This window comes from Apodemus sylvaticus, chromosome 3, assembly GCF_947179515.1.
Source record: "Apodemus sylvaticus chromosome 3, mApoSyl1.1, whole genome shotgun sequence".
Taxonomy (NCBI): Eukaryota; Metazoa; Chordata; class Mammalia; order Rodentia; family Muridae; genus Apodemus; species Apodemus sylvaticus.
Genome location: NC_067474.1, coordinates 73,543,519 through 73,687,697, shown reverse-complemented (window position 1 = coordinate 73,687,697; position 144,179 = coordinate 73,543,519). Strand labels below are relative to the sequence as shown.

The window sequence follows — 144,179 nt, the reverse complement described above, 5'->3', positions numbered from 1 at the left end:
AGAGACAGGGACAGGTAGATCTCAGTGATGGAAAACAAGGACAGGTGGACCCCAGGGACCAACTAGACAGCCATTTTAATCTGAACTGGTAAGCCCCAAACTCAGTGAGAGACCCTGCTTCAGAGACTAAAGTGCACAGTAGCAGAGTCCTCTACCATTGGCCTCTGTCTTCTGAACACACATGGACACATGCACACACACATACCCCACAGCACAAAACTCATCATTTGGAGCTTTCTGTGAATTCAGTTGGCCTCATTGTTTGTGCCCGTAATGTGTATCCACTGGGGTGGAAGTGTGCAGCTGAACAACACCACTCACTTCATACACAAGGGAAACATGCAAAGGAAGAGAAAAGACCGGGGCTCCCCAGGTCCTCTTCTGAGGTGGAAACCTGGTACTCTGAAGGCCTCTACTAAGGTCTACCTCCCAAGGATTAGTAACACACAGGCCATTGTAGGAACATTCCAGATCCAAACTGTAACATCAATTTATTTTCTGCTTTGTAGGTGGATCTTTGGGGGTGGGGGCAGTTTTTGAATTTTGTTTCTAAAAACACGGAGACTTGTGAGCTGAGAGCCCTTTTGAGGGCTCTAACCCTCCCTGAACTTCTTGAGGCTGCGGGCATTTGTAGGCTCACAGCCCCTTTCTCCATTTTCAGAGGCAGGTGAGTCTGGCCAGCACCTTATAGAACGCCATGTCCACTCTTCTGCTCAGAAGCACCCAGTACTTACAAGGAACCTCGGATTATATGGGCCAATCTCCTCCCCTCGGCATCAGCTGGGCGACAACCCCGATTAACCTGACTCTCACTGAAAGTGCTCTCTAGTCCTAGAAACAGGTGTGGGCGCTTCTTCAGGGAAAACCACTGTGTGTGCCACGGGGCTCTTAGGAGCCTTCTACACATCGCCATGGAGACCTCCAGCCTCCGTGCAGACTCTGTGGTCTGACAGGATGAGTTGCTCATTATGTCTTTCTTAGAAGGAGGAGGAGAGGGAAGAAGAGGAGGAGGAAAGAAGGAAAGAAAGAAGGAAGGGAGGGAGGGAGAGGAAAGAAAGGAAGGAAGGAAGGAAGGAAGGAAGGAAGGAAGGAAGGAAGGAAGGAAGGAAGGAAGGATGAAAGAGGAAGAAAGAAAGAATAATTTGATTATTTTTAGTTTATATGTTTGAGTGCTTGCCTGTGTGTGTGTGTGTATGTGTGTGTGCCACATATGTGCATGTTGCCTGCAGAAGCCAGAAGAGGGAACAGGATTCCCTGGAACTAACGTTATGAATGGTTGTGAACTGTCCTGCAGGTGCTGAGAAGCAAACCCGGGTCTTCTGAAAGAGAAGTAAGTGTTCTTAACCACTGAGCCACCTCTCCATTTTCTTGGCTCTCTTTTAAGTCATTTTCCCCCTATTTTCTAGACAGTAATCTTCTTTATTTCCTTTTTTATAATGAAAAGGAGCAGTTAAGCCACCCTGGTAACATTGCACACCTGCTCACATCTAGATAATATACATTGATGAAAGCAAATTAAGTCCTGTGGGATTCTCAGTAAGGGGGAATGTTAAACACCCCATGCCAGATGACTTTCTTATCCCATCTAATAAATATTAAAATCAAGATCCAATAAAATCAATTCTCAGAAATTATCAAGTTCAAGAACACTGATAGACATGTAAGTGAGCCAACCATGCTGTTTGGCATTTAACTTAAAAAATTACCACAGAGAAACAGAAAAATATGGTTTCCAAAGGGAGGAAGGCGAAGCAGTAGAAAGCAGTGCTTTTGTTTGCATCAAGACATTAAAATAGCAAGCAACTTCTCTATGAAAATTACCTTGTGCAAGCCAGGATCCTGAAGGGAGCCTCTAGGCAGAGGGAAAACCATGCCAGATGAAAACTGGAATCTGTACAAAGCAAGAAAGCCGAGGCTGCCACAGGCGTGTCTCACCATCTCACCGATAGACTTAGAGGGCAGTCAGCTCTTCGACCCACACAGCAATGACAACCATGCTGTTTTATGTAGAGGAAAATGTGATAAAAAGAGATCAAAGGAGAAGAATGAAGACTAGAAACACCGTTTAAAGTTCTCCTCCTAAGGATGAATGGTATAGCATCCCTTAAAGACAGGTGACAGAAAGGTATGAATGTACTCAAACCGTAGAGTAACCATTCCAATGGCAAAATAAAGACTTCTAACAAATAAGCAAACAAGGAAGATGGCTTCATAAATCAAAATAAAAATTTCATCCATGGTGATACATGCCTATAGTCCCAGAACTTGGGAAACTGAGGCAGAAGGACCAAAAGTTTGAGGCCAATCTGGAATACATTGAGTTTGAAAAAACCTGATCTATGAGTTGTAATCAATGGGAGGCTGTCTAAGGAGACCATCCTCTCCCTCTCAAAAACAAAGAGACTGGGAGGAGCGGGAGAAACCGGGTAGAGGGCGAAAAGAGGAAGAAAGGGGAGACAGATGGAAAAGAATCAAGATATACATGCAAGGTGTCTAGCCACTGTCCAGGAGTCCTACCAGAACATCAACCGTATGCCCTGCCCTGTGCCCTCTAGTATCTTGCCAGCCCCCCTCCCCCAATCGGTATTGAGTGAAATTCACATTTCTTCTTGAGGATCTTCAGAATGCCTTTGGCTGTTGCCAAATGGAAAGTCTCTATCACTGAAAATGAGCAAATACACTTTGTTAAAGTAAATTTCCTCCAGAAACTCTGCCCCTTTCATGTGTCCACCAAAGTCTCCTGAGTGTCCCTGTGGTTCCACACCTCTTCCAACCTGGGTAGAATCTCCTTCCATTCTTACTAGTCTAGATTGGAATCTTGATGCAGCTGTGATTAGCATGTTCTTAGATACCAGGAAACTTAGAGCTCATTCCTCAATTGTGACATTTCACCTTAATAAATTGTTTTGTAGTTTGTTTGTTTAGACACGCTCTTTCTGTGTGGCCCTGGATGGCTAGGAACTTGCTATATAGACCAGGCTGGCCTTGAACTCTCAAAAGATCTGCTTGCCTCTGCCTCTCGAGTTCAGGAATTAAACAGTGTGCCACCATGCCCAGCCTCTTGCCTGTTTTCTTATGAAAATTTGATTTTCTTGTGGGCAGGTATACTGGAGTTCTTAGAATAGTCTTAGGTAGCCAGTTGACTTCTCTTCACATATGGTTCATTCTCTCTTCCTCGGTCACTGTTACCTTTACCCAGAGCATCCATCAGCGACACTGAATGCATCTGATATGATCAGATCTACCAGTTTGGAACCAGGATTTGTTTCTAGCTTTTGAGTTTTTGTTGCGGAAGGTTTTACGTTGCTTCTTGTACATAAGTGTTCTGTGTTTTCTCTTATCAACCTCATAGTTTCATCTAACACATCAAATGTTTATTAACTGGCCTCACGTTACTGTAAGAAAATGTCTGAGAGAATTAATATGTAAAGAAACAAGATCATAGTAACACACACCTTTAATGCCAGCACTCAGGAGGTAAAGGCAGGTGGATCTCTGTGAGTCCAAGGCTGATTTAGCCTACATAGTAAGTTTCAGGCCATCCAGAAAATACACACACACACACACACACACACACACACACACAGAGAGAGAGAGAGAGAGAGAGAGAGAGAGAGAGAGTTGGGGGTAGGATTATTTGGATCCAATCTATCTCAGATGACCCATTGCATTCATCCTCCTTCAAGGGCAGCACACAACAGAGAGAACCATCCACCTCATGAGAGACCAGGAAGCCAAGACTCCACAATGGCCTTCAATGGCACCTCTCCCCCACCATGACCTAAGGTTGCCCATGAGCCCCGTATCTCCTATGGCTGATTGGTGTGTTTTTGTGCCAATATGGCAGTCCTGGGAGATTCCAGGTATTTATTCAGATGGTATACACTTACCCTTGTTTTGCATCATGACCCATGAAGTCTAAACTCTCTACTGCCAGTCCTTTGGTCTTCTTTTCCACATGTTACTGTTGGATTCCATAGCTGCCTGCAGCTATTACGAAGTGGGTTTCTGGAACAGAAGCTGAGGGATGGATAGGGAAGGGGCGAAAAGAAAAATGGCCAAGACAATATTCACTGATCAAAGCCGGAAACTTTAATGGCGTCAGACCTTTTAACAGTTTGGGCAAACCCTTCCCCCAAGACTCCGGGCTGAGTTCCGGTGGAAGTTGTCTAGCTTCTCTTGGAGGTCCTCGTCTTGTCTGCTCCGGCAGCTGGGTGGGTCACCTGCTTAATTCAGGAATTCCTAGACCCGGAGGAACAATGAACTTAACCTTTACTTCGAGCACTCCACCCTAGGTGGAACAGGATCCTGGTTATCTGGGAGAAGTTAACCTTGACCATAGTCAAGCACACTCTTTGCACTCTACCCAAGGATTAAAAATTCTGCTTTAACCTACTTCCCTATTATGTCCTAACGGCAGATTCCTGCCCAAAGCCAGGGATTGTCCTTGACCAACGTCAAACTCAAACCATGTGCATGACTGCCCCAATATGGCTCTGTACTTGTTACCTCTAACAGCTGTGCACTGAGGCCGCTTGTTTCACACTCCCTTCTCTGTGGAGTACAAAGCGGTCAAACTAGAGCCAGCCCTGAAGGAAGCTTGAGTGAACCGGTAATGAACAATTTGATTTGAGGTAGTTTGCATGTTTGTTTTTAAGTAGTCTTGATACTGTTCCCTTTAAGCACCTTGAACCCCCTTAGCCCAAGTAGGGAAAGTCAGATCAATGTCAAATAGATCTTTAGAGTAAACATCAAACCAGGGACTGGACTCTCAGGTTATTTTTTCAATGAAGTTCAATGACGAGGGTAAGACTCCTAATCCTTATTCTTGGCTTAGAAGAGTTTGTCCCTTTGATGTTGTTCTACCAAGATGGAATTTAATTAAAACTGTCCCTGGACAGGATCCCTCTACAGTACTAAGTACTGATCGCCGAAATTACCATTTCAAAACCATTTTACATGGCTTCCAGACGTTTTTGATGGAACTGGTTTTGGTTGAGAGAATAATGGACAATTCCTGGCTAGCCACTCGTTAACGAGAGAACAGGATGTATCAGGCTGATCCACAGAGCCTAGCTCTGTTCCTCTGGCCATGGCCAAAGTTCAGTGCTTATCACTCGGTAGCCAGGACCCCAGATCCTAACACAAAGTCTTATGCATGGGGTTGCGCCCCAAGCCTGCCAGTGAATGTCAGAAGCCATGAAGAGAACCAAACTCAGTGCTCTTTCTCTATGCACATATCCACAATAAAGTTTAATATAGAATTTGGGTATATTAATGTCATCACGGGTTTGATATCAATCAAGGCCAGCCCTTTTCTAAAGAGAAACAGAGGAGTGGGTGGGGGTAGGGAGAAGAAGGATGGGAGGGAGAGACTGGAAAAAGAGGAGAAAGTGGAAACTACAGTCAGGATATAAAATAAAGTTAAAATTAAAAAATAATTTGGGTATATTAAAAGATTAACAACAGTAGCTAATATTATAATTAGGGTAGTATACTATAACTATACTATAGTTATTCAGAACTTGCAGATTACTTCTGGAATTCTCTAATTAGTATTGCAGCTAGGCAAGGGTAACTGAAACTAAGAAAATAAAAACAAGCTACAAGGGCCATTTAAACCTGTATCTAAGAAATTATCACAGGGCCTGAAAAGGTGGCTCAATAGTTAAGAACACTTACTCTTGCTCTTGCTCTGGGAGAGACAGATTAAATTAAATCTCTTAAAAGAAATCTTTTAAAAAGAATCTTTTAAAAAGATTTTAAAAAGAAAACACCACAGGCCTCCAGTTGAACATGGTAAATTGGATGTGTGGCTGTCTTTCCTTCTTCCCGAAGCCTTACTGAGGCTCTGAAAGCTAAAATTTTCGCAGCGAAGAGAAGAGAGGGGTTGCAGCAGACAAAGATGAAAAAACGGAGGATGTGATACCAGACAAGGAGGCAGTAATCTCAAAAGCTGGCAGTTGGGGTACAAGGGCTGAGTTAGCCAAGCAGAGAAAGCCCAAAGCCCAAAGTCCACAGGGAGGAACAAAGGTCTCAAGACAAAAGCTCCAGGTCATCTGAGAGTCAGGCAAAGGGACATCTGGACATAGGGTCCAATATGTCCATCAGTACTTCCAGTTAAGCACACAGAACACAGTCCAGACCGGCCCCAGTGTGGGAGGACAGACAGTAAGAAGTGGTGTGATTTGGGGTACTCTGAAAGGAAAGAATTTCATAATGGAGAGGGTGTGTGGCCAAGAATGAAGACAAAGAATGATATCTCAGATCTCTGGCCTCCACAACCTGAAAGGAAAAGATAGGTGTGACATCGACATAAGCTGAAAAGAGAACTTGAGAAACTAGGGGGAAGGAGAGTTCGGGTCAGGCATCAAGTTTTTTTGTTTGTTTGTTTTCGTTTTTGTTTTTTTCAACACAGGGTTTCTCTGTGTAGCCATGTCTGTCCTGGAACTCACTCTGTAGACCAGTCTGGCCTCAAACTCAGAAATCCGCCTGCTTCTGCCTCCTGAGTGCTGGGATTAAAGGCATGCGCCACCACCGCCTGGCAGACATCAAGTTTGAAGTGACTTCTGAACTGCCAGGGGACACTGCTAAGCCATTATCTTTATTGTCTTGGTCAGGAAACATACCTGCTCTCTACCCCAGAGGAATGTCTTCTCTTTCTTTCCAGGTGGTTTGTCATATAAGCATCCTTGAAAATATGGCCTGGGACACAAGCCACCAGAAGATGCATAGACATGCTGATGGCTGATGAGGGTTGTTCCCCAACAATATTCATACCCATTTCAAACTGCCTGACTCCTGACAGTTTTTTACCTGGGAAGACTGTATTCATTAGATTTCTGGAGCTGTGCTAAAACTCCACAACTGAGGCAATGTATAGACAGAAGATTTCATCTGGCTTATGTTTCCAGAAGGTTAGAGTCCGTGGTGGTGGAGAAGGCGTGGCAGCGGGAAAAGCAGCAGGAGCAAGAAGAAGACGATTACATTCCCATCAGCACACAGGAAGCAAAGCCTAGGAATGTGAAGCAGGGGGCGGGGCTACGAACCCTCAAAGCCCACCCCCACTTGCTGCACCTCCTAAAGGCTCCGTAACCTCCCCAAAGTCCCAAAGTGCACCACCCCGGGGGGGGGGGGGGCAGGGGAACCAAGTGTTCCAATACACGGGGGGGGGGGGGGGGGGGAGGGAGGGAAGCGAGGGGGGAGGCGGGGGGGAGGGGGAGGAGGGGGGAGGTGGGGGGGCGGGGGGGAGCTTGGGAGGACATTTATCATCTGAACCGCTGTTGAGTGACGAAAATCAGTCCATAATTTTTTAATCAAATTTGAAGCAAGCTTTAAGTAAATGCTGGCCAGGATGATGGACTCTGGTCAGGTCCAGTCCAGGGTTCCCAGAATATGGCCATGAGTCACATTTTACAGAGGCTTGTAAAGGAAAACCCATAAAGCCACCATATTTCCGATCAGGTCCAATCAGAGGCAAGCATATATCCTCTGTACTTCCTGCTCACGTACCTCCTACCTGCACGTGATCAAGCACATCCGGTTCAGCTGGGTCAACCACACTTGTTTAGGAAAGTGAAAACGTGTGTTTGTTATCTGCTATAAACAATAGTCTCCAGCACTGCAGGAAGTGTCCGTCTTTGGATAAGGGGCTGACAGGTTAAAGGTGCTTTTGTTTTATGGATCTCTTGGGCACTGTAGTTAAAACTTAAAACATGTCCTTGGCTTTTACTCCACCACAGCTGCTGATCAATCAACTTCTACAATGAACACGTGAGTCAAGACCAACTCCAGTTAACTAATCAGTGTTTTCGGCAGAATTAAGCCAGCCGGTCCTGGTGACATCAGCTATGTCCCCAGGTTTCAACCGAACAGATCTCACAAGTCATCAGTGTCTACTGCACAAATCTAAGAGTGCACACTGTCAGTTCTCGAACTAGTTCACACCCTCATCTAGGTGTAACAGAGACTATAGCACTCCTGGAAACAGAGTAGTTGCCATTTTGTTCCTCCCTACAGAGAGATCAACACTGTCAGAGAATGCAGGTTACCAGCGACCCTGCCCCAGCTTTCCAGTTAGTTAGCTAGGAAGCCTTGACATTCCCAGCTGCATCTGTCCACAGCGCCAGCTGCTTCACATGTCGCCACTTCACAGAATGGGTCAGAGCTGTCTTGCTGAGGATGGTAAACTTCCTGTGGCTACCTGGGGGTCCTGTCACACGATTGATTTCCCTCGGTATCAAGACTTCAGGGCAGTTCTGAAAGGTACAGCCTCTGTGTCCTCCCACCATCTCACCTCCCGGCTCTACAGCACTCCATCTGCAGATGCGGGTGTAGGTGCGGGTGCAGATGCCTGCCTTCCCCTTCACCTCCACTGAGTCTTGGTGTCCTGTTACAATGGCTGTGACATCGTTTGTTCCCGAGAAGTCCCCATACACCAAACGTTCTGTCTAGATGCGTGAGAAGAAAAAGACAAAGGCATTCTTTGTGTGTGTGTGTGGGGGGGGGGGGTGTCCATATATGGTGGCCAGAAGTTGACTTCAAATATCTTGTCTTGCTGTCGACATTACTTAAGACACAGGCTTTTACACTGAACCCATAGCTTATAATTTTGACAAGACTGATTGTCCAGAGAGTCCCAGGATCCAATCTCCTTACCACAGCAATGGGTTACAGGTGAATGCCACCACCATGCCTGGTACCTGGCTCCTATGTGTGTGCCGAGCATCCAAACTCGGCCCCTCATGCTTGCACCACAAGGGCTTTGCCCACCAAGCCATTTCCCTAGCCCCAAAGAGATCACAACATTTCTTCATCAAACTTAAATTTGAATTCCACCGAGCCTCCCTTTAATGTGCTGCTAATGACAGACAAGGCAGTCTGTCACAGCAGAATAACCCTGCTCAAGACGCCAAGGTCAAGAAGCTTGGCAGAGACAGTCTAACACGATCTTCAGATGAGCTTGGCAGATGTGGACTTGAAAGCACTTTGTTGATACTGAAATGAAGTCCTTCGAGTAGACTATCTCCACACAAATGCACCGAGTTTGAATGATATCGAATTAATACATTTTTAAAAAGAAACCATTTTTCTATGGTTATCTCTGAAGCTCCAATATCTGCCTCTAACTGGAAATAATCTTCCTCATTTCAGACAAACCTTGACACATTCATGGTTGAGCTGTGCACTGTGTGGCCCATAGCAGCACCAAGCTTTGCCACTTCCAGTCTGGGATGTCACACAGTGGAACCTGAAGACTTGGTGGCTCTCAGGAAATTCTGAGGACCAGTGGCCGCAGGTCCGCCTCTCCAGCTCTTGTCAGCATTTTGCCAGATCTCTGCTTTCTTGAAATCTCTGCTTCCTCCTTTCTTCTTGTCCTGACTGTTTGCAGACTGCTCCGCTGCTCCTGCACCTGTCAGTGGAGAGCCAGTGAAGGACTGGGCAGAGCCAGGCCTCTCAGAGCGTCTCCTTGTGGGGCCATCAGGGAGTCTCAAACCACCTGTGGTCAGGAGCCAGGGTGCCGCCAGGTAGATTCAGATCTGTGGGCCAGTGCCAGTGAGTAGCTTTAAATCTTGCACGGTAGCCACCTGTTTAGGGTCAAGTGGCCTAACCAAGGTCTCTGGCTGGCTTCAGCAATCCAGGGGCAGTTGCTGGGGGGCTTTGTGTCATGAGCCTGAGCCTTAGGAACTGGGTTGGCCACACGGCTGTTCCAAAGTCCAGCATGAAGGAAGGATGGAAAGCAGACACCGGCAGTTGAGGCCTCCTCCTTGGGTGCCAGGCCTCCTCCTTGGGTGCTGGGCCTCCTCCTTGGGTGCCGGGCCTCCTTCTTGGGTGCCAGGCCTCCTCCTTGGGTGCTGGGCCTCCTCCTTGGGTGCCGGGCCTCCTTCTTGGGTGCCAGGCCTCCTCCTTGGGTGCTGGGCCTCCTCCTTGGGTGCCGGGCCTCCTTCTTGGGTGCCAGGCCTCCTCCTTGGGTGCTGGGCCTCCTCCTTGGGTGCCGGGCCTCCTCCTTGGGTGCTGGGCCTCCTTGACCATCAAGCAGCTGGTGATGTTTTTGTGTTCAGATCCCTAGGACCCAGGAACACAGGCTGTTCAAGGTCCCAGGGACAGGGATAGGATGTAACACCAAGTACCAGCACCCAGAGGTACCCGGGTTGTATAGCACCCCAGGCTGCTCCAGGCAGTGTGAGTCCAGGACTATGAAGAAATCTACAGCTCTCAAGACCCCTGACTGTGTAGGTGTCGCTGGAATCGAGCCACCCCACCCACCCACCACTACCCAAGAGGGTGCTTGATCACTTGTCAAGCCACCAAGCAGGGTGAATGCACCCACACAATCCGGTTTCCACAATATTTTTTTCAAGCAACCTCATAGGTCTCTTGATAATAATCTGATGAATCGTGTATACTTTACAACAGTGACATCTGGTGGTCAACGTGAAAATCTCCAGTTTCCTGTGAGAAACTATCCTAGAGAAGGTGGAAGGTGCCTGAAAAAGAACACAGAAAGTTGTTATCTGAACTCCACATGTATGTGCACAAATGTGCACACGCCTACACACACAATAAGTGTGACTTAATGAACAAATGGATGATATATAGACACACATACCCATTTGGGACTTGCCACCTTGGTCCTTAGAGGGACCTTCTAGGGTAGTAGTACCCTGCTTCTCTGTCTCAGGGCCTCAGAACTTTGGTATCACTGGTCTCATAAACCACTTTGTGTGCATGGTCCTGCAGGGAGGCTGTAGTGGTTGGTCTGCATGAAGTTGCTGCTTTTCCAGGACATCATGGAGACAAATGTCCTCCTTGGGTTTCAGCAAGCAGTGATAGCTATCAATCTCAGCCTTCAGTCTGATCTTGATGTTCACAAGGCAGGACTCCTGGGTCTGGTGCTGACCCTCTGTCTATGTCTTTGCTGGCTTCAACTCCAGGTGCAGCAGGGCCAGGTTGGGCCATGTATGTGGCATAACAGGCCCCCACTTCCCTCAGACTGTTCTCAGATCGGCTTCCCAATTTCTCACGGAATCCAAGACCTGGAAGACGCACCTGAACTCCAAATTGTCATTTTGGCATCTCTGATCCTGGAAGCCTGAGTGATGACCCCTCTGGTGTTCCCTCTGGTGCTCCCTCTGATGTTCCCTCTGGTGCTCCCTGTGGTGTTCCCTCTGGTGCTCCCTCTGGTGCTCCCTCTGGTGTTCCCTCTGGTGCTCCCTCTGATGTTCCCTCTGGTGCTCCCTCTGATGTTCCCCCTGGTGCTCCCTCTAGTGCTCCCTCTGGTGCTCTCCCCAGTCTACCAAGACCAGTATGTGTCCATTTCCTTTCAGTTCTTCTAAGCCAGCTGTCACGTTGCGTCCTGGTGTCACCATAGTCTTGTCGAGGTTATGAGATCTGAGATCATACATTTCCATGTTCAATCCAGAACTGGATGTCTAGACTCTATTGGCCACTTTTCTATTGCTGTGATAAAACACTGTGACCACGGCAAACTATGGAAGAGCTTATTTGGGTTTTTCAATTCCAGAGGAATAAGAGCTCATCATAGGGCGGAGCACGGCAGCAAGTGGCAGATGTGGTGGCAGGAGTGGGGAGTGGAGTGCTCCCTTCTTCAAATGCAAGTATGAAGCAGAGGGGGGGGGGGAGTCTGGATGTAAGATGGGTATTTAAGCTCTCAGAGCCCACCCTCGGCAGCACACTTTCCCCAGCAAGACCACACCCCCTAACTCTCTCCAAACGGCTCCATCAACTGGGAGGGGGGCAAGAATTCAAACACCCTAGCTATGGCCGACATTTCTCATTCGAACCACCACATGGTCTTCAGACCATCAACTCCACCCCGTGTTAGTCAGGGTTCTTTGCAAACGTCAGCTCCTCCTTGAGAGCTTAAGTTTCCATCTCTAAACTGCAGCAGCCTCCTGATGTTGGTATCACCAGTGACCTTCCAAGACCATGGATGCCACTCAGGAGTGGTGCATAGACAATTTTGTCTCATACTCGAGTCTAAAATCATCAGTAGCAAGGTGAGCATTGTCAATCTGTATATGATGGGGGCATAGTTCACAGAATTCACCAAGGCCTGGACCCGCAGTGCTCAAGGTCTTGAAGGCGTGCCCCAGTTCTTGACCCCCAACACTCTCTCTTCTCCAAATGCTCCTAGAGTTGGTTCTCCAGCCTCTTGTTCTCAGTGTCCCATCTTTGCACCCTGTCCAGGCAGAAGGGGAGGTGGCTGTGCAGACCTTGTGTGGTGCCCTTGGCCTGATGCCATCCCTGCCCGACAGACCCCAGACTCTGAGCCATTCCAGATATGGTTGGATCAAGACATGGAGATCTAAGTCCATGATATTTAAGTATCTACTTGGCTTCATATCCCCCTTAGGAAAGCCTGGAGGTGAATTTATTATATGGTTCTACAATTTAACAAGTTTTTGTGGTTCTGGGGATTGAACTCAGGGCCCTGCACATGCAAGGCAAGCACCCTTTTACCCAGATGTGTCCCTACTTGATATAGTTTTTTTTTCTTCAATCGAAGCTTATATGAGACTATACATTATATAGCATATATAATATGATATTACAAATGTATTATCACTGCAGCACAGAACCTCCTAAGGCATAAAATATAGCATTAAACTTAATATTTCTCAGCCTAGCCTGTTGATCAAATTAGACCCTCATACACAGTTTTTCATGATGGACTAGTATTAGCATCTTTCTATCTATAAAACAGGAATCGATCACTGATCATTGTTGATTTGGAATGCCTCTATGGTCTGAGATTACTCCAAATTGCCACTATCTGTGGAAAATTCATTTAATCATCCTGAATTTTCTATTTACCAAGTAGATGTTCACTATCAAAAAAATCTGAAGGAGTGTGGATTAATACAATAATTCCCACAAGAGGGATTTTTTTTTTCCTCTGCACCATAGGATTGTGCATTGATTCAGCAGCTAGACTAATACGTTTCTGCCCTTAACTAATTGTAAGAATTTTCAAAAGTTCTGATTAAGCATGGGCAAGCGAGAAAATGACAGAACACTTGCACAGAAATGCTGAACTTGAATACCTGCCAAATTAATATTCAAATCATGTTTGTTTTATTATATCTAACAAAACTCATGATGTACAATAGACTTGAGAAGATACATTGTCTACCATTTGAACTATATAGAAAGTCTTGACCAATCAAATGCAGAGATGTTTTATCCAGCCTTGCGTGCACAGAGTGAGAATGAATATTAATCAAATGTAGCTTCCACTTCAAGTATACATGCTCCCCAGAGAACATGGGTCATCGTGGGACATTTCCAAGCTAGACACAGATGACTTTTGTGGGGGATGGTCCTTAGATGGTCATACTGAGCTTTACTGGTCCACGACTTCAAAAGCAAGACTTCAGTGGTATGGGCAGCTATGGGCAGCTATGGGCCAGGGAAGATCAGATCAAGATATGTTGCAAGGAGGAAAAGTAGGACCACTGAATCTCTCCTCATCCTGCCTGTATACAGTGTCCTCAGTAAACATGGCTCCACTGGCAAAACACTTCTTTATTTGCCGGGAGTCACATGCACATGCACAGTCTTGATGCTTAAGTTAGAATGTCCACTGTGTAGTCAATATGCCGCATCCGTTGTGAAGATGAGAGCCGGTCACTGAGGGCTTGAAGGGTGTTGTCTTCCCTGGTCCGTACCGCTACTCTTCTCATGAGCAAAGACAGGAGAAACAATTCAGGCAAAAAGATTTTGTTTGGTTGATGCCAAGGCGAGATGACTGGTTACTGGATGCGGAAGGTTTGGGGTGGGGTTGCTGACCTCTTAGCGGGTACCGGTACTTGCATGCACGTTATCAGGGCAGAAGTCAGAGGACAGCTGTGGGTGCCGTTCCTCAGGTGCCTCACGTCTTTTCTTGAGTCTCCACTCATCTATTACTATGCCAAAAGCAAATGTTTACCTGCTCCCACTCACTATTGTTGGGTGACAGGTGTGTCCCAGCATGCCAAGTTTGGAGCAATCCAAACTCAGGTCGTCACACTTGTTAAGCCATGTCCCCAGCCTGTGGAAGATTTTTAAATACCCCAGACCCACATCGAGTATCTTCCTTTAAAATTTGTACTTATTATGATTGTATGTATGTGCAAGATGTGTATCTGAGAGCACACGTGCCAAGGAGTGAATGCGGAGGTTACGTGACAATCGTTTGGAGTCTATTGCCCTCTATCTGTATGTGGATTCCAGGGCATTGAACTCAGATCACCAAATGTGTACAGCAAGCACCTTTACCCGCTGAGCCTTGTTGTCGCTCCAGGAATCTCTGATTTTAGAGGTGAAGACGTTGCTTAGCAGTCAGTTCCCCAGCAAGACAAGACAAAAAAGTAGGTAAATAAATAAATCATCTGATTTCTACTAGCAATTAAAGATCTTCATTTTGTGGTGAAAAGGAAACATTTGGAGGTCTGGAAAGATGGCTTAGTGGTTTAAGGATATTTGCTACTCTTCCAGAGGACTCAGTTTCTGTTTCTGGCACCCATATGGAGGCTTGCAACCATCTGTAACTCCAGTTCCAGGGATGTAATGCCCTCTTCTGGCCTCCACCGGCACTGAATGCACACAGTGCAAAAACACACACATAAGCAAAAACATTCTTATGCAATACACACACACACACACACTTTTTAGAGAGGTAATTCTTCTCTAAAACTGGCTTGCACAAAAATTCTTTCCCCAAGACCCGTTAAACAGAAAAGTGATTATTTTTGAGTAGTTTAAAAGTTCAAAACATTCAAAAAGCAAAACAAAAAACATTCAAAAAGCAAAACACTGCTCTCCTAGGAAGTCCTTTTTTCTCTGAGGCTTAAATCCTTCCCCCCAATCATACTACGCCATGCTCTTCCAGAAAACACAGCTCCAGTATATCTTACCACACATGCCTGGGAGCTTTTGTTCAACCACATTTACCAAAAAAATTGTGACCTTCCTAAAGACCAGAGCTCCAGTATATCTTACCACACATGCCTGGGAGCTTTTGTTCAACCACATTTACCAAAAAAATTGTGACCTTCCTAAAGACCAGATTTGCCGCGTTCCGCGCGGGCGCTGGGTGAGCAAGCATCCTAGAGACGCAGACAAGAGAAGAAAAGACGCGTATCCCCCTCCCACTCGCTAGGTGGCGCTCTAGCAGTTTTTTACTACACCATGTGGCACTGCTACAAGAGCTGCTTGCAGAGATTCAGTAAGGCCTCTACCATCCTCTGAGCCAAGTAACTCGTCGTTAGAAAGGTCTTGCGATTATAGAACCAGATTCTCAAAGAAGCCTTGGGTGGACGTAGTCTCAGCTTAAAACATGCATTGGCAGAAGTACAATTCCCAGTTAACGGAGGCTGCCCAGTCACCCTTCATGCCTCTCTTCCAGGACTCGCCGTGCAACAGGTTCTGCGTTCTATGACGAAGTTCAAGTGGAGATAATAAGAAAAAGACATGTTCTCAGGAGTCATGGACCTGAAAGCATCGCTTTGTAGTGGGCAGTGGTTGGTGCTGAGGCATAACTGGAGAAAGTGCTAAGAACAAGCGTCTGTTGTACTTAACTCTAAGGAAGACAACTATAGCTCGTGGACCCGCCTCTCACCCAAGGCTCAGGGGAAGAGGAAGCAGAAAGAATGCAGGAGCCAGAGGATGAGGGGGAGCGCTGAGAAAGCCTGTCTTCTGGACATGACATGGCCGCCAGACTCACGAATCCACAGCGGCTGTGGTTAAGTTTGCATAAGACCTGCTCAACACTGAGCCTCTCGACCTTCCAGCATGGATAAGGGAGGGGCCCCTGCGACCCCACCCCTAGCTGAGGAGCTAATGCTGGTTAATGGATACTTGGGGTGGGGGAGTGCCATTCTCCTATAGGGTTGTGACTTAATGGTTGTGAGCTCACAGCCATTGCTAATGGTTGTGAGCTAATTGTTGTAAGCTAATGGTAGTTAATGGCTACTTGGGGTGGGAGTGGAAAGGGATATCATCTTCTTTAGGGTTGTGACCATTGTTTTAGGGTTGTACATTTTCCAGAATCCAGTAAATAACCCCCCACCCACACCCAGCAACCAACCCTAATTAACTTCAGTGAATTTGCCATACATTAAAAAAAAAATTAAAGTAGAAGAGACATGTTGGGAAGACAAGTTACTTACAGAAGGAGTAGAGGAGGTAAATATGGTTAAAATGCATTATATTCACTCAGAGCATTTTCAAGGAATAAATTAAAATATATTATAGAAAGAACAAGAAAGAAGCCATACAAATATCATTGATTTATAACAGTGGAAATGAGAAAGACCCCTGGGGCAGCATCTCACTGACTGGGAAGTTCAAGGACATGGCCCTGGAGAATGGGAAGGCCTGAGGGAAAGGGTATGCTCACAGCGACAACAGAAATGGAGTGTCATAATGTCAAAGGGGCATACCCAGGGAAATGGCAGGATCTTGCCTATGCTTTGACAAAATGACTTGGGCTTCAGTGTGGCTTAACGTATTGGAGAGGGACACTCGCTATGAGTCAGGGACTGTGTGTTCCATGTAAACAGTAAGAAAGTCTGAGGGGCCAGGGAGATGGGTCGAAGGGTAAGGCAGTGCTTGCTTTGCAAGCGTGGGGATCTGAGTCCAAATCCCCAGAATGCATGTGAAAAGCTCTCATGGCTGTATGTGCCCACAACCCCATCACTGGGGTGGGGAGGGAGAGATGGATCACAAGAGCTAACTGGCCTAGACTAGCCAAGAGGGCGAGCTTCCAGTCCAGTGAGAGGCCTTGTCTCAGGGCAGTAGGGAATGGTGACAGAGAGGGACTCCTGCCTTGTTATTCTGCTCTCCTCCTGTGTGCACATCACACACACACACACACACACACACACACACACACATGCGCCACGCAATGCAGGAAACAAGTTGGGAGATTACTTTGCACTGCTCAGGAGAGAGAGGCTGGTGGCAGTACAGAAATCATTGTTAGAAATTCTTTCCTTAGACCAAACCAAAGTGCACATCCTGTGGCCCTAGGTTTCTCCCGGGACCCCAAAGAAGAAGTTTAATCAGTTCTGATAGGAGTCTTCCGAGTGTTCGACTGCAGAACCCATCCATGCCATTCACATAATCCCTCCTTCCTGTTTAAAAGCCATTAGTCTTTAGGTCCTCAAATGGCATGGAGAATAATCTCTTCCTCGGGGCTTCGCAGAGCAATCTCGGTTGGCAATGTAGATTAAGCTCCGGAACCAGCCAAAGCTTCTGAAGAGTAACATGAGCGTGAAATATCAGGTTGGTATTCCAACGCCACGACCTACTATGAAAACAGACCGACAGCCCGACGGCTAGAAAGTGCATCGGCCTACTAATAACAGAAACCAGCATTTACTGGTCTGTTTGAAACATATGCCGTGCACTAATCATTGTATCCTGTCAGCTCTCAATATGAATTTTAATATTAGCCCTATTTTACGGATAAGAAAAACACGATAGGTTTTTCTTAAGGTTGCCCAGGTACTAAGCACTAAGCTTCCCAGCACCTGAGTCCTTCAGAGCCTGCACTCAGCTGTATGTCCTGTGGATGAGAAGGAAAAGACGCGTGATGGCAGAGGGGAGAACTCCTCGCCGATTGATTGAAAAGTGGTTTAGGATGCTAAAAGAAGTCGGGCGTGAACCCCAAATCGCTGCAGCATCTTAAAGAAACAAAGGGCCCAAAGAGATGGCTCGACGGGTCAAGGGTCTCACCGCAAAACCCAGTGAGCTGAGTTTGTTCCCTGGGACCCACGTGGTGGAAGGGGAGACCTCCATACCTGCATTATTGCACATACGAGTGTATACAGACACACACACACACACACACAAATAGGTTTTTCTTAAGGGATTAAGTTAAAAACAAAAACCAAATGCCTAACAAGTTAAAGGGGCATTCACTTAAGGCAGAGAATGAATTTCATAATGCTGAGAATATCAAGTGAGCTCTGTATACATTTCAATTCTCTCCCTCCCTCTCCTCCTCCTGATTCTCCCTTCTCCTCTTAGGATAAGAACACGCAACAGGAACACGTGGTCTGACCAGTTACAAACCTCTACAGTGAAATGCATGCGTTTCTGGCTTGGGTACATGGAAACACGGACCCCCACCCCACCCCACCCCACCCCAGCCCCGATTCACACATCTTGAGCTGAAGGGAGACTGCTAACTGGTCGGCCACACTCGGCCGCCTCCTCCCCCCAGCAGCAGTCACTGTTTGGTTCTTTGACTCTGTGCCCTGGACTAGTTTGTGTCTTGCTAAATCAGGAAGAGTCACAAGCAAATGAATGCAACCCTTAGCTTGAAATCACCCATCCACCACTTTACAGGTATTTATTGATGTCCTGCTACAGCCCTAGGTGCTGAGAATGGACAGCCCGATGGGTGTGGCTCCTGTGCATGGAATGTCTCTGAAGAATAGTTATTTTTGATAAAGCAAACACGCAGATGTAGGCACAGTTGGGAACTGAATCAAGCTGCTTCCAATACAAAAAAAAAAAGTGTGTGTGTCTGTGTGCCTCTGTGTGTGTGCATGTGTGCTTGTGTCTGTGGCGTGTGTGTGTGTGCGCGTGTGCGCGCGTGCATATGTGCACACTCTCCTGCATGCGTGAAGAGGCCAGGAGAAAACACTGGGAGCCTTCTTCTATCTCCCTGACTTCTTCCCAGCACTGCCCCTGCCTCCATGCCCCACAGTGCTGGGGCTCCAGGCACGTGCACAGTTGAATCTGGCTTTCCTCTGGCAGCTGAGGGCTGAACTTGCCTGTACAGCAAACACTCTCACCCTCCAAGCCACTTCTCCAGCCCTATGAGCAAACAGAACTTTAGATTATTCTTCTATATCATTTTAAACAAAAGGTACAATTCCACCACCACCATCATCATCATCATCAAATCTTTTCTGCTTCTAAGAGGTGTCCTAAAAAAAAACAACCCAAAAACAATGTTTGAGATTTGTTTATTATTTTCAGACACAAAGGGTCTGTCTTGTGTTGTTGTCTTTACTGAAGGAACCACATGAGTGTCAATTCTCTTTGTAAAACAAACAAATAAATAATGTTAATATTAAACTATAGAAAATCCTGGTATCAAAATAAAGTTTTTCCCTCAAAGAATGACTGAAACAAAGAAAGAATTGTGGCAATAAGAATTTTTAAATTTCAAATGATGCCACTGACAAAGAAGTAAATCACATTAACTGTTCGTTTGAGAATAGTATGCAAACTATGAAATGTAATTGAAAACTGCAGATGAACAGGAAAAGGCTGTTTGGGGAGGACGAAGACCATATTAGATCCTTTATTTACATCTTATTAAGGAGAATTTTGTGTGTGGTTTCTGTCGATTGTTTATTTGTTGAAAATAAGTCTCATTGTGAAGCTCTGAACAAACACAAATTTCTCTTGAGGTGGGGTCACAGCTCGAGACCCAGACAGAAGCATTGATAAGACAGTTAAACTGTCTGATAAGACACTTTTAAAGGTTTGTTTTTAATCTCTTCCTCTCCCTCTCCCTTCTTTCCCTCTCCCTCTCTTACCCTCCTCTGCAGAGTCTAGATCAGACTGTCAAATCCCCTGGAGCTTGGAGTGCTCAGCAGTTCAGTGAGCCAGCCAGTATGGATGCTGAGAACAGAATTCCAGTCCTCCCACTGGGCAGAAAGCCCTCTTACAGCAATCTCTCCTGCCCCCAGATAAATATTTTTTTTTAAGTAGGGCATTTTGTTTTACTTTGTTTTTGACACAGAGTCTCTTGTGGCAATTCTCCTGCCTCAGTCTTCCAAGTGCTGGAATTACAGTTATGGAACACCATGCCTCGATTATAGGAGGAAAAACAAACAAACAAACAAAGTGTGGGGGCCATGGAGACACACACCCTATGTGGTGAGACCCTGTTTCATTAAAAATGAAGCAGGTTTCGATCCCCAGTGTTTTCTACCCTGGTCCTGACTGAAGTTATTTCCTTGCACATGGAGGAATCCACTACAGTAAGATAAGCTTTTAAATAAACAGATCCAAAACTTAACATCTTCTTTCTCTAAAGAGCACTGTCAATCTTACTGGCTTATCAGAACTATGCTGTAATGGCCATGCTAATAAACTGCAAACAAGAGGTTAAAAGTTTTATATACAAGTTACCTGAGACTGAAAAGTTACTCCTCAGTTTCCTCCAGAAGTTGGGGAGGGGGAAGGGGGAGGGAGGAGAAAGAGGAAGGCTCTCAGAGTTAAGGTCCTGGGTCTGGAGAGATTGCTCAGTGGTTATGAGCTCTTCCAGATGCCCAGGTTGGATTCCCAGCGCTCACATAGTGGCTTACATCTATATGACTCCAGTTTCAAAAGATCAAACTCCCTGTTTCTGTCTTCCATGGGCACCAGGCATATAAGTGTTGCACAGACATATGTGCAGGCATGTATATCTGTTCATACATATAAAATTTAAAATAAATAAAAATAGAGATGGCTCAGTGGCCTGCTACACAGTGTGAGGACCAGAGCCCAGTGTCATCAGAGCCCAGTGTCACCAGAGCCCAGTGTCACCTGTCTGTAATTCCAGTACCCAGGATGCAGAAACAGGAGAATCCCTGGGGCAAGTGACTAGCTGGTCTAGTTGATTGGTTCTGGAATCAACTGAGACCCTGCCTCAGTAAATAAAATGGAGAGGGACTGAGTGTTGCAGGGTATCCATCAGAGAAGACTGATCAGACGTGGGTTTACACCAATGGGAAGTCTTCATTAGCCCCGTGGTAACTATACTGAGTAGTCAAGATCAGTGTAGCCACAAGTCTTTCTCAGGATGACCCTCTAAGTACGAAAACCATATCCTGAGTAGAACTTCAGTAAACAAGGACAGTTAGCCAGAAGTGAAACTACAGAAGGAAAAAAAAATCGAGACTTTCCCAGAACTGTGAACTTTAATGCTTTATTTTCATGGCGTCTGGTGGTGCTGTCTACATGCTGAGTTTTATGACCTTAATCATACATCAATCATGGAGTCGGTTTTGCTAAGGTCTGGGGCCTCCTTAGGTCTGAGAGCCTGTTACACTGAGGAAGATATCTAATTTAAGTTTTTGGATGCTGTACATGCACATACGCATGCACTCACACAGGTGAAAACACATGCATGCACACCACGTATACATCCAGAAAAGTAAGTTTCAAGAGGGGAAACAGCAAGGCAATAGTAGAATTTGGGAGTTCAAAGGGAATGATGAAGTACAGGACTAGTAATTTTGTATCTTGGAAGTGGAAGGTGGCTGGGGGGATGTAGGAGTTGCTGGGTAGTTTTGAAGGATTATTTAACATTGGAGTTTGTAGGTTCATAGTGATATCAATCCGCTCCATTGTGAGACTCCTCCTAACAGTCCTCCGCTACTTAGATGAGTTCTTTCAGGGTTGGCATACATCAGAAAGTCAGAAAACAGAGACTAGGATTTATGAAAAGGCTAATGAGATGCACCATGAAGTTAGACCACAAAGGAAGAGGGAAAGAGAGAAAACCAGTGATTTAGAAAATACTGTTTGTGTAGGTGCTGGTGGGTCCCGATAAGATCAAAGAACTAGTGAAGTGGAAACAGTTGAAGAAGCAACAAGGAAGAGGCTGTAGTTTGTGGGAAGTTTGAAATAATGACTTTGGAGGTGGCATGACTGCGGTTGGGAAGTAGCCGGAAGGCCCTAGGAAGTCTGTGACTAAACAGGATCAGGGTCAATGGAGACAAAGTGACTCAGGACCTCACACCATCAAGTCTCTCGTGTTTACAACGGACAGAAAATCCAAATCAAATGGCATCATTAAAAAAATGACTGTAGTAGCTTTGTTACTAACAGACAAAAGGATAATTTAGCTTCTGGTCCAGCTACACCCATGAGTTCATAGGTGGCTATTGGGATTTGGACCCTCCAGTTGTCAGCTCTGTTCTGTTCTGCTCTGCATTGGTTCCAATCTCAGACAAGCTTTTCTCCAAAGGTAGGGAAACTCAGCTTTTATCCCTTTTACTCCAAGACTAACATGAAAATAAAAAGGAGACTCTGTTTTCCTCTTTCCTATTTTTCCTCTTTTCCCAACTGCTCAAGCCCAACTCTTGGGCCTCTCCTTACTGGTCCAGACTTGGGTCGTATTTCCATGGCTGTAATCATGGGCACACAGTGCTATGATAAGACAGTGTCTCAGATCACATGTGGTCTAACAAACTGTCTGGAGAGCATAGGCAGAGAGGGTTAGTGGATGACTTAGGTAAGAGGAAATGTGAGATGCAGTGACCACTGAGCTGATGTGTGCTGGGCAGCGGAGACAAAGCCTGTCTTCCTTTACAGTGTTGAGTAGGATGTTTATGAGCTCATTCAGTCTGGTAGCAGAGCCCAGGGCAGAGAGAAATCTCATAAAGCCAGTCTTGAAAGAGGAGGCATGGCATGATGTCAATAATTTCATGTGTGAAACAGAACTTGTAGTGTTAGTACTATGGGTGTCTTTATTTATTTTGAATTTATTTATTTTTATTTCATGTGTGTGTTTGCTAAAGAAGCTGTGTGTGTGTGTGTGTGTGTGTGTGTGTGTGTGTGCATGCTCGTGCACATGCGCAACACACAAATGGGACTTGGGGGACTTGATTCTATGTAGCTACCATCCTTTGAATAATGGAATTAAACTAGGTTGTCAGGCTTGGTGGCAGGTGCTTCTTACCTGCTGAACTATCTTGCTAATTCTATGAGTATCTTATGACGAATCTTTAGGCTGAAAAAACTCTTAAAGTCAAGAGTTTGCATTCTTGGTGCCTTCTATTAGGCATGATACTCAATAATGTTTGTAAAGGATGGAGAGATGGATGGAGGGATGGATGGATGGATGGATGGATGGATGGATGGATGGATGACTCATGAATGAACAAGTGGACCACTTGAGTTTGAAAATACCATAAATAGAAGTAAGTTCACACTATTTGATGAAAAGTTTAACAATCAAATGACTTTTTAAAAATGTATCTCTTTGATTATTTCAAGTACATGGCATAGACTCTAGAACCACACAAACCTGGGTCCTAGCTCCATAAGACTCTGTGTAAACTCAGTTTCCTCATCTATAAAATTGGGTAATATTATTAATAGGATGCCATCTCAGGGTGGAAAAGCCAATGAATTGATTTCCCAAGAGGTTGTATGGGTGTATTTATCGGCTTAAAATAGAAAAAAAAAAAAGAAAGAAAGAAAGAAAAAAAGAAAAAGAAAAGGTCAGGTAGACCACAGTAGTGGCTTATTAAGTTCTCAGGTAAAATTACTTGAAGAGCCCGAGTCACCAGCATATTCTCTTCCTGTCCTCAACAATACGGGGGCAGTAAAATCATAACTGGAGGATTGTTTGTGATCAAAGGGACTTGAGATATGTCCTTAATGTAGTGACAGCGCAACCACTGGGAAACACTTGAAGGAGAAGTGTTGAAATCCTAGAGTCACAAGACAGAAGCCTGATTCTGTCTGTCCCAGTGGGCCAGGCTCAGCCACCTGTCCAAAATGTCCAAAGAGGATACAATAGTAATAGGAGCAGAAAATCGATTTGCTCAGCATATTGGAAGCAAGTATAGGAACCTGTAAATGTATTTTTTTTTAATTCTCCCGAGTAACTGATGTCTTGGAGACTTACAGTCTCTGACTGCTAACCTAGGCCTAGTCCTGGAAGCTCCTAGCCTCTTCTCTAGGCCTAGATATTTTCAGCCTCTGAGACTTACTGCTCAATAATCTCCTCACCCTTTCTAGCTTTTTTCTGACCTCTGGCTGGCTGATTCTACTCAGCTATTCTGACTCCAACGCCTCTCCTAGCTGACTGATTCATTCTGGCTTCTCTCGATCAGCCTCTCCTAAATTGCTCTGCTTGGCCTCCTACTGTCATGCCTGGAAGCATCCTTGAACCTCAAAAGACCACCAAGGAGCTGATTCTGATCCAATTGCATTAAGGTTTTCAATTTACTAGCTCGAGCTTGTAAATCTCTGACACACATCTCTGCCGGCAGAAGGGGGAGGTGCAGTCCTGAGCTCTTAGGGGGGATAGGCTTTATATATAGGAAATGGGGAGCAAGCAAGGGGAGTTTAGCCCCGGCAAGCATCTAACTGAATAACCATTGTAAGCCGACAGGTGGGTGCTCTGACGCAAGGCTGTATACAATCGCAATGGTCTGAAAGTACGTCTGAAACAATCAGACTAATCTTTGATGACACCTTGTTAGGGAATAGCTAGGGAGTAGCTCTGGCCAAGGACAAGCTGTGGGGTCCTTCCTGGTCCCTGGGTACAGCTTGGGTTCAGCTGCAGGCCAAGTTCTCAGGCTTTTTTTCTTTTAAGATGGAGGCCGTTCCCAAGATGGAGTAGGTTGGGCTCTCAATACTGACTTTGGCAGGTCTAATCTTCTGGCTCATTCTGTCTTCACCTGTGTGTTTGAACAGCTTGTTCTCTCTTCAACCCATCTCTGTAAAACTCTCCTGAAAAACTCTCTCTCTCTCTCTCCTGCTACTGCTGCTGCTGCTCTCTCTTAAGTGGCTTCTTTTTCCTCTGTTCTGAGAGTTGGGCAGATCCTATTCTGTCAGATCTTTCTCTGATTCGTCACTTTGTCTGCCACTCAATCAGGCATCTCTTTCAAACAGGGCTGCTTCCTTCCACAAACTACTTTTACCTTCATTGTTGGGGTTAAAGGTATATGCTAAGAGTGTGTCTGTATTCCAGCCAGAGGAATTAAAGGTGTGTGTTAAGGGCTGAGCCACACCACAACTAAAAACAGGGTTTTTGTTGTTGTTGTTGTTGTTGTTGTTTTCAGTAAATAACACAATCTTGGGTTTCACAGTATGATCAAATATTCTGTCACAGTGACCAGCATCCTAGGCTTGCCCCTTGAGGCATCAAGGACTCCAGGCTATATGAGAAAGGACCAAAACTGGTCTGGGTGATTGTGATCTCAAGAGTTCCATGAGGAGCCTGGTTGGTAACAAGAGAGCTAAGACTACAGAGTAGCTTCGACTCTTACTGCAACATGTTTCTCAGTCAAACCTGTTATCTTGGAACCCACAGTAACTGCAACAAGGAATGACTCAGAAAAAGAACAAGTCAGAGGCATGATGGTTAGCTAGGCTGACCATGGCACCTTCTTCCATGGTTGAGACAATGACTGGAAACTTTTAGATGTTGCCCTGGTGGTCTGGAGTAGCATCGTAAAGCTAGAAGTTACAACCTGTTGCATGTAGTTTTAAACGCAGCAGCTTTGGCCGGGCTCAGCCACACTGCACAGCCCCTCCCGGCATCCCCTTTGGTTACCCGCCTTTGCTCTGGGAGGTGGCCTTGATACCAGCTCCCACCCGAGACCCTTGAATCTTCAAATAAAAGATGTGCACATGGTTTGTTCCTCTACATTTGCCTTCTTGGCACAATGGCTGGGCATAGAAAAGCATGCCCTTATCAATTTATTATCTCCGTCACTCCACCTGCCCTAAACTTAGCGGCTAGTCTCACCTAGCCTCTGCCAAACATCCTTGGCCACCTGCCTGTAGCAGAGGCCACGGGCCATAGCTCCCTGCCCCACCAAGACCTTACATGGTTGTTCTCCTCCTCCTCCTCCTCGTCCTCCTCCTCTTCCTCCCCCTCCTCTTCTTCCTCCTCCTCGTCCTCCTCCTCTTCCTCCCCCTCCTCTTCTTCCTCCTCTTCCTCCTCCTCCTTTTCTCCTCCTCCTCCTTCTCTTCCTCCTTTTCCCTCTTCCTCCTCCTCCTTTTCCTCCTCCTTCTCCTCTTCCTCCTCCTCCTCTTCTCCTCCTCCTCTTCCTCCTCCTCCTCTTCTTCCTCCTCCTTCTTTTTCTTGCAAAGTATGATAGAAAAGTCTTCTCTCCTTCCCTGCATCTGCCTTTTCCTCCTGGGACCTGGAAATCCTGCCTGCCTGTACCTTCCATCCAGCAATTGCCAACCCCTACCCCCCACCCCCCACCCCCGGCTTTCTTTAGTGACAAATTAAGAGCTAACTGGGGAACAGGACTTTAACAACAGCACTGCCCCCTTCAACAACCTTTCTGCCACCTCTTCCATGATGAGTCCTGGGGACTAGGGCAGCCTATGAGCCAGATGTCTCACCTGTGACTGGGCTCCACAGACACTTCTCTGCTGCCACGTTTCTGCATTAATCACAGCCCACTGCACAGAGAGGCTCCTCTAATGAGGCCTGAGCTGAACTCCTCTATGAGCATAGAGATATTAATTTAAAAGGGAGTTTCATATCATGCTCACTTAGCAGAATAATAGCAGTAGGATTGGGACTGCAGTGAACCAGTGTCTTCCGGACAAGAGGGGGGCCACGACACTGATGAAGTCAAAGCAACTGTGGTGTTCGTACAAGAGCTCATCAGTTAACATTCCAGGGGGCCAGGGAAGAAGGTTCCCAAGCTGCAGATATTGGCAGTTGGAGGGAGAGTCGGCTTCCTTTAAGAATGTGGCCCTTGGTGGGTTAAGCGTGTTCCCGCAGATGACTCCGCACATATGAGTGTGTAAATGAGCAGCACAAACCAGGCCTGGTAGGCTCTAAAAATGGTGGGAGTAGGCTGGAGAGATGGCTCAGAGGCTTGGAGCAGAGGACCCACTTTGGGTTCCCAGCACCAATAGTCAGGTGGCTCACAACCACCTGAGGATTCAATACCGCTGTGCCCCTTGGGCACCTGTACTCAAGTGCACACACACAGGCATGCACACATACATACTTACAAATAAAAATAGATATTTAAAAAACAAAAGACACAGAGGGGGTGAGATGAGGGTTAAGATGTAACTAGGAGGAGTTAGGAGAGGAGGGGTCAGGGTGAATACGATCAAATATATTGCATGTACGTGTGAAGTTCTCAAGGAATTGATAAAAATTATAAATTACATACACAAAAGTCTGGCAGTTGACAATTTGTTGATTATTTGTTGATTAATAAACCATACCTTAGTTACTCTTCAGCCTTTCAGAATGTGTGTGTGTGTGTGTGTCGGGGGGGGGGGGGGTACCAGTTTTAGGTGAATACTTCCTAAATACAGACTTAAGCAGGAATCTGACCCAAAGGTTAAAGTAGTCAATGGGGCAGAGGCAGTGTGAATGCATGAATGCCAAGTTGCTACTCTTGTTCTCAGTCATTCGTCAGGCCCCTGAGGCCCAAGGGACGAGGCAGCACCGTGGCCAACAGCAGCTAAATCTGTTACACGTGGATGCTCTCGAGATCTGCCTGGCTTCTTGGCTGAGTGTGCCTATATTTCTTTGTTGGATCCTATAGATTTAAATTTTACTACATCTATGGAGTGTCTGTGTGCCTTGGTGTGGGTGTCGAGGTCAGGGGACACATTATGAGAGCCTGTTCTCTCCTTCCAGAGGGCCCAAGGACAGAGCTCAGGATCTCACCTGTGGCCAGCAGCTTTGCCAGATAATGTGTCTCACAGGCTCTGGTCTATGGAATAGTTATGTTCCATAGGGCATCTTACTTTCCATTTCATGAGGCACAAAGGTTTACCTCAGCCCCGAACACACTAGCGATAAAAAGAACACCTAGGCCTTGCATGTCCGCCGAGGGGTTCTCTGTTACTCCGGTTCCTCAGTCCTGTGGCCTGTGAAAGCCAGAGCCTGCACCCTACGTCAGCCCACCTACGGAGCTGTGTGTGCTCTGGGACTTCTCCATGGTCCCTGCTCAGCTTTGTGCCAGTTCATAAGGAAGGCCTCAGAAATGAAACAGTGGGCTGATGGAAATCTCTCCCAGCTATCTTTATTTTATTGTTTTGTTTTGACTCGTTGAGTTTAATTGTGACCACTGGCATGAATAAGAATGGGCCCCATTTCCTGAAACATGAACAAACTGAAAACAGTAAAATGCAGCATATACACGGATGGAATGATCAAGGAATAAGAAAATGAGAGACAGAAACTGAGGGACACTTTTAGAAAGAGAACATGTTAGTCCTTATATGCATGTATAGTTGCTTATACGTGTATAGTTGCTTACACATGCATACATGCTAATACATGTATATACGTGTGTATATGTGTATATATACACAAATATGTATACATATGTATATATGTGTGTTTATGCAATGTATATACATGCATATATGTATATACATAGTATACATACATGTGTATGCATATATATGTGTATACATATGTTACTCATAAAATAAAAAGAAATTATTTTATTTTTTAAAGATATTTATTTATGTATATGAGAGCTCAATTTGCATTTATGTCTACATGACAGAAGAGAGCAATAGATCCCATTTATAGGTGGTTGTGAGCCACCATATATTTTCTGGAAATTGAACTCAGGACCCCTGGAAGAGCTCTTAAACACTGAGCCATCTCTCCAGCCAAACATTTTATTTTATATTTTTCCTATGTACTATATTCCTTTTAATGATTTACCTTTTTTCTTTCTTTTTTCTTGAATATTTTCTTTTTTCTTTTTTTATATTAGCTATATTTTTTATTTACATTTCAAATGATTTCCCCCTTCCTGGTTCCCCCCTCCCTGAAAGTCCCATAAGTCCTCTTTCCTCCCCCTGTTCCCCAATCAACCCCTCCCACTTCCCTGTCCTGGTATTCCCCCACACTGCTGCATGGATATTTTCTTTATTTACAAAAGATTTACTGTGTGTGTGTGTGTGTGTGTGTGTGTGTGTGTGCACTCATGCACAGTGAGCATGTGGAAGTCAGGAGACAATTTGAAGAAGAAGCTTCTTTCCTCTCTGCTCCTTTGTAAAATACATTTGGGGACATTAATTAAGGTAACAAAAGTATTTCCTATTTGACTGTAAGTACCTGGGAGGTAATCTCAGTAAGGAAACTTTCAACCACACCTCTTGTTCACTTCTGCAATCCACTGTTGAGCAACAAGTCCCCGCCCACGTCTGCAGTCATGTTTTTGCATCTCCCCATCCTGGTTGCGAAGGCTTCTTCAGATGGATTGCAGCATTCCCTCCACCGCTGTGGGCTTTCAAAGACTCCCTGATGCTAAATACTGGCTTTCTGTGTGCAAATTACTTCAACATCTCTGATTCCAGCTCATAGGCGTCCCTGGACAATTCATTGACTTCATTAATATAATGTGCTTGGTACATGGTAAGGCGGTGTGGTTCATGTTAGATGCCTCCTTTCTAGGGTAGGGCTGAGGATGTAACTCAGTTGATAGAGAGCCCACCTCGAATGCCCAGTGCCCTGGGTTCCATCCCCAGCGCCACAAAGGTCCAGCATACTCCTCATAGTCCGGTCAAGAGGTAGAAGCAAGAGGATTAGAACTTCAAGGTCACCATTGGTGCCATGGTGAGTCTGAGGCTAGCCGAGGCCGCATGAGAGAGAGGACTACTGTGCCTCTATTCATATAGAGACAAGACATTTATCCTCTTCTCTTTCATGAAGCCAGTTATGAGCTACAGATTCGTTTCTAGAACAATCCGCACAGCTGATATACAAGGCAGTGGTATTTACTTTATTGCTAGTGCTTTGGGAGTGGAAGAAACCTTTTCCAGAAAATCCAGGACCGTGAAAATTAAGATATCTCTATAAAAGATAATAAATCTTGATGTGGCAGAGTCAAGGCTCAACCCGCTTGTAGCCTGGGTCACAGAAGATGGCCAGGGTGACTCTGCGTGTTGGGGCCAGCATTCCGAGACAGAGGGGACAGAACAAACATAATGAGAGTGTAATCCGACCCACAGAAGTCTTAGCTGGGACAGACATCATCAGATCTGAGACCAGCTCATGTCTAGAGCAGGAGATTCAGTTCTCAAGCCTGGAGAACCCCAAGGCTGACTAGCACCTGGCTTCTCGCAGGTCTGAGGTGAGCCCCTCAGAGGCTTCTTATACCTCACAAAAAGATGGCGAGGAGCTGAAAATCCAGGAAGCCTGCTAGAGATTGGGCAAGGTTGCAGCCTGCTGTCTACAGCACCAAGACTCCACTGATCAAATGGCCGGAGTGGGCCTTCTGGTTGCACTGTCATTGATTGCGGAACTCTCTCGTAACTCAACCTTCCCTGGAGTTTCTGCCACGCACAGGAGCAGGTTGCTGGGTTGCCTCCTGCAGTCTTAGAAAAATATGTCAGGAATGGAGTAGGAGAACCAGGCATGGGTTGGTGAAAACAGGCCAAGGTGAGGGGGAAAGAGAGACACAGCTGGGAGCCAGATCCACAAGTCATGGCTCTCGGGGGAGACGGGGTGCGTCTTTCTCTTCGCAGAAGTCAGAGTCTGGATCTGGACTCAAATAAAGGAGGCTAGGTGGTGACAAGGAGTAGAGAGAACACGCCAGTTTAATGCTATCCAAGGGGCACAGCATTTCACAGGACTGCCTGGAATCTAGTCGCTACCCACTGTAAAGCATCTGGCTTTTTAGAGTCTCAAGGGCAGGCTCATTTTTGTAACTTTGAATGAATGCCAGTCCTGTGACCATTACTGTGTCTGGGTTGAAGATAGAGAGACAAGAGCAGGGACTGGGTGATTTTTAACTATCCATGTGGAAGAGAAAGATCTTCTTGCTCCTTGGTGTGTTTAGATTCCTGCATCACCCAGGACCATGTCATCCAGAAGCATGCACTTGAAGGAGAAAGCAAGGGGTCTGGGGGAACAGAAACCTTAGCCCAGGCTAAACGGGATTGAGACCATGAGACAGGAAGAGCAACTGCTAGGAAGCAAAAGGATCTCTACTCCCATCTTTATTCAGACAAACCTGCTGGCTTCAGTGAGCTCCACCAGGCCCTGCCTGAGTCCAGTTTTGTGCTGTGGAGGGGCATCTGGGACTGAAGCTGGGGCTGGAGTCCAAGAGAAAAGCCCATTAATACAGGTGCCGGAGGGAGGCACTGCTCCGAGAGGCCTTTGGCCTGAAGGAGCTGCTATTGAGATGGCTTCTTCAGAGTCTGTGTTGCTTCTGACAAATGGGTCCTTGCTGTTTTTATTTTATTTTATTTTATTCAAGACAAGGTTTCTCTGTGTAGTCCTGGCTGTCCTGGAACTCACTCTGTAGACCAGGCTGGCCTCAAATTCAGAAATCTGCCTGCCTCTGCCTTCCGAGTGCTGAGATTAAAGGTGTGCGCCGTCATTGCCCAGCGTGTTTAATTTTTTTAGTTATTCGATTGTGTGTGTGTGTGTGTGTGTGCGCGTGTGTGCGTGTGTGTCTGTACCACAATATGTGTGTGAAGTCAGAGGACAGCTTTCTGAGACATTCATTCCTTCCATGGTATGGCAGCCCCGTTGATTCATCTTTTATGTTTGTTTTTGTCTGTCTGTCCATCTGTCTGTCTAACTGTCTCTCTGTCTGTTTGAGACAGAGTCTCTTGTAGCAAACTTTCTGTGTATGGGAGGATGACCTTGAACTTCTGGCCCTTCTGCCTCCCTGTCTCAAGTGCTAAAATCATAGACATGTTCCCTCATTCCTGGTTTACATGGAGCTGAGATTAGAACCCTGAGCTTTGTGCACACCAAGGTTCCTGTTACTTCCAACAAAGAAAACTTGAGACCTCAGAGTTGCATCAAGCAGAAGCCAAGGCCTCAGACCCCTGCCCAAACCTGCCTCCAAAGGAGGAGGAATTTGGAACTGGTCTCTGGGCAGGTGGGCGGGTCCCAGAGCTTGCTTGCTTGACTGAGCTTCAGAGCCTTTGGCCCTCAGCTGTCAGGGAAGGCGTCTGGGCTGCTCTAGGTGCGTGGGGAGGGAGCCAAGCCTCGCGAGTGCTCTGACCGGGTAGCTTCTCTGGGCTGTTGCCAGTCTGCTCAGCTGGTGGAGGTGGAGGTGGGGCGCTGCTTTTTCTGACCTGAGGAGGAGGGGCCGCAGCCAGGCAAGTTCCTTGGCATCTAAAGTAGCTACTGTCACACAAGTCGCCCCAGCTCTGCTCTCGAGGCACGCACCTGAAACACACTCTGGGACTGAGCCCTTGACCCTCCGAATTTGGGAGCATCTCCCAGACTCTGCAGACAGCAAGCCCTGTTCCCTGTCACGCAGGTCACATGGGTCCCGGGGTCACCTGTCCGTGGAGCGGCCGACTCTCTGGCTACCGGGTGAGGACTTGGATCGAGCCCGTGGTGGCCTCAACCCAGGTGGCCGGCTCCCTCTACGACGCAGGACTACTCCTGGTAGTGAAGGAGTCCTATGCTTCTAAGGCTGGCGGCTCCTCTAATTACAGTGCTAACCAGTCGCTGGGGGAGCAACAGGAAGACCAACAGCAGAAGGCTATCTCCAATTTCTTCATCATTTACAACCTCGTGGCGGGCCTGACGCCCCTGCTCTCCGCCTATGGGCTGGGCTGGCTCAGTGACCGCTACCACCGTAAGATCTCTATCTGCGCGGCGATGCTGGGCTTCCTACTGTCCCGCGTTGGACTCTTACTCAAAGTGACGCTGGACTGGCCCGTGGAGGTGATGTACGGAGCAATGGCGCTCAATGGGCTGTGCGGGGGCTTCTCCTCTTATTGGTCCGGGGTCATGGCTCTGGGATCCCTGGGCTGCTCCGAAAGCCGCCGCTCCGTGCGCCTCATCCTCATCGATTTAGTCATGGGTTTGGCCGGGTTCTGTGGGAGCATGACTTCGGGGCATCTCTTCAAGCAAATCGTTGGGCACTCTGCGCAAGGCCTCCTATTAACTGCCTGCAGCGTCGGCTGTGCAGCGTTTGCCCTTTTCTACAGCCTCTTCGTGCTGAAGGTCCCTGAGTCCAAGCCCAACAAGGTGCACCCCACTGTAGATACTGTGTCTGGCATGATGGGCACCTATCGAAGCCTGGATCCAGATCAACAAGACAAGCAGAGCGTATCGGGGAACCCTCCAGCTGCTGGGAAAGGAAAGCCTTCCCAAACCGCCATCGTTGCTCTGCTGTTTGTGGGTGCCATCATCTACGACCTGGCTATTGTAGGCGCAGTAGATGTCATGGTCCTTTTCGTGCTAAAGGAGCCTCTCCATTGGAACCAAGTGCAGCTGGGCTATGGGATGGCTTCTGGGTACATCATCTTCATAACCAGCTTCTTGGGTGTCTTGGTCTTCTCCCGCTACTTCCGGGACACCACGATGATCATTATTGGGATGTTCTCCTTTGGGTCTGGAGCCCTTCTCTTGGCCTTTGTGAAGGAGACATACATGTTCTACATTGGTAAGTCTGTGGCTTAAGGAAGCAGGGCACTGTGGGTCCGCTGTGTCATGATCCTCTGCTAAGGGGTACTGTGGTCCAGGAGTCCCAGTTCAGTACCAGGGACTGAACTTGCTATCGAGGAGGTACAAGGGAGACAGACATGTCTGTATTACCCGCATTGCTGTCTGAATTTTGCCATAGTAGTACCCATGGCTCTGGGCCAAGTCATGGTCATTGGATCTTGGGGTCAGTCTGGAAGGCTCAACACAACCTTAAGTGGAGATGGAGTGGGGTTCATTTAGCTTTAGCACATTCTACAATCATATTTATTTAATCAGAGTAGGGAGGTGTGGGTGGTCAGAAGACATAATGCCAGAGGTTTTTTTCTCCTTCCACCATGTGGGTTCCAGAACTCAGGATCTCCGGCTCGGCCGCACCCAGCTTTCCCTGCCAAGCTCTCTCTCCAATCTCTTCTCTCTAGCTTTAAAGAAATAAGACACACACAAAAAGTTCCCCAAGTCAAGACCAAATAAGGGCTTTTTAGCAATGATCAAAATTTCTCAATAACTGGCTCCTACGATACATTCCCACAAGACAGTGGACTGAGGTTTCCACTGGAGGACAGAGACCGGTCAACCCCAAGCAGGAAGCTCTAGACTTGTGCTACGACAGAACTTTCTACAGGTGCAGAGTGGTCTCCATCTGTCAACATAATGTCCACTAGCCATGTGTGGCTATTGAGCATATTTGATATGTGGTTAATATAATGAAAGAACAGAGTTTACGGCTTATTTCATGTTCGCTTACAGAGGCCACATGTGCCTAACAACTAACAACTTGGAAAGGAAAATTCTAGATAGTTATCAGAGAACTGCCCCAGGTCATAAACCTCAGAGAGGCAGCTAGCAACAGGGCAAGGTAACCTGGCGCCCATTTCCAGTTAAGAAAGCCTTGTACAAAGGACAGAGTGGCCCCCTCTCCAGCCCTTCCTACTGTCTCTCTCTATCCTCCCCTCCCTCTTCTCTCCTTCCCCCTCCCTGTATTTGATTAGTTAATAATGCCTTAGGGAGGAGGGGCAGCTGAACTAGAGAAACCCTTTCTGGAAGGGCTAATTGAGTCAGAGTCTGGGCCATTCAGGGGGCTACTAGCACAGAAGTTTAAGGCTTCCAGACCAAGGCCACAGGGACCGTGGGGAGACGGGCTGGAAGGGGAGCATTTGCTCTCTTCCAATCCCCTGGGTGGGAGATGGATGGTTCTTACAATCTGTTTCAGCCCGAGCCGTCATGCTGTTCGCACTTATTCCAATCACCACCATCCGGTCAGCCATGTCCAAGCTCATAAAGGACTCTTCCTATGGTGAGTGAGGGGACTCTCTCGAGGATGTCCTGCCCAGGCTGTCTCCGCTTGCTGCCCAGACTTCCTGAAGACTCAGGAGTGGGTTAGTGAGAGGGCTTATCTGGTAAAAGGCTTGCATGAAGTCCTGGGACTAGATCTCCAGCACTCGTAAAACGCTAGTGTGGAAATACATGTCTGTAAACCCATTGCTGAGGAGGCTGAGGGGAGGACTCCTGGAGCTGTGTGTCTACCTCTGCCTTCGTACAAACACACACACACACACACACACACACACTCATAAGGAACATATTGGTCTCTTAGAATGGAGAAAGGAGGGTGGAAAAAACTCACAAAGCTATTCACTAAAAACCAAGAGTCAATGAAAAGATATTTTGGGAAGCTCCATCTCGATGGAGACAGGATGCTCATCGAATCGAGCCAGGGAGACCGGGAAAGAGTCCTCAGGAGAGTGGGGGTGGGGGAAGTCTCCTCGAGCTCCCCAGAGACTAGGTAGGCGGAACAAGAAAGGGACAACAGCAGATCTGCTGATAACCTTTGTCTCTTCCACAGGAAAGATTTTCGTCATACTGCAGCTGTGCCTAGCTCTGACTGGGGTGGTGACATCCACAATATATAACAAGATCTATCAGCTGACGCTGGACAAGTTCATTGGCACCTGCTTTGTTCTGTCGTCTTTTCTCTCCTTCTTGGCCATTGTCCCAATTGGGTAAGACAGAAACTGCCTGCCTGCTGTGTGGGTTGGGGCCCTGGTGCGTGTGTAGATCGATTGGAGACTATATATATATATATATATATATATATATATATATATATATATATGCTCTCTCACAAAGAGGTTCCTTCAAATTGAAAATCCAGCAATCCCCAAGTCACAGTAATGGACAGCCGGCTCCAAACTCTGGCTCCTTTCCGGCACTTTTATGGGGTGATTTCCTTATAGGTGCCTCATACGCTTTCTTACAGGCTTTCTTACAGTCGGAGGCCAGGTAACGAAACTGCTGGAGCCGTTCTGACCTCTTTGGTTTGGATCCCTTTAGGCAAAAGCCAGCCAGCTTGTCCCTTCCAAGGACTGTTTCTTCTCTGTGCCTGGAAGGTGCTCAGTGACCCCTGTACAGTGTGAGCTCCCAACAAGGCCGCAGGCAACAGTCCCTCGCCTCTTCCTCGGGGAGACTTTCTTAGCTGTGAGACGAGAGCACTCAGCTCTAGGCGGAGGCTCACAGGCAGGAGGACCCAGCAGAAAAGAGGCAACTGCTTCACGGCCAGCCTGGGCTCAACAGAATGCAGAAAGGAAGGGCTAGCTCTGGCCTTGCCAGAAATGAGTGTAAATCACAAGCGAGTGTGTGTGTGTGTGTGTGTGTGTGTGCGCGCGCGCGCATCTGATACACACACATGTGTGTGTTTATGTGTTTTAAATTTGATAAGGAGACACTTTATTTTTAACTGACTCTAGTTGTTTTTACTTTGTGTATAGGAGCGTTTTGTCTGCATGCCCATCTGTATGCCCATCTGTATGCCATGTGTATGCAGTGCCCATAGAAGTGGGAAGAGGAAGAAGGAATCCTTCAGAATTAATGTTTCAGACAGTTGTGAGCTGCCACGTGGGTGCTGGGAACACAACTCAGAGGCCTTCTGAGAGAGCAGCAAACACTCTTTTTTTTTTCTTTTTCTTTTATTGGCCTCATAGAATACATCCTAACCACACTTTCCCCTCCCTCCACTCCTCCCATCCCCCTCACCACCTCTCTCCCCCAACATCCAGTGTTTTCTGTTTCCTTTCAGAAAAGAGCAGGCCTCTCAGTGATAGTAACTGAACATGGGCAGTAAGTGTCCCTAACCACTGAGCAATCCGCCCCCACCCCCAGACTCAAGGAGCCGCCTTTTTGTTTGTTGTTTGAGAGATGGTCTTGCTATGAAGCTCAGGCTGGCTTCAAACTTGCATCTTCCCGCCTCAGCTTCCTGTGTGCTCGGATTGCAAGTGTGCACCCCTATTCCCAGCAGGAGAGCGTTCTAAAGCAGGAAAGGTGGGCTGGGTTGTGGCTTAATTGGTACAGTGTAGGCTTGGCATCCCGAGCCCCAGCTTTCATTCCTCCCATCATATAAGCCAGTGTGTGCCTGCCACACATCTGCCATCCCAGGAGGTGGAGCTCCGCAGGAGGGTCAGAAGGTCACTGTCACTGGCAGGGGTGACACATGCCTTTAATCCCAGCACTTGGGAGGCAGAGGCAGGCGGATTTCTGAGTTCAAGACCAACCTGGTCTACACAGTGAGTTCCAGGACAGCCAGCGCGACACAGAGAAATCCTGTCTCAAAAAAAAAAAAAAAAAGTTGAACATCATCCTGAGCTACACAGTGAGTTTGAGTTTTGCCTAGACCCTGTCTCCAAAAAGAAAAAAAAAAGAGATGAAATTAATTACAATAATAAAGCTTAATATATGGTACACAAATACCTCAGCATGTAACCAGCACACACAATCAGGACATAGGAGTGCTTTACTTTTTAAAAATGACCAACTCTTTGAGATCCAGTTATGTATTGTTATGTATGTCAATTCCATTTTGTAGGCACATTTTAAGTGTTTGGTAGGCACAGGTAACTACCACTGCCCCTTCGCTGCCCCTGAACTGAAGCTCTCTCATGTGCCAGTGGGGGCTAGCAATAAGAGAAATGATCTTACAGGATAGCCACAGGATATGTCATAAGGCACAACGGATTTGGCACAGTCTCACTCTTTGAGGTTCCAGTAGTAGTATTAGATATTAGTATTAGTATTTATTAGTATTAGGAACAGTGGCTGGAGAGATGACTCAGTGGTTAAGAGCACTGACTGCTCTTCCAGAAGCACTGAGTTCAAATCCCAGCAACTACATAGTGGCTCACAACCATCTGTAATGAGATCTGACGCCCTCTTCTGGTATGTCTGAAGACAGCAACAGTGTACTTATATATAATAAATAAATCTTTAGAAAAAAGGGAACAGCTGAATTGTTGACAGCAGAGTAGATAGTAACTGAAGACAGAATGTGATGAAACCATTTTTTAAGACTATCTTATTTATATGGGTACACTGTCTATTTTATTTATATGGGTACGCTGTAGCTGTCTTCACACACACTAGAAGAGGCATCAGATCCCATTACAGATGGTTGTGAGCCACCATGTGGCTGCTGGGAATTGAACTCAGGACCTCTGGAAGAGCAGCCAGTGCTCCTAACCGCAGAGCCGTGTCTCCAGCCCAAAGCTGTTTTTGGAATCCTCATGCTGTATCATAAAATCTAGGCCTCCCTGCCAGGCCTCCTGTGATAGGAGCCATCGTCAGTACGGCTGCTTACTTGTTAGCAAGCAGGTGGGGATATTAGCGAAGCAGAGGACCACGGCCAAGTCTCAAGTCCTAGGGTGGGGACGGAGCCAGGACTGTCCAGGACTGTCCGGGACTGTCCAGCCTTTAGACCTTTCCACTGGCTCGTGGCTGCACAGGTTGGACTAACTCGAGGAGAGCTAGCACGCAGTACAGATTTCTAAGGAGTTCCTGGTCAGCTTTGCAATGGATTAATAATTTCATCCAAGTAACCAATCCCATTTCACTGAAGGTTGACGCAGCCTCTCTAACCCAAATAAACACCCAGAAACAATGGTAGGGAACAAGTCTAACTAGCCAGTGTAGGTCATCAAATTATAAACAGACCAACAAAGGCAATGACTGGTTTCTTCCCAGTTTCACATGAGTTGTGCTAAGCAGGTTGGCTTGCTTTCTTCAGTAAGAGGGCTGAGGGAGCAGGGAACAGGTGAGATGCCCTGACCCTGACCCTTCACCCAGTGCACTTGGATCCAGCCATTGGCTTCTGAACCACTCCTCCCTCTCTCTCTCTCTCTCTCTCTCTCTCTCTCTCTCTCTCTCTCTCTCTCTCGTGTGTGTGTGTGTGTGTGTGTGTGTGTGTGCGTGCAGGAGTTTACCTTTCCTCCTTATACCTCAGGCTTGGTGAGTTTGTTTGTGTATATGTGCATGTTTCTGAGTGTGTGTGTGTGTGTGTGTGTGTGTGAGAGAGAGAGAGAGAGAGAGCGAGCGCACACATGCTGGCCCTGCCTAGTCCCTATAACAAAAGAGAGGCATTGTCACAGCCATTGTGAGAGTCTGTCTTCCCTTCCCTCTCTTCTTTAGATGAACAGGGAGATGCTAAGAAAGTGTTTGTGAGGCTCTGCTGCTGCCACAGCCCTCTTCCCTACTGTGACACACACACACACACACACACACACACACACACACACGAGCACACAGGTACTCATGGGTACTCTGTGTTGCACAGAGAAAATATAATCCACCAAAAGAGAATGATTTCATCTTCTCCAGCCTGCACACTTAGGTGAATTCCTATCCCAGCTCTATCCTAGGCTTTTAAAAAATGGTACTAACAAATGTGGCGAGTATTTTATATATGATAATTCATAAGGATTCCATCGAGGTGACTATAATTTATCCCTATTTTGCAGAAATAGGAGAAAACAGAACTCCTCCCTTTACCTTGCTCTAATCTGAGTTCTGCTCAAGCTCCTGTGTTTCTCCTTCAGAGCACACTTGCTGGTGACTACCCAGGTTGATCTGTTTGCTGTGCTTACCGCTAGATTGCAGGCTTGCCAGGGACAGAGACCACAGCTGTGTGGCTCCCCGTGTGTCTACTCTGTTCAACAGAGAGCTCAGCACCTGGGAAGGATTCTAGAAAGATTTATTTAATGAATAAATGCATTGTAAAACAGGTGGGGCACCTGAGGCTGGGGCATAGCTCAGTTGGTAGAGTGCTTGCTACTCAGTTGGACTTTATGCTTGCTAGGTAACTAGCAATCCCCAGCACTCTAAACCAGGCATGCTGGGCCATCCCTGGCACCCCAGCTCTCAGAGGATGACAGCAGGAGGATCAGGCTAGCCTCACTCAGCCTAGGCTCCCTGAGACCTGTCTAAACAATAAGGAGAATGATTTGGGACCATGAAGATGACTTAGTAAATGCTGCTGTGTAAGTATGATGATGAGTCAGGTCTCCAGTACCTAAGGAAAAGCAAGCACAAGCCGGTGCTGGGGAAGGGGTGTAGGCAAGAAGGTCCTTAGAGGAAACTGGCAACTGAACTGAAGTCGAGACAGCTGCTTGGGATCAGGAAAGGTTAACTTGCTGTTGAGATATTGGCGGGAACTCATCACTAGGCAGGAGTGCTAGGCAGAGATGCTGTCGAGTGACCGTGTCACTGGAGACAGGGAGAAAGAAGTTCATTATCATGGAAGGCGTCTGGAGGGTTCTCTAGAGCCACCTTCTCACTCAGTAGCGCCCTGATGCACACTACCAGAGTCAACCCATCTCGCCAGCGGTGAGAAAGAGGCAGGGGATGACTCAGGCATGGGTGAGGAGGAGGAGCCTGCCTCGCTTCATTCCGGCCAGCTCCTTACTACTCTCTTCTGCAATTTCTTACAGTGTTGTGGCCTACAAACAAGTCCCGAAGAGGTCGCAACAAGGAGAGGGAGCAGAGAAACAGAGGAGCTGAAAACACGGCTCCGCCCATGAAACCCAAGTTCCAGTCTTCAGATAACCTGCTTCAGTCTGCGGGTCCCTGGTGGGAGGGAAAATCTTTCGGGGTGTTGGAGGAGATTTCCTGGTTGTCAGATGCCTCTGCCAGGAAGAGGGTGAGGTCCATGTGTAGCTGCTGCTGGCACAGGTACTTTAGGTCCTGGAGGCTTCGGGCTCCCGCCAGCCAGCCCCTTCCATCCACGTCTGAAAGGCGCCAACGGAGGCACATGCATATTGTACTAGAAGTTCTATGGAAGATTGACTCAAGCCTAAATGTAACCAACCCAAGGGGAATGATCATGAAATGGACATTTTTTTTGTAAAAACTGACAACAGTTTTGTATGCATGACAACAGTTTTTAAATTAATGTAAAATCTTGAAAAAAAAATGAGTTTTCTTGGCCGAACTTTTCTCAGCTGGAGACAAACGATGAGGTGCAAGGTGACACTCCTCCGCCTTTTAAAAGCAAAGATCAGAATTGGGCCCACAGCTCAGTTGGTGGAGGGCTCGCCCGGCAGCCTGCATGGAGTCCTGGGATCAATCCTCCGCACCACATAAGCCAGGCATGTTGGCACACACCCGGAATCCCTCTACTTGGTAGTAGAGGCAGAAAGATTGCAATCCTTAGCTGTATTGACAGTCTGAGACCAGCCAGGAATACACAAAAATCCTGCCTCAAAAACAAAAACAAAAACAAACCCCAGAACAACACCCACCAGCAACAGGAAACAAACGCACTAAGTTCCAGCAGACTTCTGAGTGGACTAGGCAACTGAGCGCTTTCCGTCAGAGCCTTCCTGAGCCTGTCGGGTAGACGGGAGGATGTGTAGCTTGTTCTGAGTTACTTCTTCTGAGTCTTTTGCTTACAAACCAGAATCATCTCTTAATAAAATCGATACTCACAGTGTGTGAAAACAAATCTTTCTCTGATGGGCTCCCCCTGTAGCTACAGACGTGCTATTCTCAAACTCAAAGTGATTTGCACAGTGCATGTATTTAATGGCAGGGCCGTTGGGCAGTTTGTGTCTGATTCCCTTCCAGGGAACCATCAGAGCCTTACCGCCCTCTTCCTCTCTCAACACCTCCCTGCATCCTTCCTCCATCCACCTTGCACCCTTAACTCTCGAGGCCTCAAAGACCTCTTAGTTATTCTTAGTTATTTAATAATGTTTTTCCCCCACAGACCCCAGAATTTTTCCAACATGAGTCAATGCCTCCAGCTCCCCAAAGATAACTTACACCCCCTTCCGTTCAGCACTTAGGATCACTGTATCTTCTCTCTCTCCCCTGACTGATATAATAGCATCACCCCACCCCCCACCCAGGCTGCAAGGTTCCAAACCACCTCTGACTTAGTCCCCTTTCTCAGAGCTCTCTCTAAAATCCAGCCACCCATCACAACCTCCTCCAGTATCACGCCTTGCCATGGTTTTGATGGAGGGCAGAGAACTTGCATGATGCGGTTTTCTCTTACCATGTGGGGTCCGGGGATTGAATTCAATTCGTCCAGCTTCCTGCCCGGCACCTCCCCTGCTGAGCCTTCTCCCCAGGCCTTGCCAGGGCTCTGGCAATTATCCTTCGCCATTTCCTAGATCTTCTCCAGCATCTCAGCCCTGTACCTTCCTTATGGGGGCGGGGGGGGGGGGGGTACATAAACATTTCCTTAGTAAGTCAGAACCCTCTAGGGAAGGCTTGCCTGTACCTCAAAGGTCACAGTATTGAAGGCACAGAGATGGAACTATTCTAGAGCCACAGTGACTAAGCGAGACAATGGTGATTAAGTCTCAAGCCTCTTTATTCCATCTTGCCACCCCAGTTTCTATCACTGCTGTATTGGAATAATGATGTTGGATTAATAATTGGATTAATGGATAATTGGATTATCATCACTGGGCCAAGTTCAGCGTCATTACGACGTTCATTTCCAATGTCTGACTTCTTTTTTTGAGACAACACTTCAGTATGTAGCCTTGGTTGGCCTGGAACTCAGTATGCTCACAAGACTGGCCTCAGACTCCGAGATCTGCCTGCTCCTGTCTCCCAAGTGCTGGAGAACAGGTGTGTATCCTACAGCCGGCTTCACTTTAATTGCATATACACGTGAGGAAGGGGATGAGAAGGCCAGGGGGCCCTCGGATCCCCTGGAGCCAGAGTTACAGAGTTTGTGAGCTGCCCGACACAGGCACTGGGAACTGAATTCAGACTGTCCTCTGAGAAGGCAGTGCAAGCTCTTTACACTGAGCCTCTCTCCAGTCCCCGGCATCTTACCTAGAAATGCTAATGCTCTCATAAACTGTAGGCATTCCTTCTCTTGGAAAAGCCTTGAAAACGTGGCAGAAAAAACAATAAAAGCTAGCAAGCAAACAAACCAACAGGAAGTGCTGGGGACTCAGAATGCTTTGCTATTGTTCCAAGCAGGAAGAAACCTGTGTACATCATCTGCCCAGCATCACAATGATACTACGGCAGTTTCTTCCCTTGCCAACTTGTAAGGTGCAGGAGAGGGCAAAAACTAAGGCAGGACCTATAGCAAAGTGAATGCGAAGTTTGTGTGTATACATGTGTGTCTTTACAGTTACGCTGTTTTGATTCTCACAAGCAAATTATCATGTGTTCAGAGAAACATTTAAAAAGCCCAAAAGGCAGAAGCCCTATTTTTCCGTCCTCACAGAGACAAATGAACACGAGCCCGGGGCTAAATAAAGCATCTTTTATAGGTTTATTGGTCCATTACTTAAGTTAACTGAGGTAAAGAAAAAAATTTTAATTTACAAGCTAATAGTTTATCAAGCAATACAAATTCTTTGTTTACCTCAAAATGTAATACTAATTCCATAGTAAACAACAAACAGAATTTCTTACATACAGAGATACGAAAAACCAAAGTGGACAAGAACCTTGAGCCAGCATCAAAAATACAACAGAACAACTTTTTTTTTCGTTTTTATAATCTCTGGTTCCACAACAAAGAAAAAAGGTGACATTCTTTTTTTGGTAGTATCATGAGACAAAGACTTGGATCTGTAAATCAATCACTTTCCTATCAACACACATTCTCTCAAGCACTCATGTTCACAGCTTTTGTTTTGGCTTAATGGCAGCACGGAGAGAGAGCACACAGCAAGACCCCATACCTCAGAAGCCTGCTTCTATCTCTGCAAGTTTTAAACCTAAAGAACAATTAAAAAAAAAAAGTTCAAAAATGTGTTTTAATTCCCCCTCAAACAGTTAAAATACAAGTTAGAAAGTTTGCTGGCAGTTTGTTTTGTGGGAGTCTGTAAGATGTCGGCTGTCTCTCCCCGTATTCCTGATTCAGGCTTGAAGGGAACAGGCACACAGAAATACTATGAGAAGGGACTCTGAGGGAGAGGCCCAACCCTCAGCATGGTGCAGGCCAGTACTAACTGGTAGAAGATGCTGGTTTGTGCTGGCTTGTTCCTGGATGAAGACCCGCCATTGCTTTGTTACACCAATCTGCAGTCTGGGAAAAATCCCTCCTCCCCTCCTGCATCTCAGGAGAACGTGAGTCTAAGGCCGTCGACCAGCCTGTCCACCACAGTGTGCACAGGTGTTAGCTGCTCTGAGCTGGACTGTGGGGAGCCCCAAGTCACCACGTACTTGGGCAGTACTTCAGGGAGAAAGGTGTATGCGGTATTTCACCCTGGCTTTAATATTGAGTGGACAGAACATGTTTTATGTTATCTGGCATTTCAACCTTTGGAGAATCTCTATCCTAAATGAGCTCTGGGGTCCATTCTGCAGAAGCAGAGTAAACCTGTCATGCTGTCATAAACTAGAGGATTTTTTGAGGCGGTGTGATTTGTCACTGCTGATACTGTCTGTATCCTCCACTACCAAACTATGCCAAAGCATAGAACCTTCGTCTTTCTCACTCTAAAACATCAAACAGTACTGCGGCCCCTGTTTCCTGGTATTATTTCAAATACTATTTGGCAACAGCAATATTTAATCTTGCCACCTGAAAGGCCGCCTTCCTTCCGTGGCCCCCACCTTCTGGTTGAGACTTCAAGAGGGCGGCAGCTGCCTGTATGGAATTTCTACATCAACTGCTTCCACGTGTAAAACTTTCTATGCAGTCTCTTTAAACCTCTTGCTAAAGAGTAAGGCAATTAGTAGGTACTGACAAATTCTTACGAACAACAATTAGGCTTTTAAACAATCTGTGGCTTTTTTCTGGGTGTGTTGGTTTTCAAGTGTTAAGTTCATAAATATGAGACACATCTTACTGATCTTTTAAAGGTTTTTACCCCCACAACACTTATTTACAAAATACAGTAGTTAAAAACTACTTTGGTAACGGGGGTTTCTGCCACACATAAAGTATTACCCAGGAATATTCAAACAGATAAGACTAAGAGAGAACAGTCTGCCTCAAAACAGAGCCCTCACCTCAGCCTTCTTAGACACAGAGTCCCTGTCCTCTGATGTGTGTGACCATGGGGATACTTTCAGAATGGAACACTGACAACCTACAGAGTGGGTTAGTAGAATAGTGGATCCTGATTACTCACTAAATTATCCGCAGGGAGGAAGCAGGCAGCTCTGGCACCCAACTGCATCTCAGTCTGGTCAAGGAGAGGTCATTTCCCTCAACTAGACTGCAAAGTGCCCCCTGCTGCCCTGGGCAGGGAAAACCACAGGGCCTGAAAAGGCACATCCAACCTGTCACCATCCTGAAGGCTTTAGAAAGGCAGGAGGCAACCCCAAATTCCCATCACAGTCTTGTACATGAAGAAGTCCAAACTCTCCCAATCAGACTTAGCAAGACCCCTTGAGGGAAGGTGGGACTCAGAGGGTGTGCCCTGCCCTCTGGGGAAAAGTCACCCTTCAAGGTTGCCAGTTCCACCTAGTCAGACAGGAACCCTGTTCCAGCCCGTCAGAAGTTCCAAATCAGTAGGGCCAGTGCAGTCTCTCAGACAGCTCTTGCCTTCCTCTCCCTACCCCAACCAGCTCAGGATAGTGTAGTGTAAGGACGATCCCATGATTCAAATGACCACATCGAAACAACCAGCTACCTATGGCTTCGGTGCCCTAGGACAGGACAAGTCACAAGCCTGTGAGTGTTCTGTGGGAGTTGTCCTAAAAGAGAAACACTGTCACCATGCCCATTTCTAAAATTAAAGTTTCCACAGGGCCCTCACCAGAGGCTGTAGTGTTCACATATGGTTTCCTCCTGTTTACAGGCTCAAAGGGTACATTCTACACACTCCATCCCCTTATATCCCTAGGCATGCTGGGCTTTCTTCTTCCAGCTATGGGGGGGAAAGTGAGCAGCTTGGAGAAGCACAAACCCATCCTAATCCTATTTCCTCTCAGCAGCAATCACCTCACGGAGCCTCAGGAGAACTCAAAATCTGACCCCACACAGGCTGCAGGCTCCCTTCCTCCTCTCTCCAGAGCAGAGCCTGTTTTGAGCTGCACAACCCAGATCCTTCTTGCAAACTCCCAGCATCATCAGTATCCTTTCCTCCTCAAACCACAACCGTCCTAAACAACCACAGCTCTCAAATCTCCTTGGCTTTAAGAATTCCCTCTTTTGCCTCTGCAGTTTTCTAACCCGGTGAACAAGCCCTCCATTTCTCAGGACCCGGGCAGTTGCTAAGGCTAACTTTCATCCCACCAGCATGTGTTCAAGCCTCAAAAGCTGTCTATAGCCCTCTGCCTATGGTACCCTCAAGGCAAAGTCTCATGTGCAACAAGTCAGAGGGGCCTGTGACTTCAGGGAAGGCTTTGTAGGCTCCAGAAGTAATGGAGCCACTCTGGGCACTTTGGCACTGTGGTCTCTGAGCTACGCTCCAGGTAGGGAATCTCTTTTGTGCATGCTTTCAACTGGTGAGCTCCCAGGACCTGAGGGAGCCTCTGGAGCAGGGAGCATGGAAGGCCTCTCACTGCCCACTGCCCTTTTCCTTCTAGGCCAGCCTCCTCAGCTCACCGGCTCCTCAGCCATCCTGAGGGGAGGGACAAGAGTGCCTCCTTGTGCATGGGTGTCCCTGGCTCTGCCGCTGACACTGTTCCGAGGGGACAAAAGTGTCCATTATTGCAGCTCGTTCTGGAAACTCAAAGCCCAGGGACATTATTTGGCTTATTGGCCAAATAAACAGGACAAGAAAAACATTTCAAGATGCCATGACAGGCATCTCTCCTGAGGGAATGGCTGTGGACCCGCTTCCCTCCCTCCATTCCCCAGACAGCGGGAGGCTGTTTCTATGGGGCTTTCTTCTTGTAACTAAACAGCACACAGGACTGACCTGGGGTTTTGGCAGCCAGCTGGCCATCAAATTTTAGCTTCTTCATAATTTTTTCTATAGTTCTTCCCATGAATCATTACGTTACTGTACGCATCAATACGTCACTGTATCAAGCGTACAGCCCACAAAGCAAAGCTTCCTGTTTCTCAAGGATGGAATCACCTCTGGGCGAGTCTGGTGTCTGCTGATACACACAATGGAGGCCAGCTGGTGACTAAACACACACCCTGACCCACCAGCACGCTCGGGGTGGCTCTGAGCGTTCATCCCCACACCAGCCTGGTGGTCTGGAGGTAGAATGAGATGCCGACTCGCTGGAGTTGGGGTGTACAGGCTGCTCGCACTGTCTGCTTCAGTGGTCCATTTCTATTTGTACCAAAGAAAATTCACATCAAGGACTTTGGGATGGCACAGATAGGGTTTAGGTAAGTACCGATAGATGCAGGAACTATTATTTCTATCACAAATTTGTCAAATATGAGAAGACAAATTGTTTTGTGCTGCTGTCCCATGATGTCCCAGACACAGCTGACTCCATGTTAGAGGGAATTACAGGATTTAGCATGCTGTCTGATGATTGGATCTGCAACCTAACTTGGATATGAAGCAGTGCTTGACTGCTTTGCCTTGGAAACAAAGTGCCTTCCATTATTTACCTGCAACTCACATCTACAGACTTTTTAGCAAAGAACCGCAGGTGAAGAACACAAATGTACAGCTTCTTCTTAGCAAGGCCGACGGTATGGGAGCGAGAGCCTCTCTGACTGCTGGCTTTACGGCAATTTGAAAAGCTTTGAATGAAGGTGTTAAGCACAGAGGCCGCCCCCAGATTTTGGCTGCAAATAGAGATCTCCACATAGCAAATTTCCACAGAAGCAAAAGAGCTGGCGTCACTCTTCTCGTCCTGAGGGACCTGCAGGTGCTTTTTTGTTCCTGATCACAAATTTTGAGAGTTAAAAGACTCATGTAGAAGCCACACTGAGTTTACAAATTGTGGCGGCAATAATACACAGCACACCGGCCCTCGCTGCAAGGCTGCCCCGACAGTCGGTGGGCACGGCAGGAAGATGGAACTAGACATTTTTGGTGAGGTAAAGGCAACTTGCACAAAGCAGACATTGGAGCTGGGGTGGCACACAGCAGCGTCACTGACGACAGCTGTTTCCAAACAGGTCTAATTCCAACCACGATGACAGTTAACAAGCAACACACACACACAAAGACCTTCACAGGCAAAAATGCACCTTTTTTTTTTTCCAGTTCACAGCAAAAAGCTTCTCATCTGTTGCATTCTGGTGTCAGAAACAAGATCCTGAGGCATCCCGCAAGGACAAGGACGCTCACTCAAGCATCGATGCTCAGACCCGGGTTCAGGTGGCCCCGTGTGAACCAGAAACAAGTAACAGATGACACTCATCGCGAGCAGGCAGCAGGCCACGGCCACAGCCACGGCCAGGACACTGTAAATTAAGGATTTTCCAAGAAGGTACCCACACCTCCTTCCATGCTGGGTCAGGTTAACGCCCCGACGGGTAAAGAGCAGAGCCACAGGGCGGGTCTCCACAGCACACCACAGCTGCTTTCTTTATGCCTCTCCATGTCCCTGAAATGCAGGACTGGGCTTCTGTCCCCAAAGTGATGCCACATGTCATGTGGGGGCTATCCTGCCCCTCACTTTCAAGTCTTCGTAGTGTTCCATTTAAGAGGTTCCTTCAGAATGCGGAGGTATGCTTCTGCTGAGAGATGATTACAGCCTCATAGACTCCAAGGAATAAATACTAACTGACAACAACTGTGGGGCGGGGGTGGGTGGGGTGGGGTGTGAGAAAGTACACACACACACACACAAACACACACACACACACACACACACACACAGAGGTGCTGTTGTGCTGTTTTCCCACGGCGACCTCTCCGGCACTGCAAGGACATTCTGGTTCAGGGTACCATGCCCTGTGGAGGCAGAAGAGTCTCTGTTCCAAAACCAAAGTTACTTGGCCTCTTGCTTCTCTTGCAGCAGTGGAATTATCGACTCCCACGCCATGAGGCACTGGAACGAGAAAATGCACACAGGGTCAGCTGCCAAACGCTACTCTGTCCATCATCCTGCCAGTCACCTCTGAACAGGGGCGCCTGTTATCAATACCATTGTCAGTAGAGGAGGAGACGGGTGTTTGTCTGGAGCCACACCCTTACAAGGCCGGCTTTCAAGATAGTGTGAAGCCTACACTAATGTGTGGAAACATCCACTCTGAGAAAATCTTTACCTTCACCAAGCAAAAACCAGACCAGGCAGGAAACTCATGATAAGGACACCAGTTCTGAGAACTGATAGAGGCATTGTTGGAGGTGTGGGCGGGGCTTGTACACAGATAGAACCATGGGAGTCAGGGTGGGTGGAAAACACGCTCTTGTTCACCTGAAGTTTGGTTTGCTTGTTTGGGCCACTTTTATGTTGGCCCAAAGAGTGGGGAGAAGGGGCCTAGCAATCTTTACATCTCTTTCTGTGTATGTGAAGGGTGAGGGCATGTGTACCACAATATGGTGTGCAGGTCAGAGGACAACTTTAAGGAGTCAGCTCTCTCTTCCCACCATGTGGGTTCCAGGGATCAAATCCAGGCTGTCAGACTTGGCAGCAAGCACCTTTACATACTGGCCCACCCACTGGCCCACCCACTGACCCACCCACAAACTGGCTCAACAATCAGGTTTTATTAGGCCCACATCCTGTGTTGTAGTTTATATTCATTATTCCATGGTTCACAGTTGGAACATGAATGCACCACTGATGCGCCTTTCATTCCAGATCCTTCTGAGAGGACAAGAACTTACAAGACTGGGGCACTGCCTGAGAGTGGCTGACCCAACAGACACTGTCCTCCCTCTGAAAAGCCTTATGCAAAAGGGAAGGGCAAGCCTGCTGCATAGAGACTGGGGTGAAGAAATCCACCTGAGTCACCTGGGGAGGTCTGCAGGGTGGGTGGAGGGCAGCATGAAGTCAAGCGGAAGGAGGAGTGCTGAGACCTCGCCCTTGTACCTTCCTGGGCCACTGGGAGGCCGGTGAAGAAGCCAGACTCAGAGCCTGCCCTAAAGGAGGAAGGCCAGTCGGCCTCCGGGAGCTGGCTTCCAGCAGTGGGCTGGAAGGGGGGAGGCCCATAGCATTCTAAACTTAAGGCCACCCCTCAGAGCCGCAAGGGCCTTTCTTCCTGTCCCAAGAGGGACATGCTAATCATTCTGTTCAGTCACCACATGTGCCAAGCTCCCTCCTACTCGGGGACTTGGCTGTGTTGTTCTCTCTGCCCAGAGCATGTGTTCATCAGAGCTTTGAGTCTAAGGCTATTCTGAGATTCCCCAGGTCGGTCTCTCCTGACCTCCACCGGCCCCTGGTACAGTTTTCTTACTTGTGCCGTCCCTTTCACCCCCTTATTTCATCCTGACCTCTGGCAATCCTGCACTAATGCTTCTCGGATGGCCTTGGGATGCCTACAGGCTTATGCAAAGCCTGCTATCTATCAGCTGGGTATTCAACTCCTTGCTTAAGAAAAGTGCAGACACACATGTAGACGCCAAGGCCAGGCCTCGGACAGCCCCTCACTCCGGTACAATGGGAAGAAACAGATGCGAGCCCTTAGTTTGCACTCCAAGAGTTTAGAGATGGGGCGTTCATCCACACCAGGCATGGTGGAGACACTGGACCTTGTTGGTTTTAGACTCTGAAATACGAACACTCAGGTAAAGTTTGAGTGTCTGCCACATGCTGTTAACTTGCATGTGCATTTTACTTTGCCTTTACAATTATCCTGCAAGAAATGATTAGCACTTACAATGAAGAAAGAGAGGGTGGGCAGGTCCCTCACCTAACACACAGCCAGCAGGAGGAGGCCTTGACTTTACACGGGGACAGCTTCCTACCTTTGGGGACATAGGACTGTCCCCAAAAGTGTGTGGCCCCTGTCTCCTAATCTGGTTGTGTGGGGACAGTCCAGACTGATGGCTCCATCAGTTAAATCCTTAGAGTTTGGTACTCCAAGGCTGGTCAGCTTGGGAGGAATTTCTAAACTTCTATGAATAATGGTTTCAATCATAAAATGATTTGTCACACTACCTGCCATGACCCTTGAGTCCTGAGTCCTGCAATCCTGACTAGAGGTGAAGGGAGAAAGGACAGACACAGACAGACAGATAGAGAGATACAGATACACACACACACACACACACACACACACACACACACACACACACACACGCACGCACGCACGCAGTAAAGCTGGGATCTTCACTGTGACTGAGGGCCCCTACTGCCAGCAATGTGGAACCTCAGTGAGTTTATTAGGAATAACAGAGAGGGGAGGGTTGCTGGGGTGGGGGGCTGTGGGTGAGCAGTCTCCTGCTATAAACACCTGGGAGGAGGTGGGGAACAGAGCAGTGTAGTGGCCCAATCTAGACATGCAGTTTATAAATATTATAAATTTGCACAGGCTTATTGGGATTGGAGATTTATCGCAACAGTCCTAAGGCCGCAATCTAGGAGGCAGGCCTATCTCTAGCATCATCCTGCAGGGTGAGTGTGTCTGCTCTGTTGTCAATAGCTGAATTTCAAGGCCAAGCTATTTCAACTAAGACTGGGCCATTGTTTAACTGTAGGTTTGGGCTACAAAAGGACATCAGGACTTATTGCCAGAAATTACTTCAAATTAGATACATAAGGAGTGAACCTTGATTTGTAGGAGATAGCTCTTTTATCCTCTCCTCGTGTGTGTGTGTGTGTGTGTGTGTGTGTGTGTGTGTGTGTTAATAGGAATGCTAACTCTGAGGTCCACAAATCAAAAGGATATATAAATAAAGTCTCTTTAAATAGCATTGCTTTCCTATGTAATTCCATATACCTTTATTTAAAAAGAGTGTTTTAAATTTTGACATTAAAAACAAATATTACTGTGGTCTGGAGAGATGAGTCGGCAGTTAAAAGCATCTGAATGCTTCTAGAGGCCTGAATTCAGTTCCTCGCACGCTGACTCACAGCCATCTGTAATGGGACCTAATTCCTTCTTCTGATGTGCACCATGTCTGTCAGCTTCAACAGATGCTAGAGGGGTCCATAGCATAGTGAAAATGAAGACACCTTTATGTAAAACCACAAGGTAACATGAAGTAACCCCAAAGCCTCCATTAACTGGGGGCACCCACATGTTGGTGTCACTGGGTCTGGGAAACAGCCAGCGTCCCAAATCAGCGCCACTTACTTCCTCCAGCAAGAGGAGGCCTTGGGGGGCAGGGTCTCAGCTTTGAAACTCAGCAGTCAGCCAGGGCACTGGGGTAGCTCACAAGGCAGGTGAGGGATGGGACAAGGTGGATCTGGAAGACACCTGTGGTGGTTTGAATATGCTTGGCCCAGGGAGTGGCACTATTAGGAGGTGTGGCCTTGGTGGAGGAAGTGTGTCATTTTGGGGGTGGGCTTTAAGACCCTCCTCCTAGCTGCCTGGAAGCCAGTTTTCTCCTAGCAGCCAGCCTTCAGATGAAGATATAGAACTCACAGCTCCTCCTGTACCATATCTGACTGCTGCCCTGCTCCTGCCTTGATGACAATGAACTGAACCTCTGAACCTGTAAGCCAGCCCCTTTTGAGAGTCGCCTTGGTCCTGGTGTCTGCTCACAGCAGTAAGTCCCTAACTAAGACAGTGCCCACTAGGAAGCACAGGGGCTGGGCCTACTGCTCACCTTCTCATAATACTGGATATTCTTGTCAGCCAGGCCCACGAGCAGCTGCCGGAAGTCGTGCCGCTTGTTGCTCTGCCACCTCTCCATATCAGCCTTCAGGTCCGCATTGAAGCACTCCATCCTGTCCTGGCACTTCTCCACATCTGCTGGCACCTGGGAGGAAAACACATCCTTGGCTCTGAAGTGTGGCTGGGTTCTCCTTCCGTGAGCTCCTCCACAGCACTGTTCTAAATGCCAAAGTGCTCCCTGGAAAGCAGGCCCTGGAAGGGCTGTAAAAGGCTCTGTCTGTCCCAGGAATCGTCTGACCCATCCAGGAAGGGCAGAGACACATGGGGGAACCACCCCTTTGTGTTGGAGTAAGGCGGTGTAGAGTCCTTTTAGGATTTACTCAGCCATGCTGACAAATAGGGAGAGACTTAACATGCACACAGCAGTCCTGGGCACAGTGCTGTGGTGTGTCAGAACTAGAGGACAAGGGGTTCCTGTTCTGGTCACATGAACTAGTCCAATACTTATGATGTCGGATAAGGCCTTTCCTCATTTATCTGAGTGAACTGTAATAAGGAGATTACCAGCCAGGTCCCTCCTCTGAACTCCACGTCATACATAGACAGGGCACCATGCTGCACACTGGGTGGCAGCTAACCACAAGGTTGTGAACAGAAGGAAAATCACTGAAAGGTATTAAAATTTTGAAACATAGTATAGCAAGTGGCTTCAAGTTTTTCTTAAGGTTTAGAAAGACTTTCTCAGAAGGGAGGTGTGTCCCCTGGGTTTCCTGACCTTCACTTCGCTGTGGTAAGCTGCATTCATCCCACATGGCTAGTGAGGGTCTCCTGCTTGTGGTAGTTCTCCTAAGCCAGATTTTCTGTCTTTTCTCAAGTGCTCCAAGCTCAAAGTTAGGCCAACACTTGCCAGAAGCAAACGTTGCTTGAACCTTGAAAGTTTGAAGTCCCTAGATCATTGAGCCCAAATGTCCCCAAGCTACAGGTGTAACTATTTTGAGTCAGTGTCTACCAACCAGAGCAATGCCAGCATGGCGTGGACAGGGCCGAAGGCCTGGGAACCTTCCCTTGGGAAGCTGCCCAATTTATGAACGCCAGGGTTGCTGACGGCGGGACACTCAGGCTTGCAGGCAGCTGGCACTGAGACTGCTTCTTGTCTGTGGGGTTTTGTGATGATTAACTGATGAGGAATACCTGAATTTCATCCTTGCTTCAATGCTCTCGTTTCTGCGACTCAGGTAGTCATGTTCCTATGTCTGACTGACATTAGGATGGCAGTATCCAAGGATAATGGGTGAGTGCTGTCTATCCCAAGGGACAAAAGATTGGGGGCTGGGCCACATGTTAAGGCCTCAGATGGCAAAAAAATGTCTGAGTGGAGGAGAATCTCCAGTCCCCACACAGGCTCCTATTTAGGTGCTATCCTAAATCCACTTGAAATACATTACAAATATACAGTCTTGAGTTCTTTTTGTGGGCAGAACATGTAGGGCATTTGCATGCACTAACATATAAATCTCTACCTGTTTCCTTCTCGAAGCAAGACCAGAGATTCATCTAAGATGCAGGCAGCTTTCAAATTCTAGTGTGGGTCCAACACAGCAGACATGCATCTACCTGCTATGACAGGATACTGGATACAGACACATCTGCACCCAGAAAGGCCAGGCAATCCCAGACTCACTTCTGTGACTCACTTCTCCGCCCCCTCTGAGTCCCAGATGATTAGCACAGTATCATGTGAGGCAACTCATTAAAAAAAAATAAAAAGCATAAACAAAGTGAAGGAGTGTTATCTCTGAGGTCTGGTCTGGGTTTCCCCAAGTCTGTTCCAGGAGGAGAGGACAGATGAGTTGTTCTGATGTCAAACTATTTGCCTGAACACTGGTCGGTCCTTACTGGTCTTTTTAATAGCATTCCCTACTCCCATCCCTTATGTGAATACAACTTCCAATCACAAACAAATAAGAAACAGAACAGCAGATGGGTAGAGGCAGATCCTAGTCCTCAGTCTAGGGAGGCGAGTCCGCAGCAGCAGGGAGCCTGCAGCGGTGGCCCACCCTTGGCTGGGGTTGTCCTGACCTTGGGACGCTCTTCCTTCCTCAGAGCCACGGCTTCCAGTTTGGCTTCGTACTCTGCTTGAACTTGGTCCCTCTTCTTCAACACACCCTGTGAAAAGTAGAGAGACGCATGGGAAGTCTGCGAAGGGCCTCCATCTCCAAGCCCTCGCCAGATCTCAGTGCCCTGAGCACAGCCATGTGCTCCCAGGAAGGGATAATGGTCCAGAAGCTACACAGCTCTAAATAAGGGCAGGAGAGAAGGAGAACCAACCCTGGAGGGTGGGCTTTCCGGGGACAACCCCACCAGATGCTGACAGCAACACATTTTGGGAAGAGCAGGTCAGGGAGATTGGCACCAATGCCACATTGCCAGGGGACCCAGCTTAACCACATACAGTGACCTTGGGAAGAGGCTCAGCTTTGTGCTTAAAATTCGGGGCTGTCTCTGGGCTCAGTGGAAAAATCTTAGCAACAACAGTTCTTTATTATTATTATTATTATTATTATTATTAATTTATATAATTGACAAAAATCATACATATCTATTCTGCATAAAGTGTTCCAAAATACATGCATATGGCTAAATTGAACTAATTAAGAGACATTACCTCATACTTATTTTTTTGTGGTAAAAGCAGTTAAATCTCCTCTCAGCAATTTTCATGAATACACTAATGAGCTACCCTCACTGTGGTATAGAATGATCATAGGAGAGTGGTTGACTCTGATCTGTTGGCTGATCCCTGGTAGACCGATCTGCCTGTTGCTACATTAGTCACTTGTTTGTTCTCTATCTATTCTGGGTCAGGTAAAGGATGCAGAGACTCAAGTCCCGATGCCAGGGTTCAGCCTGAGAGAGATCCTGAAATATGAGAGGATGCGTGTGCAAGAGCTCTGAGTGATGGATGGGTCTGCGTCCCTTGATTCACACAGCACACTTGCAAGGAGTAGCAGCAAATGGGCCCAATGACATCCAGCCTGGGAGGGACAGACATGAGGCAAGGCAGGAGTGAGCTCGGGTGAAAGGCATAGGACAGTTCACTCTTCAGTTCATGCTAGCAGGTAGCACCAGAGAGGGGTCATCCCTCTGAGCCTGCGCGCCAGGTTCCCTCCCCTTCCCTCAGTCTCAGCACTGCTGTGCACACCCTGAGTGCCAGACACAGAGCTTGCAGTAGAAAAAGCACAGCTTGGATCTCCCCTCAATCTTCTGGTACATTTAAAAATGGCCAGCCAGGAACAGTGAGAGCCTTTCTACCCACCGCCTCTGAAGCCACAGGTTACCAAGACAGTTTCTAACCATAAAGTCCACACAGGGACCTCCCAGCACAGCATGGAGAGGCCTATTCCTGGACTAAGTGTTAGGCACTTGGTGTCCCTGCTGATGTGCTCAAGAGTGCTGGGTGACTGAACACCTGAGGGCACTCTAGGCCCATCTTCTAAAGGAAATCAACACTAGGATGACAACGCAGTCTTCTCCTGAAGACTAGAACCTGAAATCATTCACCTCCCATTCACTTTCTCCTAAGTGCTCCACACACTCATGAATGTCACCAATGGAGCTTTCTGTGGTGACAGAAGCATGCTCTAACACAGCTGTCACTAGCTACATCTGCCTACCGAGTACCTGACATGTGGTTCGTGTGACTGAAGAAATGGGTGTGTGCATGTGTGCGCGCGTGTGTACGTGTGTGTTTGTCTCGCGCACATGCATGCACAGGTTCCCACCAAGGCCAGAGTGTTAATCCTGCTGGACCCTGACTCATAGACAGCTGTAAGCCACCTGACCTTGGTTCCAGAAACATAATTTGTGTCCTTTGCAAGAGCAGAAACTCTTCCTAACCACTGAGCCATCTCTCTAGCCCTGAATTTTTATTTATTTCTTTAAATTTAAAGTTAAATTAAGTCTTTTTATGGCCAGTGACTACCACATTAGACAGGGTAAATCTATAAAGCAAAACAAAGGAAAGTAACAGAAATCATGGATCACTTCTGATTTCACAAAGCATAAGCTATAATCTAAATCTACTGCTCTGGTACCAGGAATACTGACAACATCCTCTCCATCAGAGAGAAATATACACATGATGGTGTGTGTGTGTGTGTGTGTGTGTGTGTGTGTGTGTGTGTGTGCGTGCGCTTGCCCCTTCACAGAATGCTGCACATCTTACTGGAGAACGCACCATTTTCAGTCTAGCATTTAAAACCATGTACCCTGTTGGTGTGACAGGAATCTCAGAACCAGCGTTCTTGAGACCATGCCTTGGGACTGTCAGTCCAGCATGTGGTTTTCTCTCCGTCTCTTACTGTGTCACTTGGCCGAGGACCAAGACTCCTGAGGGGGATGTGAGAGTAGATGCTTTGCCCGGGATGGTTCCCATAGTCCACCTACTCATGCCCCTCCGCAAGGAGGGCAGGAGGACCTCAGATGACGGCATGCCTCCATCTCCACTTGGCCTGGGTAGTTCTTCTATCTGAGCCTTGCCACCCCAGCTCACCTAGAGCAAGCGAGATGCTGTCTTCAAGCACAGGCTGGTGGGTGGGCCTGAGCTTACATCCCAGAATCACTGGAGATGAAGGACACAGAGCCTACTGTCTAAATGAGGACACTTGGCATGGTGACACTACGGGACTTGTGTGAGGCCACGCTGCTAGATGGCAGGACAGCAGCAACTCAGTTTCCACCATCTTCTGACTAAAGTTTCACAGTCTGGTGATAACCCAGCCATGCTGAAGGCTGGGCATCTTCTCTAGGGACCCCTCTACACACTGCTGGCATGTTAAAGATGGCTCCCGGTGCCAATAACACAATCTCTGTAGATACAACTGGTCAAACCAGCTTATGACAGTTAGAAAGGGTTGACCCTACATAATGGGGTGAAAGCCAAGAGGCTCCATCTTCAGAGCCCCCCTCTCTGCCACCCGAGCCTCTGTGTTACTAGCTTCCCTCCCCTTCTGTCTTTCAGGGATCCTAACTCAGCAATCTAGGGGCAGAGAACACAAAAAGGCTTTGTCTCGGTAGAGCTTCCATGCCAGAGAGGGAGGGGCAGACAACTAACAAGGAACAGCATTGGAGGCAACATGAAGTGTCACCAAATGTGGGAGAGACTGGGGCTTTGGGGACGGGGTGAATTTAACTGGAGACAGAATGAGCTCATCTTGGCTAGCATGTCCAGAAGTGGAGCACTTCGGCAGGACTCTACCTGGTCCTAACAGAGCTGGACCTCACTAGTGTTCTGTGAAGACGAGGAGAAGCGGATGACTCGGTGAGGGCTCACTTTTACCAGCAAATGTTGAGGAAAACAATTTTTTAAAATGGGAGGAAATTATAAAATATTTAAGAAACATATCAATAAATATTTGGATTCTGATGGATTTAGGGGAAAGGACTATAAAAATTGGGTGAGACAATTTGAGCACTACTAAATGTGACCATAATTTAAGAAGCTGGTTTTTTAAATTCTGTCTCTCCCTCTGCAAACCCCAGTAATCCTGTTTCTGCTACCCTCACCCCCATCCTCTCTGGACATGTTGGAAATTTTCTACAAAGAATCATCAAACAATACAAACATAATACCTGTCATCCAAAACATTTTCAATGAACCAACAGTACCAATAGGAGACTTAGAATTGTCAATAGTGACAGGTTTGTGGCAAACAGCCCTCTGCCTACGATGACAGAGCGACCTGGAGGAATCACAGGCACATTCTGCGGTTTGGCTTCTAACATCAACACTGGATTTTTTCCAAGAAAACACCACAGTTGTGGGTATACAGCAGAGATCACGCTACATCTCCCAAGCTCAAGCCCATGCCTTCCTCTGCTGAGCTCACACACTGTGGGAAGGGAAAGAGGCTTCCTCAAAGACTCACTCTGGTTCATCAATAACCACATAAGAGCAAAGCCAGTGGGACCTGCTTAACCCTGCAACCCTCCCAGCACTCGCAGGAAAGGATTGCATCCAGGACTCCAGGAAACTCTCTCTCAGTTTCCCTTTTCCTAGCAAACTCCAAAGCCTCTCACACAAATATAAAACACCCAGAATGTTTGCCAGGCATGGTAGTGCACACCTTTAATCCCACACATAGAAGGCAGAAGCAGGAGGATCTCTGAGAATTCAGGGCCAGCCTGGTCTGTACAGAGAGTTCCTGGCCAGCCAGGGCTATACCCAGAGATCTTGTCTCAAAATATAAGATCAGAAAGCTTTTCTGAAAAGGACTCTCTTAGAGAAGTAAAATGTGGAGACAGATTCTTAGGCAGCATGAATCCGCAAAGGAACCACGGAAGACATGCATCACTGTCTGCAAATCTTATCCAAGCACCTTGGACCTCAACAACCTTAGGTCAGCGCTGGCTCTGCTGTGGAGTCACGCTGTGCATCCCTGCGCAATCTCCTCCTTTATTAGCTGGCTTACCTCAACTGGCACTGGCTCCAGAGCTCCAGGATCAGAGGCTGCCAATCAACACTTTCTCTTTACCATGCCCTTCCCCCACCACACTGAGGGCAGTCCTCCTTCCTGACCCACTAACCTGACTGCAGTATTTTGGGGATCAATGATTAAGAAACTCAGGACAATGTTTCACACATGGTGAAGAAGAGGAACAACCTACCACTTCCTTGCTGTGTCTTCAGTTGCTCTGGCAACGCTATGCCTCACACTGCAGTCCATGCTTTAAATTAGATACCAGATAAATCTTTAACAGTAATTTAAAATCCTTCTCTAACTACAAATGTATATTGAGTATTAGCATACTCACCACATGCTAGAAAAGAAAAACCCTAAAACTGTGTGCATACTGGATTCTGCCTGAGCAAGACCGGGCAGCATCCTGATGAAGGGTGTGTGCGTGTCCAAGAGTCAAATCCACACAGACACCAAGGACTGTAAACGGTACTTTCTGTTTACAAAGGCAAGCACTGTTAGCCTTGTAAGCAAAGCGAGAATGTTTTGGTTCATTTCATAGTTCAGCGCCTCCCTATACTCACTCCAACCACACATTAGGGATTCCTCGCATCTACCTATCTATATCTACAGAAAAAGCAACGTTAACAGATGACAATAAGCTGCAGGTTTGGGGCCAGAAGTTTTGGTTTTTCAGCCTCTATTCCAATAATTGCCAACTAGGCCTTGGGGCGAGGCGGGTGCACGCCAGAGCATCTGTACACTGTAGTTAGTACAGTACGTATCTGCTTGTTAGTGGGAGGATCAGAGTTCCAGGCCTTGGCAACCGGAAAGGGGGCTGCTTGCAAGTGGGCTTTCAGCACAGAGCCTTTCGTAGTGTTGGAAGACAGGTCCTTTCTGCCCGGTGCCGCCATCACAGGGATCTCTGAAGCTGCGTTCCCGGCCAGTCACCATGAGCCACCGTGGGGCTGGGGCGTGAGAACAGGCCCTCCACATGCTGTGCACAGATCGGTGTGCTCTCACGGCTGCCACTGACACCTTTTATATATGCCCTCATTCCCCCTTAAGTTCTTATCTCTTCCTCAATTTCCCTCCCTTGTCCAGTTCCCTCACTCGGTTAAGAATTCTCAGGAACCTTGAGGTCAAACCTGAAATGTCCCCACCCAAACAGTTTCACACATTTGCAGTTGTATTTCACTGTCAAACAACTTGTTTTGGTCTTTTTAAGATTTTCTCAAACTGCATTTTCCAACTTTACCAATTTTATTTAACAAATCATATACTTTTTAACTAAGTTTTTAGGCGTATGGGTGCTTTGCCCGCTTGCTTGTGTCTGCAGCATGTAAGTGCCTGGGGCCTGAGGAGGCTAGAAAAGGATTCTGGGGCCTGGATCTACAAACAATTCACAGCCCCCACATAGGTGCTAGGGACTGAACCCAAGTCCTCTGGAAGGGCAGCCAGTGCTCTTAACCACTGAGCCATTGCTCCAGCCCCCACAAATTCTGTTGTTAATTCTCAAAGTTATCTAGCCATCCTCCTCCATAGCATCCACTCCTGTTTGGGAGCTGTTTTATTTTTGCAGCACAAGAACACTGAGAAAATTTTTTCCACCCTGTTCTTCTGCTTAATTCACACCCTCTGTTCACCATATGTCCTAGTTATATGACCTTGGTATTAGTCTTCTCAGCTACAAAGGGATGTCTACCACACACACACACACACACACACAGGCAACAGTCCACAGGCATTTGGCGAGCGTGCTCACCTTCATGGAGTCAGAGTACAGAATGTATTCCCTGAGCACAGGCAGAAGCTCTTCTGTTATGTCATCCGTCAGCTCTTCCAAGGCCGTGGAGCAGTTCCCAATGCAGGCTGACACGCCCTCCAGGGGCTCCGCCAGCTCACCTTCCAAGGCACTCCACGTGGAATACACAGGTCCATATTCCCTCAGCTCTACGAGGTACTCTATAGGAAGAGAAGGCAACTGGAATCCGGCCGGCCGGGGTTGGGGGGCACACACTGGTGTGACTGACTTAGGAGTCCACAGCCCCTGGACACACTCCCCTTTATGTGTAATATATTCCTAACTTTTTTTTAATATCTAAAAGCTAATGTAAGTTATTACTAACATACAAATCTAGGATTTTTGTTAATAGGAACCAAAATACCTTATGGGGGAAAATGGTTAAGAACCAAATCCAGCAAAGTTCTTCAAAAATAATTACCCCCATTCATGATACTGCAAATGAAATATTTTGCAAAGCAGTGGGGGAGCCCCTGGAGTTTGAGTCATAGATGGTTGTGAGCCACAGTGTAGGTGCTAGGAACTGAATTCAGGTCCTCTTCAAGAGCGACAAGTGTTCTGAACCTCAGTCATATCTCTGGTACTTGAGGGTGGGGGCTTTTTTTTTTTAAAGGAAACAAATCAGTCACAATGGAAAAACAATGGGATTATGGGAACGTGCTGCTGAAAGAGATGTGGTCTCACAGAGGTGACTCGCTCCCTCACTCAATGGTCCTATCAGTGGTTTCAGGGAATAAGGGAAAAAAAATGATTTCTTCACCCCTACAAGAGGAAATCCAGCCCTCCGTTTGCCTCAGGGTTCCTGTCATTTGACAGAACATGGCCGCCATTGTTTGACTGAGCAGGCCTGTGTGATGGGCCCCACCTCAGCATGGTTACAACACTGTTCAGGTGTGTCTGCCTGCACCTGTAAGGGGACAAGGTTAAGCAGGTGACCATGACAGGAGGAGGGTGGACGGACAGGCAATGGTGACAAGGACAGACTCAGGTGTGAGCAACTCCCCAGCTCAGAGGAGAAGATGTGAAGTGATGCGGGGCAGGGAGGAGCAGACACTAAATTCAAGGTCACAACCTTGGCAAGCTGGGGTGCCACTCTTTCCAGCCTCTCTCAGCTAGTTTATTTCTGTAATCACTGGCCCTGTGGATGAGGGCATGGGAACAGCAAACGCCACGATGAGTGCTAGACAAATGACTGAGTGCAAAATGACAAGGACTGAGTGCAAAACACATTCCAGGCCCCACCAGCCCCTCCCTCCTTCTCTGTATCTGGTTTTTTAAGACAAATAAGGCCCGGTTCTGTCACTGTGGTATATCTGCAGGTTGTTTCTGCACAGTGGAACGAACACCATTCCCACCGCTCTGGGCACTATCAATCTCAACAAAGGGCTCACCTATTTCTTCTTTGATGATCCGCTGGGCTATCCGATCGATGGTTCCCAGTTTGAGTGCAAAAGTGTCTAAGTAGTCTCCGATGGCTGCAAACTCCAGAGGCCGACTCCTCAGCTTGTAGCCTCCGGTGACATGCTTGACTGACTCGCCCACTCTGGTCAGCAATGCTATCCCCTGCTTCTTGTAGGCATTCAGGTCCTGCAGACAACAAGGTAACCTTCTCAGTCACACGGCCAGGGCTAAGGGAACCAGCTTCCGGAAGCAGCGTCTCATTGGAAATGGAGAACTAGAAAGCAGGACACATCATAGCCCACTGTGGGAATGCTTCCTGTGAAGGCCAAACCAACACCTGCCCACCCTTACAGGGCAAACCAAAGTATAAGTCTATGTCCAAACTGAAGAGCTATGCCACAAGAAAAGTCTCGCCCCAGCATGGATGACACCTTTCCCAAAGCTGCAAAGCTAGATCTCTCTCCTCAGCTAAATGTCTAGAGTCTAGACACACTAGCATCTCCCAAGGCCACGAGGCGACGTGCAATTAGGAAGAATTATATACAGCTATCTGTGAAGCAAAGGCGGACTGGCTGAGATGAACTGAGGCTCACACAGCCCCCTCCAGCACACATGCCCATCCCCCTACAATGGAGTATCAGCAGTCCCCAGGTCCCGCTCTTAAAAAAGTCACAGCTACTGTGACAAGACGGTGGCTGGCATGCTTGAAGGAGAACATTCTACAGTAGACTGCCCAGATTCCCTGACAACACTTTTCTTGTGGCACGGCTCTTCAGTTTGGACATAGACTTATACTTTGGTTTGCCCTGTAAGGGTGGGCAGGTGTTGGTTTGGCCTTCACAGGAAGCGTTCCCACAGTGGGCTATGATGTGTCCTGCTTTCTAGGCTGGGCCCCAGACCCTCTAGTCCAGTGGCTCTCAATCCGTGGGTGGTGACCCTTGGCAGGTGCATCAAATAATCTTTTGACAGGGGCCCTTCATATCAGATATTTACATAATGAGTCATAACAGCAGCAAAATTATAGTTATAAAGTAGCAGAGAAAGTAGTTTTTGATTGGGGGGGGGGTCTCTACAACATAAGAAACTGATTAAAGGGTCCCAGCATTAGGAAGATGAAGACACTGCTCCAGTCAAATATTTCCCTGTCTTTAAATGCAAGGTTGGGCCTTTAAACTTCTTGTATCTGAATTTTAAAAGATAAAGGAGACAGCACGGTAGCTCATGCCTTTGGTCCTGGCCCTGAGGTGTTGAGGGAATCCTTTGTTCAATGTGTGGAAGTATCCACTGATCAATAAAAAAGCCTACAGCCTACTAACTTAGGCAGGAAACAGAGAGGCGGAAGTTCAGGTACAGAGAGGATTTCTGGGAATAGAGTCAGCTGTGAAAAGATTTGCCCCCCACACAGAAGACAGTCATATGAAACTGGGGACCAGGTAGCCAGTCACATGGCCCAGCTTACGATAGAATAAATAAGTAATAAGGCTAAGAGCTGGTCAGGGACCGGCAAAGCTTTGGCTTAGGTATTATTCATGAAATATGTCTCAGAGTCACTAATTCTGTCAAATAAGGATCAGGCACTCGAGTTAGCACAGGCCACAGAGTGAGGACTGCCAGCACCTCTGCTCTGCTGCTGTGAAGAGACTCCAGGACCAAAGCAGCTCATAAAAGATGACATTCAACTGGGGCTTGCTTGTAGTTTCTGAGGTGTAGACTAGTGTTGTCATAGCAGGGAGCTCAGTGACATGCATGGTGCTGAAGAAACAGCTGAGAGCTATATCCTAATCCACTGGAAAGACAGGCAGGCAGACAGACAGACAGACAGATAGACAGACCAACCCTGATGGTGATCCACAGGTGGGGAATGAGGGACAAACAGACTGACAGACACTGGGTCTGGTGTGGGCTTTTGAAATCTCAAAACACTTCCTCCAACAAGGCCATACCTCCCAGTCCTTTTCAAACAGTGCCACTTCCTGATGACTTAGCATTATAATCTATGAACTACGGGGGTGGGGGCATTCTCTTATTCCAACCACCACAGTCCCTATCTCAAAACAGCAACAACCAAATGCGCATACAGCATTTCCTGTAGGGGAACAAGCTTCCTGCTCCCATTACTTCCCATGAGTTCCCACTGAGCTTTCTTACACTTTCCCAGCACTACTGGCTTCTTCTTGGGATGTCTAGTTTGGGATGATGGCATGCTATCACCAAGGGGGCTGTCTAAAAGTGCTCCATATAAGTGCTTCATCTAAGATCTTGGACTCACTGCATGCTATGAAATACTTCTCTTCCCAGCTTAGTGCCTGAATCTAGCAGCTGTGACTACCCAAGGGACCCTTGTCTAGATCAGGCCTGCCGCTGCATATAGGAGGAAGATCATCAGACCCTTACCTGAGACTCTAGACATTCCTGCCTCAACCTCACTGACAGCTGTCTGTAACTTTCCTTTGTAGTTGGAGTGAACTTACATATAGCATAGAAGCTGACAGGAGGGGGTATTCATCTGCACAACTACAGGGAAGTCATGGCCTACACTGGGGTGAGACTGTTATGAGGTTGTTTCGGTCACACACGCTCCTGTAAGGACCCCCTTCCTGGGGGCTGGAGATAAAACCCAACACACTCACTGGCTCAGCTCTGGAGGAATCATTATGTTGGTCCATCACAGGTCTCCTGTCTTGGGAAACAGTAGTTGTTTGTTGCTATCTGCCCCCAGGGAAGTTCATACAACAGTATGTTAAAGGAGAACACAGGAGTGTTAGTGGGGAGAAACAGAGCTATTGTCTCATGAGCATGGGGTTTCCACTTTCTAAGAACAGAAAGATGTTTTTTCAGACGGGCTCATGGAGCTCAGGCTGGCCTTTGATTCACTCTACAGCTGAGGACGAATTCCTAATGCTTCTGCCTCCACCTCCCAAGTGCTGGAATTAAACATGTTCACTACCCCAAGCCCAGGTAGAACTCGTTGATTTAAGGGCTGCTCTCTTGCATTCCCTTGCAAGAAACTAGATTTTGTTGGAGACACTGAAGGACCTTATTATATACATCATTAAATAAAATCTTTGTCATACTGTTTAGCCCAGAAATCTCAACTCATCTCTCTCCAAGGCACACACAATCTCCCACTCACTCTTCATGCAGATCCCTAATGACCAGGAAGGAATCCAAGCCTCGGCCTGCTCCTACTTCCTTCAGTAATGAGGATGGCCTGGGGCTTTGGAACAAAGGACCTGCAACCTCAGAGCCAACTTGCACTTTGGGAAGATGAGAAACTGGAAGAACCACACCCAAGCATCAGTACACTGAGAAATGCTAACATTTAAACAGGTTCAATCTGGAGGGGGGCTAGTGCACAGGCAGCCACCAACTGAAGCTAAAAACAAAAGCTTTTTGGCTTTGCCAGGTAGTTTCCATGGGCAGAGAACAGAATCTTCTGGGAGCCTTAAATGTCAGCAGCTGCTATCTGTACACATCTCTGTTTCCTTGTCATTTTAACAGCCCTCCCCACCCCACCCCCCAAAAAAAAAACAAAACGAAAAGCCAAAACCTAGACTTCAATACTTTCGTCATTAGAACATTTTATATATGGCTTGAATGCACGGATCTGGAACTGAATAGGTTGGCTCAGAAGCTAAGTTGCCTGAGCGTCTGAACATGTGTACTGGCTGGTTTTGTGTGTCAACTTGACACAGGCTGGAGTTATCACAGAGAAAGGAGTTTCAGTTGGGGATGTGCCTCCATGAGATCCAACTGTGAGGCATTTTCTCAATTAGTGATCAGGGGGGAGGGCCCCTTGTGGGTGGTACCATCTCTGGGCTGTATTCTTGGGTTCTATAAGAGAGCAGGCTGAGCAAGCCAGGGGAAGCAAGCCAGTAAGAAACATCCCTCCATGGCCTCTGCATCAGCTCCTGCTTCCTGACCTGCTTGAGTTCCAGTCCTGACTTCCTTTAGTGATGAACTGCAACGTGGAAGTGTAAGCTCAATAAACCCTTTCCTCCCCAACTTGCTTCTTGGTCATGATGTTTGTGCAGGAATAGAAACCCTGACTAAGACAACATGTGACCCCATTTCTGCACAGTATGAGCGAACTGCCTTAGATTCAGGCCAGTCCTGCTAACAGCAAGGGAAGCACAAAGCAGTGAACACGTCACTTGAGCTTGAACAGTCTCTAGCAACACACTGGAAGCCAACTGGTTTTCTGGCAAATGCCTGGAAAACACACCTAAGAGGACCAGAGTTGTTGACAAGCAATGGCCAGGCCTTGTGATACAGCTGGAAACTGAGGCCTTAAGAGCCACGGGACCCAACTTCAAGTCCCAGTGATGTCGACAGAATACCTTTAATCTCTCTGAACTTCAGTTTCCTTGTCTAAAAAATGAGGCTGGTTACTTCCAAGGTTCTTGAGTGCCACTCTGCAGGTGCTCAGGCAGGGAAGTGACCATGAAGAAGTGAGAATAAAACCTCAGCTCAGGCTGACGTCATCAACCTGGATCAAACTTGGGGAGCCTGAAGCCAGGTCATTCATTGTTGGCACATTTAAAACACAGTCAGCTTGGGAAAAAGTTTCCAGGAAAGTCATCCCAACACCAGGTGCACAATAAAGCTTAAGGCATGACCACACAGACACTGTTTTTCAAAGTCCGAGTGCCACGAGGGTAGGTTCTGCAGTTAGAAGCTTAGAATCTGCTGTGGTCTTGGGCCAACACAGCAGAGACCAGAAAGTACGCGTGACATCTCCCCTAAGAATGGGTTCTACTACCTGGGAACTGAAGATTAACAGTCTTGTGGGGAAAGAGTCTGGGATGAACATTTTTGGTTGATTTGGGTGAGGTCTGCCTCTACAGCAAAATGTGATTGAGGTCTACTGCTACAGACAGAAAAAAACGTCACCGGATGCTTAACAATGTCTACCCCAGCCTTCTGGCTGAAGAACAGGTAGATTCTCTTTGGAGGAGAGACCCCTTTGTGGTTAATGTCCCTGGTTCCCTAGTACTCTGTGGGCACAAGGACTTTTGTGCACTCCTTGGTGTGTAGGTGGCAGATGTGCGGAGGTCAGAGGTCAACCTTGTAGAACTGTCTTTTCACCTTTACATGGGTCCTGAGGAGGACTTAGCTCCTTAGGCTTTTGTAGTGAATACTTGACCCACTGAACCATCTTGCCAGGCCTGAAGAACACTCTTACCAAACACTTGGTCTTCTTTCTCATTTGTGCTACTGCTGGTCAGCCTGCCAACCTCCTAACACTGCCAAGAAGGGTGCAATGAGCACTTGTGTTTGACAAGTGAGAATACAGACTTTCATTGCTGCTGCAAAGGGGGCACCGCCTATTATCCTGCCAGACTCTAAAAGAAACTGTGCCAACGCAATGGGCACCGAGGAAGTAGAGCGCCTTCATGATGCCCAGCTCAGAGGGCACTTCTGGGAGTGGCTCGTGAGAGCAAGGCAGTGTTTGAGGAGCCCGAGGACACACACAGTTCCGCCTGTACCTTGGCAGTGAGGAACACATTGACGTGTTGGTTGAAGGAGAGCACGGGGTGATCTGTAATCCTTTTTAGGAATTTGTCCAACGCTTTTCTTCTGGTCTCCACAAACTCTTCTGAAAAACGATCCACGACGCCCTTCACCACAAACTTCTCAGGGAGTGGCTAGGAAACAGGAGGAAAATACAGTCATGGAGACGTAATCAAGAGGAAGCACAGAAGCACGGAAAGCCCACCAGGCCACCGAGTTCCTCCTGCCAGTCTGTCCAAGAACAGTGCTGGGCGTCGAGGCAGCATCTCATTCAGTCCAGGATAGCTTCAAACTCGCTACGTGCCTGACTTGAACTTCTGCCTGCGAATCCAGACTGAGATTACCTTTTATTACCAGTCACTTTAGGCCAAGCCTGAGCTATAGTTCCAGCCCATGAACTTCTCAGTCTGTTAGACCTTTACGTTATCATCAGCAAAGATTCTTAGGACATGCAGCTGTAGCAAATCACAAGTGCCCCTGTCAGCACAAAGCCCCATCACGTCGCCCCTGACATACTGAGATGACAACACATGTTTAGTAAGTGCAGCTGCGTCTTGCAGTGCACATGCAGGGAAGATACAAAGAGCAAAGTGGAAGATAAAGTCTAAGAAAAGAAAGCAAAGGCTGGGGTGACACTGCTGTTGGTAAAGTACCTACTATACAAGCACGGGGATCTGAGATCAAGTCCCAGAACCCACGTTTTAAATGAGGGCCGGGTGTAGCAGTATGTATTTGTGGCACGGTGCTGAGGCTGCAGAGACAGGTAGATCCCCAGGGTGATGGGCAGCCAACCTCGCCTACTCAGTAAGCTACTGCCTGTGAAAACCTGCATGTCCGCCCTACCCACCCATCCCACCCCTACCAAAAGAAGGAAAAAGGAAGGAAAGGCGTAGAAAATGCCAGAGGAACACACACTCAGGGCAGTCCTGTATTCACACACTTACCACAGAGACACACATACCTACACTAGCTACCCTCCCACACACACACACAGATACACTAAAGAAGAGGGGAGGACAGACAGTATTGAGCACATAAGAATGTATTAAAATAGATTAAGATTTTGTTCTCAGTTCCCAGGGTACAAGAACACAGTAAATAAAGAAATAAAGAAGTAGGCACACCCCCACAGCTGACGACGGTCTTAACTCCCCTTTTGGGTCTGTAATCAAAATGTAACTTTCTTTGCTTCTCTCATTCAATCAAATCTCTCTATCATATATCTGTGAGCAGATATTGTTGGACAATTTAAACTATCTGCTCACCCAGGGACCTTTGAGCTTTGATTTATTTCCCTGGTAGATTGCTCAAGCGTGTGGTTAAAGGTGTCTTTCTTACTCTTCCACAGGGAAAGAGTGCTATGCACAACCTAAAAATATCTGTGTTCTGATAAAAATGTAAAATAAAATAAAATTTAAAAGTTCAGGAGGATGAGGACAAGAGGGAAGCCTTGTCTGTCTACTGCTGCAAGAAGTGGACCCGTTGTTATCCTAGAACTCAGGAGAATTCTGCAGTAAGCTAAAAACTGCCTTCCCTTAATAGCAAAATAGTGCCTTTAATCCTAGTACTCCAGAAGGCAGAGGCAGGCAGATCTCCGAGTTCCAGGCCATCCAAGGCTACACAGTAACTGTCTCAAATACAAAAACAACAAACAAAACCATCCCAAGATCTTGAAAATATCTCTTGTATTTTAAGAGCCTGGGACTTTTGCTGCACCAGGAGTCAGAGTTAATAACACCCTGAGCCCACTCTGTCCTGCTGCTAGCCTGCTGTGCTGAAGCTCTTCTGCCGCCTTTAAGGGAACAATGTCACCACCATCTCACTTGCCCTGGGCTTTTCATGTAATCAGCTTTTACAATCTAAATGAATGCATAGCGGTAATCTTAAATTATATACTCGTCCATGCCCCTGTCTCAGAAGGATGCATGTGTAACATTTGCTCAGTGCAGCAAGTACAGAGATTAAAAGCAACTATCTAAAATCTACCAAAAAGGCTGAATGCAACATGTATGGATACTGGCTGCTAAACGATGTTTCTAGTACTGTTTATTGTCTCCATCAGTTGGAGCCAGTGACAGAAAGTCCTTGTAAAACTGTTAAAGATTTCTGTTAAAAAAAAAAAATCTCATTCCTTCCCATGTGATGCTTTCTGTGCTGTTGAAGAAAGAACAGTGAAGTCCTTTGTTTAAGCATAGACAAGCACAGCTCTGACAGACACAGAAGACACAGACATATTGGCCAGACAGCCTTCAGGCAGGCACAGAATCAGATCACACAACAGAGGACAGAAGACTCAAGGAACATAAAGTCGAGAATTCAAATCTGGACCATTCTTGGTTAAATCACACCAAGGGAACATTCTTTCCTTAATTCGAAATCAATGCATTATTTGGTGACTCAGAGTTAAATCACTAATGTGTTTAATCCATGCATAAAACTTCATTAAAAAAAAAAAACCCTGAAAACAGTTCTGCTAAATAACCCTGTTATGCAACAGGGTATCTGGCCGAAAGACTGTAAGCCAGTGCACCACACAGACTACTCCCTACAGCCAAGCTAGGGAGGCAAGAGAAGAAGGGACGAGGAAAACTGGCAGTGTGCACAGCGAGTCTTCACAGCCACAGAGGTTATGTCATTATGGCATTACAGGCAACTGGAGATAACCAACATAGTGAGTGAATCAAGCTGGTCTCAGAGAAACAGGTGTCTCAGGTTTTCTCTTGTATGCGGCATCTAGATTTTATATATACATGAGCAAAATCACACACACACACACACACACACACACACACAAATGTAATCTCAACATTTAAAAGATTGAGGCAAGAAAAACCTACGACCGTGCTGGGTTACACAGCCAGGCTGAACTACATAACAGGTCCCTTTCTCAAAAACAAACATACAACCTCAAGTATTTGTACAAATACATGCTGGAATCCACAAAACAAATCCTACTTACAAATTATTCCAAGAATCCATTGGAAACTTCGGGGTTTAATTTTGAAACACTGATATCATACACAGTACTTGAGAGTTTGGGGTTTATGTCACATATGCTTTTAGCTTCTAAACCTGGTCTATAATCTGAAATAAAAGCTAATTCCTATACATTAGCACAGAGAACCTTATTTTTATTTAAATTTCAAATGATTTCTTTCCCCTTTTCTGGCCCCTCACTTCCCGAAAGTCCCATAAGGCCTCTTCCCTCCCCCTGTTCTCCCATCCACCCCTTCCCACTTCCCCGTTCTGGTTTTGCCCTATACTGCTACACTGAGTCTTTCCAGAACCAGGCCATTCCTCCATTCTTCTTGTACATCATTTGATGTGTGGATTATGTTTTGGGTATTCCAATTTTACAGTGACAGACAGGCGGATCAATGGAATTGGATTGAAGATCCAGAAATGAACCCACACACCTATGGCCACTTGATCCTCGACAAAGGAGCTGAAAAAACCCAGTGGAAAAAAGATAGCCTTTTCAACAAATGGTGCTGGTTCAACTGGAGGTCAGCAAGCAGAAGAATGCGAATTGATCCATCCTTATCTCCTTGTACTAAGCTCAACTCCAAATGGATCAAGGACCTCCACATAAAGCCAGACACTCTGAAGCTAATAGAAAAGAAACTGGGGAAGACCCTTGAGGACATTGGTACAGGGGGAAAGCTCCTGAACAGAACACCAATAGCGTATGCTCTAAGATCAAGAATAGACAAATGGGACCTCATAAAATTACAAAGTTTCTGTAAGGCAAAGGACACCATCAAAAGGACAAATCGGCAACCAACAAATTGGGAAAAGATCTTCACCAAACCTACATCCGAGAGAGGGCTAATATCTAATATATATAAAGAACTCAAGAAGTTAGACCCCAGGGAACCAAAGAACCCTATTAAAAATGGGGTACAGAGTTAAACAAAGAATTTTCACCCAAAGAACGTCGGATGGCTGAGAAGCATCTTAAAAAATGCTCAACTTCATTAGTCATCAGGGAACTGCAAATCAAAACAACCCTGAGATTTCACCTTACACCAGTCACAATGGCTAAGCTTATTTCTAAGTAGGAAATCTATACGCACCTGCTTAGTAATGGAATGTCCAACTTCTTGTCTGAGTCTGAACTCTTGCCTGAACTCAACAAAAGCTTACCGAGCACACATACCAACACACACACACACACACACACCAACACACACACCTGTGTCTGCCAACTTACCAACCAAATAGATAGAAAACCCCACTCAAGGCAAAACCCATGCCTAATAAAGAGGCATCAAGATTAAAAGTCATGCCATCAAGAAGAGTAATTGTCAACTCTAGTTTAATTTAAAGTACTTGCAAGTTCAACCAATATCTTACTATTAATGTCCCTACTGAGTAAGCTAAAAGGGCCTCAATAAAGAGAGGCTAGAGAGTTCATTTGTCAAGAGCACCCACTGATGTTGCAAAGGGCAAGAATTTGGTTCCCAGCACCCACAAGTATCTTACAATTGCCTATAACCCCAGCTCCAGGGGACCCAAATGCCTTCTTCTGGACTCCATGGCCTCTGCATACCCATGGCAGATGGCACATACATGGGTACATACACATGAATAAAAGTGAAGTAAATGTTTTATTTAAAAAGTGAGGTTGGGTCATTAATTCCAGTAGAAAAAAACTGTATAGCAAATACATCCTTTGTCCTTCAGGAAAAGCAAGCCTTCATTTTACAAGCAAAATTCAACACCAAAGTGTCTAATAGATGAATGTAAATCATCTCCCAAGCCTGCGTGTTCCCGTCTAACTGTCCATGCATCTGCTGTGCAACAAGGCATAGTGAGCAAAGCCACGGCGAGGCCACTGAACACACGCAGGGGCACAGCAAAGGATGCTGGGCGCCCGGGGCGGGGGAGGGGCACGGGCGGCTGCTTAACTCACATACACACACTGCTACATGTGATGAATAGCCTCTCTAGGGAACAACATGTTGTGCACTTAAGTATGTGCTATGACATCGTGCTGTAGCCCGATGGAAAATATGAAACCCTAGACTCGATCCCCAATACTGCCAAGAAAAAAAAAGGTAAACTAGAACAAAAAGAAACATGATTTTAATTCTCAAAGGTTAAATACAAATATTATATTTTTATAATTTGTTATGGGATATGTCATGTTAAGTATTCATCTGCACAAGGATACTTCTGAAGGGGGTAGATATGTCTTGACTGTGGTAACACACTCATGAATTTGTCCACATGTAAAATGTACATGGGCATTAATGTAAGTCAACTTTCAGAGAAACATTGTGGGGCAAAGCCTCCTTTCAAGACTCTCTGACACCGCCATTACATGATAAAAAAGAGTGAACGGTCTCTGTAAATGGCAAGCACTCCACACACACACTCCAGCTCCCAGCACACACTAAAGGTTACTTCTTTCCACTTCTAAAATTCCAGAGGAGCACAGCAATATAAAAGCAAGCAAGCAAGCTGTCAGAACACTGCAAGACACCACAGGGCTCTGTAGTTTTGAATCTGAAATGTCCCCTACAGACTCACGTGCTAGGCGGTGGTGCTATTTGGGAAGGTGGCAGAAAGCTAGCTGGAGGAAGCCCCACTGTCTATGGGGCTGTACTTGGCCCAGGTCCCTCCTTACTCTGCTCTGCTCCCTGGCTGCTCTGAGGAGAGCGGCTTCAGCCACATGCTCCCCATACTCTTACATGCCTCAGGCTCAGAGCAACAGGTCCAACTAACCAGGGTTGGGAACTCTAAACCCAAACGCTCCCTTCCTCGGTCTGGATGGTTTCTGCAAGCATCTGAAGAGTCTGACAGCCCACGTGCTGCTCGAGGTTTGGGATGTGGTTCAGTGGTGGGAATGCATGCTCAGTATGTGGGAGAAGCCCTGTTAACCCTCAGAACCACAAAAAGGGGTGGGGTGGGGTGGGGTGGGGCAGGCAAGATACTTTAAGCAGGCCAGGATTTGTGGAGCCAAAGTAGAAAAGACTGAATTGAAAGTTGATCAATTATAAATCATCTTGTGACTCTCCTCAGGCCAAAGAAAGGGGTGGATCTAAGGAGCAGGAAATTGTGTTTTTCCATCAGAACCCATAAAGAATGCCAAATTTAAAGTCACAGAGACTGGAAACAAAGCAGGTATATTACAATCCATGGGGAGAAGCAAATTGAACCTCTGGGTGCTTTCCCAGGGCCACTATTTAACTGGCTACAACTTCCGATGGCTTCACTGAAGGCCGAGTGAAGTGCTGACCCCCACTCCATCCTCCACAAGGACCTGGATATGGAACACTGGGCCCTGCTCATGCTGGAACCACTCAACCGGAGCTCTATCTCTCATTCTTCTCAAGAAATGGTTTTATCCCCACACTCCTGGCCTAAGCAGTTAAATCAGAAGCATAGCCGTTGTCAAACATGCTCAACAACAGTTGATCTAAGACAGAGGTCAATTGACAGATGCCTCAAGACCACTGTCCCCTAAGTTTCACAATCAGTTTGAATAGATTCTAAAGTTCCTTTACACACACACACACACACACACACACACACAGAGGGGGAGGGGGAGGGGGAGGAAAGAGAGAGAGAGAGAGAGAGAGAGAGTGTGTAAGAGGGGACTAAAGAGATGGCTCAGGTTTGATTCCTGGTACCCATGTCTGGCGACTCCAGCTCCAGAGACATCCACACCTCTAACTTCAAAGGGCACTGGTACTCACATATCTGTGTGTGTGTGTGTGTGTGTGTGTGTGTGTGTGTGTGTGTGTGTGTGTGTGTGTAAAACTAAAATAAATCTTTAAGAAATTAAATGGACAACTGAACAGACATTTCTCCAAGAAGACATGCAAATATCCACCAAGATGCAAATATCCATCAAAGGATGTTCTTAGTTGTCAGGCAAATGCAAATTTAAAAAATCACAATATGTTGCCACCTCACACCCACTAGGACAGCTATAATTAAAGGCAGATAATAATCATTGTAACGATGTAGAGAAACCAGAACTCACATACAGTGTGAAGGAATGTCAAATGCCTGGCAGTACCTCAAATGATTAAATGCAGAATACCATATAATTTAGTAATTATAATCCTAGGTCTACATCCAAATATAATAACACTTGGCTATGGGAAGACTTACACACAGATGTCTGTAACAGCATTATGCCTAAGAGTCAAAGGAGAAAACAAATGAAATTCCATCTGAGGGTGGACAGACAGAATGTGGTATGCTCACACACAGACTATCACCTTACAGGAAGAAAAAGTACTAGCCAGTGCTCCACTGTGAGTGACCAGTGGAACATGCTGAGTGTTAGAAAGAAGACGACACCTGAGAGACAGGAGACAGAGGCGAGGCCACCAGGCTCCTGAGAGGACAGAGACAGGTGAGGACTTTGAGGTCTCCCTCTGGGTTAACAAAAGGTCCTGACACTGATTTGTTGTCTGTTCTACAAATCTGAATACAATGAAAGCTTTGAAAGTGTACACCTGAAATGACGGGGCTGGCTTCAGTGGGACTTCTTTTTTTTTTTTTTTTTTTTTTTTTTTTGGTTTTTTGAGACAGGGTTTCTCTGTGTAGCCCTGGCTGTCCTGGAACTCACTCTGTAGACCATGCTGGCCTTGAACTCAGAAATCCGCCTGCCTCTGTCTCCCAAGTGCTGGGATTAAAGGTGTGCACCGCCACAAAAGGAGGGATCATGGGGCCAGAGAGAAGGCTCTGAGGCTAAGAGTGCATGTAGCTCTTGCAGAGGCCCGGGTTTGGTTTCCAGCACCCACAGCAGGCAGCTCTCAGTCACCTACACAGAACGCTGTCTCCAAGGGATATGACTCCCTTGTACATACACACATATGTACATCATTAAAAATAAAAATAAAAATGCCTTCAATCCCAGCACTCAGGAGGCAGAGGCAGGTAGATCTTTGAGTCAGAGGTCAGAGAGTCCAGGATGGCCAGGACTACACGGAGGAAGCCTGCATCAACAAAACAAAACAAAACTAAGAACTCAGTGACTAAGAACACTTGCTCTTTCAGCGGCCACGGGATCGATTCCTGACATCTGTGTGGACTCACAACCATCTATAACTGCAGTTCCTAGAGATCTAGTCTTCTGAGCTCCTTGGACACCAAGCACACATGATACACACGCATATATGCAGACAAAACACACATAAAATAAAAGTCTAATAAAAATTAAAGATAAATTCTGTTAAAGGAGACAGCAAAACCTAAACAATAATTAAGTCACACACCTAGTTCTCCATTTTTGTTAATATTTAGTTCAGATTTCTTTTAAAAATATTTTTATGTGTATGGGGTTCTGCGTGCATGTATGTCTATGTTTCATATGTGTGCCTGGGGACTGTGGATAGCAGAGGAGGATGCTGGATCCCCTGGAACTGGAATATACACAGATGTGAGCCACCACGCGCATGTTGAGAGCCTGGTCCTCTGCAAGAGCGAGTGCTCTTAACCACTGAGCCGACGAGCTAGCTGCCTCAGTTTAACCCACACTAGGTTCCCGGGCGGAAGTGCCCTGTCTCTTAAAATTCTTCACCCTACCTATGTTCCTCCCAAGATTATCTACCAGGTCTAGTGGAATACACAGCTGGCGCTTACATACAGAGATAACTGCTAACGGCTTCTAGAAGATGATTTGGGGGTGGAGGGGAGGGGAGAACCAAAAGTTCATTCCTCATTTGACTTCTCTATTTAAACCAGAGATACTTCCTGAAATTAAATCTCTCCACTTCAGCTACGTATCAAGAGCTTGTGAGGAAACCTAAGTTTCTGCCTGCTTCTAAAGCACTGTCCTGCCCACCATGCTGCTCAGCCAGTGGAGACTATATGGAAGAATGTCTGGAGACAGTGCGGCGCAGGATCTACACTGGTGGCACTACAGTTCACCAGCAGGTGTCACTCTTGAGCTTTTGATTCTCAAGTGCCAAACCACAAGGAAAAGAACAAACACTGGCAGCCAAGAAGGGAGCAGGCTGTGGGCGACAGGGAAAGGGTGAAGAGAGAACAGAAACCCCTCAAGTCATGTGACCTGGATTAACAGCTTACCACTGTGGCTTTCTTCTCCAAAACAACTTACTCCATGTTCATGGTCTAACCAAGAAAGCCTTCAGACAAATGTCCACTGAACCTCTCTAGCAAACCCCCAAAACTGTCAAAGACCAGGAAAATTTGAGAAACCGTTACAAGCAAAAATTGCCGAAGGGGCGTGATGATGAGATGTCCCCATAGGGAACCTGGAATGAAACGCAATTAGGCAAAGCTACTCAACTCAGAACAAAGTGCTGAGTCGATAAAGCTTATTAAACGATGATGCCAACTGGTCCATCAACCGCAGCAAGCGGCTCACATCTGAGTGTTAGCCGTGAATGCATCTGGGTGCTGAGTACGGAAACCCCGTTTTCCTATTTTTACAATAACCCGAGAGCTGTGCTGAAATAAAAAGCATATGTTAAAAAACTTACCCCTAGCTGCCAATTTGGCCAAGTAGGATTCTATTTTAAGGACTAGTTCTGACTGCCTTAAAATGGTTGCTTCTTTCTCAGGCACGTTCTTAAGTGACTGGAGGGCAGGAAAGTAAAGACGAGGGCTTAGCAGACCAGACAGGACTTACAGTGGCAAGAGAAAAGACTGGGGACAGCAGATCCCTGAAGGCGCCATCACTGCCAGCCCTGCCCTAGCCGCATGGGGCACCTCACCTCCAACCCTACCAACATCCAGTATTCACCGCACATATAGCTCCATCCGGCCATGGTGGGCAACGGAGGCGGGAAGGCGCAGGTGCAGGGAGAGACGGGCAGCCCTGGAGGTCACTCCAACAAGGTCTTGTTAAAGGATAAATTCCTCTGAAGAGTCATACGCTCTAAACTTCCCTAAAGTCTCCAAAGACAATGGGGGCCCAAATAATAATTATCTTAACTGATAGGCCTCGGAAAAACTACCCAATATATATACTGACTATTCAGTCTTTAAAATTTTAGTTATCACCTGTTTAAAAAAAAAGGCAGGGAGTTGTGGGGGGGGGGGTCAATTCATGCTGCATCAGTGCAGCAAGTGAGTGGCTCTCTTGCCTGAGCTTTAAATGAGAAGCTGTGGCTGTGAGGGAAGGTGTGCCAGGTCCCCACCCCCACCGACCACACTTGGTGGCACAGCTTGGCCTTCCTGGTAGGCAGCCAAACCTCAGGAAGAAAGTCTGCCAAGGGGGAAAAGCAGTTTCGGTGAGACTCACTTCCAAGCGTCAATCTTTTTGTTTTTGTTGTTGTTTGTTTTTCCAGACACTATGTCATAATGTAGCAGAAACTGGATGGAACTCATTGTGTAGCCCAAGATGGCCTTGAACTTACAGTAATATCCCTGCCTCTGCCTCCTAAGTGCCAGGATTATAGGTGTAAACCAGAATACCCAGCTACTAAACTTCAATCTTTTAAAGACATGGGGTACTAGGGTGTTCCCCTTTTCAAAAAAAGAAAGGAAGGGAGGGAAGGAGAGAGGGAGGGAAACAGAGAAAGTCAGTCAGTCATAATATAAGTGAAAATCTGAGCCAGGCACCATAATCGCTTTACACAGGGCTGAGGCAGGAGGCTTGACACTAACTTGAGTTAGATAGTGAGTTCTGGGCCAGCTTGAGAAATAAGATAACATCTTGTATTGGGAAAAAAGAACCTTGAGCAGGGTGGTGTATCCTATAGTCCTAAATACTCAATGAGCTAATGTTGGCTTCAAGTTCAAGGCTCACCTAGGCTACAAAATGAGCTCAAGGCCGGCCTGGGTAACTTAGTAAAAAAACCTTCCCCAGAACAAAAGTAAAAAGAGCAGGGGTCCAGCTCAGTACGGAGCACATGAAGAGCGAGCACGAGGCCCTCAGTTTAATCTTCAGCACCACATACGAGAGGCAGAGATGGGGAGAGATGAGAGGCGGGGCAGGGAGGTGGCTCAGGAACTAGAGAGATGGTGGAGAGACGGAGAGACGGAGACAGAGCAGGGAGATAGCTCAGGTCACAGAAGAGTTGTAGAACCTCCACAGGCCACGTTCAGTCTCTAGAATCCACATAAGAAACAGGATGCAGTGGTACACATCTGCGACCCAGCACTCCTGCAACTGAGATGGGAGGCTGAGGCAGGAGACTCACCACGAGCACAAACCAGAGCTGGGACTACACAGAGCAGCAGAAACAAGAGAAACCATGCAGTGAGGAGGAAATCAAGAGCCAACTCCTGAAAGTTGTGCTCTCACTTCAAATGTATGTTACAACATGCATGTGTGCGGAAACACACACACACATACACACGCACACACATAGACACACACATATGCATACACACACACATACATTAATAGCTTTTTTTTTTTTAAGAAAGGAGGGTGGGAGGAAAGAAAAGTAAAAATCTACCCCACCTTACCTAAGAGGCAGGCAGGCAGCGCAGCGCGGACGGAGGCTGAGGGTGAGGCACCTCTCTGTCTCACACACAGTCTGGGTGAGTGGGTTCAGTGTAAAAGGCTGCGGGAGCCCACACTGCAGGGACTAAGAACTGAGCCACCTGTGTGGGCCTCATTCGGGGAGGGTGAGAACAAGCGGCCGTGACTTACTACCTACGGGAATGAGATGAGTAGGCTGCGATTCCTCCAGTTTGTTCCTCAGCCAGTCGAAATCCTGGTATCGTCGACGAACAGAATATTCTGGCAAGTCAAACTCCACCCGTGTACTCTGCAGGTGAGAGGAAAGAGGGTTGTGTGCACATGAGTGAGGGGTGCTTTCTGGCCGACGGAAGGAGACACGCACTTTTAGAAATCAAATAAGGCGAGGACACACCTCCTTCCACCCATGCCCAGCAGAATGGCGGTTTACCAGAGGCCACACAGTCAAAGAGCTAGGATGGAGCCCCACATAGTGCTACATGCCTTTAGTCCCAGCACTCAGGGGGCAGAGGCAGGCGGATCTCTGAGTTCAAGGCCAGCCTGGTCTAAAAGGCAATTTCCAGGATAGCCAGGGCCACACAGAGAAACCCCATCTTAAAAACCAATCTACCCATCCATCATCAATAGGAGCTAGGAAATAACATAAGGTCTTTTGTTTTTGTTTGGTTGGTTGGTTGGTTTTCTTTTTGTTTGTTTGTTTGTTTGTTTTGTGTGTGTGTGTGTGTGTGTGTGTGAGAGAGAGAGAGAGAGAGAGAGAGAGGTTTTTTTTTCTGCTCTCAGGAAATGAAACTCAGCTATTCTTCAGAATTGTCTAGAACATTTGATTCATTTCCTCCAGCTTAACTCTGAGAGGGTTGAAGGGTTCTTCCCCCCAGAATAATGCAATTTCAGATACTGCTGAACCAACACAAATCCGTGAGGAGGAATGGTGTTTGCCCTGTTACACATACTGACAAGCCTTGCTGAAAGCAGAGGGAAGACACCAGGAAGCAGAGACTACAGGAGAGGCTGCTCCCTCAGCACACAGTCTGCGGCTTTCACCAGGTGTAAAGGTGCACACCTTCAATCCCAGCACTCAAGGCAGAGGGGAAGGAAATCTGTGAGTTCAAGGATAGGCTGGCTAGCCTACACAGTGAGTTCCAGACCAGGAAGGCTACATAGTAAGACAGGAAAAAAAACAAACAAAGGAAAAAGAAAAAAGGAAGGAAGGAAGGAAGGAAGGAAGGAAGGAAGGAAGGAAGGAAGAAAGGAAGGAAGGAAGACATTTTGCTTTGTCTACCATATTCTGCCAGAACAGTGACTTTGAGAGCACACTACATTTTAGATCTAGATGAGGAAATATCTAGAAAAAAAAACAAAACAAAATGCCATTGTGTTGTAAAAATGTTAATGATCTACCCTAATCATGAATTTTTAAAGTTTTCTGAAATACAATAATGTCACTTTAATAATAAACCAACATTAAGTAAAATTAAGTTACACCGAAATATGATATTTACTTATTGACTGCTATCTCCTCTTGGATACGCCACTCGTCTCTGGAGGGTACCAGCAACTGCTGACCTCAATATGAGCTAAAGTAGAAGACAAAATAATCTAAGCCACATTTCACACTTTTATTCTTTCAAGCCCAAAGTCTGTTTTAATCTGAGGCATCCAAAAACATCTTTAAAATACCTAAGGAAGCCGGGTGGTGGTGGCGCACGCCTGTAATCCCAGCACTCTGGGAGGCAGAGGCAGGAGGATTTCTGAGTTTGAGGCCAGCCTGGTCTACAGAGTGAGTTCCAGGACAGCCAGGGCTACACAGAGAAACCCTGTCTCGAAAAACAAAAACAAAACAAAACAACAACAACAACAACAAAAAAAAAAAACCTTAGGAAGAGCCATGCACTGACCAAGGCCATGAGCAGCCTGGGCTCTGAGGTCAGGATGTGGTTCTCCACAAAGCTGGGCATTTGGTCTGCGCAGAACTGGAAGGGGAGAGCTGGCCCTCAAGGACTGCACCCGCTCCCCACCAGTCCCTCAAAGCACCGCACTCTGGAGCACGACCTTCCCAGTCAGAGCAGGCAGTGTGAAAGCAGGGTTTCTGCCAAGTTGTCAGAAGGCTTCGCAGAGGAAGGGGAGCTGGGGAGGACGTCAGGCCCAGCGCGGCAGGCTCATCACTGACGATCATCTTGTTCTCTGCGGCCCCGGCAGATCCCTGAACTGCACAGAGCTGCCCTGGGCCCCCAACATCAAAAACATTGAGTGGGACACTTTCAAGCTCCCTCGCAACACCCAGAGACTCCAGAAGAGGACTTGTTGGCAGTGAGAAAGGAAAGCACTGTGAATGGGGAAAGGGCCTCTCCTGCCACCTTCCTAAACGTCCCATGATCAAATCAATCATGTTTCCTATGTTTACCAAATCAATTCCATAAGCCACCATTTATGTAACATTTCTCCTCCATGAACTAAATCAATACGTGGTAATGACAGAAGGTACGGGCGGAAGCTGTGCTTTTGCAACATGCATCTATGTGGAGACCCAGCTCCACCCTTCTCTCTGTCCCGGGCATCTTTATTTGTCTTAGTTTTTCAAGACTGGGTTTCTCTGTGTAGCACTGGCTGTTCTGGAACTCAATCTGTAGGTCAGACTAGCCTCAAACTCACAGAGATTCTCCTGCCTCTGCCTCCTTAGTGCTGGGATTATAGGCATGTGCGACCACCGCCCATATTTGCTTATTTTAAAACTTTAAGAAAAATAGTGACTGAAAAATATGAAAATAGATATAGTCCCTCTAAATGGGAAACAAATTAATATTTAAGTTTATAAACTTCCACTTTTTCTATGCATATTCATTCCGTTTCTGTAGCACATTAAGACTTCCTGAAAACCTTTGTGCCCAGATTACAATCACTTAACACATGTATGATATTCAACTAAGAGGTTATAACATGATTAAACCAAACCCCTATTTAAACTTTTGTAAATTTTTAATCAATAAACAATGTTACATGTAAACATCATTGGGCTTATCCATTAATCCTACCTAAATAATTCCCTAATGATAAAATTACTAGAACTGTTTTGTTTTGTTTTGTTTTGTTGAGACAGGGTTTCATTGTGTAGTACTGATTGGCTGGCCTGGAACTTCTCACTTTATAGACTAGCCTAGCCTTGAACTTAGAGATTTACCTGCCTCTGTCTCCCAAATGCTATGATTAAAAATGCACACCCTGAAGCCCACCTAGACAGAATCTCTTGGTGTTGAGCCCTGCGAGTTCCAGCTTCTAGGGTTCCTCCTGCCTCAACATCCATCTCATAGTAGGAACACTGGGATTGCAGATACGCTACCACGTCCAGTTTTACGTGAGGTCCAGGATTCAAATTCTGGTCCTTACCATGTGTGGCAAACACTTTATCCACTGAGTCATATATGGTGTATGGGTGTTCTGCTGCATGTATGTCTGTGCATATTTATTTACTTGATACCGAAAGAGGCCAGGAAATGGCATCAGATCTCTTGGAATTGGAATTGGAATTGGAGGTGGTTATGAGTTGCCATGTGGTGCAGGAATTGAACCCAGGTCTCTAGAAAATCAGTCAGTGCTTTAACCACTGAGCCATCTCTCCAGCCCCATCAATGCTCCACTAGGGACCACAGGGGATGCACTACAGCACGAGATATTTATCTGACACAGCAGAGTAAATATAATCATGAAACAGAAAGGCTCATTCTTTCTAGACCCAAAATTTACTTTATTTATTACCACAGCACGTTCTATGAAAGTCATACTGACACATAAAATAGAATCAAATGACATAAATTAAAAACAGGTGAGACAGATGCAGGGAAAACAAGGACAGGGAACCTAGCAAAGCAGAGTCAAGAGCGAAGCTAGCACTGCACACTCGCGACACAGACACAGCTCTGCTGCAGAGTCAGCCACAGCACGGCTGACTGTGGAGAGGAGCTGGGAGGAGTCAAGTATTCATAAGCATGTCGGCCAACAAACTCCAGGGACCAGTGCAGTCAGTTTTCCTCTGTGAAATGCAGGGTTTCTGGTCTCTAATCAATAAAGAGGATAGGGGGGAGGGGATGGGGAAGAAGAGGGGGGAAGGGAGGGGAGAATAGGGGGAGGGGAAAGGAGGGGGAGGGGAAGGAAGAGGAGGGGGAAAAGGGGGGGGAGGGGAGGGAAGAGGAAAGTGGGAGGAAGAGGAAGGGGAGGGGGGAAGGGAGGGGGAGAGGGAGGGGAGAGGGAGGAGAGAAAACACCAGAGTTCCATCATCAGAGAGAGCCTCTACCCTGTCCCTCCACACTGTGTCTAGAGCCTACAGTGTCCATCAGAGATCACCTCAGCCAGTCAGATCTGAGGCAGTGACCAGCAGAGTGACTGCAAGCTCACCACGCTAGAAGCTCAGCTCTTCTGCTCCTCATGAGCACCTCTCTGGTCATCTCTGGAAACATTAGCATCAGCCCACAATCTAATCCACACCCAACAAGACAGTCTGGACCTAGCCTCCACAGACCACAAAAGGTCCCCCCTCCACCAGCCTAGATGACAAATGGTTCTGGGAGCCCAGTGCCCTACATCTGAGTAACTTCTGTCCTGCAGACAATATTATGGGCACCCAAGGATTTTGAATAGATTTTTTAAAAATTTAAATTGTATAAAAACAGTCTCTAATGCCAACAATTAAACCCATGGTGAGTTTGATAAAACTGGCCAAAGCACTAAATTAATTTAGCCAACTATTAGTTTCCACAAACTCAAAAGTTAAGACTGTCCTCTGGTAACTCAGTGCCTTGAGCAATATCAGGTAAAGAGTAACACTCTACACCAGGGTCCCCAACTCAATAGTCCCATCCCAGCTATGAAGAAGCTGTAGACAACTCAAAGCTTGTAAATCCAGCTTCAAAACCTCCCATGTATTCCTGCTAGGTGATCTTGTCACCGTGCTCGAGATAAAACTGCAGCTATAAGCAAAGAATCCCTTCACTTCACTTCCTGTCATGAGACAGGCTTCCCTTCCTTTTTCTAGAACAACAGGGAAAGTGTGCTTCTCCTTCTCCTTTCGGAGGCCAAACCACATGCTTGCCCTCAGGGCACAGTCTTCCACTTCCGGCTTACTCTCGCTGTTCACCCATGTCTACTTCCTGCCAGCCCTGTCCAACTTGCTCTTAATTCTCCTTCATCCTCAAAAAGAAAAACACGCAAGCATATTACAGACACAGTGATGCAGAGCTGTAATTCCAGCGCTCAGGAGGAGGAGGCAGGTGGATCAGAAAAAAGTTCTAGGCAAGCCTCTGCTACACAGCAAGTTTGAAGTCAGCAAGGCTCTGTCTAAGACACACACACACAAGCACGCACGAACACACGCGCGCACACTCACACACGTGCACACACACACACTCATACATACATGCACACATACACTCTCACACACGCACACATGCACACACTCACACACACATACACATTCATACACATACTCATATACTCATACACACACACATGCACGCACTCACTCACGCGCATGCACACACACACACACACACACACACAGCTCTCTCATTCAAGCACACTCTTACTCTTACTGTTTCTTGATGCTCTGCTCTTGCTTCCCTGCCAAGCTGGCCGCTCACATCTCCCCACCCCTTCCTCCCATTCACATTCACCAACTGCAAACGCACCAGGGAAACTCCTCAAACCACAAACACTAAATGCCTGAGTCATCTGATGAGAAACTGACCAGAGCAAAGGAGCTGGAAATGACTGAGGAGCAGACACAACCCTAGCCGTGCCTCCGGGTGACTCCAGCTCCACTCCAACCGACAGTGAGGACCAGCCATCCCGTCGGCACAGCACAGTTATAAGAGAATGGTGTCTGCACTCAACTCCAGCCACACCGCACAGTAGCCACATGTCACTGAGCAATCACATCCATGTCCCTGTGTCTAAGTTCCGTCTTAACACAGAGTAGTTGCAACAGTCAGGACAGCAATCGCACAAAACAAACAATGGGAGAGCTAGTCGTGGAGAGAACAGGACTTCAGTCTCAGAGATGACAGCAAGCGTGCTGCCTGGAACCTGCGAGCACAGAACAGTATCTGCAATGCAGTAATGAGCTGGCGACACACAAATGCTCATTTTCATGAAACACCACGGTTACTTCTGACTGTGAGTTTATGGGCATGTTTTCATTTTATTATTTTAGCTTACTTTCCTTTTCTGTTTTCTACAACAGATTAAGTACATAAAATAAAAATTGAAATTTCCATCACAAAATGGATAGATCCATGGTTATGTGTCCAATAATTAATTAGCTGTTAGTGTATTGTGACTTTATAAGAGGCTGAAGAGAAACCAGGCAGGAGCTGCGGGCCCTGAGAAGGGGCTGTGCTGACCTCCCAGTCACAGAGGAGACGAGAGCCATAGAGATGGATGGAGCTCTCCATATCAGAAGGCCTTCAGCTAATCTCAGCTCAGGCAGCACGGCTCTGTACAAAGTCATCCAGAGTCTGAATTAGAGGGGCCAGGGAGGTGGCTCAGTGGTCAGGACTGCTGGATCCTCCTCCACAAGACCCAGGTTTGAGCCTCAGCACCCACATAGCAGCTCATGACCATCCGCAACCCCAGTACCAGGGGAATCCAATGCTGGCTTTTGGCCTCCAAAGAGCACCAGACATGCAGATGGTACCTAGACATACATGCAGGCAAACACTCGTGCATATAAAGTAAAAATTTAAACACTTAAAAAAAAAAGAAAGAAAGAAAGAAACAAGCTGGGCGTGGTGGCGCACGCCTTTAATCCCGGCACTTGGGAGGCAGAGGCAGGTGGATTTATGAGTTCAAGGCTAGCCTGGTCTACAGAGTGGGTTCCAGGACAGCCAGGGCTACACAGAGAAACCCTGTTTCAGGAAAAAAAAAGAAGAAGGAGGAGGAGGAGGAGAAGAAGAAAAGAAGAAGGAGGAAGAGGAGGAGAAAGGAAGAAAGAAGGAAGAAGGAAGAGGAAAAGAAAAGAAAAGAAAAGAAAAGAAAAGAAAAGATTCTGAATTAGGGGCACAGTAGCATGCATCTTTAATCCCAGTACTTAGGAGCCAGAGATGGGCAGATCTCGGTGCGTTCCAGACCAGGCAGGGCTGGCTACATAGTGAGACCCTATCTCTCATTACTATCACCACCACCACCATCATCACCATCATCATTGTTTAGTTCCAGGCCCCAGTACAGGCAGATGAGGTGCATATTTTACATACCAAAGCAGACCAGGCCTCCAGGTTCTCCCAGCATCCCTCAGTCCCTGCCTGGCACGCCCTGCCCCCAACCCTGAACTCTAGCCCAGTTACTGGGCTGCCCTTCCCCCTGAGGCTGTTTGCGGTGTAACTCAGGCATTTTTGGTTTTTCCTCCTCCCTCCTCCTTTTCGTCCTCTTCTTTCTCCTCTTCCCACTTTCCTTTTTCCTTCTTTGTAAGCAAGCACACTGTCTGTCTGTCTGTCTGCTCTCTCTCTCTCCCCCCCCCTCTCTCTTTCCCCCTGGCGCCGTCCCTGAGACCATCAAACTCGCCCACCAAAGAGAGGCTTCCCAATAAACCCGAACTTATATATGTTTTAATCTGGCTTGAACTGGCTCATTTTACTGGCGGAGAAATAACTTACCAATCACCACCACACCCAGCATGTAAAGGGTCTGGAATCAGAGCCTTGAATCTGTAGCGCCTCCTGCTCTGCACCAACTGTCTGAGGTCCTCAGCAGAACGCAAGTCCCAGTGTAGGATCTTAGGACCCCCATCTTTCCTCTTTCTCATTCCCAGACATCACTATCTATCATGATAATAAAAAGTAAGGACTCGGCAGCGACTCCTCACCCCAGTGGAAACCCAGGATATAACTTGAGAATGGCAGTTTCTCAATTACAAGGAATCAAATAACCCCAGGAGAAAGGACAGAAGTACGTGCAGAGGGGAGGGGTAGGACAGGACGGAGGGAGAGTGGAGAGGAGAGAGGGACTGATAGAGGTGCGTTAGCCAAAGCCAGGTAAGCCCCACAGGGGTCTCTGCAGTGTGTGTGGCGGGGAGTATGGACTGCAGGGAACAGGAATCAAGCCGTGTAGAACACTGTCAGGTGGGTAAGGGCTGCTGTAGCAGCAAGGCATGGCCCTGCCACCAGGCTGCTTACTCACCGAATCAGGAAAAGCAGGTTTTGTGTTTTACTGACTACAGGGTGAAAAGTAACCTCACCTCAGGGAAGGGAAACAAATGCTAAGAATTCCTGGAGCTATGCAAATCACCCCAGGCCCTCTCTCACTGTGTATCACGGTGAGATACACAGGGAAGGACAGTGGGGGCCAAAGGCAGAAGATGGGATGGGGTGACTTTAAAAAGCTGAGAATGCTTTAAATGTCAAAAAGGGGGGGGGGGGCGGGGGCGTCCTCAGCACTGTCCAGCGGGAGGAAGAGCAAGAGCGCACACGTTCTGACACCCACAGCGTGCACTCTGTACGAGTGTGCTATAAATGAAAGGTAGAAGCGGAGGCACACGGAGCTGCAGCTACGGGTGCTTTTGGTGAGAAGACCACCCAGCTGAGGAGAACAGAGCCGAGCCTGCCACTCTGCATTTGATCTTTGGAACTGTATTTATTTTACAAACACCTATTTTACTATTCGTGTGATTTGAAAACACAGTATTTTCATCCAATAAAAGATGAAGAAATACGTGGACATATTTCATTCTGTTTATCTTTCCAAAGAATTTAAACTGGTGTAGAACCTACCAAAATTTTACAATTAAAAGAAATCTTTGTTGGGTATAGAGGCACACATTGTCATCCCAGAAGATCAAGAGTTCAAGGTCAGCCTGGGCTACACAGCAAGACCTTGCTCCAGCACTCCCCCCAAATTAATTAATAAGTTATTATTATTATTGTTATTGTTATTATTTTGGGTTTTTGGATTTGGTTTTTTTGAGACAGGGTTTCTCTATGTAGCCTGGCTGTCCTGGAACTCACTCTGTAGACCAGGCTGGCCTCAAACTCAGAAATCCGCCTGCCTCTGCCTCCCAAGTGCTGGGATTACAGGCGTACGCCACCACCGCCTAGCTAAATTATTTTCTTAATTGAAGAGCAAAGGAGACTGGGAACACAGCTCAGGGGTACTGCACTTGCCTGGCATGAATGACGCCCCAAGTTCAATTCCAAGATAACTGGGGGTGTGAGGGGCTGAGGACAGAATAGGAAGAAGATAGATGTAGGTTATCTGAGCTACTAACGCCACCATAAAAGTTCATGAAACATCTGTAACTCTTCCACAGTATGTGGATTATGGTAGAGGAAAAAGTAGACAGAAAAAGAATGCTTTCCTAACTAAAGCACTTCAGACATATACATATACATATATATTATATATCCTGGAAACATTCGGTACCCCCCCAGCCCCTCCTCACCCTACCAAGGCCTCCCCACCCTACCCCACCCTACTCCACCCTGCCAGGTCCCTCCTTCCTGTCTTTCTGCTTTTTGTAAAGTACTTTTAAATTATAAAATACAAAGTGATGCTGTGAATTTTCTCCTTGGTAATGGAGATGATTTAGATCAGCAATTTCCTATGAAGGAGCAACTTTGCCCCCAGCAGATATCTGGCAGTGTCTGAATATATCTGCCTGTCACAGAGGGGTTGGAGCTAGCTGGAAGGAGCTGCGAGCACATAGTGGACAGACAGAGCGAGCCTAGGGCAGCCGGCTAACACCCTACTCCCCAAACACCGACAGTCAGTCGAGAACCCTGCTCTCACTCTGAGATTTCAGGACTGTTTTTAAATATGAAAAAAAAGACTGCAAAAGTGAACAACAACACAGCCTGGGGCGGAGCTCAGTGTTGTAGTGCTCCCTGCCTAGCAGGTAGGGAGCACTCCCTGCCCTACAGGTCCAGGATCCTGGGTTCTGTCCACCACCACCGAAGAGTAAGAACTAACATATTCTTTTACAAGTAAGTTATCTAAAGAATAGCAACTTTGTAGCCTTAAAAATTTATGTTAGAAACATGCTTACCAATTTTGTAGCCCCATATAAGTTGTTCAGTTTCCTCATCTATAAAATTCTAACTAACACAAGCCCTTTAGGACTGCTGTGAAAACTGTCCTCTGTCCGTCTGGTAGAAGGAAGGCATGGCAGACTGTCATCAGGCTTAGGGTCAGGCTCCTTCTGTCTTTAACTGCATTTAGGCCAAATTATAATCAGAGTCTCACTACAGAGGTTTAAGTGGGTATAAGGTCATGCATATTGTGAAATGGACACATTAAGCAAAACTGCCACATGACACAGAGGTATTATAGGGATTAAATGTTTTATTTAAACTATTTCAGCCACAATTTCTCCTCATTTTAGGAATAAAAAAGTATATAATCTTTTTAACTTTTAATATAGCCATTGTCTCCTATAACTATAGTAAAAGTAACCAGAGGAGAAGAAGCAAAGGCAGAGGGAGGCTCTCAGTTCAGGAAGAGCACTGTTCTAGGTTCTGAGGGGATCTCGGTTCACACGGAGCACTGTTCTAGGTTCTGAGGGGAATCTCAGTTCACACAGAGCACTGTTCTAGGTTCTGAGGGGATCTCGGTTCACACAGAGCACTGTTCTAGGTTCTGAGGGGATCTCGGTTCACACAGAGCACTGTTCTAGGTTGCCTCCTACTGCTGTCTGTGATAAAACACCAGGACCAAACTTGGGAAGGGGAGGGTCTATTTAGCATACACATCCCAATCAAAGTTCATCACTGAGAGAAGTCAAGGTGGGAGCTTAGAGGCAGGAATTGATGCCTGCAGAGACCATGGAGGAAGGCTGCTTGCTGGCTTGCTTCTCTAGGCTCATGCCTGTTACCTTTCTTATACCTCACAGGACCACTTGCCCAGGAGTGGCACCACCTACACTGGGCTGGGACTTCTTATGCCAATCATTAATTAAGAAAATGTTCCACACACTTGCCCACAAGCCAGTCTTATAAAGGCATCTCCTTAACTGAGGATCCTCTTCCAGATGGCCAGACACAGAAGCACACATCTGAACCCCGACATTCTGAAACCGAGACTTACTTTGGTGGTGATCCTGTACGTGATGTAGGTCTCCATTGTGCAGACATGCTTCTTGGGATCATCAACTGTGACAAAGAGATCTCTGGTCTCACCATCAATGTCATCATCAAGCTGAAGTCTGTTCAGAAGGGAAGATGAAGAAGCAGGGCTTGACGTGCCTGCTGGAGTACCACCATTGGGCAAGATGAGATCCTGGAAGAGAGAAGGACATCCTTACAGCCCACAGGGACGGAGAACCTCACCAACACAGCTGCTGCAGCCACCTCAGAAGCACCTCAACAACAACTTTGACAGCGCCAGTGCTTCTGTTCACTCAGAACAGGTCAGAGGAGGACCTTAAGCAGGAGCTGGAGCAGAGGCCATGGGGTGATGCTGCTTACTGGCTTGCTCTCCATGACTTGCTCAGCTTGCTTTCTGAGAACACTCCAGGATCACCTGCCCAGGGATGGCACCTCTTACAGTGAGTGTGGCCGTCCCACATCAATCATTGATCAATAGAGTGCCCCACAGACCTGCCTACAGGCAATCTGATGGAGGTATCTTCTCAACTGAGGTTCGCCTTCCCAGATGATTCTAGCTTATATCAAGTTGACAAAACCTTGAAAACCAGCACAGTAGCCCATCATACAATCTGTCCTCTTTTGTATTTAATTTGCAATTTCAGATTTTAAAAGATCAAAGAGATTGTCAGAGAGAGAAATATCAGAGAGGGATGGAAGGAAGGTAGGAGGGAAGGTGGGGGGCAGGCAGGCAGGCAGAAAAAAAGGAAGGAAGGCCAACAGACTTATAAAACAACAGCTTCCATTCTTTCTGCCTTAGGATGAAGGTGTAAAGCGACCTGAATAAATTACATGTTAAGAATGTGTTACAAATATAACATTGTTAAAAGGCTACGATAATTTGAATGAAAATGGTTCCCATAGGCTCACAGGGAGTGTCACTATTAGGAGGTGTGGCCTTGTTTCAGAAGTGTCACTGGGGGTGGTGGGCTTTGGGGTTTCAAATGCTTGAGCCAGTGTCTCTTCCTGCAGCCTGCTGATTGGATATCAAACTCTTATACCTCTCCAGCATCACGTCTGCCTGCATGCCACCGTGGTTCCTGCAATGACTACGATGGACTGAACCTCTGAACCTGTAAGCCAGCCCCAATTAAATATCTTCCTTTATAAGAGTTTCTGTGGTTATGTCATCTCTTCCCAGCAACAGAGACCCTAAGACAAAGGCCCAGTCTCACGGTCCTGGTGAGTGAGGACTTGACGAGGGAACAGAGCCCTGGATGTTACCTCCGACAGCACTGCAAGACAAAGACTGAGAATGTGGCGAGAAAGTGACATGATAGCAATGGAAAGGCTTTGATGACCCAGATCACAGGGTGGGTCAAGGAAGTGCTCTGGAGGCTGCTATGACCTGTCCCCTAAAAGTCACCTCGGCAGTCATATCCATGAGGTACAGCTGATCAGAGGAGAGCCCAAAGAAAAAGACAGGAAAGCATGGTCTGGGGTCAAGAGAAATGTCATCTTCCTAGGTGGGTGACAGAGCACAAAGAAGGTTCTTTCCTTTGTTCCCATCTGCACCAACCACAGATCATGTAATCAGACACTTAAGGCAATGTCAAAAATAAAACCTTTGCTGGGCATTGTGGTGCACGCCTTTAACCTTAGCCCTTGAAAGGCTGAAGCAGGTAGATTCTCTTCGAGTTCAAGGCTCACAGAGCTTGAACCATAGAGAGTTCTACAACATCCAGGGCTATAGAGAGACCTGTCTTTAAAAAATAAGTTTCTGTACCTACTAAAATGGTGTCATCTTTACATATGATGCTCATGGGTTCAAACTCCCAACCTTACACTGGCTTCTGTGGTGGTCTGAGTAGGTATGACCCCCATAGATTCATGTGTTTGAATGCTAGGTCATAAGGAGTGGCACCAGTGGGAGGTCAGGCCTTGTTAGAGGAAGTGTGTCACTGTGGAGGCAGGGCTTTGTTTGTTTTTTGGGTTTTTGTTTTTTGGGGTTTTTTTTTTTTTTTTTTGGTTTTTTCGAGGCAGGGTTTCTCTGTGTAGCCCTGGCTGTCCTGGAACTCACTCTGTGAACCAAGCTGGCCTCGAACTCAGAAATCTGCCTGCCTCTGCCTCCCAAATGCTGGGATTACAGGCGTGCACCACCACCCCCACCCCCACCTCCCCACCCTCACCCCTCCACACCCCCACCCCCAGCTGGAGGCAGGGCTTTGAGGTCAAGCTACTCCCAGGGTGAAACACATCCAGGCTCCTCTTTGCTGCCTTTGGATCGCTCTCAGCTCCTTCTCCAGCACCACATCTGCCTGGACGCTGCTGTGCTTCCCATCACGATGGTAACGAACTAAGCCTCAGAAACTAAGCCAGTCCCGAATTAAATGGTTCCTGAGACAGTCAGAGTGGCATTGCCCTTTTAGTAAAATTTAAACACGGACTATAGGCAAGACACCTTACTAGGCTCCGCAAGAGTCTGCCTTTACATTTATCAACACTAGAGCACTGGCCTTAGAATAGCTCAGTCAGGGCTGGTGAGATGGCTCAGTGGTTAAGAGCACTGACTGCTCTTCCAAAGGTCTAGAGTTCAAATCCCAGCACCCACATGATGGCACACAACCATCCGTAATGAGATCCGACGCCCTTTTCTGGGGTGTCTGAAGACAGCTACAGTGTACTTACATAAGAATCAAAAAAAAAAAAAAAAGAATAGCTCAGTTAGTGGCTAACCACTGCACGAAAGAACAGAAGAAATAAAGATCCTTGGCCAAACAATCAGCTCACACTGAGCTAGCCTGGACACTTCCAGAAGCCACCATGCTGTCGTATACTGTCTCCGAAATCCACCTCATCTTAGACGTCTCCAAATATGTGAGATGCTCTCTCTTCTCGAGTCTTCCTTGACCACTCCTCTCCATATTTGGAAGGTACCTGCACTGAAGCAACTATCAATATTAATCATTGATCTATGGGCTGAAGAGATGGCTCAGTGGTTACTGCTCCTACAGAGGACTAAGGTTTAATTCCCAACACCCATCCAGTGGCTCATAACTGTCTATAATTCTAGTTCTAAAGGATCTAAAGTTCTGTTGTGGCATCTGCAGGTACCACACACATGTGGTGCATATACATAACTGCAAGCAAACAAAACATTCACACATAAAAATGTTTTTAAATCTTTTATACACCTAACTTATCCAATGAATATAAGCTATGGCTCCAGCAATGGCTCTCCTTGTGTGTGCCTGAGTACATGTGTGTGCACCGTGCTAGCATAATTACCTATCTGCCATCTCTTTCCCTGGTCTACAGAGACCCTGTGCTAACTTTCCTAGGGCTGGCCCTAGGGACCTCAGCCAGTAACCTTCAGGAACAGCCACATATAATCTGAAATGCCCAGAGTACAGAGAGAGTCAAGCAATCAAATAGGTCAGATCCTTCCCTCCTGGGACCACACAGCCAGGGTGTAGTCCCTTGTTCCAGGGTGTCCCCACAGTAGGTAAGCGCATGGGAATGACTGAGGAACCTCCAGTGCCCAAAGTCTCTGAACACTGAGGCTATCACTGACTGTACCCATGACAGCCTCCCAAGATTAGCAAGTCAGCCATGATCTCTCTCCATGAGGACACAGACAGAAAAGAGGACCTAGCCCGCCCTAGCGTTTGCTCGGCCAACATTTGAGCCCATGTTCCTTCCCACATGGAAACCCATCATGGAATTTTCCAGCCCCTTTGTTATTCCTCCTCTCATTCTCTGGTCATAAATCCTTCTAGGCAAACATAAAGCTGGTCAGGTAAAGCCAATGTTTCTCTTCAGGGTCATAAGTTTATCACAAAATGATTCTCAAGACACTGCCCCATGAGAAATAAAAGCAACAGGAAAACACGAAGAGCTTAGGAGTGATGATGGGGGTTGGGTCCAGGCGTCTCGGCCCAGCAGCAGCTTCGGCAGTGGCTGGCGTCTGCTGTGACCTGGACTCTCTAGCAGGCGACTGATGCTGGCAGCAGCACCTATGACCAACAGGAATGCAGACACAGCTCTCTACACCACAGCTAGGAGCTTCAAAACTTCAAGTTCAAGGCTTGAAAGCTGACTCAGCTGTTAGCAGAGGATACCCGGGTAGGGTAGCTCACTGTGACTCCAGCACTACAGGGCATCTTCAGACACCTGCACTCATGCGCACAGCTCAAACACTGACACAATACATATGCATATAATTAAAAATAAGTCAATACAGCAAGTCAGCCAAGACTACTGCACAATGAGATCCTGGCTTTAAAAAAAGGTTTTAAAATATATAAATCCAAATATGTTGCTTCCTTGCTTTAAATTCTCAAAACTATCCCATTATACAAGTCTAAACTCCCTCCCATAGAGCGGACACTACTGACCCAGCCCCTCCCCTCCTCCACACCACGTCTCTCCCTGAGTTCCTCCTGCTCTGAATCACTGGCCTTCTGGCTGACCCTGGCTCCCTGTGCCCTCACGGCCTTTACATTCATTCATTCTCTCTCTCTCTCTCTCTCTCTCTCTCTCCTCACGGCCTTTACATTCATTCATTCTCTCTCTCTCTCTCTCTCTCTCTCTCTCTCTCTCTCTCTCTCTGTGTGTGTGTGTGTGTGTATGTGTGTGTGTGTCCCAGATTCGAATGTGGCTACCCCCTCTCTTCATACAGGCTGCTGCTCGATGATCCCCACTTAAGAGGTCTTCTCAGTCCAATAGAATATAAAAGTAAGCCTGTATTCTTTCATCACTCTTCAACTCCTTCTCCGGCTTTGTTTTTTTCACAGGATTATCATTATTTGAACTTTATTGCATAGTCACTGATTCGACTGACTGACTGACTCTACTCATCTGTGAATTCCATGAAAGCAGAGACTATGTCGTACAGGGAGGGAGGTTCTCAAAAGGTAGAGATGAATGAGTCTTAGAACAACAGAAGACACGGGATAGACAGACCAGACCCCTGAGAAGTGAGAACACCTCCAAGGGTAACCTGAGCCACACTGCCCATGTTAGAGGCTTGCCCCCACTACAGGACATGGTACCTTGGTTCTCTTATTTGCAGTAAGTGTACAGCAGCACTGAAGGGTCAGTATACAGGAGCGTAGAAGAATTTTAATCCAACAACAAGGCTGCTCCGGCAAAGTTAGGATCAGGCTGGAATGCAGAAGCTGCACACCTTTAATCCCTCTGGCTGGAATACACACCCTAGGTCCTTCTGGAAGCAATACAGACACACCCTTAGTACATACCTTTAATCTTAAACAATGACAACTAATTGAGGAGCAGACGAAGTGATGAATCAGAGGAAGATTTGACCGAATGAATCAGAGATAGGATACGCCCAACTCATACAAGGACAAGAAAGAGACGCTACTTCAAAGTAGTGAGGGAGAAAGGAAAGTTCAGAACTGTTTAGTTCAGTTAAGTTCAGCACTTGGAGTTCAGAAGCAGTCTTTTCGAGCAGAGCAATTCAGTCAGAAGCTAAGAGAAGCCAATTTGAATCAATCTGCTTGGAGAGGAGTTTGAGCCAGAACAGCTGAGTTGAGCCAGCCAGCCAGAGTTCAGAAAGCTACACAGGGTGAGTTTACTCAGCTGTAAGTCTCGAGGCTGAAATGTTCTAGGCCTGTGTTAGCAGACGGGGCTGGAAGGTGAAGGCTTTAAGAACCAGGCTTGCAGAAGTTAGATTGTGCGGAGGCTAGAAGCTTCAGGCTTGCAGAAGTTAGATTGTACAGACGCTAGAAGCTTCTAGGCCTAGGGGTAGTTAGATAAGAAACGTTCTGAGCTCAGCCCAAGCCTAGTAATCGTAAAGCTCGTGTGGCTCTCCTCTCATCACTTCATCTGAGGGCACAAGCACAGCCACATTTACAGGGGAGTAACCAGAGGAGTGTGTGTGACCCACGAGAGCACGGCACAACGCATGTCACTGTTCAGTTTAAACAAAAAAGCAAAAAACAAAAATCAAAAACACACACACAAAAAAAACCCAAGCTGATTTGTCTGTTAAGTACTTTACATTTCATTATAAACTGTGGTGTAGGGTTTACCATGGGCACATCAATGTTACTGAAAAGAAAAAAAAAATCACAGTAGAGACATAGCTGGTACTCAAATTCATTTTCTTACTGGTTTTATCATGCAAACACCTATTTAGAAACAATTCTTATGAACTATGGTAACTGCTTGCTGACCAAAAAATGTCATTGCCGTAAAATGTCAACTCTCACCTGTAAGAACATTCCTTCCTCTGTCCCCTGCCTGTCACTCCATACACAAGGAAGATACAGAGAGAACTTTACAAACTCCTCTGGTTCAAAGATTTTTCAGTTTCAAGATCTGTTATGGTCATCTGTTAGCAAGATAATTAACAGAAATCTCTGTCGAGATTCTTCATTAGGTTAAACAGAGGTTTACAAAGGCAGAGTGGCTTCTACCTGGAGCCAATGTGGATGCAGTAAAAACACAAGTAATGCTAAATAATCCAGCTTCTCTATAGACACCACTGGGAAAATTGGTCAAGTGATGACTCCATTTCAGAAAGGCCTGGCAAAGCAGTTCAAGGTGCCCCACAGGAGAGAAGGACAGCACTGTCCACAGCCTGTGCTTGCCTGGTTTGCCCCAATTCACACGCACAGTGGACACCTAAAGAAGGAATGTCCTACACAGATCAAACAGATGATTCTGCTGTGAACTTCAACTTGAACCCACTATGGAGAATCAGCTCAAAGGGAAAACCTCAAAAGTATGTTTGTCAAAGATACTCAGAACAGAACAGCAAACACCATGAAACCTGGAAAATAACCAGGACGCATGGTGTTTACAGCAGCAAAACAAAATGTTACACACATTATAAAAACTGGGCAGAGAGGACCATGCCTGTAATCCCAGCTCTGAGGTGGCAGAGGTAGGAAGCTTACAAGTTTAAGGACAGTTTGCATTATAGGGCGAAGCTAGGCTTAAAGAATAAATAGGTAGGTAGGTGGATGGATGGATGGATGGATGGACGGACGGACAGACAGACAGACGGACCGACAATTATAAATCTAGACTTCTAGACAACCTCAGTGTTAACCACAGCAGCTTACTTCCTCCCCATCCTACCCTCAGTTGCTAATTTGGCATCTAAAGAACAGGCAACAAAAAGGGTACACAGTGATAGGAAAAACAGTATGACTCTGGAAATCAGGAGAGGGTCACCCAAGTGCCAGACTCTTGAAAATGTTCTACTAGACACAACTGGGACACTGCTGAAGAGGGAACCACAAGGCACCTTTAACAGTTTTTGAGGCTACTTACTGTCACCGAGACTCACACAACGCCCTCATGTGCACCCTAATTTGAAAATGCAGTTGTAGGGTTGGGGTAGGCAAGACAGTGAGACAAAGGAAGGTTTCTGGCAGAGGCACACAAGGGCAAAGCACAACGGAGGATCACCAGAAGGGGGGCACCCTGCCCACAAGGCTATGGTGCTTCACTGGTGCAGATGAACCCAGACAGACAACTCTGGACATGTTCACTGGCACAAAACAGACATAGCAGAAACCACAGAGGGGTGGGCTCTACCATGGACCTCGGGCCACTGGGAACCCAGACCCTGGGATGAGCCAAGCCAGCTTCCTCTACTGGAATACCAGGACCCCTCTTCCTGTGTGAGTGATTACAAGTAAAAAACTCCAGAAGCCAGTTTAGCAACATCAAGCAATCCACCTGTTCAGAGGCAATGCCGTCCACCTGTTCCAATGCAAGGCCAATAGCAGACATGTGTTATTACCACTTCAGCCACGAGTAAACAAAGTAGAAGAAAATAGAAACCTTAAGCCTGCATTACCTCATCATCCTAACCCAAGAAAACACACACAGGGAGAGTCAGAGTTCACACAGCAGAGACAGACATGAGCGAGATAGCTTTATCCCACAGAACCAACACATCCGGTCACATCTACTCCAAGCTCTCAGCCTTTTTTTTTTGGGGGGGGGGGTTGGTTTTTTTTTTGTTTTTTTGTTTTTTGTTTTTTTCGAGACAGGGTTTCTCTGTATAGCCCTGGCTGTCCTGGAACTCACTCTGTAGACCAGGCTGGCCTCCAACTCAGAAATCCACCTGCCTCTGCCTCCCAAGTGCTGGGATTACAGGTGTGCGCCACCACCGCCTTGCTAAAAAAAAAAAAAAAGAATCTTTAGAAAGAATGTGTTGGGGCTAGAGAGATGGTTCAGTGGTTAAGAGCACAGACAGCCAGGCATGGTGGAGCATGTCTTTGACCGCAGAACTTGGGAGGCAGAGGCAGGCGGATCTCTGAGTTCAAGCCCAGCGTGGTCTACAGAGTGAGTTCCAGGACAGCCAGGGCTACACAGAGAAACCCTGGGGGGGGGGGGGGGGGAAGGGGAGCACAGACTGTTCTTCCAAAGGTCCTGAGTTCAATTCCCAGCAACCACATGGTGGCTCACAACCATCTGTAATGAGATCTGAAGCACTCCTCTGGTGTGTGTCTGAAGACAGCTGCAGTATACTCATATAAATAAAAAATAAATAAGTTTTTAAAAAATACAAATAAAAAGAATATGTCAAAGGGCCAGAGAGATGGCTCCGTGGTTAGGGCCTGCTGCTGCTCTTGCAGAGGGCCTGGTCTAACTACCAGCACCCACATGGTGGACCCAAACCATCTGTAACTCCAGTTCTAGGGGATCCAATAGGCATGCATGCAGACAAAATATTCATACACAGAAAAGTAAATAAATAATTTTTAATTTTTTAAAAAGCTGGTTAAGTGGTTAAGAGCACTGGCTGTTCTTCCTGAGGACCTGGTTCAACTCCCAGTACTGACATCATGGCTCACAACCAATGTGACTGTAAATCCAGGGGACCCAATACCCGTACATAAAATAAAAATAAATAAATAAGTAAAGGAGGGGAGGGGAGGGAAGGGAAGGGAAGATAAAAAAGGAGTCTGAGGTTAGCTCAGTGGGTGTCTTTCTGTTTCAACCCCAGTGCTGGGATCCGGTGTGTGCCACCTCACCCAGCTTCAGAAGTAAACTTCTGACACCCAGTGTGTGCCACTGTTCAGCATCTGGAGAAGATGCGCTGACACCCTGAAGGATACCTGAGAACACGGACTCAGCCAAATGCTTTATGGCAAGTCATGATTCCCCAAGTAAACTTCAAATGTAATATAAGTAACAGTGAGGTGAGACCCTAACATGGTAGAAATGATCAACGCACACAATGCAAGTGCACATATACTCTCAGTTATTCAGTGAAAAGGGGGAAAGACACAGAGGTGACAGTAAGCAGACACCCCAAGTAACCCGCCCCTCTTCCCAGGAGAGGATCACACATTCTTACTGTTGCCAAGTGGCTTCTTACAGAAAAACCCCAACACCGCTGGCCTTGGGTTAGGTCATGTGACTTGCTCTAGCCAAAGGCAAAGGAATGACTACAGCATAGGCCAGATCTCAGCTGACTGTTGGGAGTTCTTGTGTCTCCACAGTGTCTTGCTCTCTTTCCTAGCATGTCCCCCAAAGGGACTGTTCCCTCAGAAATGTAAGATCTGGGAAGGGTGAGTACTGCTGACTCACAGCCAGAAAACACAGCATGACCTGAAGTTAATGTCTGCGACCAGCTTTGAGCTTTGGGAGTTGTTTATTATTTCAGTGGCGCTGACTAGTGCATATAATTATAAAATGTCTGTGTAATTTTCTAAACTGCAGAGAGGAAATGGTCATACAACACTAGAGAACTTTTAGGACATTATCCTTTTCAAGCCTGGAGTTATTTAAGTATGCCTTAACTAGCATGTACGAGTCCTTGGGCCCTCCTTCCTTCTTACTAGTACAAAGGGTCCCTCCCGTTTTCCCCACTGCCCCAGAAACCCTACCTCCAACAATCTCCACAATGTCCACAGCCATTTGCACACATCCTCCAGGTTCTGAGGCCGCCACAGACTGGTTTGCAGGCTGGTGCTGTCCGGGATACGTTTACACTTTCCTACTCTGGATTCTGACCGTTTCCTATGTGACAAAGACTCTTCCTTACATGTGCACTCACAGACTACCTGTTTCCACACTTACAGGCCAATAAAGCCTTTGAGAAACTGATGCACCCATTGGCACAAAAAGAACACCTTCAAATGAATTTCAGAATCAGAGAACCCCAGTCCATATTCTTTGGCTAGGTTTCCATGATCTCTGGACGTAGTCCCTGCTCTGGGCATTCTTAGGAGCAAGGATCTTGCTTAGCTAATGGATTTAAACATGGCTCCTATGCATGCCTTCTGAGGAGGCACCACTAGTACAAGAACAGACTGAACATCTAAGTGATGACGGCCAAAGTGACGACGCCGGGCTACTGAAACAGGACCAAGACCATCTGTGTTTAAACCACTCGGTAGAAATGCCAAAACTGCTAATGATGACACAAAGCAAAACTGGTTGTAACAGTACCCCTGGCCTTGAAGAATGAGAGCAAAGGGTGCTGGGACAGCTTGAGGAGAATGAGGACTCCACATGGAAAAGCAAGGGTAGGGGAGAGCAGTGTGGTCATTCCAGGCCAAGGAGTGGCCAGACTAGAGGAAGAGAGGCATTCTCAAAAGCCTCTCCCCAAATGAAGAACTAAGGCCACAGCAAGAAGACTGGCAACTGCAGGTGACTGGATGATCCTGACTGCCAATCTGACAGGATTTAGAATCACCATGGGGGGGGGGGGCATGTGGGTGTGTCTGTAAGGGTTTCTAGGCTAATTGAGGTGGGAGACCCACCCTCTAGGAGGGCAGCACATCCTATGGGTGGGGACCCTGGACTGAAAAGGAGAATGGTAACTGGACAGCAGTGCTTACCTCTCGGTCTCCTGGGCAGATGCAGCGTGACCAGCCAGCCACCCGGGCCCTGCCCCGTGCCTCCCCATCATAGTGAGTCTACACTAACCCTTCTTTCTTAACTCTCGTTCTTGGGTATTCTGTTTGGTCAATTCATGCATATACCACCTGGCAGACATCAAAGCCAAGTACGCAGCTTTCTAAGAAGACAGCCTAAGCTGTCCTAGCCCAACTCAAAGCACAACTCTCCCTGAGACCAGCTCTCTTTTATGCCCATCTCTAGCCTGCTCTCAGGATCCTACCAGCCAAAAGCCACAACTGAGCAACACACTCATCCTTCCACTGGTATTTGTGCACACCAGGCTATGGGGCACAGAACCTGCCAAAAGTCATCAAATCTGTTTGTTCTACACTAAAAGGAAAGGACTCTGAAGTGACAGGCATGTGGTCATTCAACGACATATAAAGAGCCTAGGTCTCATGCATGGCTGTCCCACACCACACTTGTGGAATGCTGTCCTCCAAGCACAACAGCCATTAGAGGAGTGGTAACCACCCGAAAGGGCCTACTGATGCGTCCCAGGGAAGGAGGCTTGTTAGACTCTCACCTGGGATCAGAGCCACTCCCTCCAGTGCCCTTCCTCCCAGCTGTATTTAACTTCTGCCCCCACCTGTGTTGTGGCCCAGGAGCAGCTCAGGCAGCTGTTGATGCTGCAACACAAAAGTTGTCACCCACACAGTTCATGCTCAAGAAGCATCAATCAAGTTATAAACAAACAAAAAAATCATATACTAAGTAAGCTTACAATTTGTGTTGGGCCTCACTCACAGCTCTCCTGAAGTACATGCAGCCCATGGGGTACCTGTGGGACATAGCTGTCAGAACATAGAGGATAAACTGAAGGGGGACTCCAGCTATACAGCTATGATGAAGGGGTAAAGAGAAATTTCACCCAGGCAGGGATGAGACTTTTTAGTGATACACAGCTGGCTTAATTAGGGTTTTATTACTGTGAAGATACACCATGACCAATGCAACTCTTAAGATTTTATTTATTTGTAGCTGTCTTCAGACACTCCACAAGAGGGAGTCAGATCTTGTTACAGATGGTTGTGATCCACCATGTGGTTTCTGGGATTTGAACTCAGGACCTTTGGAAAAGCAGTCAGTGCTCTTAACCTCTGAGCCATCTCTCCAGCCCGACCAATGTAACTCTTATAAAGGCAAACATTTAATTGAGGCTGGCTTACAGTTTCAGAGGTTCAGTCCATTATCATCACGGCAGGAAGCATGGCAGCCTACAAGCACTTGGTGGAGAAGGAGCTAAGAGTTCTCGATCTTGACCCAAGGGCAGAGACACTTCAGTAGGCAGCCATGAGAGGGCGCTCATCTGCACTGGGTGGAACTTGAGTATAGTACCTCAAAGCCCACCCCCACAGAGACTCACTTCCTCCAGCAAGGCCACACCTCCCAACAGTGCCACTTCCCATGGGCCAAGCATATTCAAACCACCACACAGCTGTGTGGGGTCACCTACATCCTATTGAGTAAACCCAAATAAACTCCCTGGTCCACCAAGCTGGGCAGACGGAATCATTACTTTGGTCTGCCACTGGTAACCTACCGGGGGTGGGAGAAATCCCCATGTCCCCAGGGAAAGTTAAAACAACAAGAACAACCCAGGTGCTCCTTTGTATATGGAGAAGGTGCCTAGCAGGGCCTTTATTTGACTGTTTGTTTTGTGTATGTGAGTGTTTTGTCTGCCTGTATAAATGTGTACCACATATATGCAGTGCCTGGAGGCCAGAAGAAGAGAACTAGAGGTACAGTGAGCAGCCATGTGTGTCCTGGCAACCCAACCTAGCCATCTGCAAGAGCAGCAAGTGCTCTTAACCACTGAGCAATCTCTCCAGCCCCCCACCCAACCTTATTACCACCACTCATTCATCTTGAAAATCTGGTCCTGGTTCATGTGTTTCTGAATTATCATCAGACATAGGACAATACAGATGTGTTGAAAAGTTAATAAAGAACATTCTTGGTTGTCAGAACAAGGCTCTAGAAGAAACAAAATACTAGTCTGTTCTGTGTGATCAAATTTGGGTTAATCATTACCCCCAGATCAAACTCTCTTGAGGGCAAAAGCCACTCAGGCAAGAACAGGACAGGACAGACTCACAGACCAATGGCAAGTATCAGATGTTACTATGATGATGGTCTTCACTGCTCTCATCTCTAAATGCTTTAAATCCCCCCTACATTTTCAGGAAGACTATAAGTGTCCTTTTTATCAGATACTACCAAAAATTCACCACTCTCTTACAAAACCAACTCTCTGGAATGTGTGGGCATCTCAAAGACAAAATTTATGTGCCAAATTGTACCATTTGATATGTATGGCCTTCCTTGGGAGAGATATAACTTCTGTGGTCTCAAAACTGTCTATGGGAAAAGGAAGGGCCACCGAGTTTAAACTGCCTTTCTGAGCTAGAAAAGGAACGGAAACATGCTCTCCTTCCCCTGGTCACAACTCAAACCGCTCTCTGGTAGAGTTCCCTCACACTCAGGGTTTGTGACAAACACACCCTACAGCTGCAGCAGTGGGAGGTCTTCAAACCCACAACCCAAACCGAAAATTAACCCAAGGCTAAACCGGAAGGAAGCATGTGGCCATATCCCAGAGGGCCATGCTTCCTACGCTCAGTGTTCATTTCATTCCTTTCTCTCCAACAAGGGGGACAAGGGTCACACAGTGTCAGCTCTGAGGCGTTTGCTCAGCAATGGCACCCAGATTCCAATCCACACCTTACCAAAAGCAGCCACTGGGGCCACTTCGCTAGGAGCCGCTCGAGGCGGAAGGTGTGGTGCCCTGGGCACCTGCTTTAGAAGCCTCATGTATTCCTTTGTAATCCACATTTTCAACCCCAACGTCCACATGGATGTCTCTGCAGAGCCATCTGCTTGGTCCATGACTGCTCCGGATCCCTGCAAATGTGGCTTGGACCACACAAGGCTGGTTCCTCTTTATGTCCATGGTTAACTGAGAAGAAGAAAGAAAACACTGCACCAAGAGTCTGGTAGCAGGAAAAAATTAAGAATGGGCTTGCAAGATGGCTCAGCAAGTGGGGGCACTTGCTGCCAAGCCTGACAACCCGAGTTCAATCCCCTGGCCTCCCACCAGTGGTCCTCTGACCACCTCACACACTAAGTAAACAATAGAGTAATTAACTTTTTGATCATTAAGGAATAAGAGAAAAAACAGGTTCTTCTCCCCAAATGCATGAGACTCCGGGCTTAATCCCTAGAACCTGTCAAAGCAAGAAACAGCAGGAAAGAGAAAAAGAGAGAGGTATGTATTTTAAGCTATGGGTTTTTTTTTTAACATCAAAAAGTGTTTTTAAGTTTATTTCAGTAAGATGAGCTGTCATCAAATTTAAAACTGCATCCATGTGTTACAGCCGAGGTGCACAGAGCTCACGCACACGGCTGCACTGTACTAGCATACAGCAGATGCAGTCTGACCCGCGAGCCCACAGCAGCCCTGCGGCTCCACACTCAGCATGCTGTGTGCTGAGGCCAGCCTGCTGCTAGTTTGTCATCTTAGCACCATGTTCTCACTGTCCTTTTGCTAGTGTATAAATGATTCAACTCACAAATTCCACTGTGTTACAACTGCCTACAGAATTCAACGCCGTCACATGCTGCCCCGCTGGGCGGCCACACAGCCACAGTATGCAGCAAGCTCCACCACCACTTAGGGGTGTAACTCCACACCACGCACACACAATGAGGAAATCATCTAGAAATCATTCCTCCCAACACATCCCTGTTGTAAAGAGACACACGTCTGCACCGGCCAGCCCCACCCTCCTTGTAAGGCCCTCTGAGCTAAGCTGCAGAGTTGAGCTCTGATAGAAGGGCCAGTTATCTGAAGTCCCACTTGAACAACAGATGACAGAGAGGCAGTTAGGTAAAGGAAGAGGCCAAACCTTACACTATGTCTGAAAACAGTATGTTATATCCAAGTTGGAAACGAAATAACACCTTCGAGTTGGCACCACAGGATCTGCAGATAGAACTTGTCCTGAGGCTGGTACACAGGAGATCAGTAACAGCATTTCTAAGCCTACTGCGTCTTTTTGCTCTTTTGGTTTTGACAGGGTCTCCCCAAGCGGCCCAGGCCCAACCTCCTGAGTGCTGGGGTCACAGGTGTGCACCACCACACCTGCTGAAGAGGCTTCTATTTAACATGTCACATGGTAGAGGAAAAATCCCAGCTATGCACATTGAAGACTATGATTATTATTGGTTAAAGCTGTTGCAGAGAAAGGCTAACAGATGCAGGAGCTCGCTTTCCTCAAAGCCTCTCCCAGGGACAGCTGCTGTTGGACAAAATTTAGCTAAAAGGTTCCTTTCCCAAAATACATATAATTAAACATGTGTTACGCACCTTTCTTCTAGTAATAAAATACCTGATTATGTCTCTATGAGATGTCAGAGAAACAAAATAATTTTAACTCCCTCTTTATGTTATAGACCAAAATACAGGTGCTTTCCAACACATGGGATCTTAAATAGCATATCTGACAGGTGCTGTAGGCCCCCAACCACAGCCAAGGGGATATGAAAAGGCAGAATCTATTAGTGCACGTATTTAATCCAAACACAGCATTCTTGATGACTGCCAGGTGCAGGTCTGGGGAAGCAAGCAGGCCGAGAGAGAATTACAGCAGGACTCCTGTAGGCTGCAGCATGGAACACTGCAACTCAATATGCTGCAATAAATGCACAAATACAGGAAAACCTACAGTCCAGAGGAGCGGGGAAGCAATCTTTCTCTTGGAGGACATTTCAGGATGGCTTTGACTTGATCCTTCAGCAGGATGGCAGGAGGCGGGGACTGAGAGTCCAGCCAGCTGTCAGGCCCAGGTGAGCCCCTCAGACTCAGCCACGGTGGCTGGAAGACGCCCTGCTCAGCAGGCAGGTCGGTCGGTGGGTCGGTCACACAGGGATACTGAGGGTGTGGGCGCAAATACTCCAGAACCAGGAAAGTGCCTTTCAGTGGAATACAGGTAGCAGTGTGAAGCAAGTACCGGGTGGAAACCAGACCTTGGGTGGATGTGAGCTGCTTGGGGGGGAAGGGAGGTGGGGGGGCGAGTGACAGGGAATCCAGCCTGGAAAGTAGATGAGCCCCAGCCTCAGACATCTTAAGAAAGCATTAGAGAAGTGCTCAGCAAAGGACGGCTAAGCTTTGAAGCAAGAAAGTGTTGAGCTTTTCAGCAAAAACACAGAACAAAGGACGGTTAGTACAAGCGACAGCGGGCACCAGGCAGAGGGCAACAGGCAGACACTACCCCTCCCCCAAGACACCAGGCCAGGAAGCCAAATGAGGGATTCTCAATGCTGAGGTCAGTGGTTAGAATCCCTCCACCACTGTCTGTCAGACTTATTCTCACCAGAAGCTAGCCTATGCTCTCTCGCAATGGAGATGGGCTGAGGACAAAGACTTGGATGTTCTCTTGAATGTTTCCCACATAGGGGGAACAACAGACCAAACCAGAGGGAAACTGTATTTCAGACTCAGGTAAGTTACAGAGGACTAGGCGATGCTGTCCTTCAGGCAAAACCACATACAGCCCAAATCAACAACCCTATGTAATCTCCAGCAGACACCCTTAGGGCAGGGCTGCCAAAGTGAATGCCTAGGACCTGAAGTGCGTCTGGTCTTGCTATCTGTAAGAGTAACTTGGAAGCAGTGGAGAGAGTGTATTATCTCTGTGTGATCACGGGCCTAAGCCAAACACCAGTGACAGGCAGGGGGACACAGGCCTGGGCCTCGGACCCCAGAGCAGGCACCACCCACCTCTCACATCCCGGAGATAACACTAAACAGTACCAACTAAGCAAAATATTCTGACTCCACCTTCACATTTTTCCAGGTGTGGCATGTAGAGAAGTCCCCAAACACAATCAGTCTCCATATGTGTTTCTTTGAACAACAAAATTCCTGCTCCACCAGTGTCCGAGAAATAAATCGAGTCATACTGCTGAAGAGACTTTCAGAGCTGGCCGGCTCCAGACGGTCCATAAGCCATTAACAAGTGGCTCTACTTGGCCCTCATCAATCCTCTGTCGACTCCAGAAAAATGAACCAAGAAGCACACCAGTGTCTGCACTTAGGAGTAAGCCACGTGGCTGGGTACCACTGCGGTGGTCCATCTGATGCTCGGGGTAATGCATGCACTCGGAGGGGGGAGCATTGGGATTCTCATCCCCAGAGAACCTTGGATGTCAGCTTGATGACCTGTCAGCCCCGAAATCAACAGAACAAATCTGAGTTTTAATATTAACTGATAACTCTGGAACTTCAAGTACTGAAATGATAATATATTATTCAATTAATTCCGATGGAGAACTTGGTTAGCTATTTTTAAAAGGATAAAATAATCAGGACCTTCTCAAATTCCAAATGCAAAAACAAATGTCAGTTTGCTTAAGAAGTCTTGTCACAATTTATAGCAGTGGGACACAAATTTCTCAGGATCACAGGATAAAGATGCTCATGTCTGTACCACATGCCGTCTGTCTGTCCTCGAAGCTCAAGCAGGCTGTAACTGCAGGGTTACATAAGAACACCGAAGCTTTCCTCTCACTAGTTTTTACATATTACAGCATGTAAGAAAGATCTCAGTTTAATGTTCACGTATGTGAAACAAGGCAGGAGGATCTGAGTTCAATGCCAGCCTGAGCTACATAGACAAGCCTTGTCTAAATAAGTACAGGAATACTCTCTCAATGGTGAGAGGTTAGAATGGGGACCTGGGTAAGGGGGGCAGTAAATGGTAGCAAGTGCTCCTGACTATGGCATGCTGGCTGAAAAAATATGCCCATGTCATAGACATGCACAGAAGCACACACACACACACACACACACACACACCAGCAACAGGAGGCAGAGGCAGGGAATCTATATGAGCTTGAGATTGAGGCTAGCCTGGTCTAAGGAGTGAATTCCAGGACAGCCAGGGCTACACGAGAAACCCTGTCTCAAAGAAAGAAAAGAGAAGAGACAAGACACACACAGAGATAGTCCAACACAAAAAATGAACAGCTATATAAAGTCAATAAACAATTGTTTATCCTCATTAGTAAATGACATACAAATTAGTTTTATTTTGTTTTAATTTTATGTGTACAGGAGTTGTGATGGCTGATCTTGGTGGTCAACTTGACTACATCTGGAATAAACTAAAACCCAAGCTGCTGGACACCGCTGTGAGGGAATTTTCTGGATCCAATTATTTGAATCATTTAGGATAGGAAGACCCATCCTAAACTGGATTGTTTGCAGTTGGATAGCTCACCCTAAATCTGGGCCACACCTGGTGGTAGTCCACATGAGAAGAAATGGAAGAAACACACTATTGCTTTTCTACCTGCATGCCCTCACACTCACTGGCAAGTTATCTCTCCTGCTACTGAGGCATTCTCTCGCTGATGTTAGAACCTACTTCTTTGGGATTCTGATATAGACTGAAGACCACCTGAGACAACCAGCCTTGTGGCCTTTCTGCTGGGAGACAACCTTGGGTGGTCTGAATGAAAATGACACTATCAGTTCACAGGGAGTGGCACTGTAGGAGGTGTGGCCTTGTTGGAAGAAGTGTGTCACTGGGGTTAAGAGCTTTGTGATTTCAAATGTTCAAACCAGACCCATGTTGCTCTCTTCCTGCAGCCTGCTGATCAGATGTAGAACTCAGTCTCAGCTCCTTCTCCAGCACCACATCTGCCTGGATAATGTCATAGCTCCCATCATGGCGAGAATGGACTAAACCTCTGAAACCATAAGCCAACCCCAATTATGTATTTTCCTTTATAAGACTTGCCATGGTCATGGTGTCTCTTCACAGCAATAGAAACCCTAAGATGAGGCCATTAGTGTACTAGCTGGACTACGGCCTGTAAGCCACTCTAATAAATCTCTTTTTAAATATGTATATGTGTGTGTATATGTATGTGTATATATACACGTGTGTGTGTGTGTGTGTGTGTGTGTATTCCAATAGTCTATTTCTCTAGAGAACTGAAACAAATACAGCTCAGGATGGCCAGTAATAATATACCATGTAGCCCAGGCTGGCCTTGAAGTTTTCAGCAATCATTCAGACTCCTGAGAGCCACCACACACAGATCACAGTATCAAAATGAAAACATTATCATTTCCCCTATCAACTGGGTAGCCTTAAAGACTACCTCTGACTCCAAGGCCTCACAGAAAACAAATGCAGAAACACCACACTGAGGTAAAGGGGTCCCTCCCCGACTCCTCCTGCTGCCCCCAAATCCTGTCAGAGCCAAAGACCAGGGGAGGACTCTGAAAATAGAAAGAGGGATGGTAACACATGGGTCTAAGGCTCTGTCCAGCTATCTGAGCTAAAAGAAAACTGAATGACAGACCCAGTGCCTCCTCTCTGCAGCCCTCAGCCATGCCAATGACAGATTTAAAATGCATTTTACAGCATCCATCTGTCTTCATGACTTAAGTGCTTCTCCTGTCAGCAGCAGACAGTACTGTCCCTGCCTGATGAATTTCCTCTTACTACGGCAGGCAGCCCTCAGAATCAACTGAGGCAGCCCAGGCCCTGACGGCCAGACACTGTGCTAAAGCCAGATGTTAGAGACATCTTTGATTCTGTACTGAGGTGTCTGAGTCAGGGTTTCAACAAACATCATGACCAAGAAGCAAGTTGGGGAGGAAAGGGTTTATTCAGCTTACACTTCTGCACTGCTGTTCATCACAAAAGGAAGTCAGGACTGGAACTCAAGCAGGTCAGGAAGCAGGAGCTGATGTATAGGCCATGGAGGGATGTTCCTTACTGGCTTGCTTCCCCTGGCTTGCTCAGCCTGCTCTCTTATAGAACCCAAGAGCACCAGCCCAGGGATGGCACCACCCACAAGGGGCCCTCCCCACTTGATCACTAATTGAGAAAATGCTCCACAGCTGGATCTCATGGAGGCACTTCCCCAACTGAAACTCCTTTCTCTGTGATAACTCCAACCTGTGTCAAGTTGACACACAAAACCAGCCAGCACATGAGGTGTCTGATGCCTAAACCCATGGACAAAGCTGGAAGCTGAGGCAGCCATCTGGGACCATCAGCCAGAAGTTCTTGAGCTAACTAGCCTAGAATACAAGTGCACAGGGCATCACCAGAAACAAGCCTCTGCCTCAGATCAAGGTAAGAGATGAGAACTCCTAAAAGATCTGACCTTCACACTAATGCCACAGTAAGCTCATATCCAGCCAGCCACACTTGAATGCGTACGCATACACACATTCAAACATAAATAGCAATACCAAAACCAAAATGGGGCTGGGCATGACAGAGAACGCCTTTAATCCCAGCACTTGGGAGACAGGCAGACAGTTGTGAGTTCAAGGCCAGTCTGGTCTACCTAGCAAATTCAAAGCCAGCAAGAGCTACATGGTAAGAGCCTGTCTAAAGAAAGAAAGCAAAGAAGAACCTATACTGACCACATGGGAAATGCCGGCTATGAGATGAGACAGGATTTTCTTCTTATTTAAAGTCCCTGGGGAAAATATCAAACTCAGGAGCACAGTGGCTGAGAGCAGAGGCCGGAAAGGGAAGGGTGGTGGATATGGAGTGGCTGGTTTCTTGGAGAAAGCAAAGAGGAAGGGATTTCTAGAACAACTGTTAAACTCTCCAGTGCAGGGAAACTCAGTTTACACTTCCTCAGCCTAGGAGGCTCTAGCCAGCCCCAGAGCACAACAGGAAGCTGCAAAGACCAAGTCCAGGGGTCAGTCTCCAGGGTCCTCCCTCTCCAGCCTCATCCTACACCTTCCCAGGCCCGGCAGCCTGGCCAAGGCCAGTTTAAGCCTTGGTGCCCAGGAAATGCCACATGCCACACACAGGTGCTTCACCATACTGTGGGGAAGGGGCTGTTAGGGACCTAACAGCATCACATTAAATAAATAAAAATAAATAAAATTAAATAAATAAAATAAATTAAATAAATAAAAATAAATAAATAAAAAATAAATCAGAATAAAGCCTTACTCCAAAAAGAGGGTTGGGGGTGTAGGTCAGATGACAGCGTGCAGGCCTAGCATGCAGGAGGCCCTAGATCTCCAGAACTGCAGATTAGGCATGGCAGTGCATGCCTCTAATTCCAGCAGTAGAGGCAGGAGAATTATGAACTCAAGTTCCAGGACAGCTTAGGAAACATTGACCGGTGGAGAAAAGAAAGGAGAGGAGGGAGGGTGGAAGGAGGGAAGGAGGAGGGAGGCCCCCTCACCCCCCTCCATGTGGTCATGTGGTCATGGCCGGCCTCTACTTCTTTACTCTCTCCCTCTCTCTGCCTTTCTCTGCCTCTACTACCCTCTTAACTCCCTCCCCATGCCCTGAATAAACTCTATTCTCTACTTAAGAAAATGAAAAATGAAAAACAAAAAACAAATAAGCACAAAGTTCTGAGCACAATTCTTAGTATGCGCTTGCGCGCGCATGCACACACACACACACAAGCACTCTCTCTCGAATGAAAATAGGAAAAGGATGACATTCACAGAGAGCTGATGTTACTGTCAAGTCTGAAGTTGTTAAGAAAAAGAATATAAGGTGGAGCATTAATTTTTTTCAAAACCACAATCGTGAGGTCAAAGTCAAGATAGCAATAAAACATAAGTACAAAAGAAGGGTAAGCCATAACATTTATCCTCATTCTGGAGAAAAGTGGATAATAACTAACCTTCCTATGGAAAATAAATATAGCTATAAAAAATTAGTCATCCAGAAACATGAAATAGATTGCAGAGAAAAAGAAAACTGAACACAGCAAACTCGGTCACTCAGGTCAAGTTTGATCAAGGCCAGAGAATGGCTTCGTGGAAGAATGTTCGCCACACAAGCTTGACAGCCTGAACTTGACCCCGGACCCACACACGAAGCCAAGCAGTAGCAGTCTGAAATCCCAGCATCCCTATGGGGAGATGGGACATGGAGATAGGACACCCCAAGGCCAGTCATCCGGGGTACACTGCACAGCAGGGACAAGACAGATCTTCGCTCAACTAAGTGGAAGGCAAGAACTGCCCCCAGTAACTGTTCTAACCTAAGGAACTGTTGCCCCCCTCTCTTACACACACACACACACACACACACACACACACACACACACACTTTATAAAAGAAAAATTTAAACCATAGCAAACCAAATCCTATGCATCCTAAGTATAAATACAAGCATAGCTCAGTATCAAGACACCAGCGAGCAGCTGAGCACGGTGGCGCGAGCAGCTGAGCACGGTGGCGCACGCAGGCCTTTAATCCCAGCACTCAGAAGACAAAGACAGGCGACTCTGTGGGAGTCTGAGGCCCCCCAGGTCTACAGAGAATTCTAGGCCAGCCAGGGCCTCATAGTGACACCCTGCCTCAAAAAAGAAAAAGAGGGGGAAAATAATCAATTAATTAATGCAGAAAATTCTAATATAATAGCATCCATGGATGCTAAATGGTGCATTTTGTCATAATCATTCTATTAATTTCCTAGTATTTTTTAAAGTAGGGGTGGCAGGAGAGATGGCTCGGTGGTTAAGAACACTGGCTGCCCATCCAGAGGATCAGAGTTCAATCCCCAGCACCCACATGGCAGCTCACAACTGTCTGTAACTCCAATAATAGGGATCCAACACCCTCTCTGCCCTCTACTGGCATCAGGAACACACTGGTGCACAGACATATATACACACAAAACACCCATATACCTAAGATAATTTGGTAATTAAAAAATATGAGTAGAAAAATTCTCAATTCAATGAAAAACCAGTAGCAAATAAAGCTAATGAAGAAACACCCAGTGCCCCTTTGTCAAGGACATGACAAGAATGACCTCATCTAAGAATTTCATAGGTCCAGGCCAATGCAATAAAAAGGTGTGTAGGTGTGTGTGTGTGTGTGTGTGTGTGTTGAGCTTCCTGATACAGGTGCTGCAATCCTAACTCCTATACTCTAATAGAACAGACTACCATGTTGCCCTGGCTGGACTGGAATTTGCTATGTAGACCAGGCTGGCCTCAAACTCACAGAGATCCACCTGTCTCAGTCTCCTAAGTGATAGAATTAAAGATGTGCACAATACCAAGCCAGTTTTGGTATTTATTTATTTATTTATCTATCTATCTATCTATTTATTTTAAGAAATCAATGGGTTTCAAAATGTGATTACCTCGAATTTTCTAAGTAGACAAGTATAGAGGTTAGGATGATAAATGTCCTCTAGAGTCTCTAGCATCTGAATGTGGGGTCCTGAGTTGGTGGTGGTGTTTGGCTTGGCAGGTGTGGCCTTGCTGGAGGAAGCACGTCACAGGCCTGGGGGACCCACTCCCGGTGTACTCCTGGCTTGGAGTTTAAGATTGGCGCTCTCAGCCTGTTGTTCCAGCCGCTGCCGTGACCCTTGCCCACTGCCCTGCGTCCCCACCCACCATGATGGCAACGGACTCCATATCCCTCTGCAGCCTCAAGTCCAAATAAGCCCTTCCTTCTGTCAGCTGCCCTGGCCAGGGCATTTTATCACAGCAATGGAAAAGAAACTAATACGAGTTATTCAAAATTGGTAAGAATTGAGTAAAGTCCCTAAATGCAAGACAAAAATTTAAAAGTAGCTCTGCATATTGACAATAAATTATCAGACAGGAGCAATACAGTTTTTAGTTTGAAACCTTCATCTTTAATATCGGGGCGGAAGAAACCGAGAGGAGCTGGAAGGCCTGCAGAGGCTTGTCAATGGGCTGTGAGCACAGAGACAGTATCCAACCTGATCAACAGCTAACGAGGGCATGGGTGGAAGCTGAGCTCCCTGGCTATGTCTGGTTTCTCTCCTCTATTTCCTTGGGAAGGGAAGACTGTTTTCCTGCCAGCTGACATGAGCCCTTCTTCAAGGTGCGCAGCACACATATCAAAAGGTTCTTCCTTTGCTTTCAAGATGTACGTGTTCAACGAGCCAAGGGTAATTCAGTCTCGATGACACAAGATGAAAACTCAAATGAAGGAGAGGAAATGAGAGTGTGCCATGGCGAGATCAGGGCCTCGGCTGGGTCCATGGTTCCATAAACCACACGATAGTGAATAAGCACCGGGGGGATAGGTTCAGGATGATCTATAATTTGGCCTCAAAGTCAGGATTTTCTTCCCCTGATAGACTCTGCAGAACTGGATTCATTTTCTCGTGCATGCATGCATGCATGCATGCGTGCGTGCGTGCGTGGGGGAGGGGGTGCAGAACACGGATGTGGGTCAGTGCCCATGTTACAGCATGTACCCATGCACATGTATCTGGCGTGGGAGGTCCGAGAACAAACTCCTTCACGATGCTGTCCACCCTGCTCTTTAACACAGGGTCTCTCCCGCCCCATCCATCTAGGTCAGAGCCCAGTGCCAGGACTGCAAACACACCCTGTGTTGCCAGTTTTCTGCCTAACCACGGTCCTGAAGGACCTCACCAGCAGGGTTGTCTCCCCTGTCCTCCTGCCCTCCTGCCCTCCTGCCCTCCTCCCCTCACGCACTTGCTGCACAGCCAGCCCTGTTGGGTCAGAAAGCATTCTTCCTTTCATTTTTTAAAATTGTAGTTAGTCATTTTTGTGTTTGCCAGCGTTTTGCCTGAATGTATGCCTGAGCACTACCTGTGTGCCTGGTACCGAGGAGTTCCAAAGAGGGCATTAGATCCCCTGGCACTGGAGTTACAGATGGTTCTGAGATGCCATGTGGGACTCATACCCCAGTCCTCCGAAGAGCAGCCAGTGCTCTTAACTGCTGAGCTGTCTCTTCAGCCCCAGTCTTTATTTTCTCTCTCTCATGTCTGGGTGGGTAAGACAGTCTGCTGCTAAAATGCACTTCTTTACTATCAAAAGCAAAGAGCCGATATGGTGGTTCCTAATTCTAAATCTAGCACTTGAGAGGCTGAAGCAGAAGGATCACCTTAGGTTCACGGCTAGCAAGAGACAAACTGAGACGCTGTATTAGAAGCAAAAAGGAAGCACCAGCACTTGGGAGGCAGGTGGATTTCTGAATCCGAGGCCAGCCTGGTCTACAGAGTGAGTTCCAGGACAGCCAGGGCTACACAGAGAAACCCTGCCTCAAAACACCCCCTCATTCCCCCAAAAAAGGAAAAAGGAAAAAAAATCTCTTTAGCCAAATGGCACCTGTTGCCACATCTGGCAACCTGGGATCCACAAAGTAAAAGAGAATCAGTTCCCACAAGCTGTCTTCTGACATCCATCTACTCTCACGCACGCGCACACACACACACATGCACGCACGCACGCACGCACACCACACAAAAACAAACATAAAGAAAAAAATCAAGCAAGTTCAAGAAAGTTACCAGAAATCACTTACAAAACGAGCTGCTGAGCTGTAAGGATCTCTCTAGGCTATCTGAACAACCTAACTGAGTAAGTACTATTATTAATATCCCCCTTCTATTGACAGGACAGCCAGTATGCGATTTTATCAAGATTCTCTTGGCAAGCTCAAAGGCTCGGTCTGTCCTGCAGCAGCCTGCCCTGCCTGCATCTATAGCCTTTAAGCAATCTCTCCAAGGCAGCAACATCACAGGAGCACTTCCTGCTTTGAGAGGAGCACTGACGACAGCCCAGGCATGGCATCCACTTGGCTCCTGGCCGCACTGTCAGTCACTGTGAACAGATTCTCTTCCCTCATTTACTGCAACTCCATAACCCCACAAACGAAAGGGGGGTTGTCTGACTCACTAGTAACCCATAGCACTACTTCTCTAGCCAGCCTCATAATTTAAACACAAAGGAACATGGAAACAAAATGTTGTGTGTGTTGTGCATTTAGAAGCAAACAGGTGGTGGCGCACACCTATAATCCCAGCACTCTGGCAGGCAGAGGCAGACGGGTTTCTGAATTCGAGGCCAGCCTGGTCTACAGAGTGGGTTCCAGGACAGCCAGGGCTATACATAGAAACCCTGTCTCGAAAAAACAAAAAAACAAAGCAAAACAAAACAAAAAAACAAAACAAAACAAAACAAAAAAAAAAAGAAGCAAACAGGAGGAGGTGAAAACACACCCAAGTGTAAGTACTCGGCTTAGGTGTGAGGGAACTCTTCCTGGAACACTGCAATGCACTGTGAGGAAATAGCCCCAGTCTGCATTCACACTGTGGAGAGTGCTGGGGTCCAGGAACTGCACATGAACCGCATGGACACTGATCTTAGTCACACAGGGACAGTTTATTGAGCATATAAATCCCAAGACTGATTGATCAGGACCATGGTCCAGATTCGGGAACTGAACCATGACACCGAGTTAAGGTCCTACAGAGTTAAGTCTAAAATCTACAAACAACTGTGCCAAGTTATTCCACCAATCAGGACTTAGGGATAGGGGATTTCCTTAGGAGCATGGCCTTGTTGTACACCTATCTTGCTCCCTTTGGTTGGGGTATTCAACTGCGGCAGGAGACTTGCTTTTCCTAATATTCATGTCTTAACTTGTCTACTAGGATAGGATTTGTCTTATCTAACATTCATGTCTTAACTTGTCAACAAGGATGTCAGTTACCTACAGTTCTCAGGGAGGTCTTGGGAACTTAAACTTTACTCAGCCCCTACTCAAAAGGGAAGACTTATTCCAAAGAGTTTCTTCTATTGATACAGGTGTCTCTCGTATGTTAGAGTCCATCCCAAGGGCAGTTTATAAAAGCAAATACCAGAAAAGCTTATACGTGGGTGCAGGAAGTGCTGCTTGGTAGTTAGTTCAGGCCAAGTTTGTTGTGGGTAACAGTTCTACTGACTTCTATTGTGATTGGTTTCCAAAAGCACAGAACATAACAGAATATGCAATCAACTTGGGTATGAGAAAGTTTCCTAGTTACAGCAGAAACATATAAGAAAGTTTCCTTATAATATTAGTAACAGAACAAAATGACCTAGGTCTTAACATTTCATCAAGGCCTTAACAGAGAGGGCCAAAGAGAATCAGAATGACTGGAGAAAAGCTACAGCACAGCCAAGATGTGACCATCTGGTCCAAATCACCAACTGAGATATGCTTAGCCGCAGATGCATGCTAGTGCCACAACCCCACGCCTGGGCCTCATTCAGCCAACAAATAAAGGGCTATCTGGTCTGGGATACCATAAAGATAGGCTCTGAGTCATACAAAACCCTTCTTCCACAACACCCAAAACCATAGGCCAGGCCTCCCAGCACACCTGGAGAATCTGGTGGCAGCAAGAATGCTGAGAAAACTCACCTCTCCATCCTGTTGTTGAGACAGGACTTCTCACTGAAGCCAGAGCTTGCCATCCGCTAGCCTGGCTGACAGGAGAGCCCCTGGGATCCTCCTGTCCCCATCCTCATGGAGCTCGGGTTAAAGGACTGTACCACCATGCCCATGGATGCTGGGGAACCAAACTCGTGTCTTCACGATTGAGTAGCAAGCACTTTCCTCCTGAGCGTTGGAACGTGGTCCAGGAATGGCATCATGAGAGGAGAATTCTGAGTATGAACACTCCAAGCATCTTGTGACCTCCGTTCTTCAAAACACAGAATTGTTCTTAGAATGAGTTCCCGTGCTCCTCACGGGTGTATCGGATAGGACTGAGTTTGTCTCCGGTTACTTTACACATTACTGCCTGCTGTTGTTAAGTCAATTAAATGGTTAAACTACGCTTTATGTACCTCTGTGGGAAAACGTGTTTTTGACACGTGCAGATTGTCATTGTGATTGTAGACAGCTTGAACTCATGACGACATTACCCATGTGACCCTCAGAGTATAAATTGTTTGAGGCTTGGCTTTGAATAAAGTCCGCCTCGTTTATCCACTCCATCTCCAGGTAGTTTATGCCTGTGATCCTGTCACTGAAGGGGCTGAGGCACGAGGACAGCTGCAAGCTAAGGACCATCCTGGACCAAGTTGCAGGCCAGCCTGGGATACAAAAGCAGCTGACAAGTGATTTAGTAGTTCCTTTGCTTTGCTATTAAACATAACACTGAGACAAATATCTTTATAGGGACATCACTTAGCACATGCTCATTTGCTGGGTCCACAAATGTGTGTACCTATACCATCCTAGGTTTTGTTCATGCCTTGAAATTACATCAATAAACTGACCCAATAAAGCTCTAGCCCTCAAGTGGTTTGGTTTATAGCACTGGAGATACAGGTGTTAGGCAAAATATCTGCTGGCATAAGAGCTATTAAGCAAAATAAAGTAGGCTAGAAAGAAAGAAAATGGAGCAAAGAGGGCACTGGTATACCAAGCAGCCACACTTCCCGTGGGGCCCACGTCCTACGGGAACCCCCAGCCAGTGCTGGAAGGGAGGAGAGCGCTGAGCCCTACGAATGATTTCCCCTAAACGTACACAACCCGGCAGTTAATCTGTAAACGGAGCAGAGTGCGAGGTTAACAATCACTGTTAAAAGTGAAGCAATGGGGCTGGTGAGATGGCTCAGCAGGTTAAGAGCACTGACTGCTCTTCCAAAGGTCCTGAGTTCAAATCCCAGCAACCACATGGTGGCTCACAACCATCCTAACAAGATCTGATGCCCTCTTCTGGAGTGTCTGAAGACAGCTACAGTGTACTTGCATATAATAATAAATAAATCTTTTAAAAAAAAAGTGCAGCAATGACAACAATATGCTCTAATGTGACTGCCAGCATCGCTCGCCGCTCCTGCTGGAAAAAGAACGGCTCCAGTGTTCGCACACTTGGTCCCCAGTCGGTAGTGCTCGCTGGGAGGTTCACGAGGGCCAGCTCTGTGGGAGGCAGCTCTGGGAGGCAGCTCTCAGAGTTTATAGGTCTGCTCCATTTGCTGCTCTCTCTTCACCACACTTAGCCTAGCACCCCAGTATCTGAGCACTCAGCTTCCTGCTCTGGTCGCCATGACAACCGCTTGTTCCCTCCACTCTGCTCTCATCTGGTCTTACCCTCTGGAATTGTGAGCAGAAATAAACTCCTCCTTCCATAAGGAAAAAAATAATTAGTTTGGGGCCATCTTAGGTAAAACAAGAGCTGAACTGATCATTAGATCGCTACCAAGTAGCAATGAAAAGACCTTTTGCCCAGCACAGAAATCCTGAGCCAGGGAATTCCCTGATCTGCGTGGGATCCTGCAGAAAGGTGCTGGATTTTAACATGTTTCTATTGGAGTGTAATTTAAAAACTTAGAAATTGTATATTTCTGGAGCTTTCCATATAAGATTTCTGGGCTACCAATAACCCAAGGGTAATGGAACCATCAGGAAGAGAAGCCGTGGGTAAGGTAAACTGCTGGCTGCAGGTTGTAAACTGTGAGCCCCAGTGCTATCTGGGATAGGATGCTCTGCCAAGGGACCACAACGTGCAAAAGGCCTGAGGCAGGGCAGTAGTGTGTAGAAGCTGAGAAAGCGGCCAGGGCGCCTTAGAAGCTGAGAGGATAGGAGAGCTGGGGATGCTAAAGCGTCTCCAAATGTTTGCAAGTCTGCTGGCTGACGGCACACTCTGATCGCTGTTGCCAACTGACTATGCGGAAAGCAAAGCAAGATGGCCAGTCAAGAGACTCCTAAGACAGTCCTTAAACTCAAGCAAAAGATGAGGCCGCCTGGACTCGGGTAGCTGCAGTGTAGACAGTAAGCAGTGCTCATTTTCCGAATATATCTCCAAATGATTTGGTTTTGGGCTGGGGCCAGGATGAGAAAGAGAGAAGAGCGAAGGATAATCCTAAAATATTCCAAAGGTTTTCCGTTTTTTGTTGGCCTAAGAAACCAGAATAATGTGAGGGCCAATCCAGGAAAGACTGGAAGAAGTCATTTCCGGCTGCCAAGCTAAGTAGGCAGTTAAGCCCGCTGGGAGGTGCATGTCTGTGTGTCAGAAGTCAGTGAGGGCTAGGGACCCGGAATTCAGGAGAGGGCTTGGGACTGTGCTCCCATGTACAGGTGATAGGTACAGCCATGACGCTCGCGCTGAGACACTTAAGGACACTATCCAGATAAGAGGTGCCAGGACTGAGTTCCAGAGCATCTCGGTGTCCAGAGGGAAACAAAGGGACCAGCAAAGGATGTGGAGACTAGGCAGCCAGCAAGACATGGCAGGGGCCAGGAGAAACGGCGTCCCAGAAGCAGGGAAGGGACAGCAACTCCTGAGCCTGCAGGATGCAGTGGCGAGGACCCTGACATTAGGCTCTTTGGGAGTGGAGCAACCAGTAACACAACTGGCACGTCAAAGACAGACTCCTGGAGTGAAGGAGGAGAGCCCAGTACCAGTCAACAGCCCGAGGCACTGGGCAGAGGAAGGACAAGACAGAGAGACTCAAGGTCAAGTAATGCCGACAGGCACAGGAAAGGACAGCTTTTTCCTTCAGTGCGAACTCACAAATAGAGGAAAAACAAATAGAAAAGGAATTTGATTATTTGTGATTTTGATAGATGTTGTGAAGGTGCCTCCATGGGCGTCCACACCATCAGTCATTTATGAAAGTCTGTAACGGGTAAGAGTGAACAAGGAAGCTGACAGCAGCGACTCGATGATGCGCTCCCCTCTCTGGGTGAGTGGGAGAATTCTAAGACAAGCGATCTCAATCTTGGGTGGCCTCAACATTATCTTAAGAAACTTTAAGGGCCTGTGAGATGACTCAGCAAGTAAAGGCACGGGGGAACCAAGCCTGACTCTCTGAGTTCAATCCCCAGGTTCCACATGGAAGAAAACCAGTTCCTACAAGCTGTCTCTTAGGCACCACGGCACATGGGCCCATACAGACACACACACATACACACACACAGACACACATACACACACACACAGACACACACACACACTCATACACTCACATGCGCGCACACTCATATATACATGCACATACATGCATATACACACATGCACACACACCTTAGAAAAAACTAGAAAAAAATCAAAGGTCTAAATCTAATCTCTATTTTTCAGTGCTGGGGATTGAACCCAAGGCCTCATACATGCTACGTCAGCACTTCACCACTGAGCAACATCCCATTCTGAGTCTTAGGGCCTCACTGCGTCACCAGGCTGGCTTCAAGCTCCCAGTCCTCCGGCCTCTGCCTCCCTGGGGAGTACAGGTTTGCGCCATCATGGTTCTCAAAGATGCAGGAAGCACTACTGCCTAAGAGCTCCTCAGAGGGTCTGAGTGTCCAAGTAAGGGAAGGGAGGGAGGGAGGAAGGGAGGGTAGGAGGGAGGGAGGGAGGGAGGGAAGAATAGAAGAAGAGAGGAATGAAAAGAAAAGAAGCAAAGGAGGAAGCAGAGGCAGAAGCAGTTTAGATGTTTACATTTATTCTCCCACAGCATCCGGCCGTACAGCCTAGGCTAGCCTCAAGCTCATGATGATCCGACCTCTGCCTCCCAGATCCTCGGATTACAGATGAGTTCCACAAAACCCAGCATCCCATCCACACTCTGCTATGCATACAACTCACTTAGGGTGCAGTCAAATGCAGATACTGTGGTGTTTGATAGGAATGGCCCCATAGATTCATGAGTCTGAATGCTTGGCCATACCGGGTAGGACTACTAGGAGGTGTGGCCTTGTTGGAGTAGGTGTGGCCTTGCTTGAGGAAGTGTGTCTGTGATTGTGGAGGTGAGCTTTGAGGTCATATATGCTCAAGCTATGGCCAGTGTGGCAGTCTCTTTCTGCTGCTTTGGGATCAAGATGCATATCTCCAGACTGGAGAGATGGCTCAGTGGTTAAGAGTACTGACTGCTCTTCCAGAGGTCCTGAGTTCAAACCACATGGTAGCTCACAACCATCTGTAATGGGATCTGATGCCCTCTTCTGGTGTGTCTGAAGAGAGTGACAGTGTACTCACACACATAAAATAAATAAATCAAAACAAAATGTAGATCTCTTGGATCGTCTCCAGCACCATGTTGGCCTGCACGCTGCCATGCTTCCAGCCATGACGATAATGGGCTGAACCTCTGGAACTGTAAACAGCCCCAACTGAATAAGAGTTCCTGTGGTCACGGTGTCTCTTCATGGAAATAAAACCCAAACTAAGAAAACTACCACAGATACTTGTTCCGCAGCTCGGAGGTCAGCCTGAGGTTTGGAGATTTCCATTCCAACAGTCGCCCAGAGAGTCTCCATGCTTCTGGTTCACAGGCCACTTGGAGTACGGGGGTCCGAAGGCAAAGCCCCTCACACAGTGTCCACTCATCCTTTCAGTTAAGAGCAATCTGAAGACCACAGCACGGTGATGGGCCGAGGCCATCCTGTCCTATATTCTACTCCCTTGTCACAGTCTTGGAAACAAGAATCACATACCATGCCAGGCAGCTCAGAGGAAAATCAGTTGGCAACAGCATAATTTGCTAGGAAGGGACAAGAGAGGCAAAGAGATCCTTGGCCAGAGAAAGTCAGCCCGGGAAAGGATCATTACTGAATAAACAATATCCACAGGTGGGAATGGCTATGCAAGGCCATCCTTGAGGAATGTGGAATCTGGCTAGTGCTCAGAATATGAGGGGCCTGGCTGAATAAACAGACAGTCGCATCTTAACGTGGATAGCTCATCTAGGAAAGAGACTGTGGGGACTGGGGGGAGGGGGGAGTGTGGTTTGAAACTCTTCCACGAGGAACTGCAGGAATGAAATGTGGAGATCAGAGTCTGGACCGCTAAGCCAGAGATGCAGCTGTGAGACTCCTGAGCAGTTCTGCATATGAAAGTCCAGCCAGAGACATCTAGGAGAAAAGGATAAAGGGGGGAACCAGAGCTCAGGGGTAGCCACAGAGCCTAGAAGGAGACAGGCCAAACACGGAAAGAGTCAGTTCAGCAAGTATTAAACACTGGATGGGGAAAATGGCGGTAAATGACTGGATGCAGTAAATGGGCAACTCCAGTCTGGCAGATCGCAGTTTCCTCAGCTAAGAAATAAGCCTTGAGGAAAGTGAGAAACGATGTCCACAGCTCCTCAGCTTTGGTGGCCTGGGATTCTACAGTGGAGAAACAACTATGGACCTGCTGAGCAGACTGATGAGCAGGCCCTGGACGGTGTGGGGGTGACACTGAATCAGAAGGGAACAGATGGTGAGGCAGATGGAGGTAGTACACGGAGACCACTCATCCAAGGCGCCCATGGTGATGGGAGCAAACAGCAGCCTTAGAGACAAGGCAGAGAGGTACACTGTGAGTCTAAAGCCCCTCCCCCAAAAAACCCAAAAAACAAAAAACAACAACAACAAAACAAAAACAAAAGCCAGAAACTGAGAGGAGGGATTTCATGCAGACTAAGATGCAGGCAGAGTTACCTGAAGACCATGCTCTACTTCAGAAATGCATCACAGTCAATTCAGGACCGTGCTGTATGGCATTAGTGAATGTCCCTGAGTCGAACAGACCCAAGTTCAAATCCCAGCCTCACTCTCTTTCAGCTCTGTAACCTCCAACATGTTATGTCACCTCTCAATGACAACTTTCTGATTGCCAGAGGAATACGAGAGTGCCAGGTTGGGGGTAGTTCACTGAAATAACGCCAGCGAGCACCCTCCCACACTTGGGTTCCATGGGTTAACAACGGTTCCAGGCGCACACATTACTGTGAGACAGTGAGGGGAAAGAGACAGCACAGACTGGATGTTCTTGCTGCAAAAGAGACAAGAGCAGAGGGAAAGAGAAGAAGCAAGGCTGGGGAAATGAAGAACCACCAGGCACACATTTCACAGGGAAGGCTGGGCCTCAGGGAGACTGCATTATGTTCTTCTACAAACGGAGAATAATACTATAGAAGGAATCTTGTGACCCTCACAGTCAACCAAGGCTGGGGAAGCAAAGCCTGCCAAGTCCAGCTGTCTCTTACACACACAGGATGGAAACAGGGCAGATCTAGAGCACACCACATATGTTTCTGGAATTACAGAAACAAAAAGCTGGGCGCAGGGCCACTGCTTGTAATCCTAGTGACGAAGTGGAGGGGAGGATCCCTGGGGCCCACTAGTCAGCCAGCCACTTAATGATGGTCAGAGCTGCGCCTAGAAGTCAGGGCCCTCGAGGATAGGTGGACCTGCTTCATAGACATGTCATCTGCACATCTGAACAGGGCCCTGTGTTCAGAAGTATCCCAATGCTGAGCCTGACAATACATCAACATGTAAATTTTTATGTGTATGGGTATTTTGCCTCCTGCACATATATATGTGATCACGTGCATGCTTGGTACCAGCATAAGCCATGAAAAGACACCAGATCCCCTGAAACTATAATTACAGAAACTTGTGAGCCACCATGTGGGTGCTGGGAATTGAACCCAGGTTCTCTAGAAGAGCAGCCAGAGCTCTTAACATCTCTCCAACCACCATGCTTAATGTTTTCAAAAAAGAAGACATGCATATGAATTGTGCCCTGGGCCTCACAAACTATATAGTCATATGCAGTGGTAGTCAAATGGTAATGAACTCTGAGTGGATTAGAAAACTTTCAAGACCAGGCAGGGAGTTAGCTCAGTCAGTAGAGTGTTTGCCACCCTGGCATATGGACCTAAGTCTGATCCTCGGTACTCATGTCACAAAGCTGGGTGCAGGGCCACAAGCATGTAACCCCAGTGATGAAGTACATGCGAGAAGATCCCTGCGGTCCGCTGGCCAACCAGTCCAGTGGCCAATGAGAGATGTCTCAAAACACAAACATCGACAGCTCCTGACCGCAACGCATCAGAGTCTCCTCAACCTTCATACACGGCCACCAGCAGAGAAGGAGGAGGAGGGAGAGGGAATATGAGTATCTAAGGGCTTGAAAAGAGTAGAGGAACATGCAGTATTGTCAAAGCAGAAAGCAACCATTCAAATTCTCATTTAAAACTCCAAAACTGGTCATTAATTTGAAAATAATATGCAGTTGTTACCCAAAATAGTCCACCAAAGACCTCAGTCAAATTTTAAAGTTCTTTAGCTTTAAAAAAAAAAAAAAGAAAGAAAAGAAAGAAAGCCACAGGTCGCTCCAACGCACTGTGTGTATCTACAACCTCAGCTAACACCCCAGTTTTCACCTGTCCTTCCTCTGTCTGAATGGCTGTCCTGTGAGGCTATACCTCCAGATCCCTCAGCACGTGGTAGTCCAGTACAAATCTCTGAGGAACTAACAAGAAGCCGCCTGCCCTTTACAATCGCTGACAAAAGTCACAGAGTTCACACGGTCTGGCTGGGCAGATGGTTCAGAAACGCGGCTGCCGTGTCCCCAGCACAGATGCTGATGGCAGCAAGAAAGGCCACTCCTTAGCACACAGAGCTGCCCTCACTCAACTGCCCTGGGACAGTCTCAGCCTCCACTTCTACAGTCAACCAGTCACTCTGTGACCCTTCCTGTTATGATTACAGGAAGACCTGTTTGCTGCACCGTCTGGACCTGACCTGTGCGAAACTAATGGCATTTCCAGAATGTAAGCATCTTCCACATGTGTGCAGTCCCTGCAGAGGTCAGAAAAGGGCTGCAGACCCTCTGGGACTGGACTTACAGACAGTGGTAATCATGTAATTACACACACTGTAATGCATGTGGGTGCTGGTGACCGCTGGTGACCACTGAGCCACCTCTCCAGCCCAGCCCAACTCAATACAGCAGTTACAAAGCACCCAAGAGGCAAAAACAACCCAATGTCCCTTAATAAATGGATAATGACAGGTACCGTGGCTAGGTCCAATAGAACAGTATTCAGCCTTAACAGGAAGGAAGTTCTGTCCTGTGTCACAACCTGGGCAAGCCTTGAACACATGCTGCTAAGCAAAAAGCCACAGAGACAAATACTGTCTGGTCACATCCTTCCAGAAGGAAACCTCACCAAAACAAAGAGAATAGGGGTTACCAGGGGACAAGAGAGGGAAGGTGAGAGCCGCCACTTAGTAAGTACGATCCTCCTTATCAAACGATATTCTGAAGATCCAAACAACAGTGTGAATGTATGGTACGTGTGAACTGTCTGGAGACGGGAGAAGAAAGGCAAGGAAGGCCCTAGAGGCCATCCTGGAAGTGAAGTAACTGGGTAGGCCTGGCGGGGCAACCCTGTATCCCAGCTACTGCAGAGGCTGAGGCAGAAGGGCTGCCAAATTCAGGGCCAGGCTGGGCTACATACACTGTGAGTTCGTTCTCTCTCTCTCTCTCTCTCTCTCTCTCTCTTTCTCTCTCTCTCTCTCTGTTTATTGAGACAAGATTTCTCTGTATAGCCCTGGCTGTCCTGGAACTCACTCTGTAGACCAGGCTGGCCTCGAACTCAGAAATCCGCCTGCCTCTGCCTCCCAAGTGCTAGGATTAAAGGCATGCGCCACCACTGCCCGGCACACTGTGAGTTCTAAGTAACTTAGTCAGAGTTGTTCTTGAAATTTAAAAAGGAAAAAAAGAAGTAAAAAGAAAGCTGGAGATATACCTAGCATGGTGAGGTCATGTGTTCAATCCCTTGTATAGTTTTGAAAATGAATTAATTAGAACACTTGATCACGCTGGAAATCCTGAGACTGATTTAGACGAAAAAAACTTTTTTTCTACTTGTTGTATGGCTTAGCCCTTAGCACATAGCCTTAATGCTTCTGGCTGGAATACAGACATGCCCTTAGTACACATCTTTAATACCAAACAATGAACGGAAAGTTAGTTTGTAGAAGGAAGCACTCACATTTGAAAGTGACTTAGTTGAGTGGCAGACAAAGTAACAAATCAGAGAAAGGTTTGACAGAATAGGATCTATCCAACTCTCAGGAGTAGAGAGAGGAAATGGAAGTGAGGTAAGAGAGCACTGCAGGAACTAGAGAGAAAGACAGATATACAGGGACAGTGAGAGAGATAGAAATACCGGGACAGTGAGAGAGAGAGAGGCAGAAATACCGGGACAGTGAGAGAGAGACAGACATACCGGGACAGTGAGAGAGAGAGAGAGAGAGAGAGAGAGAGAGACCAGGACAGTGAGAGAGAGACAGACATACCGGGACAGTGAGAGAGAGACAGAAATACCGGGACAGTGAGAGAGAGACAGACATACCGGGACAGTGAGAGAGAGACAGAAATACCGGGACAGTGAGAGAGAGACAGACATACCGGGACAGTGAGAGAGAGAGAGAGACAGAAATACCGGGACAGTGAGAGAGAGACAGACATACCGGGACAGTGATAGACAGGCTAAAGAGAGAACCTAGACACAGGGGAAGACAGAACTGAGCCAGAAGATTAGGACAAATTACCAAAGTTAGTTTGAGGTTAAGCAGGGCAATTCACTCAAAGACTGAGAGAGAAGCCAGATTGAATCAGTCAGCTAGGAGAGAAGTCTGAGCCAGGAGAGCTGAGCTGACCATCCAGCCAGAGTTCAGAAAGAGCTAGAAAGGGTGAGCTCACTCAGCAGCAAGTTTCAGAGGCTGAAAACATTCTAGGCCTAGATGAGATTGTATGGAGGCTAAAAGCTTCCAGCACTAGGTAGGTTAGCAGACAGAGGCAGCAAGCCTCAGAGATGTCAGTTACATAGGGTGAATAAAAGATACTTTTACAAATGACCATTGACCCCCACATATCAAAACTATTATACAAAATCACATAGGTTACTTTGGGGAAGAAAAAAGGGCCACAGGCCTAAAGCAACCTACTGTCCGTCAGCTGAGTAAAGGGTAAAGAAACAGAAGATGGGGGTCACTCAGGAAGGGCCAGGGATGCCAGGGGCAGAGATGAGGGGAAAGGGCAAGTCTTAGTCAGAAGACAAGACAAAAATGTTACGAAATGAGTAACTCAGAGAGACCTAATCTGACGCATGGTGACTACGGTTCATAATTGTGTATTTTATATTTGAAATTTGCTGAATACTCAAATGTTCTTGCCCATTACCAATGAAGTGATGGATGTTTTATATTTTAAGCAGTTTGGCATGATGGTGATTATATGACACATGTGTGCCAAAACATCGCGCTGCATGTCTTCCATATACACCATGATTTGGCAGTAAAGCTTGTGGGACAGACAAGTGGACTGAAGTGCTTATACTCTCGACACAGGTGGCCCTTTAAAACATCAGAGTGAGTGACGGATGCTGGACCCGATGGCACATACACGCTATGATGCTACAGACATGGAAGCCCTGCGCAGCCTGTCTGCACACTCAGGAATCTGTAGCTGCTAGTGCCTGGGGACAGAGGAACTAAAGAGTGCCTGCACAAGCACAGAGGTCTTCTGGGGACATGAAATTGCTCTCAAATCAGGTATAACCTCAAAATTATACTGAAAATTACTATGGTGTATACTTTTAAAAAGTTTATTTTTGTGGCCAGGCACTGGTCCATGTGTCCATGGTGCCAAATACCAGAGGAACTGAAGCTACAGGATCACTTGGGCCTAAAAATTCAAGAGAGGCCTGGGCAACATGCAAAACTCTACCTAAAAATAAGTAAATAATAGGCCCGGGAGACGGCTCTGGGGCTAAGGGTACATCCAGGTCTTTCAGAAGACCCGGGTTCAGCACTGTTGTCTCACAGCCACGCAATCCAGCTCCAGGAGCTTCAGTGTCCTCTTCTGGTCTCCATGGGCACATCCGTGAAGGGGCTCATACCCCAACACAGACACAATTATATACATTTAAATATAAGTCAATCTTTAAAACAAAATGTCGGGCATGATGGTGCAAGTCTTTAATCCTAGTACTCAGGGAAATGAGGATAGCCTGGTCTACATAGGGAGATCCTGTCACAATACGTACGTACATACATACATACATACATGGCTGAATTCTGTAGCTCGAGAATATATAGCTTTTTAAAAGATCATGTATGCCTTAGAAACCCTATGCTTTTATTTCTGACCCGTGGCTCCTCAAATTCTGCCATCAGCATCCTACCAGCCACCCAAGCTGCTGGCAGACGCCCTTACAGCAACCCCTTCCTTTCCATCCAGCTTCTAGACCTAACTATTAAACTCCTCCCCAGCCACAGATGATTGGCCCAAGTTAAGCCAATCAGTGCCTCACTCTCAGGTCCACTCGGCGCACGTGACCCAAGTCAGGCAGCCGTGGCATTTCCCCATTCGCTCTGGCTGTAAAATGTGCGGGATGCAAAGGCTGCCACATTCCCACGTCTGAGACTGTGACCCATCCTCAGTGGCATTCAGAGGTCCCAGCTGTGACTGTCAACAGAATCACACACACACACACACACACACACACAGACAGACAGACAGACACACACACACACAGCCCTTCCCCTTCTGCTTGATTTAACAGAAGCCGTATTCCTATTATTAGCAAATAAAAGACACACTCAGAGTCCAGTGAGAGGAGCCCCTGGAACTGCACCCCCTGCCCTCCCGCCCACCCCACCAACCATCTGTTCCCCAGCTCTGGGGGCTTGATCACCAAGACTTAAAACCACAGAACAGCCTGCTCCTCCCGTTCCTTAGCACCTGGCTGGCCTCCCAGCAGCTTCCTCCAATGGCCCACTGCTACAGGTCCAGGTCGCTGCATCACCCACCTGCTCCTCCAGGGTCATCACCCACGGGTCCCTTCACGGCATTTCACCACAGCATTTCACACTTAGTGCCTGCACATTTACATTTTGGACTTTTTTTTTTTTTTTTTTTTTTTTTTTGCGGTGTTGTGGTGGCGGCAGCTGAGTTTCCTATTTCTGTCCATTAGGAAATCACCTACTTTATATTCTGACTCTAAAATTCGCTCCTTTGGCAGCAGAGACACATCCTCTTAGCTACACGTCACAATAATACAGCAGGTGCTGCCAGGCCCCGACAGCACACCCCGGGTGCTGACCGCTTTGGCACCCCTGGTCTAACTACCCACCCAGCACCTGTGTTTCTCAGCCTGGCTGTTTCCCCAGCTGAACCTGCTCTGTCTCCCCTCTAGGCAGTTTGAAAAATACTGCTAATTAATGCCTAGACTCACCACCCAAACAGCCATCAGTGGCTAATGACAGCCTCTCCCCTTCCCTTGGAGAGGCTGCCAATGTGAGATAAAGGTCCAGCTATGCTCAGAGAGACTTTGCTCAGGATCACACTCTGCCCGGCTAGCTGTGCAGCACCTGTTTCACTTCTGAAATGTTCTTTATTTATAGACAGGTTTCACTTTATGCTAGCCTGGATTCACGATGTAGACCAGACTGAGACTAACTCAGCCTCCAAATGCTTTTCTGCACAGATGGACGGATGGACAGACTCTCAAGTGCATGCTTTCACTTGGAGGGCAAAAGAGGGCGTCAGATCCCCGAAACTGAAATCATAGACCATGGTGAGCTGCAGTGTGGCTTCTCAGAACCAGCCCTGGGTCTTCTGCAAGAGCAGCAAATGTCCCTAACTGCGGCGCACTTTCTGTAGCCAGAGTCCAGGCGTCTTAGGAGGGGTGGTTCCCTTGGCTTTGCGTGGAATGTGTTTGAAGAAGAGGGATCTCTGCGGCACCTGCTAACTCCATCTTTTAATTCTTTAGAAATCTCCACACTATTTGCTTCCTTTTCCTTCCTTTCCTTTTAAGTTCCAGCACAATTTGATTACAAGTTTAAAAGAAAAACCTCCAGAAGAGACAAGCTCGGCGGAGACTCAGCGGAGCTGCTGGGAGGAGGAGAATGGAGCAGGGAAAGAAAGAAGAAAGATGTCCTTCCTTTTCCCCAGCCTGGAGGTCTGACACCGGGCGGGGAAGGGTGCCCGAGGGAAAACCTAAGACGCCCAAGGTACCGGAACAGCATAGTTAGCTTTGGGCCAGCATCTGGAAGGAGAAAGAAAAGAGAAAATTGTGCTGTGTGACCCAGGCCTCACCGAGGAGGGCAGGCCCAGCCGAAACACATGGCCTCTCGTAGGGATTCCCACCGTCCTGTTTCCTGTGGTGGCTTTGCTGATCTCCACTGACTGCAGACACCCACCACGTGGTCTGTCCTACTCTCCCGCCCTTCCGTCTGAGTCAGTCAGGACAGATGCTGGTTCTCCACCCTCATGTCCCTTCACTCCCTTCATGTGTGTCCCCCTCTGTGGTACCAGGGAGAAAAACTGGGCCTACCATGCTAGTGCTGGGCCCCTGAGCTGCAGCTCCAACGTCTCTACCCGCCTCTACTTATATAATATTGCTTATTTGTGACAAGGTATCATATAACCCAGGCTAGCCTCAAACTCTGTATATCTGAGGCTGCCTTTAACTTCTAATCTGCCTGACTCTACCTCCAGAGTGCTTGGATTACAGGGGTATATCACCACACATGGCTTATAGGGTGCTGGGGCTTGAACCCAGGGCTTCCTGCTTGTTAGGTAAACATTCTACCTACTGAACTACATCCTCAGCCCCATCTGCTTTATGTAACGAGGCCCAGCTCAATAGCTGCCCCATTTCACTGTTTCCTTGCTTTTTGCTCACATCTTTCCCCAAAGTCCAGAGAACAGAGGCAGCGGGAGCATCATCCCAGGCACAGCTCACAGGTGCTGGGTGTCTGTTTCCACAGTAGGCCCTCGTATGCCCCTGCAGATGACCGAAGGCTTCTGCCTGCCCCTCACATTCTTGCCCTTCCTCTACCTACCCTCTCTACTGATGACCTCAACCACACCCGAGGACAGACCTCTCTAAGTTTCACAATCTGAACAGGTAGCCCTCCTTTCTTGTTTTAGTAGGAGCTGATACAGCCAATCCTAGATATAGTCCACTCTTGGAGAGACTCTTCCTCACTGAGTCTTTCTCACCTATGGTGTAAATATGATCTGGGTCTCCACGACCTCCAAAGTTCAAGTGTTGAGAGAACTTGGTGTCCAGATTGGTAGTCCTGCAGGATGACTAGATGTAAGAGCTAAGTGACTGCGGAAGACTCCTCCCTTTAGAAAAGACTATGGAGTCCCTGTTTGTGCTTCCTGGGTCCTGCACAGTAAGCTGACAGAGGCGGGTGTTGTACTCTTGAATTGTGTGCATGTGTGTGTGGCATTGATTCCCCCAGAGCTTTTGTCTATGCATGTATGCAATCTACCACTGGGCTACACTCCGAGCTCAAATCTTTTCTGATAAAACACACTGTCTCTGGGGAACTTCATTGTAGTAAACAAAGCTGGCAGCAGACACTCCGAACTGCCTCGTTTCCATCCACATCTGAACATGCTCAAACTTAAGAGTCAAGAAAATATTTCCATGGCAGTCTTTCTGTCCACCTCATACTTAGTGCATAGGTGAATACATATATGTGTGCACTTTTTGTTACTGTGCTTTGCAAACAGACGTATAAGGAAGGCATACTGCTGCCCTCTTACCTGTAACCTCTGGCTTACTCCCGGCCTCCTGTTATCTGGTTTCTGGCTTTACTGTCCAGGGTCCTCCATGACTTCCTTATTGCTAAATCCAGTAAATGCTCCCCAGCCCTTATCTCATCTGGCACCGCAGGCCCCACCTGACCCTCCGAGGACCCTGTGCTCTAAGTCCTTGATCAGCTTCCTGGGTCAGTGTGCTCTGAAGCCAGGTGCTTGCTTTGAACCTCAGCTCCACTAATATGGCTTTGACCTTTCCTCGCCTGTAAAAGGGGTCACAGAGAGACTTCCAGCCTGGGGTTAAAGTGAGCTCAAGAGAATTCACGGTATGGAAAGGTAGCTTTTCATAATCCTTGATATGTTCCTCCATCTTTTCTTTCTCCATTTTTGTATATTCATCTGTTGTGGCCCAATTGGAACAAAAATCATGAAGGCGCTTCAATCTGAGGGACTTGAAGTACAGGGAATCAGTTGCCTAGGTGATGAGAAACCTGAGGAGCCAAACGGGCATGATGATGTCATCAAGAGCAGTAGCAGACGCTCCCATAGTCCTCAGGGCTGGGGGGTCAGTGAAGAAGTTGACCATAGCAGAGTCCAGTCACTTCTGTGGGCTCTAGCTGAGCAACAGGGCTGTTCTCTCAGGATAGGGAGGCAGAGGCATGGGAGAGCTCTATATACCAACCTAATCCACAAAGTGACTCCTAGGACTACATACACAGTGAGCCCCAACTCAAAATAAAATAAAATAAAGTCAGAGGTAAGTAAACTAGAAGAGAAAGTGAAGGCAAGACCTTTTGAATTCTGGAGCCAGCTTGGTCAGCACCTAGCATAACTTCCTGGTTCTAGAAGCCAGTTTCCTTCTGTTAATACTGCTTTACATAAAACTGAAAAAGATCAGCTGAAAATAAGCAGTGAAGCTGGGCTGTGGCGGTGCATGGCCTTTAACCCCAGCACTCAAGAAGCAGAGACAGAAAGCTCTCTGAAGCTAGCCTGGTCTACAGAGTGAGCTCCAGGATAGCCAGGGCTAATACGTGTGTGTGTGTGTGTGTGTGTGTGTGTTTAGTAAAAATCTTGGGAGTATTCAAAGGTATTTGCGCTTGACTGCAAGTGGGCTGAGGTGGCAGGGCTGTGTGCTCCTCTGGTCCTTGAGGCTTAAGGAGGCTTCTGGGAGTCAAGTGGGGGTGTGAAGACAGCACCATCTGAAGAAGTGGCTTAGGCAAAGTTCCTAAGGTGGGAGGTGGGGAAGGACTGGGCTGGCAGTAAATGACTGAGAGTCTGAAGCAAGCACATGGATTTGAGCATCTTAAGGTGGAGGACGGCCAGAGAGGGCACAGGTAGGAGAGGCCTGAGGCCCTCTCAGTGCACTGATACACGTTAGCTGTTCTCCCTTCCTTCCTTCTCCCTTCCTTCCTTCCCTCCTTTCTGTTTTGCTCTGCTTTGCTCAAGTAGACAGTTCCAGTGCTACAGGGTTACTGAGTGAGGTTCCTGAGTACTTGCACTCAGTGGTTGGGATAGGAAGTCTGGTAACAGAAGTTCAGCTATGAGGGGCTGTGGCAGAGACTGGAGCTGCTGCTGGGGAGGAAGGACTGGCAAGGATTCAGCTGACTCTAGTTGGTGAAGCCGGGACTGGCCTCCTGGCCCAAGGGACTGGAAACCATTCCCGGAGGAGGAGGCCTCAGCTGAGAAGCAAGGGTGTTAGCAACGTGCTCAGAAGACCAGAATGTGGTGGTAACGAGTTAATTCAGGACAGAGTGTGTCCAAAGCCCACCATTGAAAACCTGCTCAAATGAATGCTGCCCTGGGAAACTCTTCATTCAAATGAGCGATCACTGTGGATCTGAACAGGCTGAGTTCAGGATGAATGAACGGGACTGCGGGATGAAGAAGCTGAGCTTAAAACTTAGACTAAGTGTTTCCGGGAGTTCTAGGTTAGCTCGGGCTACACAGCAAGTAGCAAACCAGCTAAGGCTGCATAGCAAGAAAAAAAGAACACAGAGCTTAGACACGGAGGGTGTTTGTCACCAGTAAAGGGAGGGCAGGACACCACAGTAGCCTGGGAATTGAGAGCTGTGGGGAGGTCAGATGCTCCGTGACAGACAAGAGCTTCTCAGAGCATAAGGAGTACCCAGACATCAGCTTGGCCAAGGAACTCCTGCGATCTGTGAACACTCGATAGGCTCTGAGTGCTGTCTTTTGACCACCTGAGCAGCCAATGAAACTCGGTGTCATTTGTATGCATTCTCCTGCATGTGCAGAGGGCCGGGCGGGGGAGCCAGGGCTATGAGGGAAGAAGGTCTCAGGAGTTCAGTTTGAGAACTGACAGCCCAGAAAGCATGCGGCCGGCCCATTGGTGTAGGCTCTGTGCTGGATGCTGCGGCTGCAGGTGAAGGTAAACAGGGGTCTGCCTGTTAAGTGTTTGCTGTCCGGTGAGAGACACGCCAACAGATGGTTACAGTGGGTGTGATGAGTACTTAATTCTGTGGCCTGGACAAAGTTAATGTTAGAATGCCTCCATTTCGCCAACTAAATTTTGGTTATGTTATATAAGAATGCTCTTGCACTTAACGTCATTGTTGTTAGTGTGTGTGAATGCCCGTGTGTGCTCCACGCCACATGTGTGGAGGTCAGAGGACAGGCAGCTTTCAGGAGCAGTTTCTCGCCTTCCATTGCTTCTGCCACTCTTTGCACTCCTGACGAGCTGAGTCCCCAGCTTCCAGGCGATTCTCCTGTCTTCTCTGCCTCCCCGCCTGCTGTAGGGCTGCTGGGACTACAGACACCTCACCCCAGTCGTCTCGCTTTAAACGGGGTGCTCAGCATTCCCTAAGACACTGTCGGCCGCTACAGCTTGATCGTCCCTAACCTGAAGCTATGAAAGTCTAAATTAAAAGTGATGGGAAATGATCCCAAACCTGAAAAGTTAGCCACTACAATTTGTAAGATTTCAAGACAAAGCCAGGCACGGTGACACATACCTCTGATGCCATCATCACTAAAAACTGAATCAGATATGGTATCAATGACTTTCATACCAGCACTTGGGAGATAAGCAGTAGATCTTGGTGAGTTTGAGGCCAGCCTGGTCTACGTAGCAAATTCCAGGACAGTCAGGGTTATATAGTGAACACCTGTCACCACCGCTCCCCCCCCCCACCAAAAAGAAGAAAGAAGAAAGAAACATTAAAAAAAGATTCCTGTACTCACTCACCGTCTCCCTCTTCGCTGCAGCACCGTTCACTACAGGCACAACACCGCCTCAGTCTAAGTTAGTCCGCTTTGCTGTGACAGACGTTCTAGTACACGAATGTACCCCAACTTGATTGTTGTGTGTTTACCTAACACATAACTGAACTGGCATTATCTCAAAGCTAGTGATCCAAGCGTAACTGGGAATGGGGGGGATCTCACTGGCCAGCCATTCTAGCTAAACCAGTTAAGTCCAGGATCATAAGGTAAATAATAGGAAAATAAGAGATGAAATAATAATTAAAAATTGTTAAGAGACATGAGAGATAGCTCAGTGGTTAAAAGTACTGGCTGCTCTTCCAGAGGACCCAGGGTTCAATTTCCAGCACCCACATGACAGACCACAACCATCTGTAAGTGCAGTCTCAGGGCTAACAATACCCTCCGCTGATGTCCTTGGGTACCAGGCACACACGAAACGCAGAAATACAAGCAGGAAAAAAAAATACATAAAAAAATAAAATAAAATTTCATTATTAAACAAGTAGAGGCCAGGGGTAATGGCACAGGCCTTTAATTCCTGCACTTGATGGGTAGAGGCGGTGGATCTCTGTGAGTTCAAGGCCAGGCTGGTTTACATAGTAAGTTACAGAATAACCAGACCTACCTAGTGAGACCCTGTCTCTTTCTCTCTTTTTTTTCCCTACTTTTCTTTTTCTTCTGGTTTTTCAAGGCAGGGTTTTACTCTGTGTAGCCCTGGCTGTCCTGGGATTAAAGGTGTGTCACCACCATCTGACAAAAACAAAACTAAGGGTTGGAGAGATGGCTCGGCGGTTAAGAGCACTGACAGCTCTTCCAGAGGTCCTGAGTTCAAATCCCAGCAACATACTTACATACTCATATACATAAAATAAATTAATAATTAAAAAATTTATCTTAATACTTCTACATAAAATAATTTTAAAAAAATTATTGCCAGGCGGTGGTGGCGCACGCCTTTAATCCCAGCGCTTGGGAGGCAGAGGCAGGTGGATTTCTGAGTTCAAGGGCTACACAGAGAAACCCTGTATAGAAAAACACCAAAAAAAAAAAAGGTGGAGTGTGGACTAGAGAGAAGATGGATCAGTGGTTAAGAGCACTGACTGCTCTTCCAGGGGTCCTGAGTTCAATTCCCAGCAACCACATGGGGTATCACAACCATCTCTGTAATGGGATCCAATGCCCTCTTCTGGTGTGTCTGAAGATAGCTACAGTGTACTCACATAAATAAAAATAAATAAATTTTTATAAAAAAGAAAAAAAGGAGCCGGGCAGTGGTGGTCTGTAATCCCAGCACTCTGGGAGGCAGAAGCAGGCGGATTTCCGAGTTCGAGGCCAGCCTGGTCTACAGAGTGAGTTCCAGGACAGCCTGGAATATACAGAGAAACCCTGTCTCAAAAAAAACCAAATCCAAAAAACAAAAAACAAACAAACAAACAAACAAAAAAAGGTAGAGTGTTACTGAAGAAGACCAAGGTTAACCACACATACAGATACACACACACACACAGAGAGAGAGACAGACAGACAGACACACACACACAGAGACAGACAGACACACAGACATACACACACACACACACACACCAGATGACAAAGTAGTGGAATATCTCCAATGAATTCTCACTGCTTGCCCAACACACTCTTCTCTGGTACAAGAGAGACTCTGCTTTAACGTTTTCTCCCTTTCTTTCTCTCTCTGTCTCACTGGGAATTCACACACAGGGTCTCGTGCACAGCAGTAAGGGCTCCACTGAGCTCTTCTCCCCTCCCAGTTGACTTTGGAAGTCATTCTCTACCTGGCTGAGCATGGAGGTGCTTCTAAAACAGTAGTAGTGTCCTACGTCTCAGCGTGCAGGGTTAGGAGCATGAATGTTGATCTCATCCTTTCACTGACAAAAGTAATGTCTACCTCTGACATTCCACAGGCACATTTCTAGATACACTTAATTTGTATACTTCGCTTTTAGAAGTCCCTCAAGCGGAAGGTAACTGTATGCTAGCTAGCTCTGCCTGATCAGTCACAAACTCGGGTGTGGGTGTCTGACCCAATTCCAGACAAGACAGAGCTTTGCCGAAACTATCAGGAAGAGGGACCCTTCCTGCCTGTTGCAAGTGACAGCTTCCCAACACCATCAGCACCTATTCTAGCCATACCTAAAGCCAAAAATATCTGGGCCCTTTCAATAGCAAAGCTTTTACATTTTTCTATGGCCAGCTTGCTTTTTTGGTTTTATGCCCTTTTAAAAGAATCATAACTAGGGGCTAACAAGATGGCTCAGCAGGTAAAAAGCACTTGCTCTAGCCAACAACCCGAATTTGATCCTCAGGAGCCCACTTAAGAAAGCCTGGTGTCTTTCACTACCATCCCAGCACTTCCAGATGAGGGGAGGGGAGGTGGAGACAGGAGAATGGCCCCTGAAGTTCACAGCCCAGCCAGCCTGGATTAAGTAGCACCACAGAAACAAGACACCCTGCCTCAAAGAGGCAAGGGAGAAGGGACTCAAAAAGTTGTTCTTTGATCTCACATACACAAGCACAGCCACATACACCAGAGGAAACGAGGCTAATAATAATAGCTAGGCGTGGTTACCACACCCTCAATCCCTAACCCTAGGAGGCAGAGACAGGCAGTTCAAGACCAGCCAGGCAGATCTACATAGCAAGAACCTGTCTCAAAATAAAAAATAAACTGGTGCATGTCCATGTCTGTTTGCAGTTTACATGACCATGTGTGTGCAGTGTGGGCCAGAGGTTAACAACCAGCGGGTGTCCCCAACCACGGCCCCCACCGTGTTTGTTTCTGGCTTCCAGCTCACAGAGATCCACCAGTCTCTGCCTGCAGGGCGCTGGGATTACAGGTGTGCACCAGTCCATCCAGCAAGCTCCAACTTGTTTTTTAAGACAGCCTTTTGCTGAACCTGGAGTTCACCAGCTCAGTTAGACTGGCTGCAAGTCCTAAAGATCCTCCTGTCCTGTTCCCGGAGTCACTGATGGAATGTCCCTGTCCTTGATACGGATGCAGAGACCTGAGTTCAAGTCCTCATGCTTGCTTTGTTGCTGTAGTTCAGGCTGGCCTTGAACTCAGAGGATGACCTTGGACTCAGCTCCAGCCTCCCTCCCTGTGTTACGCAGTGTGGGTCCTGCAGGTGTTTGCCGCCACTGTGCTCTGCTCCGGCTCTGGTGGGAACTGAACTTCCTAGGTCAAGCAAGGCAAGTTCTCGACCACCTGAGCGGCGCGGCCCCACGCTGCCCTTGGAGACACACTTCACTCTTTCTGTTCATCCAGGAAACAGTTCAGGGAGTCGGGCCCTGTTCTAGGAACCAAGGTTATTTACTAAAGCGGCAAAATCCCCGTTCTCAGAATCCGCATGACTATGCAGCAGGTGCTATGGAAGGAAGACAGCAGGGCGGGAAGGGGACTTCAGGACCACTGGCTGTTGGGAACCAGACTTGGGTAGGCCTTCCCGAGAAGGTGAGACTTGAATAGACTTAAGGAAATGAGGGAAGTGGCAAATGTCAGGTGGAGGGCACAATGGAACCATGGCCTGAGGAAGGCAAAGTGAGCGGGGGAATAGCCTGACTATGTGGGCCTGGAAGGACCCTGGAGAACACTGGCCTCCACTCTGATTACCATGGGGATATTCCAAGGTCTTGAGCAGGAAGAGGTCAAGGCTGTACCCCCAGGCTGCTGGCTGAGAATTGGTTATGTGATCTACTATATTAGCTCAATTTATTTAAAATATGTATTTATTATTATTATTGATTGGGGTTTTGGTAGTGGTGGTTTTTTTTAATACAGGCTCTCCTGGCTGTTCAGTCTTGAATTCACGGTATAGCATTGGGTTTAAAGATTAAAGGTTTAGGGGGCTAGAAGAGATGGCTCAGCAGTTAAGAGCACTGGCTGCTCTTCCACAGGACCTGGGTTCAATTCCCAGCACCCACATGGCAGCTCACAACTGTTTGTAACCCCAGATCCAGGGAATCTGACACCCTCACACAGATATACATGCAGGAAAAACTCCAATGCACATAAAGTATGTAATTTTTTAGAAAGTTAAATGTTTAAAGAAAAGCTATGAAAGATGACAGGGGAAGATCTGGATTCCCATACCCAATGACTGAAATGTAGAAGAGACACCTCAGTGGCAGGAAGGGTCAGGAAATAGGTAGTGAAGAGGTGGAGGTGTGTGAAGAAGCTCTAACCAAGGCCTGCAGGCTGAGGGGGATCAAGTATTCTGTTTCAGAAAGAACAACCAGGCAGGAGGCTGGATCACAGAGAAACTGCTCAGGAGATGTGGACAAAAGTAAACCAGCCGAGAAATAGGTCAAGTGGTTTTATTTACCTTTTAGCTGGAGAGTTAAAAATGAAGGGATACAAGGCCTGGTGGGTTTGGATAGCTACAAAAGAATGCACCCCCTCCCCACCAGCCTCAGTAGACAAGAATCCTTCCCACTGGACCATGGCTTAGACGGCGTGAGGAGACGGCGGATGGAAGGAGCATCCACAGCACCTTCCTACGCCATGAGCCAAACAGGCCATTCGGAAGTGTCAGCTACACCGCTGGCAACACCATCTGAAGCCAGAGAAAGCAATTCCCTCCGTGCGATAACCTGACACTGTTTTCAGCCTGCCAGTGCCTTAGTGCCCCTCACCCAGAACCAACCCCAAATCTTTGTCTAGGATCAAACCCCAAAGTCTAAGGAGGCAGGGGGAAAGGCCTCTTCTCACAAGACTTCTCACAGCACCTGACTCTACCTCCCGCCCCCCAAGGGCACTTACACTACCTAAGCAAGGTGATCTTCACTGGGCCAGGGCTCCCCTCAACTGCTCCCCTTTCTGCAGCTTGCTAGCCTCTCTTTACAAATATTTGGAAGGGGTTGGAGAGACAGCTCAGCAGTTTGAGTACTTCCCACCCATCCAGAGGAACTGAGTTCAGCTACCAGCACCCAGGTCAGGAGGCTCACAGAGCCTGTAACTCCAACTCCAGGCAAACCAACACCCTCTTCTGGCCTCTGAGGGACCTGCACACACTCAAACACACATACAAAATAAGTCTCTTTAAAAAAAAAAAAAAAAGTATGAGGATACATGTATGCCAAAATAAGAGAATAACACTAGAAATCAGAGAGAAACTATAATGCTTAGCCTCTAAGGAAAAGTGGCAGGTTGTAAATTGGGCCCTGGAGACTTGTGTCATTTAGAAGCTCGCCACAGTTGTTAGGATATTTATTAAATGTTAAATAATTAATAATAGTGCCTTCAAGACTCTCAAAGAATAGATCCTGTGAGGAAAGCATCCACAATTACTGCCATCCATCCAGATCTTAGTGGGGACAGAGCATTTACCTTCCCAAGAACTTATTAGTAAAATGGCTGCACTTCTGAATTAACTATCCACGACTGGATCACAAGGAAATATTCAAAACAACTATATGTGTGGCAAGGGATATATCCTAGTGGTAGAACACATGCCATGGGTTCAATTCCTAGCAACACACACACACACACACACACAGTGTAGAATAGAAGCCAGGCTCCAATATGGTCACAATGCTCTCCACTTCCTAGGATTCACACCCTCTTCCCACCCTGTGCCCATGTCCCCTCTATAAGCATAGAATACAGCAAAGGTATGTCAATATACAGGGATGGCTGGAGTCTTGGGCCGTCTCGGATCACCTTCACTAGCAGAAAGCAGTTACTATGTTGTGGCCCGTGAAGAACCACATGAGTAAGCCTAGAACTGACGTTAGAGTACTCCCAATTCAGCCTGCAGAGGATGGCAGCATCCTGAAGCTCTGACTCAGAACCACCCAGGTTCCTGACTCATAGCCAGCATTTTCAGGTGCTAAATTCTGAAGTAATTTCTTACACAGCAGTAAGGAAATAATTCAATTTCCTACGGAGAACTGAGATTTAACCTTCGTGCCCATTGTACATCCATTCAAAATCAATTTCTCTGCTAATAAGAAAAAAATTATCATTCAAGCATTCAACGATGACTCTTTGAATGTCAAACATGAGGAAGGGTTTGCAAGCTGCTTATGTGTTCACACAATCTAAAGTCTATAAAAAGCAATGACCACAGAAGTATGGGTGTGAATTCAAGAACATATTCTGAGCTGTTCAATCTATCCATCTCATTAGCTTATGCTTTATCAATCCCTATCACTCCCTGGTCATTCTGAGGGCTCAGGACCAGCAAGGCATACTCTCCCATAGGAAATGTTACCTCCCATATGCCCTCCCACCTAAGAGAAGAAGAAAAGTTAAGTCTCCCGATTCCATTAATTCCATTAATACTAGGGAAAGGAAGAATTCATTTACTATTTTAGGAGGAGGAAGAAACCCTGATCTCAAGTGCTAAGAACAATTGGAATGTCTGCAACTCATGACTAAGTGGCAGCAGGAGCGCAGATACAATCGCTGCTCAAAATCCTGGTCACAGCTGAAATGGCGATGGGGGCGGGGGTGGGGGGTGGGTAGACGCTGTCTCTTCTTCCTCTCACTGGACTTTGCTGTCTCTCAAAGCAGCAGGAGAGTAGTATATAGCTCAACCACCAAGAACCTCCCTCTGCACAAAGAAGGTCAAAGGGCGAGATTGCTTTCTGTCAACCACAAAACCAGCCACTGCCAAACCTAATCAATGTGGTCCGCTATAGGAGGTGAATGAAGCCGAGACAGAAAACCAGAGACTCACCTCCAGCGGCTGCTGAGGTCGGAGTCAGGTGACTCCTGGGGCAAACAGCAAACCTAAACAAAGATCACTCCCCACATGACCGACTGGGTAAAAGAAGAGCAAGGCTGCTCAGACCCACCCCGGAAAGCCATTAGCCATTAACTCTTGCTTTTTTGCAGTCCGGAGAAACAGGAGGCGCCAACAAGTTATTCCTATTCTGCAGTTCCTCTTCAAGGAATGCACCTAGAGGGGTGAGGGACCTCCTTCCCGGGACACAGAGGCGAAGTACCGCAGCACACGCCCCGGGTCCCCACATGCTTGCTGCAACCCGAACCCCTCCCCACCAGCTGTCACCGGCCACTCGGGGCCACTATCAGCCGGGGAAACACATGCCCTCTGGCCGCTCAGCCTGCAGCTGCGACCCCGCGGGGGCAGTGAGGGGACATCCTTTAGCCAAGGGCTGTTGGGGCCAAAACAAGCCTAACCTCTGGGAAAGGGGCGCCAGGATGCGCGCGGCCCAGTGTCAGGGGTGGTCCTGGATCCATCCTCCTCTCCCGCTCCGCCCCAGGAGTCCCCCAGCCCCGAGCGCCCCACCTTGTCACCGAAGCTGCGGGCCATCAGTAGGTCCGGGCTGGGCGTGCTGTCGCCTCCTACGGCCTCCTCGCTGCTGGAGCCGGCTAGCGGGTGCGGCATATCGCGCAAGGACTGGGGCCCCGTGGACGGCAGGGCCTTGGGGGGCCCGCCCGCCATGGCGCGCAGCGCTCGGGACCCGCCGCCGCTTACTCCCGCAGCTCTCGGCCCCACTCGGCCCAAGGCCCAGCACTAGTCAGTGGGGGCCGCCTCTGCCTGATGCTTCTCCTGCGTGTGAGGCTGAGCTTTCCCGAGCGATACGCCGCAGCTCGGTGGGCTAAGCCCCGCCGATCCCCAGCACCTCCGGCCCTGCGCCCTGCTTGCAGCGCCACGCCGCCCACGGCTCGCTGCCCCGCCCCCGCGGAGCCTCAGCCCGCCGGGAGGGAGGGCGGGACGCGGGGTGGGGCGGGGCTTGAGAGAGGAGGTCCATCCCGCCCACCTCCCGGCAGGAAGTGCACCCACTGGCAGCTTCGCTGGGAGCCTCAGAAGGCATCCGTCCTTCTGAGTTACGGTCTTTCAGCCACACTGCAAACGCAGAAAGAAATAAAAATGTGGATCATATCTTAGTAACGTAAAAGGTTACGTGGCTCAGAGGAACTAGAGAACATCGAATAGAAAAACTGGAAGGACATTTAAAGAAGTAGAGTGGTATGTCTTCAAATCCACACTGAAGTCCCCATACCGACTGGCTTCTGCAGCCAAGCTGGGTTTATGCGAGGCGAAACCTCAGAAGCGTGAGCATCCGTAAATAGCGTGTGCTACAAATGATTTATGGTCCTTACGTGCACACTTAGCCATCCAGTCTTCGGCAAGAACCGTGAGATTCTAGCTGTTTTTCATTGCATTGATGGTTCCTATACTGGCCTCAGGCCGAGCTGAATTCTCCCGAGCTTTTATTTGCCGCTATGGTGGAGATAAGCACAGCTTTACTTCCAGATCTTTAAAGTATATATTTGTCCCTTTTTTCACTTACCTGTCACTGGCGCTTCTGTCTCGAAGACCAACTTAGAGGGTTGGTCATCTGCCAATATAGCAAACTCTGCATGTAGCTCATTGTGAAGAAACACATTTTTTCCAATCCTTGAACTTCTTAGGTTTGTCCAGTTTGCCTATTAAAAAATGGTGACAGGTTTTAACATTGGGATTCACAAAGGGCTCTATCTGTCACACTTTCTCTAGAAACAAAATGTGTAGAATGCAGAATTGAAACCAACCCAAAATAACTACCAGAGTCTCATTTAACTTTGGTGGCCCCCTTCTGACATAGTCCAAAGACTTAAGCCCTTACTACAGTAGCTATTGTCTTTTATCTCCTTCAGAGCAGTCTACCTTGGTTAGGAAAATATTGAAAGGACACTAAACGGCAATTTTAAATGTTGTATCTGTCTCATGGGAATGCTAGGATCTGATCCTCTGAGTTGAGCAAAAGTGTCACTTCATTTATACTTAGGAGCTGCCTAAAACTATTACATACCCTATTATCTTCATTAAAACAGACAATACAAATATATCTAGGAATGACTGATCTATAGATATTTGACAGAACTTCTTGAATATTACTATTTATTTAAACAATTAGGCCACCTCAACATAATGGTGTTCTTAAGATTTTTACAGAAGTGGGGCTGAAGAGATGGCTCAGTGGTATTGACTGCTCTTATAGAGGTCCTGAGTTCAAGTCCTAGCAACCATACAGTCGCTCACAACCATCTGTAATGGCATCTGATGCCCTCTTCTGGTGTGTTTGCAGACAGCTACAGTGTACTTATATAAATAAAATCTTTAAAACAAACAAACAAAAAGTCCCACTGCTCTTATAGAGGACCTAGATTTGACAATGAGGGTGAAAGAACCAACTCCCCAAAAGTTGTCCCCTCTGACCCCACATTGTGCATGCAATGAAATAAAACTGTGTCCCAGCCTGCCAAGTAGGGAGAGGGATGCCGAG

General features: G+C 47.2%; 2 protein-coding genes across 2 annotated transcripts; one reads left to right on the top strand and one right to left on the bottom strand.

The window, feature by feature from the left end:
* Positions 1–31,990: 31,990 nt before the first annotated feature.
* Slc46a2 (solute carrier family 46 member 2) lies at positions 31,991–40,109 on the top strand. The gene is made up of 4 exons (XM_052175504.1): positions 31,991–33,122; positions 34,374–34,457; positions 35,007–35,163; positions 39,913–40,109. The coding sequence occupies exons 1-4, from the start codon at positions 31,991–31,993 to the stop codon at positions 39,980–39,982; spliced, it is 1,443 nt and encodes a 480-aa protein (XP_052031464.1). The 3' UTR covers positions 39,983–40,109.
* Positions 40,110–42,702: 2,593 nt separating this feature from the next.
* On the bottom strand, positions 42,703–142,583 carry Snx30 (sorting nexin family member 30). Its single transcript, XM_052176574.1, has 9 exons — positions 142,196–142,583; positions 89,659–89,850; positions 78,776–78,886; positions 67,154–67,312; positions 61,655–61,850; positions 60,225–60,424; positions 54,081–54,167; positions 51,994–52,146; positions 42,703–48,325 (listed from the first exon to the last, which is right to left on the bottom strand). The coding sequence occupies exons 1-9, from the start codon at positions 142,349–142,351 to the stop codon at positions 48,266–48,268; spliced, it is 1,314 nt and encodes a 437-aa protein (XP_052032534.1). The 5' UTR covers positions 142,352–142,583; the 3' UTR covers positions 42,703–48,265.
* Between the last annotated feature and the right edge of the window lie 1,596 nt (positions 142,584–144,179).

Excerpts from the sequence above, each read along its gene's own strand:
- Snx30 (XM_052176574.1), bottom strand. The coding sequence starts at position 142,351 with ATGGCGGGCGGGCCCCCCAAGGCCCTGCCGTCCACGGGGCCCCAGTCC. Across the intron at positions 61,851-67,153 it reads ATGTGTTCCTCACTGCCAAG|GACCTGAATGCCTACAAGAA; the intron begins GTACAGGCGGAA and ends TGTTGTCTGCAG. Across the intron at positions 48,326-51,993 it reads ATATCCAGTATTATGAGAAG|TGCCTCATGGCGTGGGAGTC; the intron begins GTGAGCAGTAGG and ends TTCTCGTTCCAG.
- Slc46a2 (XM_052175504.1), top strand. The coding sequence starts at position 31,991 with ATGGGTCCCGGGGTCACCTGTCCGTGGAGCGGCCGACTCTCTGGCTAC. Across the intron at positions 33,123-34,373 it reads GACATACATGTTCTACATTG|CCCGAGCCGTCATGCTGTTC; the intron begins GTAAGTCTGTGG and ends AATCTGTTTCAG. Across the intron at positions 35,164-39,912 it reads TTGGCCATTGTCCCAATTGG|TGTTGTGGCCTACAAACAAG; the intron begins GTAAGACAGAAA and ends AATTTCTTACAG.